We start from the raw sequence: 144,179 nt of genomic DNA, 5'->3' as shown, positions 1-144,179 counted from the left end.
TTTTCTCTTCCGCAAGGAAGGGAAGACGAGAAAATATTCGCGACGAAAACAGGTTTGGCGACCGTGATGGGACCTGTCCTTGTCTGATCAAAAGTGTGCTTGACTTAGTTCAATTATTGAAACTGTGTTCTCAAAATGTCAGCTCTTTACTTTCTAATATCATGTGAGCCTAGGAGCCTACATTCTGACCTAGCTGACATTGATTGCATATAGCTTAGGCATGCTTTGGTAGGACCAAATTGAGGAGATATTTTCATGCTCACATAGACTTAGGTCTAAATATAACTCTCCTCAATTTAGGATCTGAATGCAAACAATGTATGCTTCTTCAAAGTTTTCAAAAGCTATCTCTCTAGGGTTTAGAGCCCTCTATTTCTTGCATGTGATCATTTTTTCAAAACCCTCAATTACCTATCATTACCCGGTCTTCACGTTGCTGGGCTCTCTTCCAGAACCATAGTTCGGGACAGAGTCCCACAACTGGGCCAACTATTTGGGTTAACACCCCCCTACCACGTACCACGGGCCACAGTCCGAAGTATATCGGTAGGCGCTCAAGGATGTTGGAAAACCTTACCTTAGAACCGGAGTTGAAATTCTATGCCACGTACCTCGGATTTCGATTCGGGTATATCGGCGTAACTGGATTGGACAAAGATGATCTGAACCTAGAGTTAGGATTAAGGTCCTACAGCTGTTTTTAAAATGACGCATCTAGAGTCAGCCTTTTAGGGAATGCTGAATGTGCATAAATGTTTGTGCAGGATGTGATTGTATGTGTATGATTTCCTCAAATTTTTACATTTCCCAATATTTTTCAACTTATTAGGCCTTTTTCAAAACATCCTTATTTTCCACAAGATGTTTTTCTCAAACCCTGGATGATTTTCTCAAATACCCAATTTCTTCCAAAACTCCAGGCGATTTTACATTCTACCTTTCTACTGGATCTCGAATTTCCAGCTGCACTTTATCCTGCCTGCAAAATTTTTTCAAAAATTTCCCACATTTTCCTAACTCTCATTCTGAGTCTTTTTCTGTTTTCAGTTCGATGGCATCCAGTCAATTCGATCCTATCTTTCCTGAAGGTCACATCTCCTTCGAGGTGCGACAAGGTCGTCCTGAACATCGAGCCCTTAGCACCGGAACTTTCATTCCCCGGTGGTATTATTCCTGGCTAAAGAGCTTTTCCCGAATGTTCCCGGACCATTTGAGCGAGTGCGGATTAGAACTGGCGTCAGCTGTCGGAAAGCAGACCATCAATGGCAACCTGATCCATGCAATGGCGGAGCGATGGAATCCTCGGACGTGTACCTTCTGGTTCCCATGGGGAGAAATGACCGTTTTAATGGATGAATTTTCAGAAATCATGGGGTTGCCAGAACCAGCCGATCAACCAGGAGACCCATTAGAGCATCAATTCCTTATCAATGTCAAGGGTTTGGACCCCCGAGACTCCTTAGCTCGTATGACAGGCCGCCGATCTTGGCCCCTGATCCAGTTAGAAGGAGATGAGTATGTTGATCTACTTGAGTTGTACCGCCAGTACGGGACCTTCGTCGAAGTCAGCTCGCTTTCAAGAACAGCCAAAGAAAAGATTCAGAATGCAATGGTTCTATGCACTGTAGGACTGTCCCTCTTCCCAGATGGACAGAACTACATGGACATCAGAATAATCCAACTTATGAGAAGATGGGGAAGTCGGCCAACCAATCGTCTATCCATAGCCATGGCAGCGCTCGCCTTCTTATATCGAGGTCTGACTCGATTCTCACTCGGAGAATCCATTTTAGTTGAAGGATGCATCTACGCACTTCAGTCCTGGTTTTTCCAGCATGTTCCATCCCGAGCAAGCTCGTTCAGATACAATGGTCAAGAACTCCTTCCAGTGTCGCAGTACCGATCCATGATCAACAACATTCAAGAGGATGACGTTGTTTGGGACTATTTTGATCGGCAGCTGTCTCCTCCCAGATATACCTACGCTTATGGCAAGCGGTTCAAGTTGCTAGGACCATTCTTCTGCACTTATTACCAACTAGAGAGATGTGTTCGGCAGTTCTCTCAAAGGCAGCAGTACGTTGAAGCCCGACTGTTATCAGAAGCTATGGCAGAGTTCAATCTCACTTCCGCACAATGGTCCGGGGCATATCACTCTGCCCGCTACGGCTGAGATTCCTTTGTCTCTCTTAAAATCTTTCCAGGTCCTAGAGTGTCTGCTGACTATCGTGAATGGTGGCAAATTGTTTGTCCCCCACCTCTTTGTCAAGATCAATAAAATCTTATTCTTCTCATTTTAATAAAATTCTCTTTCCTTCCATTGTGGTTTGGCGACCTCGCCTAGGTAACAAGGCATATTTTCGTTGTTTATTTCTTTTGCAGATGAAATGGCAACACAATTGTCGTGATTCCCACGATGACTCAGTCCCTAGTAATGGGACATCTTTTCCAAATTGTCTACCATATTTTTAGCAAATATTTCTTCCAAAAGCTAATTCCTTCAAAATCTAATCAGGTCTTTGCCCTGCAGAGAGCATCCATACCATTTGATGGTTGAGACAAGATCAGGCAAAAGAACCACGGCATCCCAGTACTCGTCAGCCTCAGAAGAAGAGATGAGTTCCCCTCGATCTGAGAAGAGTCGAGAGCAGCAACAAGAAGACGATGGCATAGACCCTCAAATGTATGCCATGTTCAGAAAAATGATGAACAAAATGATGAATGAGCAGCCCGGGACCAGCTCAGAAAGAAATCCATTCAGAGAAAAGTTCCATGGTCGCAGGAGTAAGAAGGCTCCCAAGAAACAGATCCAACCAGAAGAGATTTCAGATGAATCAGATTCCACTGAAAACACAGATAAAGAATATGAGGTGCCTCTGACATTTCAGAAGCGTGGCCAAAGTAAAAGTCGCAGATCAAAGAGCAGAGATAAAAAAGAGCCTTTGCAAGCGCAATTTAAAGAAATGGCCCGAGTTGTCAAAGATCTGCAAGCCCGCGACAAGGGCAAGAAAGTCTTTACCAGTGAGGACTTCTATGACGGCTTAGAAGGGGATGATGATCTGGAGAATCTCCCTCGTAAATTCATCAAGTTCGATGGTTCTGGCGACCCAAAAGCACATCTCGCCACTTTCTTTGCTGAATGCTCTCGGTTTAAGAGGGATAACCGAGCATTGTTTCTATGCTTCCCCCGCAGCTTGGAAGGAGTTGCAGCCAAGTGCTATGCTGAGCATATCAACCCCATCGAGCTCAAGGAGTTCGACAAAGTTGTAAATCTCTTTATTGAACGCTTCTTGTTCAACACAGAAGCACTGCCTACACTGAGTCATCTCTGCAATTTAAGGCAGAACGAGAATAAAAAAGCACGGGACTTCATTCACAGATGGAGATCAGCCTGTAACAAGATGAGAGATCCTATCTCGGAAAGGCATGCATTGTCCCTGATCCTCAATAATTTTTCGCAGCCATTAAGAGGATTGATCTCCACAGCACCATCCAGGACCTTCATTGAGTTGACTGAACGAGCCGAATGGCTTGAGCTAAGTGTGGAAAATGGAGTCTATGAAGGCTTCACATTCTCCAAGAACAACTCCCATAGTGAGCAGAAAAAGAAAGCTCACTTCACTTATTCTGCCAGCAACAACAACAAAGGCCAAAATCGATACAAACGGCAGAAGAAAGATTACTGCTACGACACAGGCAGTTCGAACAACAAGGATCAGCAAGCAAAGACTGCTCCTCAGTACAGCAAGCCTCCACAGCAGGATCAAGGACCGAAGCTGCGCGAGAAAGCTAAACATGAAGGATGGAGCTACGACAGAAAGTTTACTCCCCTTGACCAATCACTCGAAGATGTGCTCGAGTACATGCTATCGAAAGAGATGGTCAAATTGCCCAGATTGGCCAATCCCCCTGTGCCCATGGGGACATGGAAAGATCAGTTCTGCAAGTTCCACAGGACAGTGGGACACAACACCGAGAACTGCTTTGTTCTCAAAAACATCGTGCAAGATCTCATTGAAAAGAATCTATTGGTAGAAGGAGAAGAAGAAGAGAAGATGGACATTCTCAACCACCCCTTCCCTTCACACACCACAGCAGTAGTGTCTGCACAACCCTTTCTACCGCATGAACATATCAAGCCATGTTCTGCGCAAGATCTCCAAGTTCAGCATCAGGTGACGGTGATACGACAAGCAGCTCCAGATTCTAAGAAGATGGACTTAATTTCAGCATTCGGTAAAATGAAAGTTGTGGAAGCACCTGTGAAGTCAGTTCCCAAATCAAAAAGAACTCCTGACTTCTTCAAGCAAATCGTTAGACCCAGGCTGGAGAATTCAAGTCAGAAGCCTCTGACCGCTTTATCCAATGTCTCCATCCTTGACTTGGCCAAGAATTCTAGCAAGCACCGACAAGTACTGGATGATTTACTCAGGAAAATCAAAGTTAAGCCCAGTACCACTCCAGAAGACATGGCACAGATTGTGAACTCTGCCATGACCAATGCACCAATCACTTTTTCGGATGAGGACCTTCCAAAGCCTCATTCCTTTCATAATAATGCTCTGTACATTGTCGTTCGAGTCAGAGGAATGACAGTTCCTCATGTGCTGGTCGATGGAGGCAATAGCCTCAACATATGTCCTGAAATGACCGCAAAGGCATTAGGGATCAAGGATGAAGAATATATTCCGGATCCCATCACTATCTATGGGTTTGACAATCATGGTCAAACGGCCAAGGGCAAGATATTCCTGGAGGTGTTTATCAACTATTCAGTGCATTCAGTGCTTTTTCATGTGGTTAATGTACCACCAACCTACAACTTGTTGCTCGGAAGGACGTGGATTCATAATGCTAATGCAGTGCCTTCCACCCTACATCAATGTGTGAAGTGGTCAAAAGGTGGAATGATAACCACAATACTGGGAGAAGACCCAGAAGAAAGGCTCCCGCAGCCCATGATTCCTCGGCCATCATTCAATGCGGATATTCCTAGCACCAGGGAAAGCGAAGAGATCAACCTCGGAGAAAATCGAGAAATACTTCAGGCACCATCAGAGCCATCTCTGCACACAGTAGCCACGACACGATGGAAAGGTCCTCAATTCTTCAAGGTTGGAGGTTGAATCGACTACAACACCATTAAGGATCATCCCTTGTTTCTTCAATTCATGAAGTCAAGAAAGGGATTTGAGTTACTCCTGAAGCATGGCTATCAACCCTTCAAGGGACTCGGCAAGAACGAAGATGGTCGCATCGAGCCTATGATCCAGAAACATCGTCCCCATAGAGCAGGACTAGGGTTCTCCGGAGGAAGCTAATCAAGGAATACTCTTTTTGTCAAATGAGCACAATGAAGACCATTTGTTATTTTCTTTCTATTCTTTTCCAAATAAATGTCTCATTTTACCAATGTCATTGATCAATTCAATCAATAAAATTCCAAGTTTCTTTATCTATCTGAATGCCATCTACTCCCTTTTTGTCTGTCTCATCATTTTATAAATTCAATGCCATTTTATGCATGGTTCTCTTCAAACGATTGCTTGTTTTACTATAGGCCAATTTGTCTGAACCAGATTTCTTCTCCAAAATTTCAGAATGACTTCTCGGACAATCAAGAAGCTCGTTCTCAATCCCAAGGCCTTTCAGAAGTCGACAGCAATTCACAGAATCAAAGCAAGCACCGGAAATGATAAGATTGCAAAGCAGTCAGATGATTGTGCTGAATACGACCAGTCCCTTCAGGAATTACCGCAGTTCACCGCAGTTCAGAAGCAGGACAAACCATCTCCTCTAGTATAAGATCCAACTGAAGGTGTCAATATCGGTTCAGAGGAAAATCCAAAAATTCTCCAGATCGGAACCAGTCTGAGTCCGGAAGAAAAGAAAAGGCTTACAGATTTTCTCAAACAGCATGAAGAAGTGTTCGCATGGACGTATGAAGACATGCCGGGCTTAGACCCCAAATTAGTCGAACACCGTCTTGTCTTAAAGCCGGATGCTAAGCCAGTCAAGCAGAAGCTGAGAAAAATGGATCCCAGAATAGAACAAAAAGTCAAAGAAGGACTTGAAGATCTGCTCAAAGCAGGATTTATTCGAGCTATTGACTACCCAGATTGGTTAGCCAATATCGTCGTCGTCGCAAAGAAAAGTGGCAAAGTAAGGATCTGCATAGACTTTAGAGACCTCAACAAGGCAACTCCGAAGGATGACTATCCACTTCCAAGCATCGATCTTCTAGTCGATAGCACGGCAGGACATGCCATGTTCTCTTTCATGGATGGATATTCCGGCTACAATCAGATTAAGTTGGCCGCCCGCGACCAATCAAAAACTTCCTTCACTACGCCTTGGGGCACTTTCTGCTATACAGTTATGCCTTTTGGGCTCAAGAATGCTGGAGCAACGTATCAACGGGCAATGGCTGTCATCTTTCACGATCAGATGCGCAAAATCATGGATGCATATGTTGATGATATCCCCGTGAAATCTAAGGAGGGAGAAGATCACCTCGAAACACTTGATCAAGTCTTTAAAAGACTTATTCTTTACAAGTTAAGGCTTAACCCGCAAAAGTGTGTCTTTGGAGTCGAATCAGGCAAACTGTTGGGTTTTCTGGTCAGCAAAAAGGGAATTGAAGTTGACCCGGCCAAAGCCAAGGCTATCATTGATATGCCACCCCCGAAGAATCTCAAAGAACTACGTAGCCTTCAAGGACGTATGCAGTCAATCCGGCGATTCATTTCCAATTTGGCGATGAGATGTGAGCCCTTCAACCACTTACTCAGAAAAGGAGTTAAGTTCGAATGGGGACCAGAATGTCAGCAATCGTTCGATCGAATCAAGAAGTATCTTCTCAATCCTCCTATCTTGAAGCCGCCAGAATTGGGAAAACCTCTTCTGTTATACATCTCAGTCAATCAAGTCGCATGCGGCGGATTCTTGGCGCAATACAAAGAAGGCAGCCTGATAGAACACGCCATTTATTACGTGAGTAAGACTTTCATAGATTATGAAAAGAGATACTCTCAAATAGAGAAGACCTGCCTAGCTCTGGTATGGATGTGTCAGAAGCTAAGACACTACCTGTTGACATCAGAGGTCAAAATCCTGTCTAAACTCAATCCTCTCAAGTATATCTTAGAGCAACCTTTTCTCAGCGGACGAGTCGCAAAATGGCAAGTCTTACTGATGCAGTATGACTTAGAATATGTCTCGCAGCAATCAATCAAAGGCCAAGCAATTGCAGATCAATTGGCGGATTTTCCTCTGGCCGAAGAAGTGAAAGCCGAAGATGACTTCCCTGATGAGCAAATTTGCAATGTCCAGCAATCTCCAGTCTGGAATTTATTTTTCGATGGTTCAAAGAATATGGCTGGAATAGGCATTGGAATTTTATTAATCACTCCAGAAAAGGAAATGATTCCATTTTCTCTCAAGCTAGACTTTCAATGCACTCACAATATGGCTGAATACGAAGCCCTGATTCAAGGTCTAAAGATTCTATTAGACTTCAATGTCAAGAGAGTACATGCCTACGGTGACTCATTACTTGTTGTCAATCAAGTTCGAGCCGAATGGCAAGTCAAAGATCAGAAGTTATTTCCCTATCAGAAAATTGTTTCAGCTCTCGTCAGCAAGTTCGAAGAATTTTAGTTATTCCACATCAAAAGAGATTTTAATCAAGTGGCCGATAGCCTAGCCAGTTTAGGCTCCATTATGGCATTCAAGAATGGAGAATCTTGTCGCTCTTTTGAAATTGGCAGACTTGACCAACCTGCTTTCATTCCAGCGGAATAAGTAAACCAGGCTGAGCAAGGGAAGAAGCCTTGGTATTACAACATCAAAACTTTCATAGAAACTGGTGAATTTCCTCCAAAACTCTCAAAGAAAGAGCAACGAGCAATCCAGCGTATGTCTACTCGATATTTCATTTTGGCCAATGTCCTCTATCATCGTGGATTCAGTTTAGAGTATTCCAGATGTTTAGACGAAGAAGAAGCCAAAGAAGTCGTGCGAGAAGCACACGAAGGCATCTGTGGTGGCCACGTCGGCTACCAAACCCTTGTCAAGCAAATCATAAGAGCAGGTTACTACTGGAAGACTATGCAATAAGACTGTTATCATTATGTGAAGAAGTGTGTACAATGTCAGATACACGCACCTTCCATCCATGCTCCAGCAACTTATTTACAGTCTGTTGTTTCTCCATGGCCGTTCTCCATGTGGGCCTTCGATGTCGTAGGTCCCATCACTCCCTCAGCTTCAAATGGCCATAAATACTTCCTTGCCGCAACAGAATATTTCACCAAGTGGGTAGAAGCTACCACTCTTCGCACAGTAGAAGGCCGACATGTGGTCTCTTTTATTCACAAGAACATCCTTTGCCGTTTCGGCATCCCACATGACATTGTGTCAGACAACGGCAGTCATTTCAAGAATGAAAAGATGAAGACATTCTGCTCAAAATTCAAGATCTATCACCATTTTTCCGCTCCATATTATCCTCAAGGGAATGGTCAGGCAGAGGCCACCAACAAGATTTTAATTCGTATTCTGGAGCGAACTGTGGAAACAGGCCGTGATTGGCATGAGAAGATCCACGATTCACTATGGGCCTACCAGACCACTATTCGAACTCCAACGAATGCTACCCCATCAGAGCTGGTCTATGGAACAGAAGTAGTATTACCGCTACATGTTCAGAAGCCCGCTTTGAAATTTGCTTCACTTCTGCAATTACCTCTTGATCAATACCAGCAGCAGCGACTAGTGCAGCTAGACTTACTCGACGAGAGAAGGCTAAAAGCAGCAGAGCATGCTCAATCCTATCGCCAGAGAGTAGCCAGGCAATATGCAAAGTCTATCATCGAAAGAAGATTCAAAGTCAATGATTTAGTACTTCGATCCACAGCTTATCTCAAGCATCGTCCCGGCGGCAAATGGTCGCCAAACTGGGAAGGTCCCTATGTTGTCAAAGAAGCATTACCCCGCAACTCATATCAGCTCATCAATGCCGATGGGGTAGAATTGCCAGATCCTATTAATGCTCGACACTTGAAAAAGTTTTATACTTGAAACATTTATTCTTCTCTTGTAATCTTTCCTGTTTCCTTCAGATAATGATCCAACTTTCTTTCCCAGTTACACTGGGGCATTTTAAAATTTTGTTCTATATGCAGGCAGGATAAACAAATTCCTCATTTCATGCACATGTGCATTCATATGCATCAATTCATGCTCATTGGCATTCAACTGCATTAACAACAATCTGGTCAGTATTAGGATTTCAACAAACCGTCCCATCACGATTCCTAAATAATTCAAAATCAGAAGGTCATCACCAATACTAAACCAAAACCCAGCGCTTGAACTGGTATTATTTCAAAATCCAGTACTCAAACTGGCACATTTTCAAAATTCCAATTTTTCAGAAAACCGAGTTCCGACTCAGGGTTTTTATTCAAATCATGTTCTTTTGTTGATTCGGGTTCCGACTCGTGATCTCATTACCTTACTCGAGCCCTGTCTCGAGCTCTTCATTTTTTTTTTTTGTTGATCCGGGTTCCGACTCGAGATCTCTTTACTTTGAGCTCAGATGCGAGCTCTCCATTGTCATTTGTTGATCCGGGTTCCGACTCGTGATCTCATTACTTTATTCGAGCTCTAACTCGAACTCTTCATTTTCCTTTGTTGATCCGGGTTCCGACTCGTGATCTCTCTACTTTATTCGAGCCTTGACTCGAACTCTTCATTTTCCTTTGTTGATCCGGGTTCCGACTCGTGATCTCTCTACTTTATTCGAGCCTTGACTCGAACTCTTCATTTTCCTTTGTTGATCCGGGTTCCGACTCGTGATCTCTCTACTTTATTCGAGCCTTGACTCGAACTCTTCATTTTCCTTTGTTGATCCAGGTTCCGACTCGTGATCTCTCTACCTTACTCGAGCCTTGACTCGAACGCTTCAATTTCCTTTGTTGATCCGGGTTCCGACTCGTGATCTCTCTAACTTACTCGAGCCTTGACTCGAGCGCTTCATTTTCTTCTGTTGATCCGGGTTTCGACTCGTGATCTCTATATTTTATTCGAGCTCTGACTCGAACTCATCATTCTCCTTTGATTGATCCAAGTCATTTCAATCATTAAAGTCTGTCAATTGCTCGAATTTGACATTTTGCTCTCCAAATTCCAATTTAAATCTTCAAATCAGGCAATTCTCCAATTTCGACCTTTGGGTCACCCAATTTTCAATTCTCAATTTCAATTACCAATCTCAATTTCGACCTTCGGGTCAATCAATTTCCAATTCTCAACCTTCGGGTCTAGCAATTTCCAATCCTCGACCTTCGGGTCAATCAATTTCCAAATTTCGACCTTCGGGTCAATCAATTTCCAATCTTTGACCTTCATTTCTCAATTTCGACCTTTAGGTCACTCAATTCTCAATTTCGACTTTCGACTCACACAATTTCGACCTTTTTGGTCAAATCAATTCTCAATTTCAACCTTTCGGTCAACCAAGTCTCAATTTCGACCTTTGTGGTCAAATCAATTCCCAATTTCGACCATCAGGTCATCCAATTTCGACCTTCGGGTCATTCAATTTCCAGCAACCAATTTTCCAATTTTCAATTTTGACCTTTGGGTCAATCAATCTCAATATCCAATTTCAATCATTTTCTCTTGCGAGAGACCCCTTTTTAGGGAGAGTTCGAGGGAGCTTGTTCTTTTCGCATGCTATCCAATTCGTTCACTTAGCCCTTTTTCAGGGAGAGTTTGAAGGGACTCGCGTCTTTGTGAACCGTTTGCAAAACAATTTCCAACTTCACACGAGGAACCCTTTTTAAGGGAGAGGCTCGACGGAGACTCGCTTTTCTTGTGACCCCCAATTTTATACTAGGCCATTTTCGTCATGAAAGACCCTCTTTGCAGAGAGAGTGTGATGGACTCGTTCCTTTCATGACCCAATTTTCAAACCTCACTATTATCGGCCCCCTTTCCATAAGAGAAGCCTAATATTAGGGAGCTTTGACGAAAGCTCAATTTCTCTTTGAAAGTTCGTTTTGCAAACACCTCTTCTTCAGGGAAGAGAGGAGTATTTCCCAATTTCCCATTCAGGTAAGGGCTAAGCCTGAGTCTCTCTTTTTGGGGAAAAAGAGAGGAGAATTTTCGTCACGGATGTATTGAGTCGGATTCCAAATACTCACTCTCACTAGGGATTTCAAGAAAATTTTGTCAAATTGTCAATCAAATTATTTGATTTCAGAATATTTAGTGCACAAATCTCTATCTCAGTTTACCTTCAGCATCACTTCCAAAAGAGTGAAGCTTTTGCGAAAAGAGATTCAAAACTCAAATTCTTCCTATTGGCCAACCAAAAGGATGAAGGATAAATCCTCAATATGGCCAGAAAAGAAGATTCAATGTTATCGAAAAGCCGTAGATGATCGATATTGATCGCAGTCAATGGCGCATCTTTAAAGGCTATTCTTGTAAGGACGAGGCAGTGGAAATATCCTGAGTGCTAGAAAAGAGAGAATTCACCCAAGCCCTGTCTCCTCAGAATCACCTAAGCTGCAATTGAGTATCCGCAAAAGGGATCTCTCACCTGTCGTCAAGATGAAGGCGAATTAGGCGAGTAGACTCCCGGGGCCAAAGAAGATTCGAAACATCTCCAAGATGACGGAGTTTGTGACGGATCCTTCCAGGGAAAGTCCAAAGCACTGTCGAGATGAAGGCAGATGCGATGAACCTCTCGACAATCCCTAAAAGATATTTAATTTCAGCTATCATCCAAAGCTTTCTAACCCATGAGCCAATATCATTAAAATAACCCATGAGCCAATATCGTCCAAGAAGGATCGAAACATCTCCAAGATGAAGGAGTTTGTGACGTACCCTTCTCCAAAAGAGAGCAAGAGAGAAAAAAGAAAGAGAGAAAAAGTCAGAACATCTCCAAAATAAAGGAGAATGTAGCAAAAACCCAGAGAGCCAAAAGAGTGCAGAAAGATTATCATGAGAGAAGCCCTCAGGATATCAAACTGCCAGATTTATCAAGAATCCTCTTTAAATTTGTGAAATTCTATTATCAATACTCTTTCATCAACTGCTTTCACAATATCAAATTCTCTTTCCTGCTCATATCAAGGAAATTGATAACTTCCTTGAAGAAGGTCAATCGCAAGCAATTTGGGTTTCCAATTTCGATTCTATAAAGTGAACCTCGTTTGGAGGTAATGCTTCAGGTAGAAAAGAAAGAACATCTTTGCAACAATATGCAACATTTTCAAAAATTTTGAATCAACAACAGAATTCTCAATATTTTGACAATATTTTCTAGTAATCCTGACGTGAAGTGAGAGCTTGATGTCCATTTTCGATGCATCCTGACACCAATTTTAAATCCCTCTTAAGGACTTGATTCCTTCCCTTCTTTGAGAGCATGAACTCTCAGATTTGCACACTTCCCTGTGTCCCCACTGTCCCACCATAGACAGTCCCATTTCGGTTCGAGGTCGAACCACCAATCATTTTCTCGCGAAAGGCAATTTCAAAAGCTAATTTTAGTCTCAGCAATGAGACGCCCAAAACCAATCCCTTTTCAAGCTTTAGGGACCCCATTTTCCTTCCTTTTGCAAAACCCCTGTCGGATTTACTGTGCAAAATCCGAAGGTTCCATCATGGTCTCTTCCTTCGAGGATTCCATTCATTTTCCGCCCGATCAGGATAAGGGTACAAACCTGAACCTCATTCAAAGAGGTATTTCATTTTCCGCCCGATCAGGATAAGGGTATAAACCTGAGCCTCAATCAAAGAGGTATTTCATTTTTCACCCGATCAGGTTAAGGGTATAAACCTGAGCCTCATTCAAAGAGGTATTTCATTTTTCCGCCCGATCAGGTTAAGGGTACAAACTTGAGTCTCATGTTATGAGATATTCCATCCCCAATCAGGTTAAGGGTCAAACCTGAACTTCGTTCCATACGGAGCATTTTCTGTCCCATCCAGGTTAAGGGCAAAAACCTGAACTTTGCTCTCTCAGAGCAAATCTATTTTCTCTTTATTCTCCACTTCATATCTACCATCTTCCTCGGGCTAATTTCTCCACACTCAGTCAGATCCTTCTAACTGGGCATTTTTTTTATATAGCCCAAATTTGGTGTGTTTTCTTTGCCACTAAGCTCGGCCATGAGCCGGCTTAGTAGCAAAGAGGGGCATCTGTAAACACCCCAAATTTTCACTCATCCCCCTGATATTTTCACCAAGCATCATCATTCAACCTCTGAGATCGCCAGTGGGCAAAATGGTCATTTTCTGAGCTCAGAACTTGCAAAAGTCCAAATTTCATCTGCAACTCTCAATTTTTCTCTATTTTTATCTCAGATGTTCAAAATTTTACTCCTGACAGGAGACAAACATCTCCAAAGTCTTGGTTCAAGATTCTATTACATAAGACATGACATTGCATATCATTGCATGAGCATTTCAAATCATTGCACTGCACAGCATGCCATTTCGAGGTCCAGAACTCCTGATTTCAAAACTTTCAATCCAGATTAGAATTTCAACTCTTTTCAAAATTGATTTCAAAACCCTGGATCTTCAAAATTATCAATTCTTCCCATTTTACCCCCAGGACTCTGAATTTCAAAACATTTTCTCAGGAAAACGATCTGGATAATTTTCAATATGGATTTCAGCCACTTCACCTCAGATTTTGCCCCTTTTGACAACTTCAAATATCTATCTTTTACAAAATCGCCCTACAAGGGCCAACTCTTTCCAAAATTCCTGTTTTGCCCATTAGTCCAGATTTTATGAAAATTCCAAAAAGAAGTTGTGGTTCTGTCCTTATTTCAATAAAGAAGCAATGTGGGACCCACACTGAGGTGGTGTCACACAAGCTTTTCTTTTGAAAATTTGAATTTCGAAAAACCCAAAAATATAGGAGCCTTGTCCTCTGGATTTGTGCCACTTGTCCTTTCTCTCTCCTCTCATCTACATGCCAAGTGTCAGTATGGGGCTACCTTAAGAAGCCGCCACATGTCATCCCATTTATCTGCCATGTGTCACCCTATCCATCCTGCGCCATGTGTCATTCCAAGATTACCAGGAGATGCCAAGTGTCATAGGTTGTCCTGTCTAGAAAAAGTGGAGCTTGTCTCCTCTGAGGTGGCGTCACTTAAAGTGTGTCTCCTGCAGAGGACACGTGTCAACCCCTCCCTCCTTCTAGAAAAGTAGCCTAACACATGTCTCTCCCTATTTTTCTCAGAAAAGTAGGAGACATGTGTCACTCCTAAACTCCTACAGAAAAGGTAGGCTTGTCTCCTCTGAGGTGGCGCCATCTGGAGTGTGTCCCCTGCAGAGGACACGTGGCAAGCTCTCATTTCCTCAGAAAAAGCAAGTGCCATGTGTCATTTCCTGTTTTCTTCAGAAAAACTAGAATTCAAAGTTTCAAATCTCCTCATAGGTGGCGCAGATCTTGAACTTCAAATTTTCCATGTTGTCTGAGATGGCGCCACATGGCTTGGCCCTCCTTCTCTCCCCTCTGCCACGTGTCATCTTCTGCTTCTTTCAGAAAAAGCAGGTGACACATGTCTCCTTCTCACTCCTTCAGAAAAAGTAGAGGACACATGTCTTCTCCCTACTCTCTTCAGAAAAGTAGGCGCCACATGTCACTCCTGGCTTTCTTCAGAAAAAGCAAACCATTCAAAATTCAAACAAAGCCTAGGTGGCTCAAATCCTGAGCTCTGATTTTTTTAGATGGCCTATGAGGGCGCCACATGTCCCTTCCCTCTTTTTCCTCCCTCTTGCCACATGGCATTGTAGGAGCCACCCTAAGGTGGCGCCACATGTCCATCCTCCATTCCTCCAGGGCCAACCTCCATTTGAAATTCGAATTCTCCTCTGAGGTGGCGCCATCTGAAGAACCTCTCCAGCAGGCTGACACTTGGAACCGTCCTGGACTGCCACATGTCCAGATCTCCTCTCACCAGAAAAAGCAAAATTCAAATTCCTCTGAGGTGGCGCCTTCTGAGCCCACTGCTCTGACCTTCTGACATGTGTCAAACACCTTTTGAGGTGGCACCATTCCAGGACTCCACTTGGCTCCATTTTTTTTTTTCTCATAAAGGTAGCCCACCATGAGGTGGCGCCACCTGAGGACTCCCTACAAAAGGTGAGTTTGAATTTCAAATTCCAAGAGAACACCCTCTGAGGTGGCGCCTTCTGGGAGTTCCCTGCAGAGAGAATCAAGCAAACTTTTGAAAAATTCCAAATTCCCCCTGCTGAGGTGTCTCACCCACAAAATTTCCATTTTTTTTATTTTTCTCAAATATCAAAATAGCACCATGAGGTGGCGCCACCTGAGGGCTCCCTGCAAAAGCCAAATTTGAATTTCAAACCCCCAGATGGCACCCCCTGAGATGGCGCCACATGGAGGGCTCAGATCGAACCTGTTTGAATTTCAAATTTCTTCAGAAAAATTATAAAAACAAGGCTCCACGCCCAAGAGAAGGATCTTTTTTTTGGAGACCATATTTTGTGAACTTGAAAATTCGACCTAGCCTTCCTAAAATCTGATTTTGAACTTTGGAAATCGCGCCCCCTTTGGCTCATTGGAGAAGGTGGTGCAAAGTTCGTGCAGTGGCCAATTCGATTCAAGCATAGGTCGATTTTGGTGAACCATCCGAAGCCCGGAGCGAAGGACGAAGGAAGCTCGTGATAGCCGCCCCTTTCAAGAGCTTCTACGCTGCGTAAAGAAGCAAGGTTCACTTATTTTCCCCTTGATTTGATGCCATAATTCGATTCGGGGGTCGTTTGAAGAAAGAGCTCATCCGAGAGATGGATTGAGCTATTCTCATAAAACGACATATATAAAAATGTTTAATTATGCTTCCTTGATGATTTTTAACATGCATGTAGTTAGCTAGGTTTAATTCGCATTTTATTTCATTCATTCAGTACATTTCATGAATTAATTAGGATTAATTTAGCATCCATTTCAATTTTGCTTATTTTCAGTAGGTCTCTGTTTTTGTCAGTCAGTCCACACGTCATTTTATGCATTTATTTTTTATTAAAAATCCCAAAAAAATCACGGAATGCGCTCTCAGGTGTCCCTAAAAGTGTGCCAAAAATGCGGAGGCATTTGAATTTTTTTACTGTGGTAAACATTCAAAATGGCAAGTCAGGTTTTGTTACCCGGGATGCATTTTGAAAATCATTTGCCGACTTGTAAAATCGAGATATCCTTCATGGGAGATCCGATTTTCGATCCAAAAACTGTTATGAACTCGGGAGAATGTATAGTTTGTAATATGATTTTCTCAGATTTTTATGATTTTTTTTATGTCTGAAAACAAAACCGAGAGTTCGGGACACGTGTTAGAGCTTTATTTGGGCCTCTGAGATCTTGGATCGACTTAGGGCTATGGTTTCTATTTGTGTGTTGCTCCAAATCCAAAACTGTAAAAAGTGAAAGTTATGTCCAAGGTGTACTCTATTTTCATCTGAAATCCTGTGATTTTTAGAACAGTGTTGATACCTTTTTCGAATTTTTCTTGTCAGTCTCCTGTTTGGTCACATTGGTCTTTTCTGTCAATTTAGGAACACAAAGTTATATTTTTATCCGTGTTTCTGTTGATCAAATGCCAAAGTAATGAACATGAAAGTTGTTCATGTGGGTGTCATGAATAGCTCTGATTAATTTTATAAATATCCATGGCTGTTTTCTATTTGTTTAGCATTTTACATCAGATTAGGGTGATTTTTACCCCTGTCAGAACTAAATCCCTGTTGCCGAACTCACCATGGCTCAAATCCCGAGGCTGTAAAAACCAAAAATGTTTCATTTCGGGTAATTTAGCAGTATGCAAAATATCAGAAGTTTTTAGGGTGTAAATCTTGCATTATCATGTTAAGCAGTGCATTTGGTTCAGATCCATAGGCAAAATCCACCATTTTAGGATTTTCTTTAAATTTTAGCATTTAAATCATATCATTTCGTAATTTTTAGCATTCTAGGCTGTTTATCAGAGTAAGTAGATGCTTCATACCGAATTTGGTGCAATTTGGAATCCATTTGAGGTTCGGATTAGTCATAATACCAAAATAGGGTCCCGTAGGACCCGGATCCAAGTGAAAAACAAGCGAAATTCGTTATTTTGGATAAATTGCAAAATGGCAAATTCTGATTTTACAGTCCTCATGTGTTTAGCAGCATGTCATCATGTCTCTTACTGCATTTCATCATCATTTGATTCAATTTGAATTTCGAAATCTCAATTTTACCAAGTTTTCCTTCAAAAAAACCCTGATTTTAAAGGTGTAACTTTAATTTTAGGGGTATTTTGGTCATTTTGACCCCAATTTCGAATTTCAAACTATTTTCTACTGAATTTCTTGCATTTTCATCATTTCAAATATCAAGGAAGCATGATCATAGGGTTTATATCCAATTAAATCCAATAATTTCATAATATTATTGGAAATCTTGGAAAAACCCACATATTTGAGCTAACCCTATTTCAAGTTTGGCAGGGACATTCCAAAGAAGGAGCTGAAGTCTGCAAATTTCTTTTATTTCATTTATTTAGTGATGTAATAATATATGTTTTGGAATAAGAGATTTAATTTCCTGCTTAGACTAGGATGCATATCACATAGTTTAAATTTATGCAATATCCTGCTTATATGCTTCATGCATTTTATTTCAAAAGCACTATGGATGTACACGAATGGCACGTGCACCAACTCTTAGGGAGTTGATGAACTCGGTGGAATCCATATTTATGGCCCTAGTCGGAATATGGACGAGACCCAGATCCATCATCTTTCTACTAGTCACACTGAGCCTACACTCTTAGGCTATCTTAAAATGCACATCATATTTCCAATGTTTTCAAAGCTTTGTGCATTAAATCAATTAAATTCTGAATATATTCATGGCCACAGTCAGAATATGTGAAGGATTTATTCTAACTTAATGCACATTTTTCCAACCAATTCCTCAGAAAATCTTTTCAAAGTGCATTCATTTACTCATGTCATTCGCATCATGAAATAATTGGTTTTCCCATGATTTTCTCAAGAAAGCTTCATTCTCAAGAAAGTTTCATTCTCAAGAAATCGATTTCTCAAGAAACTCTAAGGATTTGCCAAAATCGGTTTTCCCAAGTCAAGTTTTTCCACAGTTTTCCCTGGAAAATGTTACTTTCTTAAGACTTTCAAAAAAAAAGTTTTCCAATCTTTCTCCAAAATCCAAAATCGATTTCCAAGTATTTCAAGGTTAAGATTCTCAGGTTTTCAACCTCTCAAGTTTCAATTTCCCTTTTCCACAAGGGATTTCCAATGAATTTTCATCATTTTCCTAAGAAAACTCTCAAAGTCCAAGTTTTCCTAAGAAGTGTTTCCCTTTTCAAAGGTTCACCCTTTTCTCAAGAATCAATTCCATTTTCCCAGGATTTTCAACCATTCATGATTTTCCCACAACTTCATGAACTTTCCCGTGACTTCAAAAACCCTTTTTCACATGAGTTTTCCTGAGAAATTGACTTTCATCTTTTTCCTGAGAGAATCTTTTCAACTCCAAATATTTTCCAAGCATACATCATGTTTTCTCAAGCTGCATTTTCCCAAAACCTCATAGCACATGCCTGAATTCTCTGTGCATTTAGGATAGAACATAACTTCGATGATTTAACTAAGTCAAGCATAGTTTTGGTCCTTGGTTCGATTACCCCTGTTAAAGGCGGCAGGAACGGTCGAACCTCGTACCGACAGGTCGAGCCCCATCCCATGGATTTTCCCGCAATTTTCAAAACGGAGGCGAGTATTTCAAAACAATTTCCAAAATCCGGTCAAGTTTGAATCGCGAAAGCATTTTCCTTTTTCTCTTCCGCAAGGAAGGGAAGACGAGGAAAAATTTCGCGACGATAACAACGTTGCTCCCTTTTTGGCATTTCTGGTGGAAATTCACCAGTCTCAATGAAATCTTTGATGCTTTGATACCAAGGCTTCTCCTTCTGATTGACCTGGTTTACTTGCATAGTTGAAGTGAAAGCAGGTTGCTCAAGTCTGCCAATTTCAAAAGAACGACATGACTCACTGCCCTTGAAGGATAAAATGGAGCCTAAGCTGGCTAAGCCATCAGCTATCTGATTGTGTTCTCTTCTTATGTGATTGAGCTGGAATTCTTCGAAGCCATCTACAAGAGCTAAGACGATCTTCTGATACGAAATCAGTTTGGAATCTTTCACTTGCCATTCAGTGTTAACTTGACTGACAACAAGTAGTGAATCGCCAAAGGCATGCACTCTCTTGACATTGAAATTTTGCAGAATTTTGAGGCCTTGGATTAAAGCTTCATACTCGGCCATGTTATTGAGTGCATTGAAAACCAAGCTTGAGGAAATAAAGGATCATCTCTTTTTCCCTAGTGATTAACAATACTCCAATCCCTATGCCAGACATGTTTTTAGAGCCATCGAAGAACAAGTTCCAAACTGGGGGCTGTTGGACATTGCAGATGTGATCATCAGGAAAATCATCTTCTGCTTTAATCTCTTCTGTCAAAGGAAAATCCGCCAACTGATCTGCGATCGCTTGGCCTTTAATCGACTTTTGAGAGACATACTCTAAGTCATATTGCATCAGAAGGACTTGCCACTTCGCAATCCTTCCAGTGAGAAATGGTTGTTCCAAGATTATCTGAGAGGATTAAGCTTTGATAGGAATTTGATTTCAGAAGCCAATAAGTAATGTCTTAATTTCTGGCACATCCAAACCAGAGCTAGACAAGTTTTCTCCATTTGAGAATACTTTTTTTCATAATCAATGAAGGTTTTGCTCACATAGTAAATGGCATGCTCTATCAAACTGCCTTCTTCATACTGTACGAGGAATCCACCACAGGCATTCTGATTGACTGAAATATATAGTAAGAGAGGCTTTCTCAGCTTTGGCGGCTTCAAAACTGGTGGATTAAGGAGATACTGCTTGATGCGCTCAAATGAGAGTTGACATTCTGATCCCCATTCAAATTTAACTCCTTTTCTAAGCAAATGATTGAAGGGTTTACATCTCATAGCCAAATTGGAGATGAACATGAGAATAGACTGAATACACCCCAAATTTTTCAAAGATTTTCAAAATGACTCTTTTTTCCACTGGCCCTCATTCTCTGAGAAGATAAAAGCAATTTCAAAGCCAAAATTCGGTTATTCTTCAGATTTTCTGAAATAAATTCCATATTAATGTATCCAACTTGATTCTGGATCTGAATCCAGTGTTTTAAATCCATATTTCCTCAAAATCCGGATCCAAACCGATTTCTGAAGAAATTTTCTCAAAATAGCTTTTAAATTCTTAGAAAAACTCCCTTTTTGTAAATATTTTACAAAAACACAAAAAATTAGTTTTGACCTTTGGTTTCTCGTAGAACTCTAGGATTTTTATTCTAAAAATACAAAAAAATGGAAAAAGTGACATTAAAAAAAAAAAATTGGGAAAAACTACAAGGAAAATGAAAAAATTTTAAGCTTTTTGAAGCCATTTTGCCGAAAACCTCATTTTAAACCATTTTTTTTTCAAAAATTTCCTAAAAAGGGGACCTCCTTTATGAAAAAATGAAAAATTCCAATGACCCCTTCCCGCGCATTCCCTCTTCTCCTCTCTCCATCGTCCGATCTGCAACGACATACCTCTTCTCTCATCCACCACCCATCCGCAACAAAACCTGCTCTCGAACCCTCTACATCCCCTTTAAGAAGAGGTCTCCGGTTTTTTGAAGAGGATCGACGATCACGCACCCATCGCTTCAGATCGATCATCGTTAAGCACCCGACCTCTTCTACCAATTCCTTCTTCCCTGGTTTTTCATCAATTTGTTGAAAGGGATCGATCAACACCATCGCCATTAGCATCTGTGGCATTTATAATCATCCTCTGCGATTCATCTCTTATAATCGAGCTCTCCTTGTGTCCAGAATCCTTGCAAAACAAAGAAAATCAGACACCCTGAAGCTGCGGCTACAGGTAAACAATTGTCCCTTCCTCTCTACTTCTCTGATTTACTTTTCCTTTTGGGTCTTCGGTTCTGGGCTTCCATTAGAACACTTCGGGTGGTGTTGAGTTGCCTTTGCAACATCAACCCATCCATGTGCAACAGCAACGGAGCAATCACGCTCCAACATTTTTTTTATTGTTGTTTCTGTTCCACTCATGCGCCGATTTTTGGACTCAGGCTGTCGAATTTAATAATCCGACAGGATTCATCCGAATCCCAGTCCAAATTTCCTGCTGAATTTTGCCTTTGTTTTGATCTTCTTCCGAATTTCTAATTTCCAGTATGATCCCCCGTTTTAGTGTATTGATTCAATTTCCTTTTAGCATCTTTGATTAAATTTTTTGTTATATGGCGTGAATACCTTTTGGTCATTATGCTTCCCTGCATCTCCTGTTAATGCCATTCGATTTAGCTCTATGTCGTTCGTTTTCTACTATGGTATCTTTCATCCCCTTCTTTCACTCTAGTTGTCTGGAGGGATGACAATCCACATCTTCTTTGATCCATTATGAATAAAGCGATATTCATCTTTTCTTGGATATTTGCTAACTTTCCTTTTAACTTATGCTTCAATGTGTTAATTCCTATGCTTTAAATCTGGATAAGTAACTCGGTTGGTTGGCAAATTTTTGGTCTCAACAAAACTGCCTATGGGACTATGTTGGAATTACTGATTCCCCTGTTGCCGAGATCAATCGACCCTTGTTGATAGAACCTGAAAGAATATGGTGGCAATATCAGGGCAGACATGACATCAGCTCAAAATTTCAGATGACCATGGCCATTCAAATATTGTTTGCCATCCAAAGCAGAAATCTGTGGCCTATTTCATTGTTCTAATCTCATTTCTGATAATTACTGTGTGAACTCCAATTTAATGGCATTTACTTGAATTGTTTGTTGTTGCTTTTGGGAAATACTGTTAGTCGGTTCACAACATTATGATGTTAATGGAGTCGGCTATCTGTTCCAGAATTACCCTTTGTTAGTGCTTGGGTAGCCCATCCATGACGTTATTGTTTAGTTGCTCTAATCGTTGGGAGGTGTTTCTTTGTGGAATGTCTGGGCATTACAAATGATCATCATATAACGGCAGTTTTTCAGCTACCCTATATGTTACGAATAGGACATGCAACATCATGTCTGTGGTCTGGAAGGTGTTATTTGTAGGTTGGAAGGATCGACATATCAAGTATTTTATGTTTTCTGGATATAGCCTCTCCTGCGTTTTCATATAACGCACCTTGCAGTATTTCTCTGATCTTGTTTATCTATGTCATAATAACCAATTGGCTGATCCTCCGGTGACAGAGCTCAGCTTTTGTTTATGGTCTGTGATTATCCAGGGATTTTAAAGTTCCAGAAAAGGGAATGAGATGGACTTTTTTTTTTGTGATTATGGAGTGTAATGATTTATTCTCCCATAGTGCAGGACAAATCTTAGACATTTTTGGATCATGAACCAGTTTGAGTTTAGTATATTCTGGGTGAGATTCAGTGTGACTCGCTAAGAGTATTTGGATCTATATGTGCATACTTTTGCACATGTGTGTCTTGTGGTGTGTGTGTGTTGAAGACAGGAAAGACTTGGAATTGTCTTTGTTTGAACTAATCAAGATTCTGACAAGTTTGGTCAAGGTGTGGGCTCCGTGATTTCCTGGTGTTTTGCAAGTTGATTTCTGGGTTGCACACAAGGGCTATGCACACCTGACAAGGTGGGTTAACTTAAGGCATTCAAGTTGAAAAACCTCAAGAGTTTGATATGTGAAGTGTGTGTTCCCTGGCTTAAGGCTGAAGCAGCAAGATCGCGGTTAAGCAAGTTGAACGCTATCAGACCATGGGCATCCCATCAACCCTCCACTAGAAAGTATAGGTCCAGACAGATCCCTGTTCAGTACAGATTCAAATGGTTCTGGTTTTGGCTCGGGATGTGGGTATTGCAGAGTGCTATGTAACTGGATATTGGGATACAGACTGACCATCTTGGAAGGGCCCATCTAGACTTACGATCTGGTGAGTATTTAGCTTATCCTATTCTGATTTTGCACAACCAGAATTAGATCTTATCAGAATTGCCTCTTTTTTTTAGTTTTCCCCAGATTGATTTAAGAAAACCCATACAAGATCCAACATTCTATTAATGAAACGTGTAATGTAGTCCCTTGGTGGATCTGTGATCCTAATCTGGTCCATCTGCATTGGCAATGATCGGGTCTGAGTCCATGTCATAAACAACTTAGCCTCCCATCTCTGTCATGTGCTTTCATTTAGCTACACAGTAGCATATTGGTGTCTTCGCCTCAGACTGTCAAAATTGCTCCAGCTTCACCATATAGGTTCGGTCCATCTCAGAGTGGCATTCCCTCACTGCACATTTTGTCAGATCAAATATTGGTATGTTAGAATAGAGTAAAAATCTGAATATTCTGCAAAAGGCACTATGCAGTTCCAGTCCTGCCACCAGCCATACACTATTCCTCCTCCCACGGTGGCTATGTTCAACTGTCTCACTGGCTGTAATTCATGGCCATCTCCACAAACACCTAAGGCTCCTTTCACTACTACAATAACACATCATGTAGGCACACTCATGTAGTATACAACATGCCTCCATTTCATCATTACTAGATGCTTTGCTGTAGCTTTATCCATTTTATAAACTTAAGCAGTCATCATACTCATTTTTTTATATATCTCCATCTTGTATGTATGTTCTTCTTCCAAAAAGGCATTTCATATATCATCTGTGTATAATCAGATGCCTTTTTTAATACAGAACCTTTAGCATACCTACTGTAGCATCCCATATTTGCGCTACACCTGTTGTAGTAACCCACAGTGCACCATTTGCTGCTTCACCTGTTAAAACCCGACACTAGCCTCTCACATCCACATGTCAACCTGCAGGCTCACCTCCTTCCATTGTTACACTATCTTATATAACAGCTGTGCTGATGAATACCCTGCATACCTTCCATCCACGACAGCACAAAACCCATTCTCGATATACTCTGTGTTGTCACCTTTGGTCATCCTGTTTCTACACTTTCACCATAACCAATAGGTGATCACAGTCACTCACTCAACATTCATCTCCAGCTGCCATAGCACTGTGCATTCCTCATTGTCATTGTCTCTCATCTACCACAATCTGAATTTATCACCTCACAATCTCACCTATGACCATGATAGTTATACAATAGTTCACAGAAACTGTTGTAAACTTTCTTCTACAGATAACTCAACGAGTTGCCCGGATCCCTTCATTTGCATAAAAATCCTTTCATTAGCTTTCATTCTCATCTATCTACACTAAGTGCATGTTATATATGTATACATATATATACATATATATATATACATATATATGTATACATATATACTCATATATATGTACGTACATGTATAAAGCTCCCATGTATATATATATGTATATAAGTATATATGTCATTCTCCATATATATATCTTGGCATATGAGCCTTTTCACTATTGATTTCCATATGATATGTGTGCTTTTTCTTTTCTTTTCATACTAACCCGGTTGTTTTCCAGGGAATATGTGGAGAATATCATTACTTAGGGATTGTAAATTCAATTTTTGTAATAAATTAGATCTTAAATGAGAATTTACATTTCCTGTTTTAGATAGAATGTATGAGCATTGTAAATGTCATAAATGGCTCATTTTCATGCTTTTTGCCTTTATTTCTCAAATTCTCACAATGGTAAAACACGAATGACACGTGCACCATTTCGTAATAGGTAAATTAATCATAAGTTGATGATTTACATCAACGGCCATAGTCAGGATGTAAACAAAACTTAGTATTTTTATGTTTTATGAAATAACACTGGATCCACACTGGATCCTTTTTCAAAATCATCATATTTTCTTTAAATATTTTTCTCTTTTACCAGAATTTAATCTAAAATTAACTCAATATATATACCAATGGCCATAGTCAGGGTATATTCAGAGTTAATTTCATTTTAAATTCTATAAAAGCACAAAAAATATATTTTATTCTTCACTTGAATTTAAATGTGATTATTATATAATATATCCAATGACCATAGTCAGGGATATATTATATCTTCAATCTCATTCTTAATTCATTTAAAGAATGAAATAGCTTTTCAAATTCCAAATTCAAATTCTTTAAATTCATTTCATCATTTAGGATAGAATTGCATCATACTTTTCAAAAATTCCTTTTAAAAATCCAAGTGGTTGTGAATATCTCTTCTTCAAATTTCTATTTCAATTCTATCTCATTTCCAAACTTTGAAATCAAATTCAAAGTTTAAAATTCAACTTGATTCATTTTATAAAAATTCCAAGTTCAAAGTCCAATTTGACTTTGAAAATCATTCTCAAAATCAATTTTGAAATTTCCAAAAATCCAAAGTTAGATCCTAATCTCAAATCAGATCTAGATTTCCAAGTATCAAACTTCACTTTTGAATCTCAGATTTCAGATCCAAAATCCATTTTAGGATCCAGAACCCGATTCTACATTGGATCTCAGATTACAGATCCAAAATCCATTCTAGGATTGAGATTCCAATTCTACTTTGGATCTCAGATTTCAGATCCAAATTCCATTTAGGATCCAGATTCTAATTCTACTTTGGATCTCAAAATTTCAAGATCCAAAATCCATTTTAGGATCCAGAACCCAATTCTACTTTGGATCTCAGACTTCAAATCCAATTCCATTCTAGGATCCAGAACCCAATTCCCCTTCGGATCTCAGATCTTAGAACCAATTCCATTTAAAAATCAGAATCCAATTTCATCTTGGATCCCAGAGTTCAGATCCAATTCCCACTTCGGATTCTAATTCGATTTTAAAACTCAACTCTATTTAGAATACAAACTTTGGATTCAAATTCCATCTTGAATTCCAGATTTCAAATCAACTCCTATTCCCAATTCCAATTCTTAAAACCAATTTCATTTCATCCCAAAATTCAAATCCAATTCCCATTTAGGATTCTAAATCCAGAATTCAATCTCTCCTGAATTTCAACTCTATTTACAATCCAGGCTTTGGATTTAGATTCCATCTTTGAATTCCAAACTTTCAAATCAATTCTATTCTATTTCCCACATTTTATTCTGATTCCAAACTTCAAAAGTTAGAATTCAATTCCATTTTCATCTCTATTCTGATTCAAAGTCCATTTATGACTTTGAAGTTTCCTTTCTCCTCCTTATCTCAATTTCAAGATCCTTCCTTTCAAAGTCAAGATTTGTTCTCAAACTCTGATTATTCTAAAAACTTAGAACTTTAAATCTTAAGTTCTAAAGTTAAAAATCATTTTCTTCACTCTATCATCAGATTCATCTCAGAAACACTTGGAATATTTCAAAACATTTCCAAAAAGTGCATACATTCTTGCATTGCACAAGCATGATTCTTTGTGCATTTAGACTTAGAATAGATTCTTAGATAATTTCTTTATAAAGTAAAAGGCATAGAATTCGACCCTTGGTTCAATTACCCCTGGTAAAGGCGCCAGGAACGGTCGAACCTCGTACCGACGAGCGGATCCCGTGTCCCAGTTTTCCCACAAATATTTCAAAAACAGAGGCGAGTTATTTTCTTTTCAAAATTAAGGTCAAGTCAGACCCCGCAAAAGAGTTCCTCTCTCTCTTCTTTTCTCTTCTCTCTTTCTTTTTGTCTTTTATTCTTCTCCCTTCAAAAAGGAGGAAATAGAGGTTGGAAAGGAAAATAGAAAGAAGAGAGAGAATATTACGAGAGGAAAAATTTTGCGATGATCACACGGGTGATTCAGACTAAGATCAAAGACCGCACCAATTAGAAGCAAGAATTGAGAAATGGACTCTCAGAGGTTTGCGTGAGAAGGAGTTCAGGACAACCAGAATGAGATTGATCCTGCTATATATCGGTTGTTCAAAAAGATGATGGTTGAGATATTATCCGAGCAGGCTGAAGCCAGTTTCGGAAAAGCTCCCACCGCTGAAAAAGCACCTGTCACTTTCCTAGTGAGCAAACAAAGTGATAGCAGCACAGGAAGTTCTAAGGCCAGCAGGGGCAACAACGAAGACACCCAGGGCAATCAAAGCAGCAATTCAGAGGAATCTGCAGATCAAAAGGGAAAGTTCGGCATGACCCAGGACAAACCGCTTCCATCTGCTCTACACAAGGGCAAGGGCAAGGGCAAGGAAAAGCCAAAGCGTAAAGATTGGAGCAGGGATCGAGACTTCACTCCTTTAGATGAGCCACTCGACAAAGTTCTTGAATATATGCTGACCAAGGGATTAGTCAGGCTCCCAAAAGTCGTAAGCCCTCCCACAATCATGGGAAGATTCAAGGACCAGTTCTGCAAGTTCCATCGGGCGGTGGGGCATGACACTGATCATTGTTTCGTCCTCAAAAATATTGTTCAAGATTGCGTCGACAAAAATCTCTTGGCCAAAAACAGAAAAGAAGAGCATCCGGCGGTCTCAGCTGAGCAGGGTCAGTCCAGCTCCGAGAAAGGGGTCAACACCCAACAGAAGCCAAGCAAGCCAAAGAAAATAAAGCATGATGGTTGGGGTTATGACCGCAAGTTCACCCCTCTGGTCAGCCAATTGAGGAAGTTCTCGGATATCTGCTTGCAAAAAATATTATCGAACTACCAAGAATCGTTGACTCTTTTGTCACCATGGGTAAATGGAAAGGGTGTTTTTGCAAATTCCATCGAGCAAGAGGACATGAGACAGAGCGCTGCTTCGTCCTCAAAAACATAATACAGGATTACATCGACAAAGAAATTTTGGTACCAGAAGAAGGAGAGGAGCAACCTGCGGCTCTGACCAAAACTCTCCCGGATCACTCAAAGAATTGAGGATGCCCAAGTTTTTCTGCACCGTCATTTTCCTTTTGTTAGTCATCTTGTAGGGGCAAGTCAGCTCAGCCTTCTATGGATCTTTTTCCTTTTAAAGTTCTTGTAAATATTCAGTATTTGTCATCAAACCTTTGTTTATCAATGAAATGTCAAGTTTTCTTTATATCTTTGATATTCGAATAATTCCTTCTTTTGCCATACTAGGGCATTTAAATTTCTGTTCTTTTCAAAATACGGGACAATCCTAACATCATTCATGAGAGAAATGATATTACCTATGAGGGTTTCTCGAAAAACATGAAATTTTGAAAGTCTTCATAGCCAAAGAGTTCAGATATTCTTTGGTCCAACCTTCTTCAAAAATCAACTCTTGTGTTGATTAAATTTTCCAAAAATGGGTTTTAAACCAAAATCAACCCTTGTGTTGATTAAATTTTCCAAAAAATAGGTTTTAAACCATTATCAACCCTCGTGTTGGTCTTATTTTCCAAAGATTGGTTTTTAAACATTAAACATTATATTCAAAGATCAAACCTTGTGTTGGTCCTATCTTCTAAAAATTGATTTCAAAACATTATATTTAAAGATCGACCGTTATGTTGGTCTTACCTTCCAAAAATTGGTCTTCAAATCATTATATTCAAAGATCAAACCTTGTGTTGGTCTTATCTTCCAAGATTGGTTTTTAAACATTATATTCAAAGATCAACCCTCGTGTTGGTCTTATCTTCCAAAAATTAGTCATCAAAATCATTATATTCAAAGATCAAACCTTGTGTTGGTCTTATCTTCCAGGATTGGTTTTTAAACATTATATTCAAAAATCAACCCTTGTGTTAATCTTATTATCAGTTTTAAACTGTCATTTTTTTAGAAATCAGATCTATTGTTGATCTTCTTCTTCAAAAATAGGTTTTTAAAATATTGCCTTCAAAAAGTCGACCCTCATGATGATCTCTCATGTTTGATTTGAAGGATCAGTCCCCGCGCTGATCATTCTTCTTGTAGCGGATTTTCTTCCCAAAAATGATTTCTCACCTATATTTTAAATAAACACTTTTCCTTTCAAGATCCCATATGCAGGCAGGATCAGAAAAAACTTCTTTTTCTCTTAAATCTTATAAATTTTCAGTTAATTTGAATATCTTTATCAGTTTCATATTTTTATCAAATTTACATCAATTTTATCAAGTTTTATCGAGTTTTTTTCTTAATTTTATTAAAATTTTATCAAAATTTTTACCCTTTCAGGTTAAGGGAAAAACCTGACCCTCGTTGTCTGAGGTATTCCCATTCAGGATAAGGGACAATCCTGAAACCCCTCGTAGGAGCAATAATGCTACCTACGAGGATTCTTTTTCAAATTTTCTCGATTTTATAAATGTCTATTAATTTCTCTTTATTTTCTCCCAAAATTCTATTCTTTCACATAACCCTTTCAGGTTAAGGGATAAACCTGATGCCTCTTTTCAATGAGGTATTCTTTTATTTTGTTTTTTCCCCTCAGGTTAAGGGATAAACCTGACCCTCGTTGTCCGAGGTGTTCCCGTTCAGGACAAGGGACAATCCTGAAACCCCACGAAGGAGCAATAACGCTGCCTATGAGGATTCTTTTGTAAAATACAAGTTTTATCAATCTTTATTGATTCTTTTTAAATTTATATCAATTTCTCTTCATTAATTTCCTTAAGTTCTATTCTGTTCCCATTCAGGATAAGGGATAATCATGAAACCCCTCATAGGAGCAACAAGGCTACCTGTGAGAATTCTTTTCAAAAAACAAAGTTTTCATAAATTTATTCTATTTTTTCTTCACTTTTATAAATTTTCCTTTTCCCCTTTCAGGATAAGGGATAATCCTGATACCCCTCATAGGAGCACCGATGCTACTCGTGAGAATTCTTTTTCAAAATAAATTTCCAATAAATTTCCTTTAAATTCTTCTCCATTTTTATAAATTTTATTATTTTTTTCCTTTCAGGTTAAGGGATAAACCGGAATTATTTTCCATAAATTCTTCAATTCATATCAAATTTTATTCTATACTCCTTCAGAATAATTGAAAATCCTAAAGCTGTCATAAATAGATTCAAATCTTAGGCCACCTTGGGTCAAGGATCTCGAATGAATCTCCCATCTTCATCATCATCAACATCTATTCATGCGTTTTGTCTAAAAAGCCGACCTTTGGATAAGAGTTATTTCCTTCCCATTTGAGTTCCGACTCAGGCTTTTTTGCTTTCTTTTTATTTTTCTTTTAAAAAAAAGATCCAGGTTCCGACTCAGGTCTCATATATATTCATATTTCTGGAGTCACGAGTTCCGATTCGGACTTCCTTTTGGTCCCAATGTTCACATTGGACCAATTGTTATGTCGAGAATTCGAGTTCTTAAAAACTCAATTCTCATTCGTTCTTTTATTTCGAAAAACCGGGTTCCGACTCACGTTTTCTCCTTTCATATATATATTCATATTTCCGGAGTGATGAGTTCCGATTTGGACTTCCTTTTGGTCCCGATGTTCGCATTGGACCAATTGTTACGTCGAGAATTCAAGTTCTCAAAAACTCTATTCTCATTCATTCTTTTATTTCGAAAAATCGGGTTTTGACTCGCGTTTTCTCCTTTCATATATATATTCATATTTCCGGAGTCACGAGTTCCGATTCAGACTTCCTTTTGGTCCCGATGTTCGCATTGGACCAATTGTTACGTCGAGAATTCGAGTTCTCAAAAACTCGATTCTCATTCGTTCTTTTATTTCAAAAACCCAGGTTCCGACTCGCGTTTTCTTCTTTTATATATATATTCATATTTCCGGAGTCACGAGTTCCGATTCAGACTTCCTTTTGGTCCCGATGTTCGCATTGGACAAATTGTTACATCGAGAATTCGAGTTCTCAAAAACTTAATTCTCATTCGTTCTTTTATTTTGAAAAACCGGGTTCCGACTCGCGTTTTCTCCTTTCATATATATATTCATATTTTCGGAGTCACGAGTTCCGATTCGGACTTCCTTTTGGTCCCGATGTTCGCATTGGACCAATTGTTATGTCGAGAATTCAAGTTCTCAAAAACTCGATTCTCATTTGTTATTTTATTTTGAAAAACCGGGTTCCGACTCGCGTTTTCTCCTTTCATATATATATTCATATTTTCGGAGTCACGAGTTCCGATTCAGACTTCCTTTTGGTCCCGATGTTCGCATTGGACCAATTGTTACGTCGAGAATTCGAGTTTTCAAAAACTCGATTCTCATTCGTTCTTTTATTTTGAAAAACCGGGTTCCGACTCGCGTTTTCTCCTTATATATATATATATATATATTTCATATTTCTGGAGTCACGAGTTCTGATTCGGACTTGTTTTTAGTTCCGATGTTCGCATTGAACCAATTGTTACGTCAAGAATTCGAGTTCTCAAAAACTCGATTCTCATTCGTTGTTTTACTTTTTTGAAAAACCGGGTTCCGACTCGCGTTTTCTCCTTTCATATATATATTCATATTTCTGGAGTCACGAGTTCCGATTCGGACTTCCTCTTGGTCCCGATGTTTGCATTGGACCAATTGTTACGTCGAGAATTCGAGTTCTCAAAAACTCGATTCTCATTCGTTCTTTTATTTTGAAAAACCGAGTTCCGACTCGGATTTCCCCTTTTTGTATATTCATTTTTTCTCGAATTTCGACTAAAATTTCTCTGTTGATCCCATGTTCGTATTGAATCAAAATTCTCATTGTTCCCTTTCAAGTTAAGGGACAAACCTGAACTTCCCCTTCAGGATAAGGGATTATCCTGAAACACCGACAATCATTTTCACTTAAATTCTCAAGTATCTTCGAATGTCGGTCTCGTTTTCAACTCTCCGTTCGAAAACCAATGCTTGTACTGGTATGCATTTTCGAAAACCAGTGCTCGTACTAGTATGCACCTTCGAAAACCTAGCGCTCGTGTTGGTGTGCATTTCGAAAACCCAACGCTCGTACTGGGGCATTTTTTTTTCGAAATCCAGTTTTTCGTACTGGTTTATTTTTCCCAGCGCTCATGCTAGTACATCTTCAAATCCAGTGCTCGTGCTGGTACATCTAGCGCTCGTGCTAGTGTTTGGCTAACTAATCAGTTAGCCCTCCAGGTTCAGTCTCTGTACTAACCAATCACCATCAACTCAAATTCTAAATTCTCAATTTCGACCTTCGGGTCATCATTTTATAAAAAAAATCAATCATTTTTCTTTTGCGAAGGACCCTCTTTAGGGAGAGTTCGAGGGAGCTCGTTCCCTTCGCATGCAACCATCTTTCGTTCGCAAGAACCCTTTTCCGGGGAGAGTTTGAAGGGACTCATTTTCTTCGCGAACAGTTTGCAAAACAACAACCAACTTTACACAAAAGAACCCTTTTTCTAGGGAGAGCTTCGACGGAAGCTCGTTTCTTTTTGTGGCCCCCATTTTTCTCATCTTTGGCCAACCCCTTCATAGAGGACCCTCTTCTAAGGAGAGTGTGATGGACTCGTTCCCTCTGTGATACTTTCTCAACTTTGTTTTTCGGCCGCCTTTCCATAAGAAAAGCCTAGAGATAGGGAGTTTTGACGAAAACTTAATTTCTCTTCGAAAGTTCTGTTTTGCAAACACCTCCTTTTTGGGGAAGAGAGGAGTATTTCCAACTTCCCATTCAGGTAAGGGCTTAAGCCTAAGTCTCTCTTTTTGGGAAAAAAGAGAGGAGAATTTTGTCATAGACATGTCGATTCGATATCAAGCGATTTCTTTTATCAAGGATTTCTAGAATATTTTGCCAATTTGCTATCAAAAGTCATTGTTGATCTTAAAAGTTTTCATCATATAAAGAATACCTCAAACTACCTTTAGTATTATTTCCAAAAGAGCAAGACTTTTGCGAAATAAGAACTGAATTCAAGCCTTTCTGTTGGTCAACCAAGAGGATGAAGAAAAATCTTCAATATGACCGGCAAAGGAAAAATTCAATGATGTTGAAAAGCCATAAGTGAATTGATATTGATCATAACTATGGCACATTCTTAAAGATCGTTCTTTTGGCAGTAAGACAGTGGAAATATCCTGGGCAGTAAAAAGGACCTACCCAATCCATATATCCTCAGTCCTTCCAAGCTGCAATCAAATATCCGCAAAAGGGATCTCTCAATTGTCGTCAAGATGAAGACGAATTATGCGAGCTAGATCTTCGGGGCCAAAGAAGATTTGGATCATCTCTGAGATGAAGTAGTTTGTGAAGGATCCTTCCAGGGAAAGTTCAGATCACCGTCGAGATGAAGGCGAGTGTGATGGACCTACCGACAAACCCTAAAAGATATTTGATTTCTGCTATCATCTAGAGAATTTTACCCAATGAACCTATATCATCAAACCTAATTCTTGAGAAAAAAGAAGAAGGATCAGAACATCTCCAAGATGAAGGAGTTTGTGACATACCCTTCCCTAAAAAAGAGAGAAAAAGTCAAGACATCTCCAAAATGAAGAATGATGTAAAAAGCCCAATAAAGCTCCATGATTCAAAAGAGTGCAAAAAGATCATCATGGAAAATGCCCATGAAATCAAACTGCCCAAAAATGTTAGGAATCACCTTTATCTATGTGAAATTCTTTTATCAATATCTTTTCACTTAATTACTTTTATGAAGCTAAGAATATTTCCTTTCTTTTCATATCAGGGAAATTGATATCTTCCTTAAAGAAACTCAACAGCAAAAAATTTGAATTTGACTCTTGATTCTACAGAGTTAGCCCAATTGAAGCTAATACTCTAGGTAGAAAGAGGTGATATTTTCTTGCACAATTTAATCATTTTGGATCAACTATAATTTTTGGCATCTTATTGGCAATATTTTCTCACTATCCCAAAATGAAGTGTGAACTTGATGTTCGTTTTGACGTATCCTGACGTCATCCCTCCTTAGGACTGAAAAGTCCTTTCCTTCCGTCTGGTCTGAGCGCTCTCAGATTTGCACACTTCCCTGTGTTCCCCACTATCCCGCCATAGACAGTTCCCGCTCAGGATAAGGGTTAAACCTGAACTTTTTGCAAAAAGGTCTGTTATTGTCAAAAGCTATTTTCAGTCTCAGCAATGAGGCGCCCAAGAACAACCCCTTTTCAAGCTTTAGGGACCCCATTTTCATCCTTTTGCAAAACCCCTCTTGGACTTGTTGTGTCAAGTCTAGAGGTCCCATCACAGTTTTCCTCGCTCCTCGAGGATTCTGTATCCATTCAGGCTAAGGATTAAACCTGTTACCTCGCTCCTCGAGGTATAACCCAAAACCTTTTGCGAGAGGTCGTCTGTTTTTAGAAAGCTGATTTAGTCTCAGCAATGAGACGCCCCAGATCATCCCCTTTCGAAAGCTTTAGGGAATCTCTTATTTTTCTCTTCTCGCAAACCCTTTTCGAATTTGTTCGTCCAAATTTTGAAGGTCCCATCATGGTTTCTTCATTCAAAGATTCCGTACGGTCGTCCCTTTCAGGTTAAGGGATAAGCCTGAGCCTCGCTCTGCGAGGTACCTTCCATTCAGGTTACGGTTAAACCTGAGTCTCATTTCGACTACATATCCTTTCTAGTCCCACCACGGTTTCTTCATTTGAGGACTTCGTGCGATTCCCCCCACTCAGGTCAAGGATTAAACCTGAATCTCGCTTTGGCGATGCATTCGTTATCCCATCACAAGTTTCCCCGCTCTTCGAGGATTCTGTATCCATTCAGGCTAAGGATTAAACTTGTTACCTCGCTCCTCGAGGTATAACCCAAAACCTTCTGCGAGAGGTCGTCTGTTTTTTAGAAAGCTGTTTTAGTCTCAGCAATGAGATGCCCCATATCATCCCTTTTTCAAGCTTTAGGGAATCCCTTATTTTTCTCTTCTCGCAAACCCCATTCAGATTTGTTCATCCAAATTCTGAAGGTCCCATTATGGTTTCTTCATCCGAGGATTCTGTATGGTCGTCCATTTTAGGATAAGGGTTAAGTCTGAACCTCGTTCCACAAGGAACCTTCCACTCAGGTTTGGGTTAAACCTGAACCTCGTTTCGACGAGGTAATTCTCCCATCCCATCTTGGTTTTTCCCCACAAGGAATCCATGCTCTATACATCCATCCAGGAAAGGACCAATGCTTGAAATTTCATCTCACGAGGCATTTCTCTTAAAATGTCCCATCGAGGTCCACTTATATTCCTTTTCCCATCTTAAATTATCTCGATATATCTTCGTCCCATCCAGGTTAAGGGCTAAACCTGACTCATTCCAAAAGATTGATCTCGCCTCGCTCATGTGACTTGATCAAAATCCTTCACCATTTTCGGGACCTTCACTCAAAGTCCCATCACGATTTCCTCATTTCTATCTATTCAGTCATATCATTTTCGAGGATTTCGTCCCCCAGAGCCATTTAGGACGAGGCTTTAAGCCTGAAAAGCCATAATTCTTCCTCACCCAGTTCAGATATGCTGACTGGAGCATTTTCAAAATTTGGAGTGTTATCTTTGCCACTAAGCTCGGTTTCTTACCGGCTTAGTAGCAAAGAGGGGCATCTGTAAACACCCCAAATTTTTCAAAAGTTTGTAAATATCCTCCTTTTGCCCTTTATCTTCATCTTCTGGGTAATTGAGTCAGTTTTTAAATCTAAATTCCATTTTATTTCTCAAGATTTACTGAAATTAAATTCATTTCATAGATCTGACTCAATTTCGGATCCGGATCCAGATAAAAGATCCAAATCTGAGCTTCGTTGTCCAATGCTTAAAATCAAATTTTCTAAAATAACTTTTTGAAAAGCTCAGACACTTCGTCCGGTGTCCGTTTGGATCCATCATATTGTATTTCTCGATTCGAGTGTCAAAACTCAAACATTTTCTCAAAAACCTGGGTCCAAACCCATTCTTCTGAAGAAATTTTCTCAAAATAGCTTATTTCCTCAGAAAAATTCCCTTCTGTAAATATTTTTGAAAAAAAACACAAAAAAAAATAGTTTTAATCTTTGTTTTCTCACAAACTTTAGGATTTTATTCTAAAAATACAAAAAATTTGAAAAAATAACACAAAAATAACCTTTTGAAAACACCTTTTGAAAATAAAGTTTGTGAAAACACCTTTTTAGCAAAAATGTATTAAAAATCCCCTCTTTGTAAAATTTTGAAATAAACGGGCCCCCTTTTCAAAAAAATGTTTCTAGGGTTTCTTTTAAAGACCCTTTTCGTAAAGAACTCCAAAAGAAGGGCGCCTTCTCCCTCTCTCACACCAACCATCGCACGCCCTCTCTCTGTTCTCAGCCTCCATTAACCACCCGATCGCCCTCCATCGCACACCCTACATCCATCGTTGATGCCTAACAACCTCCCCTTCTGGAGACTTCTCATTTTCTCTTTAAAAAGAGCACGCAGAGCTCCCAATCTTCATTCGTTTTCACCCTACCACTGCATCCTCCTTCCTCTTTCACAAGACTGCGTTTCACCCCCGCACCCCTCATCTCCCTCTGATGTTTCCCCTGGAAGCTATTGAAGATCGATCTCCTCCTTCTAGATTCCTGCAGCTCTTCGGTAAGTACCCCTTTCCTTCCTCATTTTCCTTTAAGTCTCCTGTCAATGTCTTTTTCCTTCTTCTGTTTTAATTCCTATTTATGCACCATGGATGAGGCTTGAAGCGCTCGTAGCTACCTCAACCCATCCCTGTGCAAGAGCAATCAGAATGTTTCATTCCAACATATTTTCTTCATCTTCCCCATATTTTATCTTTCTTCGTTTTATTTTTATTCCTTATTTTTATTTTTTGTTGTTGTTGTTTTGATTTTTCCAGATTTGCAGGTCGATTTGTTCCTAATTTTTTTTCGTCTATTGCTTCTTTACATCAAGATCTTCTCAATTAGCTATGCACATTTGGATTCTTATGCTGATAATATTGAATCCGTTACCCTAACTTCTGCTGCATTGTGGCTCAAAGTGCCATTGCTACTGCAACTCCCGCATCCTGTTGATGCTTTCAGTTTTTTCTTTTTTCTTTTTTTTCTTCTTTTCTTCTTCTCTCTTTAGCATGTTTAAATTCTAGTTGCTACCACATTTTTTTTTTCGTTTTTGCTCATCACTTAATATGTCACTGGCGTTTGAGTCAAAACCCAAACATCGACACTTCACAGACCTCAGCGTCTGCTGGGAAGTGCCCTGATCGGTTGAGCAAGATTTGGGTTCGTAGCTGTTTTATCGTGAAGATGGGTTTTCATGTTGGCTTAATTTTCTTTCCGAATCATGATCAACATCATTTTTTTTGTCTCATTTCACTTGTGAATTCCCTATTTTATATCGTTACATTCCCTGCGTTTGATTTAATGCCCCTTTATCATTTATAACTGCAAACAAGGCCACATTTGTTATCAATCTATGTAATAATACCTGTAAAAGTTAGATTACCCAAGCAATGATCTTCTGCGAGATTTATGGAATCTACCGAGGAGTTTAGACTTCAATTTCATTGAGAAGTAGTATATGAATTGCTAGTTTGGTTATGAAGTAATGCCGAAGTGGTGAAGATGGGCTCAGGTTTGAAGGCATCTGTTGATAATCCTCTGTTAAAGACCAATATGCCGAGTGATGATGTTCTCACATGTTAATTATGTTTGCTGATTCATTATTCTGAATGTTGATATCCGGTCCATGCTTATTACAAGATATACATTCTCTATGTCCCTTTCATCACATTAGTCAGTAGGTTTCCTATTTATCATAGAAGATCCACATCCAAATTTTCTTTTTTATTTATTTATTTTATTTTGTTTTAGATATTTCTGCTCATTGTTTTCTGATTGATTGGTGTTTTTCATATAGTGTTCTATGATGAGTTTGCCTTGATATGCACAGTTGCTGTGTTGAAAGAGTTTTGGCATTCTTTTCTGTATATCTCAGTGTCACACACGATCTCTTTGTCCTTAATCCACCTTCAATACACCACAACACCACCCTATTTTCCCAGCCTACGCTACAATCATCATCTCCAACATCCAGTTATACCTGGCCATGTTACAAATATTATGCTACAATCCATCACACTACCACTTCACAATATTTTGTTATATCTGTCATTTACAGGTTTTGGTAAATTGGTTACGTAAGCACTAATTCAAATGACCGAATCACCAAATGCTAACCATTCTGTACCAAACAAGTGGAGTATGGCCATGACATCACATACTGACCGTGTTGAATTGTTTTAGACTTGGAATAGCACGGTGATTTGGTGTTCACAGGGCAAAAGCAGCATTGACAGATTATAATGAAAACAGACGTGTATGCTGCTAATCAGAAGCAAGACATTGATGATGGTGCGGTCGATGCTGATTATGGTGGTTTTGAAGATTGATTCCTTGATCTTTGGAAATACACTGTGAGATCATCCGAAGGACCCAAAGGTTGGTGAGAAAGGGTGTACATTTTTCCTGTAACAAAATTAACATCTGTATGCTTCTTCACAGTTTTCATTATAGATGAGTGTAATAAGATGCTTGTATTGTAGTACTTTACTGTCTCTAGTTGTGCGGATAATCAAAGTAAGCTACTGATGTGGCTTTCAAAGCCCAGCTAGGAGTTGCAAACTTGCAAAAGGAAATGAAGAGCTGTTGTTCCCGGGGTTCCTGTCAATGGGCTCAAATCCAATATATTTTTTTCAGGAGTACTCCCCAAAGTCGATCCAGACCAGTGTGCCATGAAACTTGTGAAAGTCATTGCTGTCAGGACTCAAGACCAACGATGACAATAAGCACCTAGTGCATGAAACAGAGCTATCCCCTGCATGAAATAAAACTGAACTAGCTTTTTCCATGTATGGCAAACTTGTTTGGGTTTCTTTCCATGAATTATACTTTCAAGTCATTCTCAGAAGTGATTAATAAGATTCCAATGCCTATTCCAGCCATATTTTTGGAACCGTCGAAAAACAAATTCCAGATTGGATATTGCTGGATATTGCATATTTGCTCATCAGAGAAATCATCTTCGGCTTTCACTTCTTCTGTTAAGAGAAAGTCAGCCAAATGATATGCTATTGTTTGTCCTTTGATTGATTGCTGTAAGACATATTCTAAGTCATACTGCATCAGTAAGACTTGCCATTTGGCGACTCATCCACTCAGAAAAGGTTGCTCTAGGATGTACTTGAGAGGATTGAGTTTAGACAAAATTTTGACTTCAGATGCCAGCAGGTAGTGTCTTAGCTTCTGACACATCCACACCAGAGCTAGGCAGGTCTTCTCTATTTGAGAGTATTTCTTCTCATAGTCTATGAAAGTCTTACTCACATAATAAATGGCGTGCTCTATCAAGCTGCCTTCTTTATACTGTGCCAAGAATCTGCCGCATTCGACTTGATTGACTGAGATGTATAGCAGAAGGGGTTTTCCCAATTCTGGCGGCTTCAGAATGGGAGGATTGAGGAGATATTTCTTCATACGATCGAATGATTGCTGACATTTTGGTCTCCATTAAAACTTCACTCCTTTTCTGAATAAGTGATTGAAACGTTCGCATCTCATTGCCAAGTTGGAAATAAATCGCCGAATTGATTGCATGCGTCCCTGAAGGCTACGCAATTATTTGAGATTCGTTGGGGGTGGCATATCAATGATAGCCTTTGCATTGGCTGGGTCAACTTCAATTCCCTTTTTGCTGACCAGAAAACCCAACAGTTTGCCTAATTCGACTCCAAATACACACTTTTGGGGGTTAAGTCTTAACTTATAAAGAATGAGCCGTTTAAACACTTGATCAAGGGCTTGGAGGTGATCTTATTCCTCTTTGGATTTTACGAGGATATCATCAACATATGCATCCATGATTTTGCGTATTTGATCGTGAAAGATGACGGTCATCGCACGTTGATATGTTGCTCCAGCATTCTTGAGTCCAAATGGCATGACTGTATAACAAAAGGTGCCCCAAGGCGTAGTGAAGGAAGTTTTTGATTGGTCGCGGGCAGCCAACTTAATCTGATTATAGCCGAAATATTCATCCATAAAAAAGAACATGGCATGTCTTATCGTGCTGTCGATTAGGAGATCAATGCTTAGAAGTGGATAATCATCTTTTGGAGTCGCTTTATTGAGGTCTCTGAAGTCTATGCAAATCCTCACTTTGCCATTTTTCTTTGGAACAACGACAATATTGGCTAACCAATCTGGGTAGTCAATAGTTCGAATGAATCCTGCTTTGAGAAAATTCTCAAGTCCTTCTTTGACTTGTTGTTCTATTCTGGGATCCATTTTCCTCAACTTCTGCTTGACTGGCTTAGCATCTGGCTTCAAAACGAGGCGGTGATCGACTAATTTGAGGTCTAAGCCTGGCATATCTTCATATGTCCATGCAAACACTTCTTCATGTTGCTTGAGAAAATTAGTGAGCCTTTCCTTCTCTTCAGGGCTCAAACTGGTTCCGATCTTGAGAATTTTGGGATTATCCTCTGAACCTATATTGACCTCTTCAATCAGATCTTGTACTAGAGTAGATGGTTCATCTTGCTTCTGATCTGAGGTGAACTCTGGTAATTCCTGAAAAGACTGATCAAATTCTGCATAATCATCTGACTGCTTTGCAACCTTGCCATCTTCTGTGCTTGCTTTGACTCGGTGAATTGCTGTCGACTTCTGGAAAGCCTTTGGATTGAGAACGAGCTTCTTGATTGCTCGAGAATGCATTCTGAAATTTTGGAGGAAAAATTTGATTCAGGTAAAATCGCCCATCATAAGACAAACAATCATTTGAAGAGGATCATGCATAAAATGACATTAGAATTTATAAAATGAGGAGATAGAGAAGAGAAATAGATGGCATTCAGATAGACAAAGAAACTTGGAATTTTATTGATTTTGAATTAATCAAAGACATTAATAGAATGAGACATTTATTTGGGAAAGAATAGAAAGGAAATAACAAATGGTTATAGAAACTGGAATTGAAAATCTCGACCAGTTATAAAACTAGATTTGAAAATCCCGACCAGTTATAGAAACTGGATTTGAAAATCCCGACTAGTTATAAAAACTGGATTTGAAAATCCTGACTAGTTATAAAAACTGGATTTGAAAATCCCGACCAGTTATAAAAACTGCAGTTGAAAATCCCGACCAGTTATAAAAACTGGATTTGAAAATCCTGACCAGTTATAGAAACTGGATTTGAAAATCTCAACCAGTTATAAAACTGGATTTGAAAATCCCAACCAGTTATACAAACTAGATTTGAAAATCCCGACCAGTTATAAAAACTGAATTTGAAAATCTTGAACAGTTATAAAAACTCGATTTGAAAATTCTGACCAGTTATAAAAACTGGATTTGAAAATCCCGACCTGTTATAAAAACTGGATTTGAAAATCCTGACCAGTTATAGAAACTGGATTTGAAAATCCCGACCAGTTATAAAAACTGGATTTGAAAATCCCGACCAGTTATAGAAACTGGATTTGAAAATCCCGACCAGTTATAAAAACTGGATTTTGAAAATCCCGACAAGTTATAAAAACTAGATTTGAAAATCCCGACCAGTTATAAAAACTGGATTTGAAAATCCCCACCAGTTATAGAAACTTGATTTGAAAATCCCGACCAATTATAAAAACTGGATTTGAAAATCCTGACCACTTATAGAAACTGGATTTGAAAATCCAGACCAGTTATAAAAACTAGATTTGAAAATCTCAACCAGTTATAGAAACTGGATTTAAAAATCCTCACCAGTTATAAAAACTGGATTTGAAAATCCCGACCAGTTATAGAAATTGGATTTAAAAATCCCGACCAGTTATAAAAACTGGATTTGAAAATCTCGACCAGTTATAAAAACTGGATTTGAAAATCCCGACCAGTTATAAAAACCGGATTTGAAAATCCCGACCAGTTATAGAAACTATATTTGAAAATCCCGACCAGTTATAAAAACTGGATTTGAAAATCCCGACCAGTTATAGAAACTGGATTTGATAATCCCGACCAGTTATAAAAACTAGATTTGAAAATCTCGACCAGTTATAGAAACTTGATTTGAAAATCCCGACCAGTTATAAAAACTGGATTTTGAAAATCCCGACTAGTTATAAAAACTGTTTTTGAAAATCCAGACCAGTTATAAAAACTGGATTGGAAAATCCCGACCAGTTATAGAAACTGGATTTGAAAATCCCGACCAGTTATAAAAACTGGATTTGAAAATCCCGACCAGTTATAGAAACTGGATTTGAAAATCTCGACCAGTTATAAAACTAGATTTGAAAATCCCGACTAGTTATAGAAACTGGATTTGAAAATCCCGACTAGTTATAAAAACTGGATTTGAAAATCCCGACCAGTTATAAAAATTGGATTTGAAAATCCCGACCAGTTATAAAAACTGCATTTGAAAATCCCGACCAGTGATAAAAATTGGATTTGAAAATCCCGACCAGTTATAGAAACTGGATTTGAAAATCCTAACCAGTTATAAAAACTGGATTTGAAAATCCCAACGAGTTATACAAACTAGATTTGAAAATCCCGACCAGTTATAAAAACTGGATTTGAAAATCCCGACCAGTTATAAAAACTCGATTTGAAAATTTTGACCAGTTATAAAAACTGGATTTGAAAATCCTGACCAGTTATAAAAACTGGATTTGAAAATCCTGACCAGTTATAGAAACTGGATTTGAAAATCCCGACCAGTTATAAAAACTGGATTTGAAAATCCCGACCAGTTATAGAAACTGGATTTGAAAATCCCGACCAGTTATAAAAACTGGATTTTGAAAATCCCGACCAGTTATAAAAACTAGATTTGAAAATCCCGACCAGTTATAAAAACTGGATTTGAAAATCCCCACCAGTTATAGAAACTTGATTTGAAATCCCGACCAGTTATAAAAACTAGGGGCACGATTCTAGCTCAACTCCCCTTCCACCCAGCCGCCCCTCTCATCCACCTTCTTCCTCATCCATGGTTGGCTATGGAAGCCATGCCGAATCAATGGAGATGCCATCTTCTTCTCCCTTTCTTCTCTTTTCAGATCTTGTCTTGCTTATCACCCTGCTGAAACTAACTTTTGTTTTGTTTATTTGCAGTTGCAGCTGGAGTGTATCCATTATGGTGGAGGTCCCACTCCTCCATCGTCGGCCGACCCTGAACCCCGGAGCATTGCCACTTGCGAATCCCTGCAAAGAAGACAACAAAAGGATTAGACAGCATCACCGAGGTTCCTCGTGGCATGGAGTCAAGCAAAGTCCGCTCTTTTCTTCTTCCCCTCAGTCTTCGGATCGCTCGAGAGGTAGGTCTTCGTCTCCCTTCTCTTCTAGCTAAAACCTATCATGTGCGTGTGTAATGTGTTGGGTGTTTTTTTGTATTTTTGTCAGCCCTAGTATAGCTTTTGTTTGTGCAAAGGCCAGCACGTAGGATGTTTAGGTGTTTGAGTCATTTACTTGTATGTTTTTCAATCCAACGTTGGGAGTTTTTAGGCATGTTTTGGGTGTGTGCGTGTGTTTGAAATGAGATTTCTATATGTCTGCATTTTTTCAGTTGTTCTAAGTCTAATGGATGTTGTTTTAATTGAGTTTAGTACATTAGGAAAAGTGTCTATGAGATTTCATGTTTTAGGCGTTTTTAGATTTTGATAAAAGTTAAGTAGCGATTGTTGTTTTTCTGATTTTTAGGTAGAACGTCCAGCAGTCTGTAGCATTTTTTGTAGTTCTTTTCTTTGCTATGTTCATGTCAATTTGTTAATTATTGTTTAGTTTTTTTATAGATTTTAAATTGTGTATTGTGTTTAGTATGAATTTCTGTTTTGTGTTTTGGTGCTAGTCGATTTGTAGGGTTGTGTAGAATTCGTTTTTCTGTTTTTATTTCATGTCCATCATAGTAGTTTGTTCATTCCTTCATGTTTTTAGTTTTAATAGTCTAGCTGTATTATGTGTAAGATAGCATAGTTAGGTTTTGCTTAGAATCCTTAGTTTGTAGTTTTTATGTTGCTAACTTAATGTAGACTGCATATTAGGTTTGTTCAATTCGTGTGTTGCTTAAAATTTCTATAGATAGTAGCTTATAGATGATTGTTATTGTGTTTGATAATTAGTTTAGGTATGTGTTCTTTAGAATAATTATAATTTTTAATTTTCGTTTTAGCTAAATTAGCATTAATATAGAATTTCGTTTTTCTTGGTGTAGTGTTAATTCAATAGAGCTTTCCAATTCGTTAATTCTCATTCATACCCTTAGACTAATTTATATAGATAGTAAGTTAGTTAGATTAATTTTATTCTAGCATAGGTATTTAATTAGGATAGTCTTTAGATGAAGGGGCATTGAGGTCTTTGTAGTGAGAAGACGATTTTGGTATGAATACACCTCCTCCCAATTCGTGAATTGCTTTTAATAAAATACCTATTTCCCAACTAAGTCATAAATGACTTCTCATTTTCAAAGTTGGAAACCCTTTGGAATTCCAAAGGGCCTTTTAAAGAGGGTTACACGATTTTATGGAAACCCTTTGGAATTCCAAAGGTCCTTCCAAAAGCATTTACACGAGTTTTGGGAAGTTTTAAACTTATAAATGCTCATTTAAAGCCAACCCCAAAAATCGTGTGGGATGCTTTGGGAAAGATTTTCAAAAAGAGGATTTAATGCTTGGATTTTCAAAAGAGTTCCAAAATGGTTGACTCGATTTTGGCAAGAAGTTAAATGATAGCTCTTCTTTTAAGACAAGTCAAAATTGTGTAGTGTGCTTTGTGAAAGATTTTCAAAAAAAGAGAAGTTAATGTTTTTAATGCAAAGAAGGAAAAACGGCTGGATGGTTTTAGAAAATAAGAGTTTTTCAAATGAGTAATGAAGGCAAGAATTTAATGTTATAGCCTCTTTTACATCAAGCCAAATTCGTGGAATGTGATTTTGGAAAGGTTTCAAAAAGAGTTAGTGCTTTTAATGCCTATTTGGAAAAAAAGTGTGGGTCTTAAATGGCTGGACGGTTTTTGAAATCAAAACTTTCCCAATGTGCAATTAAGGCTAGAAGATGAGGAGTTGGATCCTATCAAAATTCGTGTTTCTCCTATTTGTTGCTCTCTTGACTACTTGCCTAAGTTGATTTAGTATTAATTAGATATGGGTTAACTTAGTAAGTTTGAAATAAATTAGCTTTTCTAAAATCGTGTAGTCTAGGTTAATTAACTATATTACATTGTCTTAATTTTAGTCTAGATAGTATTTAGTAGTTTTCATTAACAAGGATAAATTAGAGTAATTGGTATTTATCATTATTAGCTTTAGTTTTAGAGGTCATGTAGGTCTAGTTAGGTAACTAGCTAACTTTAGTTAGAAACTAACCTAGTCAACTAACCTAGATAGTCAATTAATTCCTAACCTTAGGTAGTCAATCATAGTTAGTTAATTAACCCAACCGACCTTAGTTAATTAGCATCTAGCCCTAGTTATTCTATTTAACCTTAGTTAATAGTAGTTAATTCTAATGAATTCTACCCGTAGTTAATCTAACCCTAGGTAGTTTATTTATTAACTTGCCTTAGTTAACCCCCTATTTAACCCTAGTCGACCCCTACTAACCATAGCTAAACCCTAGTCAACCCTATGTAGTTAATCTATTTAGATAACCTAGGTGGTGTGAACCTAAGTTAATGCCATATCATAAAACCGCCACCTAGCTCCTCCCTTAACTCTAGTTAATTAGCCTAACCCTATGTAGCTAACTATAGTTAGTCACTAACATAGATAGATAGTAAAACTAACCTAGATATTTAATTAGTTCCTAAATCTAGATATTTAGATAACCCTAGTTAGTTTGACTAACCTTAAGTAGCCGACCATAGTTAGTCGACCTTAACCTTAGTTAGGATACTAACCACAACCGACCCTTAGTTAAATCCTACTAACCCTAATCAACCGTTGTAAACCCTAGTCAACCTTAGTTATCCTAGTCGACCCTATCTAACTCTAGTTAGGTTTAACCTTAGTTAGTAGTGCTAGTTAGCCTAACCGTAGGTTAGTAGTTGTTTTAGTAGGTTAGAATTAATATTAGAATAGATAGTTAATCTAGTTAGTGATATTAGACATTATACATTATGTTTAATTAGAGTGTATATTCATTTAGATATCTTATTTAGGGTATTAGTGAGTTTAGGTTAGGTTATCTCTTAGATTTTATAATATAGTTTAATTGTTATCATTTTCTGTAGTTTAGCAGTAGTTTAGGTGTAATTTAGGACTGTTAGTTCATGTGATTTAATGTGTAAATGCATTAGTGGATTCAAAGGGATGAATAGTGCACTGAACCAAAACCCTAATTTTTACCCGATCGTGCACTCATCATCGCATGTAGATTTTTTGTGATTTTTCGAAAAATTATTGTTCTATTCTCCACTTTGGCATGTTAACTGTCTGCAAACCAAATTTCAGATCTATCCGAGTTGATTTGGTCTGGTTTTTAAGCGTATTATTAAAACAGCTTTTTCGGATTTTGAAATTTCGGGTCCTGCGATTTCCCAAATTATCCTGATTTTGAAACGCTTCGTTCTGGAGATTCATAACGTAATTTTCATATCTGTAAAATGTGTCAGTTTCTTGAATCTGTCTTTTACAGAATATAAGTTATTTGACGAATTTTGAAATTCGTTTGACCCCTCAAACATTCGTTTTGCGAAAAGCTGTCAGAATCCATTTTTGCCTTCTTTAGGGACAAAACAGTCTTTTACTCATTTGTCTGATTTCGTGTAGTTTTACTGTTTTCTAACATTGTAGTTAGTATATTAACAGTATTTAGAGTAATTAGAGTTGCTTAGCTTAGTTAGTTCACTTAGATAGTATAATTTTAGTTTTATATATTTAAATTATCTATAGTTTAATGTAGAAATAGTTTAGAATTAGTCATAGATGTAATTTAGATGAATTCTTGATTTAGTTACTGACTTTTTGTTTTTATTATGCAGGTTGTTAATTTAGAACAGGTTAACAGATGCAATTCAATTGTGATGTGCGACTGCACTTGATGTGAAAAGACAAAAATGCCCCTGGAGACCTGCTGAAGACTTAGCCGCCCATTGTAGTTTATTTTCATAGTTAGAATGTTATTTAATGTAACTTGTAAACATTGACATAGATTGTAAACTTTTTATGTTAAAAAAGTGTTATTTTAGAATTAATTCAGAAATATCCCGTTCCTTGTGGATTCGACCCGTACTCGCCACTTCGGTGGAAAGTCGGTTTTTATATCTTTGGTTGACGATTTTCCCATGTTTTTATTGAAAAATATTGTTTAAAAATATCACATCCAAAAGTGCAACCAGAAACTGGATTTGAAAATCCCAACCTGTTATAAAAACTAGATTTGAAAATCCCGACCAGTTATAGAAACTGGATTTCAAAATCCCGACCAGTTATAAAAAATGGATTTGAAAATCCCGACCAGTTATAGAAACTGGATTTGAAAATCCCAACCAGTTATAAAAACTGGATTTGAAAATCCCAACCAGTTATAGAAACTGAATTTGAAAATCCCGACCAGTTATAAAAACTGGATTTCAAAATCCCGACCAGTTATAGAAACTAGATCTGAAAATCCCGACCAGTTATAAAAACTAGATTTGAAAATCCCGACCAGTTATAGAAACTGGATTTGAAAATCCCGACCAGTTATAAAAACTGGATTTTGAAAATCCCTACTAGTTATAAAAACTGGATTTGAAAATCCAGACCAGTTATAAAAACTGGATTTGAAAATCCCGACCAGTTATGAAAACTGGATTTGAAAATCCCAACCAGTTATAAAAACTGGATTTGAAAATCCCGACCAGTTATAGAAACTGGATTTGAAAATCTCGACCAGTTATAAAACTAGATTTGAAAATCCCGACCAGTTATAGAAACTGGATTTGAAAATCCCGACTAGTTATAAAAACACGATTTGAAAATCCCGACCAGTTATAAAAACTGGATTTGAAAATCCCGACCAGTTATAAAAACTGCATTTGAAAATCCCGACCAGTTATAAAAACTGGATTTGAAAATCCCGACCAGTTATAGAAACTGGATTTGAAAATCTCAACCAGTTATAAAACTGGATTTGAAAATCCCAACCAGTTATACAAACTAGATTTGAAAATCCCGACCAGTTATAAAAACTGGATTTGAAAATCCTGACAGTTAAAAAAACTCGATTTAAAAATTCTGACCAGTTATAAAAACTGGATTTGAAAATCCCGACCTGTTATAAAAACTGGATTTGAAAATCCTGACCAGTTATAGAAACTGGATTTGAAAATCCCGACCAGTTATAAAAACTGGATTTGAAAATCCCGACCAGTTATAGAAACTGGATTTGAAAATCCCGACCAGTTATAAAAACTGGATTTTGAAAATCCCGACAAGTTATAAAAACTAGATTTGAAAATCCCGACCAGTTATAAAAACTGGATTTGAAAATCCCCACCAGTTATAGAAACTTGATTTGAAAATCCCGACCAATTATAAAAACTGGATTTGAAAATCCTGACCACTTATAGAAACTGGATTTGAAAATCCCGACCAGTTATAAAAACTAGATTTGAAAATCTCAACCAGTTATAGAAACTGGATTTAAAAATCCTGACCAGTTATAAAAACTGGATTTGAAAATCCCGACCAGTTATAGAAACTGGATTTAAAAATCCCGACCAGTTATAAAAACTGGATTTTGAAAATCCCGACCAGTTATAAAAACTGGATTTGAAAATCTCGACCAGTTATAAAAACTGGATTTGAAAATCCCGACCAGTTATAAAAACCGGATTTGAAAATCCTGACCAGTTATAGAAACTAGATTTGAAAATCTCGACCAGTTATAAAAACTGGATTTGAAAATCCCGACCAGTTATAGAAACTGGATTTGATAATCCCGACTAGTTATAAAAACTGATATGAAAATCCCGACCAGTTATAGAAACTGGATTTGAAAATCCCGACCAGTTATAAAAACTGGATTTTGAAAATTCCGACTAGTTATAAAAACTATTTTTGAAAATTCAGACCAGTTATAAAAAACGGATTTGAAAATACCGACCAGTTATAGAAACTGGATTTGAAAATCCCGACCAGTTATAAAAACTGGATTTGAAAATCCCGACCAGTTATAGAAACTGGATTTGAAAATCTCGACCAGTTATAAAACTAGATTTGAAAATCCCGACCAGTTATAGAAACTGGATTTGAAAATCCCGACTAGTTATAAAAACTGGATTTGAAAATCCCGACCAGTTATAAAAATTGGATTTGAAAATCCCGACCAGTTATAAAAACTGCATTTGAAAATCCCGACCAGTGATAAAAACTGGATTTGAAAATCCCGACCAGTTATAGAAACTGGATTTGAAAATCCCAACCAGTTATAAAAACTGGATTTGAAAATCCCAACCAGTTATACAAACTAGATTTGAAAATCCCGACCAGTTATAAAAACTGGATTTGAAAATCCCGACCAGTTATAAAAACTCGATTTGAAAATTTTGACCAGTTATAAAAACTGGATTTGAAAATCCCGACCAGTTATAAAAACTGGATTTGAAAATATTGACCAGTTATAGAAACTGGATTTGAAAATCCCGACCAGTTATAAAAACTGGATTTGAAAATCCCGACCAGTTATAGAAACTGGATTTGAAAATCCCGACCAGTTATAAAAACTGGATTTTGAAAATCCCGACCAGTTATAAAAACTAGATTTGAAAATTCTGACCAGTTATAAAAACTGGATTTGAAATTGCCCACCAGTTATAGAAACTTGATTTGAAATCCCGAACAATTATAAAAACTGGATTTGAAAATCCTGACCAGGTATAGAAACTGGATTTGAAAATCTCGACCAGTTATAAAAACTAGATTTGAAAATCTCAACCAGTTATAGAAACTGGATTTAAAAATCCTGACCAGTTATAAAAACTGGATTTGAAAATCCCGACCAGTTATAGAAACTGGATTTAAAAATCCCGACCAGTTATAAAAACTGGATTTTGAAAATCCCGACCAGTTATAAAAACTGGATTTGAAAATCTCTACCAGTTATACAAACTGGATTTGAAAATCCCGACCAGTTATAAAACCGAATTTGAAAATCCCGACCAGTTATAGAAACTATATTTGAAAATCCCGACCAGTTATAAAAACTGGATTTGAAAATCCTGACCAGTTATAGAAACTGGATTTGATAATCCCGACCAGTTATAAAAACTGAATTTGAAAATCCCGACCAGTTATAGAAACTGGATTTGAAAATCCCGACCAGTTATAAAAACTGGATTTGAAAATCCCGACCAGTTATAAAAACTGGATTTGAAAATCCTGGCCAGTTATAAAAACTGGATTTGAAAATCCCGACCAATTATAAAAACTGGATTTGAAAATCCCGACCAGTTATAGAAACTGGATTTGAAAATCCCAACCAATTATAAAAACTGGATTTGAAAATCCAGACCATTTATAAAAAACTGGATTTGAAAATCCCGACCAGTTATAAAAACTGGATTTTGAAAATCTCGACCAGTTATAAAACTGGATTTGAGAATCTCGACCAGTTATAAAACTGGATTTGAAAATCCCAACCAGTTATAGAAACTGGATTTGAAAATGAAGGATTTAATCTGATGTTTTGAAAGTGATTGAATTTGGGAGGTTATAACCCGAGGGTTGAGAAAATTATAAGATTTTGAAGATATTACAACCAGAGGTTGGGAAACTGTTAGAATTTGTGAGATTGAAGAACTTGAAGGTTTGGGGAATGATAAAATTGAGGAGTCGCACCCTAAGGGTTTGATCTTTTGGAATATACGACCAGCGGGAGCTGAATCTTTTGGAAATACATGAGCAACGAGTGTTGGATCTTTTTGGAAATACATGACCAGCGAGATGCTGGATCCTTTGGAGATACATGACCAACGAGATGTTGGATCCTTTGGAAATACATGACCAACTGGTGTTGGATCTTTTGGAAATACATGACCAGCGAGATGCTGGATCCTTTGGAAATACATGACCAACTGGATACTGGATCCTTTGGAAATACTTGACCAACTGGTGTTGAATCTTTTGGAAATATATGACCAGCGAGATGCTAGATTCTTTGGAAATACATGACCAACGGGATGCTGGATCCTTTGGAAATACATGACCAACTGGTGTTGGATCTTTTGGAAATACATGACCAGCGAGATGCTGGATCCTTTGGAAATACATGACCAACGGGATGCTGGATCTTTTGGAAATACATGACCAACTGGTGTTGGATCTTTTGGAAATATCAAATCCTGGGAAGTTCAAGTCAGAACTTGAATTTTGCAAAAGGGAGGTATTTGATCAGAAGACTGATGTTAGAATTTTACCGGTGTGTGAACCGGGTTTTCCAAATGAGCCTGATATATGATTGAAAAAGTTTAAGAAATAAGTAGTGCGAGAACTAGGTTTTGAAGATGAGCTAGATTTTCAAAATGAGTTTTAGGAGATAATTCAGGATTTATCCCCTTATCTGAATGGGGAAAATGGCAAAAAGAATACCTCATTGAAAGGAGGCATCAGGTTTATCCCTTAACCTGAAAGGGTATTTTTAAAGATAAAGGTAGATGGAATTTTAATAAGATTGACGAAAATTTGTTTAAAACTTGACATAAATGAGCAATAGCTTGATAAAAATTTAATCAAAACCAAAAAGTGAATCAAATGAAATGAAAATAAAGATCACAAGATCAATTGAGATAAAATTTGAGGAAAAGAGCTTTTGTCTAATTCTGCTTGCATATGATGAAAGAAGGCGATTATAGATCAAAATAAAATGCCCCAGTATCATGGAGAATAATGTAAGAATTGATAGAAGATCATTGTTTTATTGAAATGACTCTTTGAAGAGTACAAAAGGCTTTATAATGAACATTCTAAGTATAAAATTTCTTCAGATGTAGAGCGTTGATAGGGTCTGGCATTTCCACCCCATCTGCATTGATCAGACGATACAAATTGCGAGGCAATGCTTCCTTAACCACATAAGTGCCTTCCCAATTGGGTGACCACTTGCCGCGTGGTCGATGCTTGAGATGGGCTGTTGATCTGAGCACCAAATCGTTGACCCGAAATTTTCTCTCAATGACGGACTTGGCATAGTGTCGAGCTATCCTCTGTCAATAAGCTTGAGCATGCTCTGCTGCCTTGAGCCTTTTCTCATCCAATAAATCTAGCTGCACTAATCTCTGCTGCTGATACTGATCAAGTGGCAATTCTATAAGGGAAGCAAATTTGAGAGCGGACTTCTGGACATGGAGAGGTAACACTACTTCAGTTCCGTAAACAAGTTCTGAAGGAGTGACATTAGTTGGAGTCCGAATGGTGGTTCGGTACGCCCAAAGCGCGTCATGAATCTTCTCATGCCAGTCTCGACCTGTTTTCACAGTCCTTTCCAGAATACGAATCAAAATTTTATTGGTGGCTTCTGCTTGGCCATTCCCTTGAGGATAATAGGGAGCTGAGAAATGATGAGAAATTTTGAATTTAGAATAGAAGGTTTTCATCCTGTCATTTTTAAAATGGGTTCCATTGTCTGAAACAATGTCATGTGGTATGCCAAAGCGGCAAAGAATGTTCTTGTGAATGAAAGAAACCACATGGCGGCCTTCTACTGTGCGTAGAGTAGCAGTTTCAACCCATTTTGTGAAATACTCTGTCGCAGCCAGAAAGTATTTGTGGCCGTTGGAAGCAGGAGTAATCGGGCCTACGACATCGAATGCCCACATAGAAAATAACCAAGGAGAAACAACTGATTGTAGATATGTGGCCGGAGCATGAATGTAAGGCGCGTGCATTTGGCACTTGACGCACTTCTTCACAAATCTATGACAGTCCTGCTGCATGGTATTTCAATAGTACCCTGCTCGAACGATCTGCTTGACGAGAGTCTGATAGCCAACATGGCCACCACAAATCCCTTCATGTGCCTCTTGGATAACTTCCATAGCTTCTTCTTTGTCTAAGCATCTTGAATACTCAGAACTGAACCCACGACGGTAGAGGACATTGGCAAGAATGAAATATCAGGTAGACATACGTTGAATCGCACGTTTGTAAACACCCCAAATTTTCACTCATCCCCCTGATATTTTCACCAAGCATCATCATTCAACCTCTGAGATCGCCAGAGGGCAAAGTGGTCATTTTCTGAGCTCAGAACTTGCAAAAGTCCAAATTTCATTTGCAACTCTCAATTTTTCTCTATTTTTATCTCAGATGTTCAAAATTTTACTCCTGACAGGAGACAGACATCTCCAAAGTCTTGGTTCAAGATTCTATTACATAAGACATGACATTGCATATCATTGCATGAGCATTTCAAATCATTGCACTGCACAGCATGCCATTTCGAGGTCCAGAACTCCTGATTTCAAAACTTTCAATCCAGATTAGAATTTCAACTCTTTTCAAAATTGATTTCAAAACCCTGGGTCTTCAAAATTATCAATTCTTCCCATTTTACCCCCAGGACTCTGAATTTCAAAACATTTTCTCAGGAAAACGATCTGGATAGTTTTCAATATGGATTTCAGTCACTTCACCTCAGATTTTGCCCCTTTTGACAACTTCAAATATCTTTCTTTTACAAAATCGCCCTACAAGGGCCAACTCTTTCCAAAATTCCTGTTTTGCCCATTAGTCCAGATTTTATGAAAATTCCAAAAAGAAGTTGTGGTTCTGTCCTTATTTCAATAAAGAAGCAATGTGGGACCCACACTGAGGTGGTGTCACACAAGCTTTTCTTTTGAAAATTTGAATTTTGAAAAACCCAAAAATATAGGAGCCTTGTCCCCTGGATTGGTGCCGCTTGTCCTTTCTCTCTCCTCTCATCTACATGCCAAGTGTCAGTATGGGGCTACCTTAAGAAGCCGCCACATGTCATCCCATTTATCTGCCATGTGTCACCCTATCCATCCTGCGCCATGTGTCATTCCAAGATTACCAGGAGATGCCAAGTGTCATAGGTTGTCCTGTCTAGAAAAAGTGGAGCTTGTCTCCTCTGAGGTGGCGCCACTTAAAGTGTGTCTCCTGCAGAGGACACATGTCAACCCCTCCCTCCTTCTAGAAAAGTAGCTTAACACATGTCTCTCCCTATTTTTCTCAGAAAAGTAGGAGACATGTGTCACTCCTAAACTCCTACAGAAAAGGTAGGCTTGTCTCCTCTGAGGTGGCGCCATCTGGAGTGTGTTTCCTGCAGAGGACACGTGGCAAGCTCTCATTTCCTCAGAAAAAGCAAGTGCCATGTGTCATTTCCTGCTTTCTTCAGAAAAACTAGAATTCAAAGTTTCAAATCTCCTCATAGGTGGCGCAGATCTTGAACTTCAACTTTTCCATGTTGTCTAAGATGGCGCCACATGGCTTGGCCCTCCTTCTCTCCCCTCTGCCACGTGTCATCTTCTGCTTCTTTCAGAAAAAGCAGGTGACACATGTCTCCTTCTCACTCCTTTAGAAAAAGTAGAGGACACATGTCTTTTCCCTACTCTCTTCAGAAAAGTAGGCGCCACATGTCACTCCTGGCTTTCTTCAGAAAAAGCAAACCATTCAAAATTCAAACAAAGCCTAGGTGGTGCAAATCTTGAGCTCTGATTTTTTTAGATGGCCTATGAGGGCGCCACATATCCCTTCCCTCTTTTTCCTCCCTCTTGCCACATGGCATTGTAGGAGCCACCCTGAGGTGGCGCCACATGTCCATCCTCCATTCCTCCAGGGCCAACCTCCATTTGAAATTTGAATTCTCCTCTGAGGTGGCGCCATCTGAAGAACCTCTCCAGCAGGCTGACACTTGGAACCGTCTTGGACTGCCACATGTCCAGATCTCCTCTCACCAGAAAAAGCAAAATTCAAATTCCTCTGAGGTGGCGCCTTCTGAGCCCACTGCTCTGACCTTCTGACATGTGTCAAACACCTTTTGAGGTGGCACCATTCCAGGACTCCACTTGGCTCCATTTTTTTATTTTTTTTTTCTCATAAAGGTAGCCCACCATGAGGTGGTGCCACCTGAGGACTCCCTACAAAAGGTGAGTTTGAATTTCAAATTCCAAGAGAACACCCTCTGAGGTGGCGCCTTCTGGGAGTTCCATGCAGAGAGAATCAAGCAAACTTTTGAAAAATTCCAAATTCCCCCTGCTGAGGTGTCTCACCCACAAAATTTCCATTTTTTTTATTTTTCTCAAAAATCAAAATAGCACCATGAGGTGGCGCCACCGGAGGGCTCCCTGCAAAAGCCAAATTCGAATTTCAAACCCCCAGATGGCACCCCCTGAGATGGCGCCACATGGAGGGCTCAGATCGAACCTGTTTGAATTTCAAATTTCTTCAGAAAATTTATAAAAACAAGGCTCCACGCCCAAGAGAAGGATCTTTTTTTTGGAGACCATATTTTGTGAACTTGAAAATTCAACCTAGCCTTCCTAAAATCTGATTTTGAACTTTGGAAATCGCGCCCCCTTTGGCTCATTGGAGAAGGTGGAGCAAAGTTCGTGCAGTGGCCAATTCGATTCAAGCATAGGTCGATTTTGGTGAACCATCCGAAGCCCGGAGCGAAGGACGAAGGAAGCTCGTGATAGCCGCCCCTTTCAAGAGCTTCTACACTACGTAAAGAAGCAAGGTTCACTTCTTTTCCCCTTGATTTGATGCCATAATTCGATTCGGGGGTCGTTTGAAGAAAGAGCTCATCCGAGAGATGGATTGAGCTATTCTCATAAAACGACATATATAAAAATGTTTAATTATGCTTCCTTGATGATTTTTAACATGCATGTAGTTAGCTAGGTTTAATTCGCATTTTATTTCATTCATTTAGTACATTTCATGAATTAATTAGGATTAATTTAGCATCCATTTCAATTCTGCTTATTTTCAGTAGGTCTTTGTTTTTGTCAGTCAGTCCACACATCATTTTATGCATTTATTTTTTATTAAAAATCCCCAAAAAATCACGGAATGCGCTCTTAGGTGTCCCTAAAATTGTGCCAAAAATGCGGAGGCATTTGAATTTGTTTACTGCGATAAACATTCAAAATGGCAAGTCGGGTTTTGTTACCCGGGATACGTTTTGAAAATCATTTGCCGACTTGTAAAATCGAGATATCCTTCATGGGAGATCCGATTTTCGATCCGAAAACTGTTCTGAACTCTGGAGAACGTCTAGATTTTAATATGATTTTCTCAGATTTTTCTGATTTTTTTTTATGTCTGAAACAAAACCGAGAGTTCGGGACACGTGTCAGAGCCTTATTTGGGCCTCTGAGATCTTGGATCGACTTAGGGCTATGGTTTATCTTTGTGTGTTGCTCCAAATCCAAAACTGTAAAAAGTGAAAGTTATGTCCAAGGTGTACTCTATTTTCATCTGAAAGCCTGTGATTTTTAGAACAGTGTTGATACCTTCTTCGAATTTTTATTGTCAGTCCCCGGTTTGGTCACATTGGTCTGTTCTGTCAATTTAGGAACACAAAGTTATATTTTTATCCGTGTTTCTGTTGATCAAATGCCAAAGTAGTGAATCAGAAGTTTTTATGGTGTAAATCTTGCATTATCATGTTAAGCAGTGCATTTGGTTCGGATCCATAGGCAAAATCCACCATTTTAGGACTTTATTTAAATTTTAGTATTTAAATCATATCATTTCGTAATTTTTAGCATTCTAGGCTGTTTATCAGAGTAAGTAGATGCTTCATACCGAATTTGGTGCAATTTGGAATCCATTTGAGGTTCGGATTAGTCATAATACTAAAATAGGGTCCCGCAGGACCCGGATCCAAGTGAAAAACAAGCGAAATTCGTTATTTTGGATAAATTGCAAAATGGCAAATTCTGATTTTACAGTCCTCATGTGTTTAGCAGCATGTCATCATGTCTCTTACTGCATTTCATCATCATTTGATTCAATTTGAATTTCGAAATCTCAATTTTACCAAGTTTTCCTTCAAAAAAACCCTGATTTTAAAGGTGTAACTTTAATTTTAGGGGTATTTTGGTCATTTTGACCCCAATTTCGAATTTCAAACTATTTTCTACTGAATTTCTTGCATTTTCATCATTTCAAATATCAAAGAAGCATGATCATAGGGTTTATATCCAATTAAATCCAATAATTTCATAATATTATTGGAAATCTTGGAAAAACCCACATATTTGAGCTAACCCTATTTCAAGTTTGGCAGGGACATTCCAAAGAAGGAGCTGAAGTCTGCAAATTTCTTTTATTTCATTTATTTAGTGATGTAATAATATATGTTTTGGAATAAGAGATTTAATTTCCTGCTTAGACTAGGATGCATATCACATAGTTTAAATTTATGCAATATCCTGCTTATATGCTTCATGCAATTTATTTCAAAAGCACTATGGATGTACACGAATGACACGTGCACCAACTCTTAGGGAGTTGATGAACTCGGTGGAATCCATATTTACAGCCCTAGTCGGAATATGGACGAGACCCAGATCCATCATCTTTCTACTAGTCACACTGAGCCTACACTCTTAGGCTATCTTAAAATGCACATCATATTTCCAATGTTTTCAAAGCTTTGTGCATTAAATCAATTAAATTCTGAATATATTCATGGCCACAGTCAGAATATGTGAAGGATTTATTCTAACTTAATGCACATTTTTCCAACCAATTCCTCAGAAAATCTTTTCAAAGTGCATTCATTTACTCATGTCATTCGCATCATGAAATAATTGGTTTTCCCATGATTTTCTCAAGAAAGCTTCATTCTCAAGAAAGTTTCATTCTCAAGAAATCGATTTCTCAAGAAACTCTAAGGATTTGCCAAAATCGGTTTTCCCAAGTCAAGTTTTTCCACAGTTTTCCCTGGAAAATGTTACTTTCTTAAGACTTTCAAAAAAAAAGTTTTCCAATCTTTCTCCAAAATCCAAAATCGATTTCCAAGTATTTCAAGGTTAAGATTCTCAGGTTTTCAACCTCTCAAGTTTCAATTTCCCTTTTCCACAAGGGATTTCCAATGAATTTCCATCATTTTCCTAAGAAAACTCTCAAAGTCCAAGTTTTCCTAAGAAGTGTTTCCCTTTTCAAAGGTTCACCCTTTTCTCAAGAATCAATTCCATTTTCCCAGGATTTTCAACCATTCATGATTTTCCCACAACTTCATGAACTTTCCTGTGACTTCAAAAACCCTTTTTCACATGAGTTTTCCTGAGAAATTGACTTTCATCTTTTTCCTGAGAGAATCTTTTCAACTCCAAATATTTTCCAAGCATACATCATGTTTTCTCAAGCTGCATTTTCCCAAAACCTCATAGCACATGCCTGAATTCTCTGTGCATTTAGGATAGAACATAACTTCGATGATTTAACTAAGTCAAGCATAGTTTTGGTCCTTGGTTCGATTACCCCTGTTAAAGGCAGCAGGAACGGTCGAACCTCGTACCGACAGGTCGAGCCCCATCCCATGGATTTTCCCGCAATTTTCAAAACGGAGGCGAGTATTTCAAAACAATTTCCAAAATCCGGTCAAGTTTGAATCGCGAAAGCATTTTCCTTTTTCTCTTCCGCAAGGAAGGGAAGACGGGAAAAATTTCGCGACGAAAACAGGTTTGGCGACCGTGATGGGACCTGTCCTTGTCTGATCAAAAGTGTGCTTGACTTAGTTCAATTATTGAAACTGTGTTCTCAAAATGTCAGCTCTTTACTTTCTAATATCATGTGAGCCTAGGAGCCTACATTCTGACCTAGCTGACATTGATTGCATATAGCTTAGGCATGGTTTGGTAGGACCAGATTGAGGAGATATTTTCATGCTCATATAGACTTAGGTCTAAATATAACTCTCCTCAATTTAGGATCTGAATGCAAACAATGTATGCTTCTTCAAAGTTTTCAAAAGCTATCTCTCTAGGGTTTAGAGCCCTCTATTTCTTGCATGTGATCATTTTTTCAAAACCCTTAATTACCTATCATTACCCGGTCTTCACGTTGCTGGGCTCTCTTCCAGAACCATAGTTCGGGACAGAGTCCCACAACTGGGCCAACTATTTGGGTTAACACCCCCCTACCACGTACCGCGGGCCACAGTCCGAAGTATATCGGTAGGCGCTCAAGGATGTTGGAAAACCTTACCTTAGAACCGGAGTTGAAATTCTATGCCACGTACCTCGGATTTCGATTCGGGTATATCGGCGTAACTGGATTGGACAAAGATGATCTGAACCTAGAGTTAGGATTAAGGTCCTACAGCTGTTTTCAAAATGATGCATCTAGAGTCAGCCTTTTAGGGAATGCTAAATGTGCATAAATGTTTGTGCAGGATGTGATTGTATGTGTATGATTTCCTCAAATTTTTACATTTCCCAATATTTTCCAACTTATTAGGCATTTTTCAAAACATCCTTATTTTCCACAAGATGTTTTTCTCAAACCCTAGATGATTTTCTCAAATACCCAATTTCTTCCAAAACTCCAGGCGATTTTACATTCTACCTTTCTACTGGATCTCGAATTTCCAGCTGCACTTTATCCTGCCTGCAAAATTTTTTCAAAAATTTTCCACATTTTCCTAAGTCTCATTCTGAGTCTTTTTCTGTTTTCAGTTCGATGGCATCCAGTCAAGTCGATCATATCTTTCCTGAAGGTCACATCTCCTTCGAGGTGCGACAAGGTCGTCCTGAACATCGAGCCCTTAGCACCGGAACTTTCATTCCCCGGTGGTATTATTCCTGGCTAAAGAGCTTTTCCCGAATGTTCCCGGACCATTTGAGCGAGTGCGGATTAGAACTGGCGTCAGCTGTCGGAAAGCAGACCATCAATGGCAACCTGATCCATGCAATGGCGGAGCGATGGAATCCTCGGACGTGTACCTTCTGGTTCCCATGGGGAGAAATGACCGTTTTAATGGATGAATTTTCAGAAATCATGGGGTTGCCAGAACCAGCCGGTAAACCAGGAGACCCATTAGAGCATCAATTCCTTATCAATGTCAAGGGTTTGGACCCCCGAGACTCCTTAGCTCGTATGACAGGCCGCCGATCTTGGCCCCTGATCCAGTTAGAAGGAGATGAGTATGTTGACCTACTTGAGTTGTACCGCCAGTACGGGACCTTCGTCGAAGTCAGCTCGCTTTCAAGAACAGCCAAAGAAAAGATTCAGAATGCAATGGTTCTATGCACTGTAGGACTGTCCCTCTTCCCAGATAGACAGAACTACATGGACATCAGAATAATCCAACTTATGAGAAGATGGGGAAGTCGGCCAACCAATCGTCTCTCCATAGCCATGGCAGCGCTCGCCTTCTTATATCGAGGTCTGACTCGATTCTCACTCGGAGAATCCATTTTAGTTGAAGGATGCATCTACGCACTTCAGTCCTGGTTTTTCCAGCATGTTTCATCCCGAGCAAGCTCTTTCAGATACAATGGTCAAGAACTCCTTCCAGTGTCGCAGTACCGATCCATGATCAACAACATTCAAGAGGATGACGTTGTTTGGGACTATTTTGATCGGCAGCTGTCTCCTCCCAGATATACCTACGCTTATGGCAAGCGGTTCAAGTTGCTAGGACCATTCTTCTGCACTTATTACCAACCAGAGAGATGTGTTCGGCAGTTCTCTCAAAGGCAGCAGTACGTTGAAGCCCGACTGTTATCAGGAGCTATGGCAGAGTTCGATCTCACCTCCGCACAATGGTCCGGGGCATATCACTCTGCCCGCTACGGCTGGGATTCCTGTCTCTCTTAAAATCTTTCCAGGTCCTAGAGTGTCTGCTGACTATCGTGAATGGTGGCAAATTGTTTGTCCCCCACCTCTTTGTCAAGATCAATAAAATCTTATTCTTCTCATTTTAATAAAATTCTCTTTTCTTCCATTGTGGTTTGGCGACCTCGCCTAGGTAACAAGGCATATTTTCGTTGTTTATTTCTTTTGCAGAAGGAATGGCAACACAATTGTTGTGATTCCCACGACGACTCAGTCCATAGTAATGGGACATCTTTTCCAAATTGTCTACCATATTTTCAGCAAATATTTCTTCCAAAAGCTAATTCCTTCAAAATCTAATCAGGTCTTTGCCCTGCAGAGAGCATTCATACCATTTGATGGTTGAGACAAGATCAGGCAAAAGAACCACGGCATCCCAGTACTCGTCAGCCTCGGAAGAAGAGATGAGTTCCCCTCGATCTGAGAAGAGTCGAGAGCAGCAACAAGAAGACGATGGCATAGACCCTCAAATGTATGCCATGTTCAGAAAAATGATGAACAAAATGATGAATGAGCAGCCCGGGACTAGCTCAAAAAGAAATCCATTCAGAGAAAAGTTCCATGGTCGCAGGAGTAAGAAGGCTCCCAAGAAACAGATCCAACCAGAAGAGATTTCAGATGAATCAGATTCCACTGAAAACACAGATGAAGAATATGAGGTGCCTCCGGCATTTCAGAAGTGTGGCCAAAGTAAAAGCCGCAGATCAAAGAGCAGAGATAAAAAAGAGCCTTTGCAAGCGCAATTTAAAGAAATGGCCCGAGTTGTCAAAGATCTGCAAGCCCGCGACAAGGGCAAGAAAGTCTTCACCAGTGAGGACTTCTATGACGGCTTAGAAGGGGATGATGATCTGGAGAATCTCTCTCGTAAATTCATCAAGTTTGATGGTTCTGGCAACCCAAAAGCACATCTCGCCACTTTCTTTGCTGAATGCTCTCGGTTTAAGAGGGATAACCGAGCATTGTTTCTATGCTTCCCCCGCAGCTTGGAAGGAGTTGCAGCCAAGTGGTATGCTGAGCATATCAACCCCATCGAGCTCAAGGAGTTCGACAAAGTTGTAAATCTCTTTATTGAACGCTTCTTGTTCAACACAGAAGCGCTGCCTACACTGAGTCATCTCTGCAATTTAAGGCAGAACGAGAAAAAAAAGCACGGGACTTCATTCACAGATGGAGATCAGCCTGTAACAAGATGAGAGATCCTATCTCAGAAAGGCATGCATTGTCCTTGATCCTCAACAATTTTTCGCAGCCATTAAGAGGATTGATCTCCACAGCACCATCCAGGACCTTCATTGAGTTGACTGAACGAGCCGAATGGCTCGAGCTAAGTGTGGAAAATGGAGTCTATGAAGGCTTCACATTCTCCAAGAACAACTCCCATGGTGAGCAGAAAAAGAAAGCACACTTCACTTATTCTGCCAGCAACAACAACAAAGGCCAAAATCGATACAAAGGGCAGAAGAAAGATTACTGCTACGGCACAGGCAGTTCGAACAACAAGGATCAGAAAGCAAAGACTGCTCCTCAATACAGCAAGCCTCCGCAGCAGGATCAAGGACCGAAACTGCGCGAGAAAGCTAAACATGAAGGATGGAGCTACGATAGAAAGTTTACTCCCCTTGACCAATCACTCGAAGATGTGCTCGAGTACATGCTATCGAAAGAGATGGTCAAATTGCCCAGATTGGCCGATCCCCCTGTGCCCATGGGGACATGGAAAGATCAGTTCTGCAAGTTCCACAGGACAGTGGGACACAACACCGAGAACTGCTTTGTTCTAAAAAACATCGTGCAAGATCTCATTGAAAAGAATCTATTGGTAGAAGGAGAAGAAGAAGAGAAGATGGACATTCTCAACCACCCCTTCCCTTCACACACCACAGCAGTAGTGTCTGCACAACCCTTTCTACCGCATGAATATATCAAGCCATGTTCTGCGCAAGATCTCCAAGTTCAGCATCAGGTGACCGTGCTACGACAAGCAGCTCCAGATTCTAAGAAGATGGACTTAATTTCAGCATTCGGTAAAATGAAAGTTGTGGAAGCACCTGTGAAGTCAGTTCCCAAATCAAAAAGAACTCCTGACTTCTTCAAGCAAATCATTAGACCCAGACTGGAGAATTCAAGTCAGAAGCCTCTGACCGCTTTATCCAATGTCTCCATCCTTGACTTGGCCAAGAATTTTAGCAAGCACAGACAAGTACTGGATGATTTACTCAGGAAAATCAAAGTTAAGCCCAGTACCACTCCAGAAGACATGGCACAGATTGTGAACTCTGCCATGACCAATGCACCAATCACTTTTTCGGATGAGGACCTTCCAAAGCCTCATTCCTTTCATAATAATGCTCTGTACATTGTCGTTCGAGTCAGAGGAATGACAGTTCCCCATGTGCTGGTCGATGGAGGCAATAGCCTCAACATATGTCCTGAAATGACCGCAAAGGCATTAGGGATCAAGGATGAAGAATATATTCCGGATCCCATCACTATCTATGGGTTTGACAATCATGGTCAAACGGCCAAGGGCAAGATATTCCTGGAGGTGTTTATCAACTATTCAGTGCATTCAGTGCTTTTTCATGTGGTTAATGTACCACCAACCTACAACTTGTTGCTCGGAAGGACGTGGATTCATAATGCTAATGCAGTGCCTTCCACCCTACATCAATGTGTGAAGTGGTCAAAAGGTGGAATGATAACCACAATACTGGGAGAAGACCCAGAAGAAAGGCTCCCGCAGCCCATGATTCCTCGGCCATCATTCAATGCGGATATTCCCAGCATCAGGGAAAGCGAAGAGATCAACCTCGGAGAAAATCGAGAAATACTTCAGGCACCATCAGAGCCATCTCTGCACACAGTAGCCACGACACGATGGAAAGGTCCTCAATTCTTCAAAGTTGGAGGTCGAATCGACTACAGCACCATTAAGGATCATCCCTTGTTTCCTCAATTCATGAAGTCAAGAAAGGGATTTGAGTTACTCCTGAAGCATGGTTATCAACCCTTCAAGGGACTCGGCAAGAACAAAGATGGCCGCATCGAGCCTATGATCCAAAAACATCGTCCCCATAGAGCAGAACTAGGGTTCTCCGGAGGAAGCTCATCAAGGAAGACTGTTTTTGTCAAAGGAGCACAATGAAGACCATTTGTTATTTTCTTTCTATTCTTTTCCAAATAAATGTCTCATTTTACCAATGTCATTGATCAATTCAATTAATAAAATTCCAAGTTTCTTTGTCTATCTGAATGCCATCTACTCCCTTTTTGTCTGTCTCATCATTTTATAAATTCAATGCCATTTTATGCATGGTTCTCTTCAAACGATTGCTTGTTTTACTATAGGCCAATTTGTCTGAACCAGATTTCTTCTCCAAAATTTCAGAATGACTTCTCGGACAATCAAGAAGCTCGTTCTCAATCCCAAGGCCTTTCAGAAGTCGACAGCAATTCACAGAATCAAAGCAAGCACCGGAAATGATAAGATTGCAAAGCAGTCAGATGATTGTGCTGAATACGACCAGTCCTTTCAGGAATTACCGGAGTTCGCCGCAGTTCAGAAGCAGGACGAACCATCTCCTCTAGTACAAGATCCAACTGAAGGTGTCAATATCGGTTCAGAGGAAAATCCAAAAATTCTCCAGATCGGAACCAGTCTGAGTCCGGAAGAAAAGAAAAGGCTTACAGATTTTCTCAAACAGCATGAAGAAGTGTTCGCATGGACGTATGAAGACATGCCGGGCTTAGACCCCAAATTAGTCGAACACCGTCTTGTCTTAAAGCCGGATGCTAAGCCAGTCAAGCAGAAGCTGAGAAAAATGGATCCCAGAATAGAACAACAAGTCAAAGAAGGACTTGAAGATCTGCTCAAAGCAGGATTTATTCGAGCTATTGACTACCCAGATTGGTTAGCCAATATCGTCGTCATCCCAAAGAAAAGTGGCAAAGTAAGGATCTGCATAGACTTTAGAGACCTCAACAAGGCAACTCCGAAGGATGACTATCCACTTCCAAGCATCGATCTTCTAGTCGATAGCACGGCAGGACATGCCATGTTCTCTTTCATGGATGGGATATTCCGGCTACAATCAGATTAAGTTGGCCGCCCGCAACCAATCAAAAACTTCCTTCACTACGCCTTGGGGCACTTTCTGCTATACAGTTATGCCTTTTGGGCTCAAGAATGCTGGAGCAACGTATCAACGGGCAATGGCTGTCATCTTTCACGATCAGATGCGCAAAATCATGGATGCATATGTTGATGATATCCTCGTGAAATCTAAGGAGGGAGAAGATCACCTCGAAGCACTTGATCAAGTCTTTAAAAGACTTATTCTTTACAAGTTAAGGCTTAACCCGCAAAAGTGTGTCTTTGGAGTCGAATTAGGCAAACTGTTGGGTTTTCTGGTCAGCAAAAAGGGAATTGAAGTTGACTCGGCCAAAGCCAAGGCTATCATTGATATGCCACCCCCGAAGAATCTCAAAGAACTACGTAGCCTTCAAGGACGTATGCAGTCAATCCGGCGATTCATTTCCAATTTGGCGATGAGATGTGAGCCCTTCAACCACTTACTTAGAAAAGGAGTTAAGTTCGAATGGAGACCAGAATTTCAGCAATCGTTCGATCGAATCAAGAAGTATCTTCTCAATCCTCCTATCTTGAAGCCGCCAGAATTGGGAAAACCTCTTCTGTTATACATCTCAGTCAATCAAGTCGCATGCGGCGGATTCTTGGCGCAATACAAAGAAGGCAGCCTGATAGAACACGCCATTTATTACGTGAGTAAGACTTTCATAGATTATGAAAAGAGATACTCTCAAATAGAGAAGACCTGACTAGCTCTGGTATGGATGTGTCAGAAGCTAAGACACTACCTGTTGGCATCAGAGGTCAAAATCCTGTCTAAACTCAATCCTCTCAAGTATATCTTAGAGCAACCTTTTCTCAGCGGACGAGTCGCAAAATGACAAGTCTTACTGATGCAGTATGACTTAGAATATGTCTCGCAGCAATCAATCAAAGGCAAAGCAATTGCAGATCAATTGGCGGATTTTCCTCTGGCCGAAGAAGTGAAAGCCGAAGATGACTTCCCTGATGAGCAAATTTGCAATGTCCAGCAATCTCCAGTCTGGAATTTATTTTTCGATGGTTCAAAGAATATGGCTGGAATAGGCATTGGAATTTTATTAATCACTCCAGAAAAGGAAATGATTCCATTTTCTCTCAAGCTAGACTTTCAATGCACTCACAATATGGCTGAATACGAAGCCCTGATTCAAGGTCTAAAGATTCTATTAGACTTTAATGTCAAGAGAGTACATGCCTACGGTGACTCATTACTTGTTGTCAATCAAGTTCGAGCCGAATGGCAAGTCAAAGATCAGAAGTTATTTCCCTATCAGAAAATTGTTTCAGCTCTCGTCAGCAAGTTCGAAGAATTTCAGTTATTCCACATTAAAAGAGATTTTAATCAAGTGGCCGATAGCCTAGCCAGTTTAAGCTCCATTATGGCATTCAGGAATGGAGAATCTTGTCGCTCTTTTGAAATTGGCAGACTTGACCAACCTGCTTTCATTCCAGCGGAACAAGTAAACCAGGCTGAGCAAGGGAAGAAGCCTTGGTATTACAACATCAAAACTTTCATAGAAACTGGTGAATTTCCTCCAGAACTCTCAAAGAAAGAGCAACGAGCAATCCAGCGTATGTCTACTCGATATTTCATTTTGGCCAATGTCCTCTATCGTCGTGGATTCAGTTTAGAGTATTCCAGATGTTTAGACGAAGAAGAAGCCAAAGAAGTCATGCGAGAAGCACACGAAGGCATCTGTGGTGGCCACGTCGGCTACCAAACCCTTGTCAAGCAAATCATAAGAGCAGGTTACTACTGGAAGACTATGCAACAAGACTGTTATCATTATGTGAAGAAGTGTGTACAATGTCAGATACATGCACCTTCCATCCATGCTCCAGCAACTTATTTACAGTCTGTTGTTTCTCCATGGCCGTTCTCCATGTGGGCCTTCGATGTCGTAGGTCCCATCACTCCCTCAGCTTCAAATGGCCATAAATACTTCCTTGCCGCAACAGAATATTTCACCAAGTGGGTAGAAGCTACCACTCTTCGCACAGTAGAAGGCCGACATGTGGTCTCTTTTATTCACAAGAACATCCTTTGCCATTTCGGCATCCCACATGACATTGTGTCAGACAACGGCAGTCATTTCAAGAATAAAAAGATGAAGACATTCTGCTCAAAATTCAAGATCTATCACCATTTTTCCGCTCCATATTATCCTCAAGGGAATGGTCAGGCAGAGGCCACCAACAAGATTTTAATTCGTATCCTGGAGCGAACTGTGGAAACAGGCCGTGACTGGCATGAGAAGATCCACAATGCACTATGGGCCTACCAGACTACTATTCGAACTCCAACGAATGCTACCCCATCAGAGCTGGTCTATGGAACAGAAGTAGTATTACCGCTACATGTTCAGAAGCCCGCTTTGAAATTTGCTTCACTTCTGCAATTACCTCTTGATCAATACCAGCAGCAGCGACTAGTGCAGCTAGACTTACTCGACGAGAGAAGGCTAAAAGCAGCAGAGCATGCTCAATCCTATCGCCAGAGAGTAGCCAGGCAATATGCGAAGTCTATCATCGAAAGAAGATTCAAAGTCAATGATTTAGTACTTCGATCCACAACTTATCTCAAGCATCGTCCCGGCGGCAAATGGTCGCCAAACTGGGAAGGTCCATATGTTGTCAAAGAAGCATTACCCCGCAACTCATATCGGCTCATCAATACCGATGGGGTAGAATTGCCAGATCCTATTAATGCTCGACACTTGAAAAAGTTTTATACTTGAAACATTTATTCTTCTCTTGTAATCCTTCCTGTTTCCTTCAGATAATGATCCAACTTTCTTTCCCAGTTACACTGGGGCATTTTAAAATTTTGTTCTATATGCAAGCAGGATAAACAAATTCCTCATTTCATGCACATGTGCATTCATATGCATCAATTCATGCTTATTAGCATTCAACTGCATTAACAACAATCTGGTCAGTATTAGGATTTCAACAAACCGTCCCATCACGATTCCTAAATAATTCAAAATCAGAAGGTCATCACCAATACTGAACCAAAACCCAGCGCTCGAATTGGTATTATTTCAAAATCCAGTACTCAAACTGGCACATTTTCAAAATTCCAATTTTTCAGAAAACCGAGTTCCGACTCGGGGTTTTTATTCAAATCATGTTCTTTTGTTGATCCGGGTTCCGACTCGTGATCTCATTACCTTACTCGAGCCCTGTCTCGAGCTCTTCATTTTTTTTGTTGATCCGGGTTCCGACTCGAGATCTCTTTACTTTGAGCTCAGATGCGAGCTCTCCATTGTCATTTGTTGATCCGGGTTCCGACTCGTGATCTCATTACTTTATTCGAGCTCTAACTCGAACTCTTCATTTTCCTTTGTTGATCCGGGTTCCGACTCGTGATCTCTCTACTTTATTCGAGCCTTAACTCGAACTCTTCATTTTCCTTTGTTGATCCGGGTTCCGACTCGTGATCTCTCTACTTTATTCGAGCCTTGACTCGAACTCTTCATTTTTCTTTGTTGATCCGGGTTCCGACTCGTGATCTCTCTACTTTATTCGAGCCTTGACTCGAACTCTTCATTTTCCTTTGTTGATCCGGGTTCCGACTCGTGATCTCTCTACCTTACTCGAGCCTTGACTCGAACTCTTCATTTTCCTTTGTTGATCCGGGTTCCGACTCGTGATCTCTCTAACTTACTCGAGCCTTGACTCGAGCGCTTCATTTTCTTCTGTTGATCCGGGTTCCGACTCGTGATCTCTATATTTTATTCGAGCTCTGACTCGAACTCATCATTCTCCTTTGATTGATCCAAGTCATTTCAATCATTAAAGTCTGTCAATTGCTCGAATTTGACATTTTGCTCTCCAAATTCCAATTTAAATCTTCAAATCAGGCAATTCTCCAATTTCGACCTCTGGGTCACCCAATTTTCAATTCTCAATTTCAATTACCAATCTCAATTTCGACCTTCGGGTCAATCAATTTCCAATTCTCAACCTTCGGGTCTATCAATTTCCAATCCTCGACCTTCGGGTCAATCAATTTCCAAATTTCGACCTTCGGGTCAATCAATTTCCAATCTTTGACCTTCATTTCTCAATTTCGACCTTTAGGTCACTCAATTCTCAATTTCGACTTTCGAGTCACACAATTTCGACCTTTTTGGTCAAATCAATTCTCAATTTCGACCTTTCGGTCAACCAAGTCTCAATTTCGACCTTTGTGGTCAAATCAATTCCCAATTTCGACCATCAGGTCATCCAATTTCGACCTTCGGGTCATTCAATTTCCAGCAACCAATTTTCCAATTTTCAATTTTGACCTTTGGGTCAATCAATCTCAATATCCAATTTCAATCATTTTCTCTTGCGAGAGACCCCTTTTTAGGGAGAGTTCGAGGGAGCTCGTTCTTTTCGCATGCTATCCAATTCGTTCACTTAGCCCTTTTTCAGGGAGAGTTTGAAGGGACTCGCGTCTTTGTGAACCGTTTGCAAAACAATTTCCAACTTCACACGAGGAACCCTTTTTAAGGGAGAGGCTCGACGGAGACTCGCTTTTCTTGTGACCCCCAATTTTATACTAGGCCATTTTCGTCATGAAAGACCCTCTTTGCAGAGAGAGTGTGATGGACTCGTTCCTTTCATGACCCAATTTTCAGACCTCACTATTATCGGCCCCCTTTCCATAAGAGAAGCCTAATATTAGGGAGCTTTGACGAAAGCTCAATTTCTCTTTGAAAGTTCGTTTTGCAAACACCTCCTCTTCAGGGAAGAGAGGAGTATTTCCCAATTTCCCATTCAGGTAAGGGCTAAGCCTGAGTCTCTCTTTTTGGGGAAAAAGAGAGGAGAATTTTCGTCACGGATGTATTGAGTCGGATTCCAAATACTCACTCTCACTAGGGATTTCAAGAAAATTTTGTCAAATTGTCAATCAAATTATTTGATTTCAGAATATTTATTGCACAAATCTCTATCTCAGTTTACCTTCAGCATCACTTCCAAAAGAGTGAAGCTTTTGCGAAAAGAGATTCAAAACTCAAATTCTTCCTATTGGCCAACCAAAAGGATGAAGGATAAATCCTCAATATGGCCAGAAAAGAAGATTCAATTTTATCGAAAAGCCGTAGATGATCGATATTGATCGCAGTCAATGGCACATCTTTAAAGGCTATTCTTGTAAGGACGAGGCAGTGGAAATATCCTGAGTGCTAGAAAAGAGAGAATTCACCCAAGCCCTGTCTCCTCAGAATCACCTAAGCTATAATTGAGTATCCGCAAAAGGGATCTCTCACCTGTCGTCAAGATGAAGGCGAATTAAGCGAGTAGACTCCCGGGGCCAAAGAAGATTCGAAACATCTCCAAGATGACGGAGTTTGTGACGGATCCTTCCAGGGAAAGTCCAAAGCACTGTCGAGATGAAGGCAGATGCGATGAACCTCTCGACAATCCCTAAAAGATATTTAATTTCAGCTATCATCCAAAGCTTTCTAACCCATGAGCCAATATCATTAAAATAACCCATGAGCCAATATCATCCAAGAAGGATCGAAACATCTCCAAGATGAAGGAGTTTGTGACGTACCCTTCTCCAAAAGAGAGCAAGAGAGGAAAAAGAAAGAGAGAAAAAGTCAGAACATCTCCAAAATAAAGGAGAATGTAGCAAAAACCCAGAGAGCCAAAAGAGTGCAGAAAGATTATCATGAGAGAAGCCCTCAGGATATCAAACTGCCAGATTTATCAAGAATCCTCTTTAAATTTGTGAAATTCTATTATCAATACTCTTTCATCAACTGCTTTCACAATATCAAATTCTCTTTCATGCTCATATCAAGGAAATTGATAACTTCCTTGAAGAAGGTCAATCGCAAGCAATTTGGGTTTCCAATTTCGATTCTACAAAGTGAACCTCGTTTGGAGGTAATGCTTCAGGTAGAAAAGAAAGAACATCTTTGCAACAATATGCAACATTTTCAAAAATTTTGAATCAACAGCAGAATTCTCAATATTTTGACAATATTTTCTAGTCATCCTGACGTGAAGTGAGAGCTTGATGTCCGTTTTCGATGCATCCTGACACCAATTTTAAATCCCTCTTAAGGACTTGATTCCTTCCCTTCTTTGAGAGCATGAACTCTCAGATTTGCACACTTCCCTGTGTCCCCACTGTCCCACCATAGACAGTCCCATTTCGGTTCGAGGTCGAACCACCAATCATTTTCTCGCGAAAGGCAATTTCAAAAGCTGATTTTAGTCTCAGCAATGAGACGCCCAAAACCAATCCCTTTTCAAGCTTTAGGGACCCCATTTTCCTTCCTTTTGCAAAACCCCTGTCGGATTTACTGTGCAAAATCCGAAGGTTCCATCATGGTCTCTTCCTTCGAGGATTCCATTCATTTTCTGCCCGATCAGGATAAGGGTACAAACCTGAACCTCATTCAAAGAGGTATTTCATTTTCCGCCCGATCAGAATAAGGGTATAAACCTGAGCCTCAATCAAAGAGGTATTTCATTTTTCACCCGATCAGGTTAAGGGTATAAACCTGAGCCTCATTCAAAGAGGTATTTCATTTTTCCTCCCGATCAGGTTAAGGGTACAAACCTGAGTCTCATGTTATGAGATATTCCATCCCCAATCAGGTTAAGGGTCAAACCTGAACTTCGTTCCATACGGAGCATTTTCTGTCCCATCCAGGTTAAGGGCAAAAACCTGAACTTTGCTCTCTCAGAGCAAATCTATTTTCTCTTTATTCTCCACTTCATATCTACCATCTTCCTCGGGCTAATTTCTTCACACTCAGTCAGATCCTTCTAACTGGGGCATTTTTTTTATATAGCCCAAATTTGGTGTGTTTTCTTTGCCACTAAGCTCGGCCATGAGCCGGCTTAGTAGCAAAGAGGGGCATCTGTAAACACCCCAAATTTTCACTCATCCCCCTGATATTTTCACCAAGCATCATCATTCAATCTCTGAGATCGCCAGAGGGAAAAATGGTCATTTTCTGAGCTCAGAACTTGCAAAAGTCCAAATTTCATTTGCAACTCTCAATTTTTCTCTATTTTTATCTCAGATGTTCAAAATTTTACTCCTGACAGGAGACAGACATCTCCAAAGTCTTGGTTCAAGATTCTATTACATAAGACATGACATTGCATATCATTGCATGAGCATTTCAAATCATTGCACTGCACAGCATGCCATTTCGAGGTCCAGAACTCCTGATTTCAAAACTTTCAATCCAGATTAGAATTTCAACTCTTTTCAAAATTGATTTCAAAACCCTGGGTCTTCAAAATTATCAATTCTTCCCATTTTACCCCCAGGACTCTGAATTTCAAAACATTTTCTCAGGAAAACGATCTGGATAGTTTTCAATATGGATTTCAGCCACTTCACCTCAGATTTTGCCCCTTTTGACAACTTCAAATATCTATCTTTTACAAAATCGCCCTACAAGGGCCAACTCTTTCCAAAATTCCTGTTTTGCCCATTAGTCCAGATTTTATGAAAATTCCAAAAAGAAGTTGTGGTTCTATCCTTATTTCAATAAAGAAGCAATGTGGGACCCACACTGAGGTGGTGTCACACAAGCTTTTCTTTTGAAAATTTGAATTTTGAAAAACCCAAAAATATAGGAGCCTTGTCCCCTGGATTGGTGCCACTTGTCCTTTCTCTCTCCTCTCATCTACATGCCAAGTGTCAGTATGGGGCTACCTTAAGAAGCCGCCACATGTCATCCCATTTATCTGCCATGTGTCACCCTATCCATCATGTGCCATGTGTCATTCCAAGATTACCAGGAGATGCCAAGTGTCATAGGTTGTCCTGTCTAGAAAAAGTGGAGCTTGTCTCCTCTGAGGTGGCGCCACTTAAAGTGTGTCTCCTGCAGAGGACACGTGTCAACCCCTCCCTCCTTCTAGAAAAGTAGCCTAACACATGTCTCTCCCTATTTTTCTCAGAAAAGTAGGAGACATGTGTCACTCCTAAACTCCTATAGAAAAGGTAGGCTTGTCTCCTCTGAGGTGGCGCCATCTGGAGTGTGTCTCCTGCAGAGGACACGTGGCAAGCTCTCATTTTCTCAGAAAAAGCAAGTGCCATGTGTCATTTCCTGCTTTCTTCAGAAAAACTAGAATTCAAAGTTTCAAATCTCCTCATAGGTGGCGCAGATCTTGAACTTCAAATTTTCCATGTTGTCTGAGATGGCGCCACATGGCTTGGCCCTCCTTCTCTCCCCTCTGCCACGTGTCATCTTCTGCTTCTTTCAGAAAAAGCAGGTGACACATGTCTCCTTCTCACTCCTTCAGAAAAAGTAGAGGACACATGTCGTCTCCCTACTCTCTTCAGAAAAGTAGGCGCCATATGTCACTCCTGGCTTTCTTCAGAAAAAGCAAACCATTCAAAATTCAAACAAAGCCTAGGTGGCGCAAATCCTGAGCTCTGATTTTTTTAGATGGCCTATGAGGGCGCCACATGTCCCTTCCCTCTTTTTCCTCCCTCTTGCCACATGGCATTGTAGGAGCCACCCTGAGGTGGCGCCACATGTCCATCCTCCATTCCTCCAGGGCCAACCTCTATTTGAAATTCGAATTCTCCTCTGAGGTGGCGCCATCTGAAGAACCTCTCCAGCAGGCTGACACTTGGAACCGTCCTGGACTGCCACATGTCCAGATCTCCTCTCACCAGAAAAAGCAAAATTCAAATTCCTCTGAGGTGGCGCCTTCTGAGCCCACTGCTCTGACCTTCTGACATGTGTCAAACACCTTTTGAGGTGGCACCATTCCAGGACTCCACTTGGCTCCATTTTTTTATTTTTTTTTCTCATAAAGGTAGCCCACCATGAGGTGGCGCCACCTGAGGACTCCCTACAAAAGGTGAGTTTGAATTTCAAATTCCAAGAGAACACCCTCTGAGGTGGCGCCTTCTGGGAGTTCCCTGCAGAGAGAATCAAGCAAACTTTTGAAAAATTCCAAATTCCCCCTGCTGAGGTGTCTCACCCACAAAATTTCCATTTTTTTTATTTTTCTCAAAAATCAAAATAGCACCATAAGGTGGCGCCACCTGAGGGCTCCCTGCAAAAGCCAAATTCGAATTTCAAACCCCCAGATGGCACCCCCTGAGATGGCGCCACATGGAAGGCTCAGATCGAACCTGTTTGAATTTCAAATTTCTTCAGAAAATTTATAAAAACAAGGCTCCATGCCCAAGAGAAGGATCTTTTTTTTGGAGACCATATTTTGTGAACTTGAAAATTCGACCTAGCCTTCCTAAAATCTGATTTTGAACTTTGGAAATCGCGCCCCATTTGTCTCATTGGAGAAGGTGGAGCAAAGTTCGTGCAGTGGCCAATTCGATTCAAGCATAGGTCGATTTTGGTGAACCATCCGAAGCCCGGAGCGAAGGACGAAGGAAGCTCGTGATAGCCGCCCCTTTCAAGAGCTTCTACGCTGCGTAAAGAAGCAAGGTTCACTTCTTTTCCCCTTGATTTGATGCCATAATTCGATTTGGGGGTCGTTTGAAGAAAGAGCTCATCCGAGAGATGGATTGAGCTATTCTCATAAAACGACATATATAAAAATGTTTAATTATGCTTCCTTGATGATTTTTAACATGCATGTAGTTAGCTAGGTTTAATTCGCATTTTATTTCATTCATTTAGTACATTTCATGAATTAATTAGGATTAATTTAGCATCCATTTCAATTCTGCTTATTTCCAGTAGGTCTCTATTTTTGTCAGTCAGTCCACACATCATTTTATGCATTTATTTTTTATTAAAAATCCCAAAAAATTTAAGGAATGCGCTCTTAGATTTCCCTAAAATTGTGCCAAAAATGCGAAGGCATTTGATATTGTTTACTGCGGTAAACGTTCAAAATGGCAAGTCGGGTTTTATTACCCAGGATGCATTTTGAAAATCATTTGCCGACTTGTAAAATCGAGATATCCTTCATGGGAGATTCGATGTTCGATCCGAAAACTTTTCTAAACTCGGGAGAACGTCTAGTTTTTAATATGATTTTCTCAGATTTTTCTGATTTTTGTTTATGTCTGACAAAAAACCGAGAGTTCGGGACACGTGTCAGAGCCTTATTTGGGCCTCTGAGATCTTGGATAGACTTAGGGCTATGGTTTCTCTTTGTGTGTTGCTCCAAATCCAAAACTGTAAAAAGTGAAAGTTATGTCCAAGGTGTACTCTATTTTTATCTGAAAGCCTGTGATTTTTAAAACAGTGTTGATACCTTCTTTGAATTTTTCTTCTCAGTCCCCTGTTTGGTCACATTGGTCTGTTCTGTCAATTTAGGAACACAAAGTTATATTTTTATCCGTGTTTCCGTTGATCAAATGCCGAAGTAGTGAACATGAAAGTTGTTCATGTGGGTGTCGTGAATAGCTCTGATTAATTTCATAAATTGCCATAGCTGTTTTCTATTTTTTTAGCATTTTACATCAGATTAGGGTGATTTTTACCTCTGTCAGAACTAAATCCCTGTTGCCGAACTCACCATGGCTCAAATCCCGAGGCTGTAAAAACCCAAAATGTTCCATTTCAGGTACTTTAGCAGTCTGCAAAATATCAGAAGTTTTTATGGTGTAAATCTTGCATTATCATGTTAAGCAGTGCATTTGGTTCGGATCCATAGGCAAAATCCACTATTTTAGGACTTTCTTTAAATTTTAGCATTTAAATCATATCATTTCGTAATTTTTAGCATTCTAGGCTGTTTATCAGAGTAAGTAGATGCTTCATACCGAATTTGGTGCAATTTGGAATCCATTTGAGGTTCGGATTAGTCATAATACCAAAATAGGGTCCCGCAGGACCCGGATCCAAGTGAAAAACAAGCGAAATTCGTTATTTTGGATAAATTGCAAAATGGAAAATTATGATTTTACAGTCCTCATGTGTTTAGCAGCATGTCATCATGTCTCTTACAGCATTTCATCATCATTTGATTCAATTTGAATTTCGAAATCTCAATTTTACCAAGTTTTCCTTCAAAAAAACCCTGATTTTAAAGGTGTAACTTTAATTTTAGGGGTATTTTGGTCATTTTGACCCCAATTTCGAATTTCAAACTATTTTCTACTGAATTTTTTGTATTTTCATCATTTCAAATATCAAGGAAGCATGATCATAGGGTTTATATCCAATTAAATCTAATAATTTCATAATATTATTGGAAATCTTGGAAAAACCCACATATTTGAGCTAACCCTATTTCAAGTTTGGCAGGGACATTCCAAAGAAGGAGCTGAAGTCTGCAAATTTCTTTTATTTCATTTATTTAGTGATGTAATAATATATGTTTTGGAATAAGAGATTTAATTTTCTGCTTAGACTAGGATGCATATCACATAGTTTAAATTTATGCAATATCCTGCTTATATGCTTCATGCATTTTATTTCAAAAGCACTATGGATGTACACGAATGGCACGTGCACCAACTCTTACGGAGTTGATGAACTCGGTGGAATCCATATTTACGGCCCTAGTCGGAATATGGACGAGACCCAGATCCATCATCTTTCTACTAGTCACACTGAGCCTACACTCTTAAGCTATCTTAAAATGCACATCATATTTCCAATGTTTTCAAAGCTTTGTGCATTAAATCAATTAAATTCTGAATATATTCATGGCCACAGTCAGAATATGTGAAGGATTTATTCTAACTTAATGCACATTTTTCCAACCAATTCCTCAGAAAATCTTTTCAAAGTGCATTCATTTACTCATATCATTCGCATCATGAAATAATTGGTTTTCCCATGATTTTCTCAAGAAAGCTTCATTCTCAAGAAAGTTTCATTCTCAAGAAATCGATTTCTCAAGAAACTCTAAGGATTTGCCAAAATCGGTTTTCCCAAGTCAAGTTTTTCCACAGTTTTCCCTGGAAAATGTTACTTTCTTAAGACTTTCAAAAAAAAAGTTTTCCAATCTTTCTCCAAAATCCAAAATCGATTTCCAAGTATTTCAAGGTTAAGATTCTCAGGTTTTCAACCTCTCAAGTTTCAATTTTCCTTTTCCACAAGGGATTTCCAATGAATTTCCATCATTTTCCTAAGAAAACTCTCAAAGTCCAAGTTTTCCTAAGAAGTGTTTCCCTTTTCAAAGGTTCACCCTTTTCTCAAGAATCAATTCCATTTTCCCAGGATTTTCAACCATTCATGATTTTCCCACAACTTCATGAACTTTCCCGTGACTTCAAAAACCCTTTTTCACATGAGTTTTCTTGAGAAATTGACTTTCATCTTTTTCCTGAGAGAATCTTTTCAACTCCAAATATTTTCCAAGCATACATCATGTTTTCTCAAGCTGCATTTTCCCAAAACCTCATAGCACATGCCTGAATTCTCTGTGCATTTAGGATAGAACATAACTTCGATGATTTAACTAAGTCAAGCATAGTTTTGGTCCTTGGTTCGATTACCCCTGTTAAAGGCGGCAGGAACGGTCGAACCTCGTACCGACAGGTCGAGCCCCATCCCATGGATTTTCCCGCAATTTTCAAAACGGAGGCGAGTATTTCAAAACAATTTCCAAAATCCGGTCAAGTTTGAATCGCGAAAGCATTTTCCTTTTTCTCTTCCGCAAGGAAGGGAAGCCGGGGAAAAATTTCGCGACGATAACAATGTTGCTCCCTTTTTGGCATTTCTGGTGGAAATTCACCTGTCTCAATGAAATCTTTGATGCTTTGATACCAAGGCTTCTCCTTCTGATTGACCTGGTTTACTTGCATAGTTGAAGTGAAAGCAGGTTGCTCAAGTCTGCCAATTTCAAAAGAACGACATGACTCACTGCCCTTGAAGGATAAAATGGAGCCTAAGCTGGCTAAGCCATCAGCTATCTGATTGTGTTCTCTTCTTATGTGATTGAGATGGAATTCTTCGAAGCCATCTACAAGAGCTAAGACGATCTTCTGATACGGAATCAGTTTGGAATCTTTCACTTGCCATTCAGTGTTAACTTGACTGACAACAAGTAGTGAATCGCCAAAGGCATGCACTCTCTTGACATTGAAATTTTGCAGAATTTTGAGGCCTTGGATTAAAGCTTCATACTCGGCCATGTTATGAGTGCATTGAAAACCAAGCTTGAGGAAATAAAGGATCATCTCTTTTTCCCTAGTGATTAACAAGACTCCAATCCCTATGCCAGACATGTTTTTAGAGCCATCGAAGAACAAGTTCCAAACTGGGGGCTGTTGGACATTGCAGATGTGATCATCAGGAAAATCATCTTCTGCTTTAATCTCTTCTGTCAAAGGAAAATCCGCCAACTGATCTGCGATCGCTTGGCCTTTAATCGACTTTTGAGAGACATACTCTAAGTCATATTGCATCAGAAGGACTTGCCACTTCGCAATCCGTCCAGTGAGAAATGGTTGTTCCAAGATGTATCTGAGAGGATTAAGCTTTGATAGGAATTTGATTTCAGAAGCCAATAAGTAATGTCTTAATTTCTGGCACATCCAAACCAGAGCTAGACAAGTTTTCTCCATTTGAGAATACTTTTTTTCATAATCAATGAAGGTTTTGCTCACATAGTAAATGGCATGCTCTATCAAACTGCCTTCTTCATACTGTACGAGGAATCCACCACAGGCATTCTGATTGACTGAAATATATAGTAAGAGAGGCTTTCTCAGCTTTGGCGGCTTCAAAACTGGTGGATTAAGGAGATACTGCTTGATGCGCTCAAACGAAAGCTGACATTCTGATCCCCATTCAAATTTAACTCTTTTTCTAAGCAAATGATTGAAGGGTTTACATCTCATAGCCAAATTGGAGATGAACATGCGAATAGACTGAATACACCCCAAATTTTTCAAAGATTTTCAAAATGACTCTTTTTGCCCCTGGCCCTCATTCTCTGAGAAGATAAAAGCAATTTCAAAGCCAAAATTCGGTTATTCTTCAGATTTTCTGAAATAAATTCCATATTAATGTTTTAAATCCATATTTCCTCAAAATCCGGATCCAAACCGATTTCTGAAGAAATTTTCTCAAAATAGCTTTTAAATTCTTAGAAAAACTCCCTTTTTGTAAATATTTTACAAAAACACAAAAAATTAGTTTTGACCTTTGGTTTCTCGTAGAACTCTAGGATTTTTATTCTAAAAATACAAAAAAATGGAAAAAGTGACATTAAAAAAAAAACAAAAAAAAAAATGGGAAAAACTACAAGGAAAATGAAAAAATTTTAAGCTTTTTGAAGCCATTTTGCCGAAAACCTCATTTTAAACCATTTTTTTTCAAAAATTTCCTAAAAAGGGGACCTCCTTTATGAAAAAATGAAAAATTCCAATGACCCCTTCCCGCGCATTCCCTCTTCTCCTCTCTCCATCGTCTGATCTGCAACGGCATACCTCTTCTCTCGTCCACCACCCATCCGCAACAAAACCTGCTCTCGAACCCTCTACATCCCCTTTAAGAAGAGGTCTCCGGTTTTTTGAAGAGGATCGACGTTCACGCACCCATCGCTTCAGATCGATCATCGTTAAGCACCCGACCTCTTCTACCAATTCCTTCTTCCCTGGTTTTTCATCAATTTGTTGAAAGGGATCGATCAACACCATCGCCATTAGCATCTGTGGCATTTATAATCATCCTCTGCGATTCATCTCTTATAATCGAGCTCTTCTTGTGTCCAGAATCCTTGCAAAACAAAGGAAATCAGACACCCTGAAGCTGCGGCTACAGGTAAACAATTGTCCCTTCCTCTCTACTTCTCTGATTTACTTTTCCTTTTGGGTCTTCGGTTCTGGGCTTCCATTAGAACACTTCGGGTGGTGTTGAGTTGCCTTTGCAACATCAACCCATCCATGTGCAACAGCAACGGAGCAATCACGCTCCAACATTTTTTTTATTGTTGTTTCTGTTCCACTCATGCGCCGATTTTTGGACTCAGGCTGTCGAATTTAATAATCCGACAGGATTCATCCGAATCCCAGTCCAAATTTCCTGCTAAATTTTGCCTTTGTTTTGATCTTCTTCCGAATTTCTAATTTCCAGTATGATCCCCCGTTTTAGTGTATTGATTCAATTTCCTTTTAGCATCTTTGATTAAATTTTTTGTTATATGGCGTGAATACCTTTTGGTCATTATGCTTCCCTGCATCTCCTGTTAATGCCATTCGATTTAGCTCTATGTCGTTCGTTTTCTACTATGGTATCTTTCATCCCCTTCTTTCACTCCAGTTGTCTGGAGGGATGACGATCCACATCTTCTTTGATCCATTATGAATAAAGCGATATTCATCTTTTCTTGGATATTTGCTAATTTTCCTTTTAACTTATGCTTCAATGTGTTAATTCCTATGCTTTAAATCTGGATAAGTAACTGGGTTGGTTGGCAAATTTTTGGTCTCAACAAAACTGCCTATGGGACTATGTTGGAATTACTGATTCCCCTGTTGCCGAGATCAATCAACCCTTGTTGATAGAACCTGAAAGAATATGGTGGCAATATCAGGGCAGACATGACATCAGCTCAAAATTTCAGATGACCATGGCCATTCAAATATTGTTTGCCATCCAAAGCAGAAATCTGTGGCCTATTTCATTGTTCTAATCTCATTTCTGATAATTACTGTGTGAACTCCAATTTAATGGCATTTACTTGAATTGTTTGTTGTTGCTTTTGGGAAATACTGTTAGTCGGTTCACAACATTATGATGTTAATGGAGTCGGCTATCTGTTCCAGAATTACCCTTTGTTAGTGCTTGGGTAGCCCATCCATGACGTTATTGTTTAGTTGCTCTAATCGTTGGGAGGTGTTTCTTTGTGGAATGTCTGGGCATTACAAATGATCATCATATAACGGCAGTTTTTCAGCTACCCTATATGTTACGAATAGGACATGCAACATCATGTCTGTGGTCTGGAAGGTGTTATTTGTAGGTTGGAAGGATCGACATATCAAGTATTTTATGTTTTCTGGATATAGCCTCTTCTGCATTTTCATATCACGCACCTTGCAGTATTTCTCTGATCTTGTTTATCTATGTCATAATAACCAATTGGCTGATCCTCCGGTGACAGAGCTCAACTTTTGTTTATGGTCTGTGATTATCCAGGGATTTTAAAGTTCCAGAAAAGGGAATGAGATGGACTTTTTTTTTTTTGTGATTATGGAGTGTAATGATTTATTCTCCCATAGTGCAGGACAAATCTTAGACATTTTTGGATCATGAACCAGTTTGAGTTTAGTATATTCTGGGTGAGAATAAGTGTGACTCGCTAAGAGTATTTGGATCTATATGTGCATACTTTTGCACATGTGTGTCTTGTGGTGTGTGTGTGTTGAAGACAGGAAAGACTTGGAGTTGTCTTTGTTTGAACTAATCAAGATTCTGACAAGTTTGGTCAAGGTGTGGGCTCCGTGATTTCCTGGTGTTTTGCAAGTTGATTTCTGGGTTGCACACAAGGGCTATGCACACCTGACAAGGTGGGTTAACTTAAGGCATTCAAGTTGAAAAACCTCAAGAGTTTGATATGTGAAGTGTGTGTTCCCTGGCTTAAGGCTGAAGCAGCAAGATCGCGGTTAAGCAAGTTGAACGCTATCAGACCATGGGCATCCCATCAACCCTCCACTAGAAAGTATAGGTCCAGACAGATCCCTGTTCAGTACAGATTCAAATGGTTCTGGTTTTGGCTGGGGATGTGGGTATTGCAGAGTGCTATGTAATTGGATATTGGGATACAGACTGACCATCTTGGAAGGGCCCATCTAGACTTACGATCTGGTGAGTATTTAGCTTATCCTATTCTGATTTTGCACAACCAGAATTAGATCTTATCAGAATTGCCTCTTTTTTTTAGTTTTCCCCAGATTGATTTAAGAAAACCCATACAAGATCCAACATTCTATTAATGAAACGTGTAATGTAGTCCCTTGGTGGATCTGTGATCCTAATCTGGTCCATCTGCATTGGCAATGATCGGGTCTGAGTCCATGTCATAAACAACTTAGCCTCCCATCTCTGTCATGTGCTTTCATTTAGCTACACAGTAGCATATTGGTGTCTTCGCCTCAGACTGTCAAAATTGCTCCAGCTTCACCATATAGGTTCGGTCCATCTCAGAGTAGCATTCCCTCACTACACATTTTGTCAGATCAAATATTGGTATGTTAGGATAGAGTAAAAATCTGAATATTCTGCAAAAGGCACTATGCAGTTCCAGTCCTGCCACCAGCCATACACTATTCCTCCTCCCACGGTGGCTATGTTCAACTGTCTCACTGGCTGTAATTCATGGCCATCTCCACAAACACCTAAGGCTCCTTTCACTACTACAATAACACATCATGTAGGCACACTCATGTAGTATACAACATGCCTCCATTTCATCATTACTAGATGCTTTGCTGTAGCTTTATCCATTTTATAAACTTAAGCAGTCATCATACTCATTTTTTTATATATCTCCATCTTGTATGTATGTTCTTCTTCCAAAAAGGCATTTCATATATCATCTGTGTATAATCAGATGCCTTTTTTAATACAGAACCTTTAGCATACCTACTGTAGCATCCCATATTTGCGCTACACCTGTTGTAGTAACCCACAGTGCACCATTTGCTGCTTCACCTGTTAAAACCCGACACTAGCCTCTCACATCCACATGTCAACCTGCAGGCTCACCTCCTTCCATTGTTACACTATCTTATATAACAGCTGTGCTGATGAATACCCTGCATACCTTCCATCCATGACAGCACAGAACCCATTCTCGATATACTCTGTGTTGTCACCTTTGGTCATCCTGTTTCTACACTTTCACCATAACCAATAGGTGATCACAGGCACTCACTCAACATTCATCTCCAGCTGCCATAGCACTGTGCATTCCTCATTGTCATTGTCTCTCATCTACCACAATCTGAATTTATCACCTCACAATCTCACCTATGACCATGATAGTTATACAATAGTTCACAGAAACTGTTGTAAACTTTCTTCTACAGATAACTCAACGAGTTGCCCGGATCCCTTCATTTGCATAAAAATCCTTTCATTAGCTTTCATTTTCATCTATCTACACTAAGTGCATGTTATATATGTATACATATATATACATATATATGTATACATATATACTCATATATATGTACGTACATGTATAAAGCTCCCATGTATATATATATGTATATAAGTATATATGTCATTCTCCATATATATATCTTGGCATATGAGCCTTTTCACTATTGATTTCCATATGATATGTGTGTTTTTTCTTTTCTTTTCATACTAACCCGGTTGTTTTCCAGGGAATATGTGGAGAATATCATTACTTAGGGATTGTAAATTCAATTTTTGTAATAAATTAGATCTTAAATGAGAATTTACATTTCCTGTTTTAGATAGAATGTATGAGCATTGTAAATGTCATAAATGGCTCATTTTCATGCTTTTTGCCTTTATTTCTCAAATTCTCACAATGGTGAAACACGAATGACACGTGCACCATTTCGTAATAGGTAAATTAATCCTAAGTTGATGATTTACATCAACGGCCATAGTCAGGATGTAAACAAAACTTAGTATTTTTATGTTTTATGAAATAACACTGGATCCACACTGGATCCTTTTTCAAAATCATCATATTTTCTTTAAATATTTTTCTCTTTTACCAGAATTTAATCTAAAATTAACTCAATATATATACCAATGGCCATAGTCAGGGTATATTCAGAGTTAATTTCATTTTAAATTCTATAAAAGCACAAAAAATGTATTTTATTCTTCACTTGAATTTAAATGTGATTATTATATAATATATCCAATGACCATAGTCAGGGATATATTATATCTTCAATCTCATTCTTAATTCATTTAAAGAATGAAATAGCTTTTCAAATTCCAAATTCAAATTCTTTAAATTCATTTCATCATTTAGGATAGAATTGCATCATACTTTTCAAAAATTCCTTTTAAAAATCCAAGTGGTTGTGAATATCTCTTCTTCAAATTTCTATTTCAATTCTATCTCATTTCCAAAGTTTAAAATTCAACTTGATTCATTTTATAAAAATTCCAAGTTCAAAGTCCAATTTGACTTTGAAAATCATTCTCAAAATCAATTTTGAAATTTCCAAAAATCCAAAGTTAGATCCTAATCTCAAATCAGATCCAGATTTCCAAGTATCAATCTTCACTTTTGAATCTCAGATTTCAGATCCAAAATCCATTTTAGGATCCAGAACCCGATTCTACATTGGATCTCAGATTACAGATCCAAAATCCATTCTAGGATTGAGATTCCAATTCTACTTTGGATCTCAGATTTCAGATCCAAATTCCATTTAGGATCCAGATTCTAATTCTACTTTGGATCTCAAAATTTCAAGATCCAAAATCCATTTTAGGATCCAGAACCCAATTCTACTTTGGATCTCAGACTTCAAATCCAATTCCATTCTAGGATCCAGAACCCAATTCCCCTTCGGATCTCAGATCTTAGAACCAATTCCATTTAAAAATCAGAATCCAATTTCATCTTGGATCCTAGAGTTCAGATCCAATTCCCACTTCGGATTCTAATTCGATTTTAAAACTCAACTCTATTTAGAATACAAACTTTGGATTCAAATTCCATCTTGAATTCCAGATTTCAAATCAACTCCTATTCCCAATTCCAATTCTTAAAACCAATTTCATTTCATCCCAAAATTCAAATCCAATTCCCATTTAGGATTCTAAATCCAGAATTCAATCTCTCCTGAATTTCAACTCTATTTACAATCCAGACTTTGGATTCAGATTCCATCTTTGAATTCCAAACTTTCAAATCAATTCTATTCTATTTCCCACATTTTATTCTGATTCCAAACTTCAAAAGTTAGAATTCAATTCCATTTTCATCTCTATTCTGATTCAAAGTCCATTTATGACTTTGAAGTTTCCTTTCTCCTCCTTATCTCAATTTCAAGATCCTTCCTTTCAAAGTCAAGATTTGTTCTCAAACTCTGATTATTCTAAAAACTTAGAACTTTAAATCTTAAGTTCTAAAGTTAAAAATCATTTTCTTCACTTTATCATCAGATTCATCTCAGAAACACTTAGAATATTTCAAAACATTTCCAAAAAGTGCATACATTCTTGCATTGCACAAGCATGATTCTTTGTGCATTTAGACTTAGAATAGATTCTTAGATAATTTCTTTATAAAGTAAAAGGCATAGAATTCGACCCTTGGTTCAATTACCCCTGGTAAAGGCGCCAGGAACGGTCGAACCTCGTACCGACGAGCGGATCTCGTCTCCCAGTTTTCCCACAAATATTTCAAAAACAGAGGCGAGTTATTTTCTTTTCAAAATTAAGGTCAAGTCAGACCCCACAAAAGAGTTCCTCTCTCTCTTCTTTTCTCTTCTCTCTTTCTTTTTGTCTTTTATTCTTCTCCCTTCAAAAAGGAGGAAATAGAGGTTGGAAAGGAAAATAGAAAGAAGAGAGAGAATATTACGAGAGGAAAAATTTTGCGATGAACACACGGGTGATTCAGACTAAGATCAAAGACCGCACCAATTAGAAGCAAGAATTGAGAAATGGACTCTCAGAGGTTTGCGTGAGAAGGAGTTCCGGACAACCAGAATGAGATTGATCCTGCTATATATCGGTTGTTCAAAAAGATGATGGTTGAGATATTATCCGAGCAGGCTGAAGCCAGTTTCGGAAAAGCTCCCACCGCTGAAAAAGCACCTGTCACTTTCCTAGTGAGCAAACAAAGTGATAGCAGCGCAGGAAGTTCTAAGGCCAGCACGGGCAACAACGAAGACACCCAGGGCAATCAAAGCAGCAATTGAGAGGAATCTGCAGATCAAAAGGGAAAGTTGGGCATGACCCAGGACAAACCGCTTCCATCTGCTCTACACAAGGGCAAGGGCAAGGAAAAGCCAAAGCGTAAAGATTGGAGCAGGGATCGAGACTTCACTCCTTTAGATGAGCCACTCGACAAAGTTCTTGAATATATGCTGACCAAGGGATTAGTCAGGCTCCCAAAAGTCGTAAGCCCTCCCACAATCATGGGAAGATTCAAGGACCAGTTCTGCAAGTTCCATCGGGCGGTGGGGCATGACACTGATCATTGTTTCGTCCTCAAAAATATTGTTCAAGATTGCGTCGACAAAAATCTCTTGGCCAAAAACAGAAAAGAAGAGCATCCGGCGGTCTCAGCTGAGCAGGGTCAGTCCAGCTCCGAGAAAGGGGTCAACACCCAACAGAAGCCAAGCAAGCCAAAGAAAATAAAGCATGATGGTTGGGGTTATGACCGCAAGTTCACCCCTCTGGGTCAGCCAATTGAGGAAGTTCTCGGATATCTGCTTGCAAAAAATATTATCGAACTACCAAGAATCGTCGACTCTTTTGTCACCATGGGTAAATGGAAAGGGTGTTTTTGCAAATTCCATCGAGCAAGAGGACATGAGACAGAGCGCTGCTTCGTCCTCAAAAACATAATACAGGATTACATCGACAAAGAAATTTTGGTACCAGAAGAAGGAGAGGAGCAACCTGCGGCTCTGACCAAAACTCTCCCGGATCACTCAAAGAATTGAGGATGCCCAAGTTTTTCTGCACCGTCATTTTCCTTTTGTTAGTCATCTTGTAGGGGCAAGTCAGCTCAGCCTTCTATGGATCTTTTTCCTTTTAAAGTTCTTGTAAATATTCAGTATTTGTCATCAAACCTTTGTTTATCAATGAAATGTCAAGTTTTCTTTATATCTTTGATATTCGAATAATTCCTTCTTTTGCCATACTAGGGCATTTAAATTTCTGTTCTTTTCAAAATACGGGACAATCCTGACATCATTCATGAGAGAAATGATATTACCTATGAGGGTTTCTCGAAAAACATGAAATTTTGAAAGTCTTCATAGCCAAAGAGTTCAGATATTCTTTGGTCCAACCTTCTTCTAAAATCAACCCTTGTGTTGATTAAATTTTTCAAAAATAGGTTTTAAACCAAAATCAACCCTTGTGTTGATTAAATTTTCCAAAAAATAGGTTTTAAACCATTATCAACCCTCGTGTTGGTCTTATTTTCCAAAGATTGGTTTTTAAACATTATATTCAAAGATCAAACCTTGTGTTGGTCCTATCTTCTAAAAATTGATTTCAAAACATTATATTTAAAGATCGACCGTTATGTTGGTCTTACCTTCCAAAAATTGGTCTTCAAATCATTATATTCAAAGATCAAACCTTGTGTTGGTCTTATCTTCCAAGATTGGTTTTTAAACATTATATTCAAAGATCAACCCTCGTGTTGGTCTTATCTTCCAAAAATTAGTCATCAAAATCATTATATTCAAAGATCAAACCTTGTGTTGGTCTTATCTTCCAGGATTGGTTTTTAAACATTATATTCAAAAATCAACCCTTGTGTTAATCTTATTATCAGTTTTGAACTGTCATTTTTTTAGAAATCAGATCTATTGTTGATCTTCTTCTTCAAAAATAGGTTTTTAAAATATTGCCTTCAAAAAGTCGACCCTCATGATGATCTCTCATGTTTGATTTGAAGGATCAGTCCCCGCGCTGATCATTCTTCTTGTAGCGGATTTTCTTCCCAAAAATGATTTCTCACCTATATTTTAAATAAACACTTTTCCTTTCAAGATCCCATATGCAGGCAGGATCAGAAAAAACTTCTTTTTCTCTTAAATCTTATAAATTCTCAGTTAATTTAAATATCTTTATCAGTTTCATATTTTTATCAAATTTACATCAATTTTATCAAGTTTTATCGAGTTTTTTTCTCAATTTTATTAAAATTTTATCAAAATTTTTACCCTTTCAGGTTAAGGGAAAAACCTGACCCTCGTTGTCCGAGGTGTTCCCATTCAGGATAAGGGACAATCCTGAAACCCCTCGTAGGAGCAATAATGCTACCTACGAGGATTCTTTTTCAAATTTTCTCGATTTTATAAATGTCTATTAATTTCTCTTTATTTTCTCCCAAAATTCTATTCTTTCACATAACCCTTTCAGGTTAAGGGATAAACCTGATGCCTCTTTTCAATGAGGTATTCTTTTATTTTGTTTTTTCCCCTCAGGTTAAGGGATAAACCTGACCCTCGTTGTCCGAGGTGTTCCCGTTCAGGACAAGGGACAATCCTGAAACCCCACGAAGGAGCAATAACGCTGCCTATGAGGATTCTTTTGTAAAATACAAGTTTTATCAATCTTTATTGATTCTTTTTAAATTTATATCAATTTCTCTTCATTAATTTCTTTAAGTTCTATTCTGTTCCCATTCAGGATAAGGGATAATCATGAAACCCCTCATAGGAGCAACAAGGCTACCTGTGAGAATTCTTTTCAAAAAACAAAGTTTTCATAAATTTATTCCATTTTTTCTTCACTTTTATAAATTTTCCTTTTCCCCTTTCAGGATAAGGGATAATCCTGATACCCCTCATAGGAGCACCGATGCTACCCGTGAGAATTCTTTTTCAAAATAAATTTCCAATAAATTTCCTTTAAATTCTTCTCCATTTTTATAAATTTGATTATTTTTTTCCTTTCAGGTTAAGGGATAAACCTGAATTATTTTCCATAAATTCTTCAATTCATATCAAATTTTATTCTATACTCCTTCAGAATAATTGAAAACCCTAAAGCTGTCATAAATAGATTCAAATCTTAGGCCACCTTGGGTCAAGGATCTTGAATGAATCTCCCATCTTCATCATCATCGACATCTATTCATGCGTTTTGTCTAAAAAGCCGACCTTTGGATAAGAGTTATTTCCTTCCCATTTGAGTTCTGACTCAGGCTTTTTTGCTTTCTTTTTATTTTTCTTTTAAAAAAAAGATCCAGGTTCCGACTCAGGTCTCATATATATTCATATTTCTGGAGTCACGAGTTCCGATTCGGACTTCCTTTTGGTCCCAATGTTCACATTGGACCAATTGTTATGTCGAGAATTCGAGTTCTCAAAAACTCGATTCTCATTTGTTCTTTTATTTTGAAAAACCGGGTTCCGTCTCGCGTTTTCTCCTTTTATATATATATTCATATTTCTGGAGTCACGAGTTCCGATTCGGACTTCCTTTTGGTCCCGATGTTCGCATTGGACCAATTGTTACGTCGAGAATTCGAGTTCTCAAAAACTCGATTCTGATTCATTCTTTTATTTCAAAAAACTGGGTTTCGACTCACGTTTTCTCCATTTATATATATATATATATATATATATATATATATATATATATATATATATATATATATATATATATATATTCATATTTCCGGAGTTACGAATTCCGATTCGAACTTCCTTTTGGTTCCGATGTTCGCATTGGACCAATTGTTACGTCGAGAATTCGAGTTCTTAAAAACTCAATTCTCATTCGTTCTTTTATTTCGAAAAACCGGGTTCCGACTCACGTTTTCTCCTTTCATATATATATTCATATTTCCGGAGTGATGAGTTCCGATTTGGACTTCCTTTTGGTCCCGATGTTCGCATTGGACCAATTGTTACGTCGAGAATTCAAGTTCTCAAAAACTCTATTCTCATTCGCTCTTTTATTTCGAAAAACCGGGTTCCGACTCGCGTTTTCTCCTTTCATATATATATTCATATTTCCGGAGTCACGAGTTCCGATTCGGACTTCCTTTTGGTCCCGATGTTCGCATTGGACCAATTGTTACGTCGAGAATTCGAGTTCTCAAAAACTCGATTCTCATTCGTTCTTTTATTTCGAAAACCCGGGTTCCGTCTCGCGTTTTCTTCTTTTATATATATATTCATATTTTTGGAGTCACGAGTTCCGATTCAGACTTCCTTTTGGTCCCGATGTTCGCATTGGACAAATTGTTACATCGAGAATTCGAGTTCTCAAAAACTTAATTCTCATTCGTTCTTTTATTTTGAAAAACCGGGTTCCGACTCGCGTTTTCTCCTTTCATATATATATTCATATTTTCGGAGTCACGAGTTCCGATTCGGACTTCCTTTTGGTCCCGATGTTCGCATTGGACCAATTGTTATGTCGAGAATTCAAGTTCTCAAAAACTCGATTCTCATTTGTTCTTTTATTTTGAAAAACCGGGTTCCGACTCGCGTTTTCTCCTTTCATATATATATTCATATTTTCGGAGTCACGAGTTCCGATTCAGACTTCCTTTTGGTCCCGATGTTCGCATTGGACCAATTGTTACGTCGAGAATTTGAGTTCTCAAAAACTTGATTCTGATTCATTCTTTTATTTCAAAAAACTGGGTTCCGACTCACGTTTTCTCCTTATATATATATATATATATATATATATATATATATATATATATATATATTCATATTTCCGGAGTTACGAATTCCGATTCGGACTTCCTTTTGGTTCCGATGTTCGCATTGGACCAATTGTTACGTCGAGAATTCCAGTTCTTAAAAACTCAATTCTCATTCGTTCTTTTATTTCGAAAAACCGGGTTCTGACTCACGTTTTCTCCTTTCATATATATATTCATATTTCCGGAGTGATGAGTTCCGATTTGGACTTCCTTTTGGTCCCGATGTTCGCATTGGACCAATTGTTACGTCGAGAATTCAAGTTCTCAAAAACTCTATTCTCATTCGCTCTTTTATTTCGAAAAACCGGGTTCCGACTCGCGTTTTCTCCTTTCATATATATATTCATATTTCCGGAGTCACGAGTTCCGATTCGGACTTCCTTTTGGTCCCGATGTTCGCATTGGACCAATTGTTACGTCGAGAATTCGAGTTCTCAAAAACTAGATTCTCATTCGTTCTTTTATTTCGAAAACCCGGGTTCCGTCTCGCGTTTTCTTCTTTTATATATATATTCATATTTCTGGAGTCACGAGTTCCGATTCAGACTTCCTTTTGGTCCCGATGTTCGCATTGGACAAATTGTTACATCGAGAATTCGAGTTCTCAAAAACTTAATTCTCATTCGTTCTTTTATTTTGAAAAAACGGGTTCCGACTCGCGTTTTCTCCTTTCATATATATATTCATATTTTCGGAGTCACGAGTTCCGATTCGGACTTCCTTTTGGTCCCGATGTTCGCATTGGACCAATTGTTATGTCGAGAATTCAAGTTCTCAAAAACTCGATTCTCATTTGTTCTTTATTTTGAAAAACCGGGTTCCGACTCGCGTTTTCTCCTTTCATATATATATTCATATTTTCGGAGTCACGAGTTCCGATTCAGACTTCCTTTTGGTCCCGATGTTCGCATTGGACCAATTGTTACGTCGAGAATTCGAGTTCTCAAAAACTCGATTCTCATTCGTTCTTTTATTTTGAAAAACCGGGTTCCGACTCGCGTTTTCTCCTTATATATATATATATATATATATATATATATATATATATATATATATATATATATATTTCATATTTCTGGAGTCACGAGTTCTGATTCGGACTTGTTTTTAGTTCCGATGTTCGCATTGAACCAATTGTTACGTCAAGAATTCGAGTTCTCAAAAACTCGATTCTCATTCGTTGTTTTACTTTTTTGAAAAATCGGGTTCCGACTCGCGTTTTCTCCTTTCATATATATATTCATATTTCTGGAGTCACGAGTTCCGATTCGGACTTCCTCTTGGTCCCGATGTTCGCATTGGACCAATTGTTACGTCGAGAATTCGAGTTCTCAAAAACTCGATTCTCATTCGTTCTTTTATTTTGAAAAACCGAGTTCCGACTCGGATTTCCCCTTTTTGTATATTCTTATTTTCTCGAATTTCGACTAAAATTTCTCTGTTGATCCCATGTTCGTATTGAATCAAAATTCTCATTGTTCCCTTTCAGGTTAAGGGACAAACCTGAACTTCCCCTTCAGGATAAGGGATTATCCTGAAACACCGACAATCATTTTCACTTAAATTCTCAAGTATCTTCGAATGTCGGTCTCGTTTTCAACTCTCCGTTCGAAAACCAATGCTCGTACTGGTATGCATTTTCGAAAACCAGTGCTCGTACTGGTATGCACCTTCGAAAACCTAGCGCTCGTGTTGGTGTGCATTTCGAAAACCCAACGCTCGTACTGGGGCATTTTTTTTTCGAAATCCAGTTTTTCGTACTGGTTTATTTTTCCCAGCGCTCATGCTAGTACATCTTCAAATCCAGTGCTCGTGCTGGTACATCTAGCGCTTGTGCTAGTGTTTGGCTAACTAATCAGTTAGCCCTCCAGGTTCAGTCTCTGTACTAACCAATCATCATCAACTCAAATTCTAAATTCTCAATTTCAACCTTCGGGTCATCATTTTATAAAAAAAATCAATCATTTTTCTTTTGCGAAGGACCCTCTTTAGGGAGAGTTCGAGGGAGCTCGTTCCCTTCGCATGCAACCATCTTTCGTTCGCAAGAACCCTTTTCCAGGGAGAGTTTGAAGGGACTCATTTTCTTCGCGAACAGTTTGCAAAACAACAACCAACTTTACACAAAAGAACCCTTTTTCTAGGGAGAGCTTCGACGGAAGCTCGTTTCTTTTTGTGGCCCCCATTTTTCTCATCTTTGGCCAACCCCTTCATAGAGGACCCTCTTCTAAGGAGAGTGTGATGGACTCGTTCCCTCTGTGATACTTTCTCAACTTTGTTTTTCGGCCGCCTTTCCATAAGAAAAGCCTAGAGATAGGGAGTTTTGACGAAAACTTAATTTCTCTTCGAAAGTTCTGTTTTGCAAACACCTCCTTTTTGGGGAAGAGAGGAGTATTTCCAACTTCCCATTCAGGTAAGGGCTTAAGCCTAAGTCTCTCTTTTTTGGGGAAAAAGAGAGGAGAATTTTGTCATAGACATGTCAATTCGATATCAAGCGATTTCTTTCATCAAGGATTTCTAGAATATTTTGCCAATTTGCTATCAAAAGTCATTGTTGATCTTAAAAGTTTTCATCATATAAAGAATACCTCAAACTACCTTTAGTATTATTTCCAAAAGAGCAAGACTTTTGCGAAATAAGAACTGAATTCAAGCCTTTCTGTTGGTCAACCAAGAGGATGAAGAAAAATCTTCAATATGACCAGCAAAGGAAAAATTCAATGATGTTGAAAAGCCATAAGTGAATTGATATTGATCATAACTATGGCACATTCTTAAAGATCGTTCTTTTGGCAGTAAGACAGTGGAAATATCCTGGGCAGTAAAAAGGACCTACCCAATCCATATATCCTCAGTCCTTCCAAGCTGCAATCAAATATCCGCAAAAGGGATCTCTCAATTGTCGTCAAGATGAAAACGAATTATGCGAGCTAGATCTTCGAAGCCAAAGAAGATTTGGATCATCTCCGAGATGAAGGAGTTTGTGAAGGATCCTTCCAGGGAAAGTTCAGATCACCGTCGAGATGAAGGCGAGTGTGATGGACCTACCGACAAACCCTAAAAGATATTTGATTTCTGCTATCATCTAGAGAATTTTACCCAATGAACCTATATCATCAAACCTAATTCCTGAGAAAAAAAAAGAAGGATCGGAACATCTCCAAGATGAAGGAGTTTGTGACATACCCTTCCCTAAAAAAGAGAGAAAAAGTCAAGACATCTCCAAAATGAAGAATGATGTAAAAAGCCCAAGAAAGCTCCATGATTCAAAAGAGTGCAAAAAGATCATCATGGAAAATGCCCAGGAAATCAAACTGCCCAAAAATGTTAGGAATCACCTTTATCTATGTGAAATTACTTTTATGAAGCTAAGAATATTTCCTTTCTTTTCATATCAGGGAGATTGATATCTTCCTTAAAGAAACTCAACAGCAAAAAATTTGAATTTGACTCTTGATTCTACAGAGTTAGCCCAATTGAAGCTAATACTCTAGGTAGAAAGAGGTGATATTTTCTTGCACAATTCAATCATTTTGGATCAACTACAATTTTTGGCATCTTATTGGCAATATTTTCTCATTATCCCAAAATGAAGTGTGAACTTGATGTTCGTTTTGACGTATCCTGACGTCATCTCTCCTTAGGACTGAAAAGTCCTTTCCTTCCGTCTGGTCTGAGCGCTCTCAGATTTGCACACTTCCCTGTGTTCCCCACTATCCCGCCATAGACAGTTCCCGCTCAGGATAAGGGTTAAACCTGAACTTTTTGCAAAAAGGTCTGTTATTGTCAAAAGCTATTTTCAGTCTCAGCAATGAGGCACCCAAGAACAACCCCTTTTCAAGCTTTAGGGACCCCATTTTCATCCTTTTGCAAAACCCCTCTTGGACTTGTTGTGTCAAGTCTAGAGGTCCCATCACAGTTTTCCTCGCTCCTCGAGGATTCTGTATCCATTCAGGCTAAGGATTAAACCTGTTACCTCGCTCCTCGAGGTATAACCCAAAACCTTTTGCGAGAGGTCGTCTGTTTTTAGAAAGCTGATTTAGTCTCAGCAATGAGACGCCCCAGATCATCCCCTTTCCAAAGCTTTAGGGAATCTCTTATTTTTCTCTTCTCGCAAACCCTTTTCGAATTTGTTCGTCCAAATTTTGAAGGTCCCATCATGGTTTCTTCATTCAAAGATTCTGTACGGTCGTCCCTTTCAGGTTAAGGGATAAGCCTGAGCCTCGCTCTGCGAGGTACCTTCCATTCAGGTTACGGTTAAACCTGAGTCTCATTTCGACTACATATCCTTTCTAGTCCCACCACGGTTTCTTCATTTGATGACTTCGTGCGATTCCCCCCACTCAGGTCAAGGATTAAACCTGAATCTCGCTTTGGTGATGCATTCGTTATCCCATCACAAGTTTCCCCGCTCTTCGAGGATTCTGTATCCATTCAGGCTAAGGATTAAACTTGTTACCTCACTCCTCGAGGTATAACTCAAAACCTTCTGCGAGAGGTCGTCTGTTTTTTAGAAAGCTGTTTTAGTCTCAGCAATGAGATGCCCCATATCATCCCTTTTTCAAGCTTTAGGGAATCCCTTATTTTTCTCTTCTCGCAAACCCCATTCAGATTTGTTCGTCCAAATTTTGAAGGTCCCATTATGGTTTCTTCATCCGAGGATTCTGTATGGTCGTCCATTTCAGGATAAGGGTTAAGCCTGAACCTCGTTCCGCAAGGAACCTTCCACTCAGGTTTGGGTTAAACCTGAACCTCGTTTCGACGAGGTAATTCTCCCATCCCATCTTGGTTTTTCCCCACAAGGAATCCATGCTCTATACATCCATCCAGGAAAGGACCAATGCTTGAAATTTTATCTCACGAGGCATTTCACTTAAAATGTCCCATCGAGGTCCACTTATATTCCTTTTCCCATCCCAAATTATCTCGATATATCTTCGTCCCATCCAGGTTAAGGGCTAAACCTGACTCATTCCAAAAGATTGATCTCGCCTCGCTCATGTGACTTGATCAAAATCCTTCACCATTTTCGGGACCTTCACTCAAAGTCCCATCACGATTTCCTCATTTCTATCTATTTAGTCATATTATTTTCGAGGATTTCGTCCCCCAGAGCCATTTAGGACGAGGCTTTAAGCCTGAAAAGCCATAATTCTTCCTCACCCAGTTCAGATCTGCTGACTGGAGCATTTTCAAAATTTGGAGTGTTATCTTTGCCACTAAGCTCGGTTTCTTACCGGCTTAGTAGCAAAGAGGGGCATCTGTAAACACCCCAAATTTTTCAAAAGTTTGTAAATATCCCCCTTTTGCCCTTTATCTTCATCTTCTGGGTAATTGAGTCAGTTTTTAAATCTAAATTCCATTTTATTTCTCAAGATTTACTGAAATTAAATTCATTTCATAGATCTGACTCAATTTCGGATCCGGATCCAGATAAAAGATCCAAATCTGAGCTTCGTTGTCCAATGCTTAAAATCAAATTTTCTAAAATAACTTTTTGAAAAGCTCAGACATTTCGTCCGGTGTCTGTTTGGATTCATCATATTGTATTTCTCGATTCGAGTGTCAAAACTCAAACATTTTCTCAAAAACCTGGGTCCAAACCCATTCTTCTGAAGAAATTTTCTCAAAATAGCTTATTTCCTCAGAAAAATTCCCTTCTGTAAATATTTTTGCAAAAACACAAAAAAAAATAGTTTTAATCTTTGTTTTCTCACAAACTTTAGGATTTTATTCTAAAAATACAAAAAAATTAAAAAAATAACACAAAAATAACCTTTTGAAAACACCTTTTGAAAATAAAGTTTGTGAAAACACCTTTTTAGCAAAAATGTATTAAAAACCCCCTCTTTGTAAAATTTTGAAATAAACGGGCCCCCTTTTCAAAAAAAATGTTTCTAGGGTTTCTTTTGAAGACCCTTTTCGTAAAGAACTCCAAAAGAAGGGCGCCTTCTTGTAATCATCGCAAAAATTTTCCCCTCCCTTGCGAGAGAGAAACGAATTTCGCGAGTCAAACTCGACCAAAGTTTTGAAAATAGTTTTGAAAATTACTCGCCTCCGTTTTGAAAATTTGCGGGAAAATTCCGTGGAATGGGATCCGCCTGTCGATACGAGGTTCAACCGTTCCTGGCACCTTTACCAGGGGTAATTGAACCAAGGACCAATTATGTGCTTTAACTTGACTCAAACATCTAAATTATGCTCTATTTTTCCTAGAATGCACAAAGAATTAGGCTTGTGCTATGGAATTTTGAAAAATGCAAGTTTGAGAAATTATGATGTTTGCTTTAGAAAATTGAAATGCATTTAGAAAAGGACTGGAAAATGCTTGAAAATGGAATTTCTAGGAAAATCATTGAATTTTATTGAAAATCAGAAATTTGCATTGGAAAGTGATTTCTCAGGAAAATTTGAACTTTAGAAAAACGATTTTGAAATTTGGAATTGCTTTACTGAGAAAATGGATTTGAGAATTCTGAGAAAATCTAAGAAATTCATTGGAAAATGACTTTTGAAATGGAAAATGAATTCTCAAGAAAACTGGAAAATCTGAGAAAATCGATTTCTGAAAACTTGGGATTTTGAAATTTGAGAATTTGAAAACATAGGAAAATCTTGATTTGAACTTGGGAAATGCTTTGAAATGTCATTTGAAAACTTAGGATTTTGAGAAAATCAGATCCTGAGAAAGACTTGGAAATTCTTGAGAAAACTGATTTTTTTTTTAATTGAAATTGAAAAATGAATTTGAAAACAATGCAATTTGAATAATATGAGTGAATGAATATGAATTTGAAAAGGGAATTTCATTGAGGAATTGGGAAATCCTTTTAAAACTTTAAAAAATGCAGTGCATTTTGAAGTTAGCCTAAGTGTGTAGGCTGAATGTGGCTAATACGAAGATCATAAATCTTGGTTTTCTTCGTATTCTGACTATGGCCATAAATACGAATCCCACCGAGTTTATAAACTCCATAAAATCTTGTGCACGTGCCATTCGTGTAAACCATAGTGAATTTGAAATAATGTGCATGAATCTTACATCACATATTAAAATTTGCATAAATTAAACTATATGCAATGCAGCCCTATTCTAAGCAGAAATGTAACTCTTATTCCAAATATTACATTGATTTTTACATTGAATTGAATAAAATAAATAAATAAAATGGCTAAGTCTTCTTCTTGAATATTCCTGCAAAACTGAAAAACAAGGTTAGCACAAAAATGTAGGTTTTTCTGAATTTATCCGAAAATATGGGAAATTATCGGATATTATTCAGATATAAACCCCAAATCATACCCCCTTTGATATAAACATGATAAATAATGAATAAATTTCGAAAATAAACTTGAAAATTCGAAATTAGGGTCAAAATGACCAAAATACCCCTGATGACCTTGAAATCAGGGTTTTCTGAAAGAATTTTTATAAATTTTGGAATTTCGAAAATCAAATGAAATAAATAAAACATAATATGATAAGATATGATGATATGCATGAAATTTTGGAGAATTAGAAATTGAAATTTCGAAATTTAGGTCAAAATGACCAAAATACCCCCAATAACAAGACTATGGCCTTGAAACCAGGGTTTTCTGAAATAAATTTTGTAAAATTAAAAAAATATGAAATGAAAATGACATTGAAATTAACCCTAATATGATTCTACATGCTTATGTACATGATAAAAACCCTAAAATGGCGAAAATATCATAAAACATCGAATTTAACCTGATTTTTGCTTCTAAATTTAAATATAAACTAACACATGGAGAAAATAAACTTGGAATTAAACCAAATTTGGCATGGACACCTAAAATAACCCTAGAAACATAATAGATCTCGAAAATCTATTTTTTTTGTATTTTTAAATATGGAAATTCAAATAAAAACCCTAAATTTTGTGATTTTTGCCTAAAATGTTGATTCTAAAGGAGATTTAGGATATCAAATTTCCATAAAAATTTCCCAAATTTTATGGGGTGATAGAGGACAGTATGGAAAGGATTTTTTACTTTTACACTTTCTGGTTTTGACCTATGGTCGGAGCTGTACCACTCCGGCAAGTCGGATCGGAATCCGGCGACTCTAGTAAATGAAGGAAACAGAAAGGTTTCGGTAGAAAATGTGGGAAAAATGGAAGACAGATGGGAAAATGGCTGAGATTGTGGGAAAATGTTCCTGACAAATAGAGGAAGATTGGGATTCAGGTTATGGTTTGGAAAAGGTAATGCTGTTATCAGAGACCTAAATCTCTGAGATTTCTGGATATTGGAATCTGTTAGACAGAAAGGGAAAATCCGGGAAAAATAATGAAACAGATCCAAAAATTCCCAAATTTTTGGGAATGACAGGAAATTATGTTAGGAACAACTTTCATGTTTAAAGTTTTTGCAGACAGGTTACAGATTGGATGGACTCAGTGCATTAGGGTCTGTCTATACCCTGACGAAAGAAAATCGATATTTTCCCAGGGGTCTGAGAAATCCGATTTTTTTCAAATGTCAAAACTACTTGGAAAAACCTAAATTTTTTTCGATCACTAGTAGATTCCATGATGAATACACTGTGATTTTTTTAAGGACGATTTGAATCTCCCACAGGGGTGATTCTAAAGATTTTTGTCTGCTAAAGCATAAATTGGAAATTCAGAGAGACAGAAAACCCGATGTAGGGTTTGATTTTCTAAATGGAGTTACAAAACCAGATTAGACTTGGGTTTTTTTCAGAAGATCAAAGACACATAGATCTAATAGCCATACAATTTACAAAATTTATTGATGAATAAATGCACGTGAAATAGTGCATGGATTTCATACCAAAATGACAATTTAAACATTCTAAGTTAAGTAGTAATGAAATCTATATGGCATGAATGAAAAGGCTAATAAACTGAAAAATTTCATAAAATATAAGACTAAACGAAATTCAATGGGGGACATGATTCATTTTCTTGATGTTGGCTTATGAAACAAAAGATTCAATCTATCAATTAGATGAATCTTTCTTTATCTTAGCCCATATACATGTAGTATGTATTTTTCTTACTTCCTAACACTTATAATCATGAAAGAAGCTCCCACATCATTATAGACTCATTTTCTTTTCTTTTTTGAACTAACTGCCCAGCATTCACATGAACATAGCCTTTTAACATTCTCTTTCAATCACCCGATATTAGCAAAATTTGATGAAAGCTTTAATAACACAAGAATGGATCTTACCTTGGTACCTTGGTGAAATGAGTAGTGGCTGTGGTGATGATGGAAGGAAGGTTGTAGATCTGCTACACTTGTTTGAGGGAAGTTGAAGGTAAAGGAGCTGCAATGGTGTGGCGTAGGAGGAGGCTCGGCTGGAGCTTCACTAAGGCTTCAATTAGCGATGAAGGTTGGAGCAAGTAGGGAAGCAGTTGGGCATCCCTTGGAAGAGGTGGCTGCAGTGTTGAAGTGGCTGGCTGCTTTGGAAGAGGTGGCTGCAGTGTTGAAGTGGCTGGCTGCTTTGGATGCAAGAAGGCCTGCAGGTGGCTGGAATAGCTGCACAAGCTGGATCAATGGTGGTGGTTGGAGGAAAAGCTGTTGTGGTGTGGCTGGAGCAGCACCTGTAGTGGTGATGGCTGGAGCAACAAGACTTGAAGGAGAGAGGTGTGAGAGTGATGGCTGTAAGGGAAAAGAAAGAGTTGCAGCAAGGAGGGGAAGAGAAAGGGAGAGAGAGAGAGAGAGAGAGAGAAACGTGAGTTAAGGGGAAAAGATGAGCCGTGAATGAGAGATAGCCTGGACTTGAATTCCCTTTTTTGTTTTTAGTTGGTAACTTAGGAAAGATGTTCTCTTTCCCTAAGTTACCATTAATTAATAAAGGAATGCTGTGTAATATTCAAGGCTACAGCCGTATGGCTTTGGAGGAAAAGGGGAGTAAGGAAGAAAGGGGAAAGAAGGAAGGGAAGGAAAAGGAAAGAAGGGGGGAAGAAGGAAAAGGGAAGAAAAGGGAAGGAAAGAGGGAAGAAAGAAGAGGGAAAGGAAGAAAAGGAGTTTACGTGAGTGTGAGTGTGCTGGAGAGGAAAAAAAAAAAAGAGGAAGAAAGAAAGAAAGAAAAAGGAAGAAAAAAGAAAGAAAAGAAATAAAGAAGAAAAGAAAAGAAAATAAAAATAAAAAAATATATATATAAAAAAAAAAAGAAAATAGAGGAAGAAAGAAAGGAAATGGGAGAAATAGAGGGGCTGGATGTTTGGGCGACCACCTTGTGGGTCCCACCTCTCTAAAAAAAATAAAAATAAAAAATAAATAAAAATCAATAAAAACAAAAAATAAACAAATAAAAAAGAAGCATCTTTTTTTTTTTAATAAAATAGAAATGCAAATGAATGGGCCATCTCAGAGCGGGTCCAAATTTCAATTTTGAAATTCATTTTGAAGACTAGAGGGGTAAAATACTCTTTTCAGAAAGTTTCTAGACGAAACGAGCTATTTTTGGCAGTTTTTAAACGAGCTCGGATTTTGAAGTTCAATACCCCGTTGCGAAGCAAATCCAGTGTAGAATTTGAAAATGTAATTTTGAAAGAAATCCAGATTGTTTTTCTCGAGAAAATGCTTTCAACAAAATGAGCTATTTTTGGCAGTTTTTGAAATGAGCTTGAATTTTGAAGTTTAATAGCTCGTTGCAAAGAAAATCCAATGTAGAATTTGAAAATTTAACTTTGAAAGAAATCCATATTGTTTTTCTCGAGAAAATATTTCCAAATTTAGAATCTTGGGGGTAAAAATATCAATTTTGAAAACCCAGGGTTTGAAATTGATTTCTGAAAACTTTTAAAACTCAATCTGGATTGAAATTTATAAAACTGGAGTTCTGGACTTCGAAAATGGAATGAAATGTGATGAAATGTTATGAAATGCTGAGAAATGATATGAAATGATGAGAAATGACATGAAATGCTATGCAAAATGCTAACCCTGAATGAAGAATTTTGGATATTAGACCCCGATTGACACTTGTATCAGTTCAAAAAGTGTTAAAATTGACAAAATTTGCAAAAAATGGTTGAAGAAATGATTTTCGAGCTCTGCCAAGCTAGAGTAACACTGAAAATTAAAGTTTGAGCTGGATTCAACTGAAATGAACTGAATTGAGCTGGGTTTTAGAGTTTCAGAACTCAAATGAACTCACCGAACACTGACTCAAATGACCTTTCCAACTGAATTTTCAAGAAAAGCTGCCATTTTTAGAGAAATGGTATGGAATGGTCATTGGAATAAAGTGAATTACGAACCTGAACTGGGTTTGAGCTGAAACAAAGGTCAGTAATACTGAGATGAACTAAAATCGAGGCTCAAATACTGGCTCAACTGACTAAACTCGGCTCAGTTTCAGCTGAAAGAGCTGAAACAGACTAAAATGGGCTCCTGGACACTTGGAAATGGTTTTGAACTGAAACTGGAGCGCTTGAACTCCTGGTGAGCTCAAGTTAGACTCTGGGGAACATGACTGACTGTAAATGACTGGCTTGGAGACAATTGGCTTGGATTTGAGTGAGAAATGAGCTCATTTCTGAAGAAATGATCCCATTTTGGCAGGAATGGTCAGAAATGAAAATGGTTTATTCATTATGAGCTCAGATGTGCTTGAGATGACTGATATTCTAACTGTCTTGAACTGACCAATGAGCTTGGTTGACTCCGACTGACTGGGGTCCGGGATGACCTAGGGGTAAAATGGTAATTTTCCTAATGAAAATGGGTAAAATGCTGATTTTCTGAAACTGACTCGGGGTTTGACTCCTACACTGACCTAACAGGGTTGGCACTACACGAGGAGGGTTGTTTGAGAATGGATGAGAAAAAATTGGGGTGTTTACACTTCTCCCTCTCTCACACCAACCATCGCACGCCCTCTCTCTGTTCTCAGCCTCCATTAACCACCCGTTCGCCCTCCATCGCGCACCCTACATCCATCGTTGATGCCTAACAACCTCCCCTTCTGGAGACTTCTCATTTTCTCTTTAAAAAGAGCATGCAGAGCTCCCAATCTTCATTCGTTTTCACCCTACCACTGCATCCTCCTTCCTCTTTCACAAGACTGCGTTTCACCCCCGCACCCCTCATCTCCCTCTGATGTTTCCCCTGGAAGCTATTGAAGATCGATCTCCTCCTTCTAGATTCCTGCAGCTCTTCGGTAAGTACCCCTTTCCTTCCTTATTTTCCTTTAAGTCTCCTGTCAATGTCTCTTTCCTTCTTCTGTTTTAATTCCTATTTATGCACCATGGATGAGGCTTGAAGCGCTCGTAGCTACCTCAACCCATCCATGTGCAAGAGCAATCAGAATGTTTCATTCCAACATATTTTCTTCATCTTCCCCATATTTTATCTTTCTTCGTTTTATTTTTATTCCTTATTTTTATTTTTTGCTGTTGTTGTTTTGATTTTTCCTGATTTGCAGGTCGATTTGTTCCTAATTTTTTTTCGTCTATTGCTTCTTTACATCAAGATCTTCTCAATTAGCTATGCACATTTGGATTCTTATGCTGATAATATTGAATCCGTTACCCTAACTTCTGCTGCATTGTGGCTCAAAGTGCCATTGCTACTGCAACTCCCGCATCCTGTTGATGCTTTCAGTTTTTTCTTTCTTTTTTTTTTTCTTCTTTTCTTCTTCTCTCTTTAGCATGTTTAAATTCTAGTTGCTACCACATTTTTTTTTTCGTTTTTGCTCATCACTTAATATGTCACTGGCGTTTGAGTCAAAACCCAAACATCGACACTTCACAAACCTCAGCGTCTGCTAGGAAGTGCCCTGATCGGTTGAGCAAGATTTGGGTTCGTAGCTGTTTTATCGTGAAGATGGGTTTTCATGTTGGCTTAATTTTCTTTCCGAATCATGATCAACATCATTTTTTTTGTCTCATTTCACTTGTGAATTCCCTATTTTATATCGTTACATTCCCTGTGTTTGATTAAATGCCCCTTTATCATTTATAACTGCAAACAAGGCCACATTTGTTATCAATCTATGTAATAATACCTGTAAAAGTTAGATTACCCAAGCAATGATCTTCTGCGAGATTGATGGAATCTACCGAGGAGTTTAGACTTCAATTTCATTGAGAAGTAGTATATGAATTGCTAGTTTGGTTATGAAGTAATGCCGAAGTGGTGAAGATGGGCTCAGGTTTTAAGGCATCTGTTGATAATCCTCTGTTAAAGACCAATATGCCGAGTGATGATGTTCTCACATGTTAATTCTGTTTGCCGATTCATTATTCTGAATGTTGATATCCGGTCCATGCTTATTACAAGATATACATTCTCTATGTCCCTTTCATCACATTAGTCGGTAGGTTTCCTATTTATCATAGAAGATCCACATCCAAGTGCATTTCTGTATAACATTTCACTCGGCTATTGTGAGAATAGGAGAAGTCTCCAAGTGAAGAAAGTGGTCCATCAAGTGCCCATTGATCTGAAGGTCATTGCGATCGATTCTCCAGCAAATCATTCTAAGAGGGACCAAGTGATATTAAAGATCTCTGGGTCAGGTTTTTATCTATGCACTAACACCACCAAGATATGTTCCTATTGCTACCATTGTTCTCAGAAGCTGTCGCTTTGTACATCAATGCTCTGCCTATAGCGAAGGGCGGATTCACTTTTCTGGCAATGATGTCTTCAAGCATATACTTCAGTCTAAACCGGCCTCAATCAGTTCATGGTTAAGGATATTCCAGAATGCTCGTGATTGGTGTTCCTGAAGAGGTAATGTATATGATAAAATTTTGCAGAACAGAGTAGTGTTGCTGAGTATTTCCATAAATTTAGAGGTTTTAGAGCTTTCTGGACAAAAGAAAGCTTTTTTTTCTTCTTTTTTTTGTTACAAGCAGGTAAGTCTGATGTTAGCTACTGCGGATATTTGTTCTCACTTTTGGATTCTAAAATTTTCTTTTTTATTTATTTATTTTATTTTGTTTTAGATATTTCTGCTCATTGTTTTCTGATTGATTGGTGTTTTTCGTATAGTGTTCTATGATGAGTTTGCCTTGATATGCACAGTTGCTGTGTTGAAAGAGTTTTGGCATTCTTTTCTGTATATCTCAGTGTCACACACGATCTCTTTGTCCTTAATCCACCTTCAATACACCACAACACCACCCTATTTTCCCAGCCTACGCTACAATCATCATCTCCAACATCCAGTTATACCTGGCCATGTTACAAATATTATGCTACAATCCATCACACTACCACTTCACAATATTTTGTTATATCTGTCATTTACAGGTTTTGGTAAATTGGATACGTAAGCACTAATTCAAATGACCGAATCACCAAATGCTAACCATTCTGTACCAAACAAGTGGAGTATGGCCATGACATCACATACTGACCGTGTTGAATTGTTTTAGACTTGGAATAGCACGGTGATTTGGTGTTCACAGGGCAAAAGCAGCATTGACAGATTATAATGAAAACAGACGTGTATGCTGCTGATCAGAAGCAAGACATTGATGATGGTGCGGTCGATGCTGATTATGGTGGTTTTGAAGATTGATTCCTTGATCTTTGGAAATACACTGTGAGATCATCCGAAGGACCCAAAGGTTGGTGAGAAAGGGTGTACATTTTTCCTGTAACAAAGTTAACATCTGTATGCTTCTTCACAGTTTTCATTATAGATGAGTGTAATAAGATGCTTGTATTGTAGTACTTTACTGTCTCTAGTTGTGCGGATAATCAAAGTAAGCTACTGATGTGGCTTTCAAAGCCCAGCTAGGAGTTGCAAACTTGCAAAAGGAAATGAAGAGCTGTTGTTCCCGGGGTTCCTGTCAATGGGCTCAAATCCAATATATTTTTTTCAGGAGTACTCCCCAAAGTCGATCCAGACCAGTGTGCCATGAAACTTGTGAAAGTCATTGCTGTCAGGACTCAAGACCAACGATGACAATAAGCACCTAGTGCATGAAACAGAGCTATCCCCTGCATGAAATAAAACTGAACTAGCTTTTTCCATGTATGGCAAACTTGTTTGGGTTTCTTTCCATGAATTATACTTTCAAGTCATTCTCAGAAGTGATTAATAAGATTCCAATGCCTATTCCAGCCATATTTTTGGAACCGTCGAAAAACAAATTCCAGATTGGATATTGCTGGATATTGCATATTTGCTCATCAGAGAAATCATCTTCGGCTTTCACTTCTTCTGTTAAGAGAAAGTCAGCCAAATGATATGCTATTGTTTGTCCTTTGATTGATTGCTGTAAGACATATTCTAAGTCATACTGCATCAGTAAGACTTGCCATTTGGCGACTCATCCACTCAGAAAAGGTTGCTCTAGGATGTACTTGAGAGGATTGAGTTTAGACAAAATTTTGACTTCAGATGCCAGCAGGTAGTGTCTTAGCTTCTGACACATCCACACCAGAGCTAGGCAGGTCTTCTCTATTTGAGAGTATTTCTTCTCATAGTCTATGAAAGTCTTACTCACATAATAAATGGCGTGCTCTATCAAGCTGCCTTCTTTATACTGTGCCAAGAATCTGCCGCATTCGACTTGATTGACTGAGATGTATAGCAGAAGGGGTTTTCCCAATTCTGGCGGCTTCAGAATGGGAGGATTGAGGAGATATTTCTTCATACGATCGAATGATTGCTGACATTTTGGTCTCCATTAAAACTTCACTCCTTTTCTGAATAAGTGATTGAAAGGTTCGCATCTCATTGCCAAGTTGGAAATAAATCGCCGAATTGATTGCATGCGTCCCTGAAGGCTACGCAATTATTTGAGATTCGTTGGGGGTGGCATATCAATGATAGCCTTTGCATTGGCTGGGTCAACTTCAATTCCCTTTTTGCGGACCAGAAAACCCAACAGTTTGCCTAATTCGACTCCAAATACACACTTTTGGGGGTTAAGTCTTAACTTATAAAGAATGAGCCGTTTAAACACTTGATCAAGGGCTTGGAGGTGATCTTATTCCTCTTTGGATTTTACGAGGATATCATCAACATATGCATCCATAATTTTGCGTATTTGATCATGAAAGATGACGGTCATCGCACGTTGATATGTTGCTCCAGCATTCTTGAGTCCAAATGGCATGACTGTATAACAAAAGGTGCCCCAAGGCGTAGTGAAGGAAGTTTTTGATTGGTCCCGGGCAGCCAACTTAATCTGATTATAGCCGAAATATTCATCCATAAAAAAGAACATGGCATGTCTTATCGTGCTGTCGATTAGGAGATCAATGCTTAGAAGTGGATAATCATCTTTTGGAGTCGCTTTATTGAGGTCTCTGAAGTCTATGCAAATCCTCACTTTGCCATTTTTCTTTGGAACAACGACAATATTGGCTAACCAATCTGGGTAGTCAATAGTTCGAATGAATCCTGCTTTGAGAAAATTCTCAAGTCCTTCTTTGACTTGTTGTTCTATTCTGGGATCCATTTTCCTCAACTTCTGCTTGACTGGCTTAGCATCTGGCTTCAAAACGAGGCGGTGATCGACTAATTTGAGGTCTAAGCCTGGCATATCTTCATATGTCCATGCAAACACTTCTTCATGTTGCTTGAGAAAATTAGTGAGCCTTTCCTTCTCTTCAGGGCTCAAACTGGTTCCGATCTTGAGAATTTTGGGATTATCATCTGAACCTATATTGACCTCTTCAATCAGATCTTGTACTAGAGTAGATGGTTCATCTTGCTTCTGATCTGAGGTGAACTCTGGTAATTCCTGAAAAGACTGATCAAATTCTGCATAATCATCTGACTGCTTTGCAACCTTGCCATCTTCTGTGCTTGCTTTGACTCGGTGAATTGCTGTCGACTTCTGGAAAGCCTTTGGATTGAGAACGAGCTTCTTGATTGCTCGAGAATGCATTCTGAAATTTTGGAGGAAAAATTTGATTCAGGTAAAATCGCCCATCATAAGACAAACAATCATTTGAAGAGGATCATGCATAAAATGACATTAGAATTTATAAAATGAGGAGATAGAGAAGAGAAATAGATGGCATTCAGATAGACAAAGAAACTTGGAATTTTATTGATTTTGAATTGATCAAAGACATTAATAGAATGAGACATTTATTTGGGAAAGAATAGAAAGGAAATAACAAATGGTTCTCAATGTGCCCCTTTGACAAAAACAGTCTTCTTTGGTGAGCTTCCGCCGGAAAACCCTAGTCCTGCTCTGTGGGGACGATGCTTTTGAATCATTGGCTCGAAGCAGCCATCTTCATTTTTACCCAATCCTTTGAAGGGTTGATAACCATGCTTCAGAAGTAAATCAAATCCCTTTCTTGCTTTCATGAATTGTGGAAACAATGGATGATCTTTGATAGAGATGTAGTTGATCCGTCTTCCAATCTTAAAGAATTTAGGACCTCTCCATCGGGTCATGGCTACAGTGTGCAGGGATAATTCTGATGTTGTCTGGAGTATTTCCCAACTTTCTCTGAGACTGATTTCTTCACTTTCTCTGATGCTGGGGATATTTGCTGTGAATGACGGTCGAGGGATCATGGGCTGCGGGAGCCTTTCTTCTGGGTCCTCTCCCAATACTGTTGTAATCATTTCACCTTTAGACCATTTTACACATTGATGAAGGGTGGAAGGTACCGCATTTGCATTGTGAATCCACATCCTTCCAAGCAGCAGATTGTAGGTGGGTGGCACATTGACCACATGGAAAAGCACTGAATGTACTAAATAATTGATGAACACTTCTAGAAATATCTTGCCTTTGGCTGCTTGACCATGATTCTCAAATCCGTAGATGGTGATAGGATCTGAAATGTACTCTTCTTCCTTGATCCCTAGTGCCTTTGCTGTCATTTCAGGACATATGTTGAGGTTGCTGCCTCCATCAACCAACACATGGGGTACTGTTATTCCTCTTACTCGAACAACAATGTACAAGGCATTGTTATGAAAGGAATGAGGCTTTGGAAGGTCCTCATCCGAGAAGGTGATTGGCGCATTTGTCATAGCTGAATTCACAATTTGTGCCATGTCTTCAGGCATGGTACTAGGTTTGACTTTAATTTTTCTGAGCAAATCGTTCAGTACTTATTGGTGCTTGCAGGAACTCTTGGCTAAGTCCAAAATTGAAACGTTGGACAAAGCAGTCAGAGGCGTTTAAGTTGCCACTTCTCCCTTTTCTGGACAGGATAAACTGTTTTGGGAGCCCCAGAATTCGACTGGCTGCTGTAGGAAATATTTTGACTGGCTCTGCTGACACCTTCAGCTTAACAAAAGTTGAAATTATGTTCATTTTCTTAGAAGTTAGAGTTGCTTGTCGTAGCACTGACACCTGATGCTGAACTTGGAGATCTTAAAAAGAACATGGCTTGATGTGTTCATGAGGTAGGAAGGGTTGTTTAGATATCACTGCCGTGGTGTGCGGAGGAAATGGCTGATTGAGAATGTATATTTTTTCTTCTTCATCTCCCTCCACCAAAAGATTCTTGTCAATAAGATCCTGCACAATGTTTTTGAGAACGAAACAGTTCTTAGTGTTATGTCCCACTGTCCTGTTGTAAACACCCCAAATTTTCACCCTCATCCAGTGTTTGTCCATTTCATATGTAATTGCATATCACTGCATACATTTTTGCATATCATTTCATCGCATTGCATAGCATTGCATGTCATTACATGACATTGCATCTCATTCTTGAGATCCAGCACTCCAGTTTTCAAAACATTCAATCCAGATTTGAATTTTAAAGCTTTTATTTCAAAATCAATTTCAAAACCTGGGTTTTTATTCAACACTCTGTCATTTTCCAACCCCAGGACTTTATATTTCGAAATATTTTCTCAAGGAAACAATATGGATTCATTTCAAATTCAAATTTTAATCAATTTCAATTCACAGATGAGACCCATTGAGGTGGTGTCGCTTTTGAATTCCTTTAGTCATCAAATTTCTCAAATTTTTGAAAGTTTCAGTCCGATCAGGACTCTGTCTCAGAGTCCTAATCCGGTCAGGAGTCTGCTTTGAAGTCTGTTTTACTTCCATTTTCAATCTTTTCTGTTTGTTTTCGAAATTTAGGTCATTTTACAGAGTCCAGTTAGTTTAGGACTCTATTTTAGAGTTCGGTCGAGTTAGGAGTCTAACCCTGACTGTGTTTTCTGACTTATTTCATCATTTCTTGATAAAATCTTTCAAAAAATTTTATATTTTGAATTCTAAAATCTAAGATCTTAGAGTCCTAAGAGTTCAGTACTCTAACTCGGAGTTCCAGTTCGCTTGAGACCCTATTTTTAGAAATCCTGAAGTTCAAATATCGATTTTAACCCCTTTTCAAAGCCATTTTCAGTGTTTTTTTCAAAATTATTCAAAATTCGATGTGGGCCCAGTCAGTTGGCACCATATCCAGAGGAATTCTAACTCAGTTAGAACCTTATGCCATTTCAAAAATTTTAATTTTAAGATTTCTTTTGAAAATCCTTTTGAAAACTCCTTCAATTTCAAGTTTTAAAATCGTTTTTTTTGAAAAACTCAAGTAGGGCCCACTCGGGGTGGTGCCATATTCGAGTCAGTCAGGGCTAGACTAGGGTTAGTTGATGTTTTGGTTAGTGTTAGAGGTTTAGAAGAGTCAAAACCATTTTGAAAAACTCATTTTTTGAAAGTTAGTTTTTAAAACTAGTGTTTTTAAAGGTTTTTAAAGGTGTTTTAAAAAGCCAAATATAGAAAATGCCAAGTGGCATTACATTTGTGGATTTTTTAGGTGAGTCTAGGGGTTAATTAGGTATTAAATAGGATAATTTAGGCTAAGGGTAGGATAGTAACTACACCCCAAAATCGCCCCCCCTTTAGAGTCCAAAATTTCCAAAATTTTTATTTTTTTAAAAAAAACTAAAAATTTTCTATAAAAAGGGGCTATAGGGGGGACAAATTTCCCAGCCACCTCCTATTGGATTCTTGGAGCTTCTCTCTCCTCTCCAGCCTTCCTCCATTGCTGCAACTCCAAGGTAAATAATTTCTTCAATTTTTAATATTTTATTTAGTGTTTTTAATGATTTAAACCTAGATCTAGGCTTGGACACCCCTCCTTGTGAAGATCCAACCATGGTTTAACCTCAAGAACCATCAAGAATCAGCAAGAATGATCCAAGAAGGTGATCTAACCCTGTTTTGGATGATTTACAGGGATTTTAATCCATTAGAATTGATTTTAATATGATTCTTTACATTATTAACCAATAAAATATATGATTTACTCTTTTAATGGGTTAAATCTATGTTTTAAAGGTGATATTAAATTCCAGCCATTGATTCCCTATTTTTATTTTATTTTCATGGTTTATTCATGTTTGTTTTACGTTCTATATCATAGAAATAATTTTTATTTACTGTTTTATGGTTTATTTTATAGATTTACATTAGTTAATGCATGGTTTTTCAAGTTTCTTAAATTTCTGTGTGTTTTAGGTTTAGAACAATAAAGATAATGTTATTTTGGATTGAAGTACTCATTATTTATTTCTGATTTTTTTATATGTGATGCATGCATGAGTTATTGAGTTACTGTAGAAAAATCAGAGGTTTTGGATCTCGGGAACTATGTCAAAAAAATCAGACATCAAATCGATTTTTTAAAGCTTTAAAATCATGGTTAAAATCAAGAAGGTAACTTGCTGTGATGATATTTTTATCATCTTATATTCGATTTTAGATCTGTAAAATGCTATGGATTCACATTTAGTAGATCTGTCTGATGTGAAATTTTTGGATTTTTTGATCACTGTTTAGTAATTTTCCCCTTTCAGAGAATCTGTTTTTAAATTTAAAACTCGTTAGGGTTTACCAAAACCCTAATCAGACTTGTGTTAGTCATAAATCCCAAACCACAGATCCGATTCATGATCTGTAAAAAGTGAGTATTGTTATTTTTCTGTCTGATGTTCACCAATAAAATTTCAGAGATTTTTGTTTAGGATTGCTATTTATGTTTGTATTTTCAATCTGAAGTAGCCGTTTTAATCCCTGTTAAAAGTGATATATTTTAGCTCAGATTGTCGGAAGGGTTTCTCCCTAACCGAAGATGCTTTTTCCGATCTGTAAATTGGAAAATCTCTGTTTTTCTTCTTAGTTAGTCTCTGTAAAATTTCACGGATTTTCATGGAGATTTGACTCCTGGTTCAGGTCTTGGACTGAGACTGTTTGGTGAATTAGGTAAAAAATAGCATATTTTTAGGGTTTAATGCAATTTTCGGATTAATTCAATGTCAAAAAATTATTTTTATAATTCCAATTCAACACTAGGGTTATAACAAGTACAGGTACCGATTTTGAGGATTTTTGGAATCTGATTGATGGCTGAATTAAGCAAATTGCAGAACCGGGTTCCTGAAAGATCCAAAAACACTGCTAAAATCACAGTTTTTGTGATATTATTGGATTTTCGTGCATAAGCATATAGTTTTAGGGTTTTATTATGTTCATAAGCATCTTAGGATACTTTAGGTTTAATTTTGTAGTTATTTGATTTCATTTAGGTCATAACACCCAAATTTTTACCAAAACCTATTTCAGAAAACCCTGATTTCAAGGCCATAGTCTTGCTATCGGGGGCAATTTGGTCATTTGACCTAAATTTCGAAATCCCTAACCCTAATTTTCATATTTTTAATCATGTCACATCATATTTAGCTTAGTTTATTCCATTCAAATTTCAAAACTTGCATTTTATCAAAATATCTTTCTAAAAACCCTAATTTCAAGGCCATAGTCTTGTTATTAGGGGTATTTTGGTCCTTTTGACCCCAATTTCGAAATTTCATATCTTCTCTTCCTTATTTATTCAATTTTATTTCATATTTTATCATTTTTATTTAAGGGAATCAAGGAAAAGGCTTATATCTAGCAAAATCCAGTAATTTCTAGATATTACTGGATAAACCTAGAAAAGCCAACATATTTTCATTAACCAAGTTTTCTAGTTTTGCAGGTACATTGAAGACTTTATTTTTCATGTATTTAAATTTCAATAGTGATGTAATTTGTAATTAAACTTTGGAATAAGAATTTACATTTCCTGCTTAGCTTAGGTTGCATTGCATATAGTTTATTTTTATAATTTTAATGTGTGATGGATGATGATTCATGCATATTTTTACAAATTCACCATGGTCTACACGAATGGCACATACACTAGCTTCTATGAAGTTTTTAAACTTGGTGGAATTTGTATTTATGGCCATAGTCAGAATACGAATGATACTCAGATTTATAATCTTCACATTAGCCACATTCAGCCTACACTCTTAGGCTAACTTCAAAAATGCACTGCATTTCTCAAAAATACAAAAAGTATTTCTCAATTCCTCAAATCCATATTCATTCATTTCATGCATTTTCCAATTCCAATCTCAATTCAAAGAAGTTCATTTTCTCAAAATCTCCCAAGTCTTATAGCAAAATCGATTTTCCCAAAAGCATTGAATTTCAAAGAATATTTCAAGTGTTTCTCAAGTTCATAAACTCAATTTTCCAAAGTTATGCAGTCAATTTCAAAGTTTGAAGTTAGAATTTTTCTAAGTCTTATTCAAAAGAATATGGATTTGCCAATGATATTTCAAGTATTTCCCAAGTCCCAAATTCAAATTTTCTAAGTTAGAATTTCAATTTCCAAGTTTGGAATTCAGAGAAACCAAGTCTCTTAGAATCGATTTTCACCAAATGTCAAGGATTCCTCAAAATCGATTTTATTTCTCTCAGGAGTATATTTCAAATCCCAATTCACGATTTTCCAAGATTTACATTTTCTAAATATTTCAATCATTCAAAGCAAACATCATGTTTTCAAAATGTGCATTTCCTGAAAATTCATAGCACATGCCTGATTCTATGTGCATTTAGAAATTAGAATATGATTTAGACAAGTTGAATAGAGTAGAGCATAAGATTGATCCTTGGTTCAATTACCCCTGTTAAAGGTGGCAGGAACGGTTGAACCTCGTACCGACAGGCGAGCCCCATTCTACGGAATTTTTCCGCATTTTTAAAACGGAGGCGAGTTATTTTCAAAATCTTTTTCAAAGGTCAGTTTGATTTGCAAAAGGTTAAAAATTTTGCAATGATAACAGGTTTGGCGACCGTGTTGGGACCTGTCTTTGCCTGATCAATCTAATGCTCTACTTAGTTCAAATTGTCAAAATCGATTTCCATGGAGTGTCAGCTTTGCTTTATGATATCATGTGAACCTAGGAGCCTAGACTTGAACCCAGCTGACATGGAATGCATATAGACTAGGTATGGTTTGGTAGGACCATATTGAGAAGAATTATTCATGCTCACATAGACTTAGGTCTAATACAATACTCCTCAATTTAGGAATTGTATGAAAATAATGCTTGCTTCTTCAAATATTTCAAAAATCTATCTCTTTAGGACTTAGAGCCTTCTATTTGCTTGCATGTGCTCATGTTTTCAAAAAACCACCCCCACCTATATTGTCCCGGTCTTCACGTTGCTGGGCTCTCTTCCAGAACCATAGTTCGGGACAGAGCCTCACAACTGGGCCACTTATTTGGGTGAAAACCCCCCTGCCACGTACCAAGGGCCATAGTCCAACGTATATCGGCGGGTGCTCAAGGATGTTGGAAAACTTGAACCTAGAACCAGAGAAATTGATTTTATGTCACGTACATCGAGCCTTGGCTTGAGTATATAGGCATAACTGGATTGGATACAGATGATCTGAGCCTTAGAGTTAGGATTAAGGTCCCACAGCCATTTCAAAATTTGTGCATCTTGAGTCAGCTTTTAGGGAATGCTGTTTGTGCATACTTGTTTATGCAGAATTTGATTGAATGTGTTATTTCCTTTTTATTTTCCATATTTTCCCCAATTTTCCAAAATACTGGATGATTTTCTCAAAATTCCTCAATCTATGTCCATGTACTGTCCATGTTTTAAACCTTGAATGATTTTCCAAATACTTCATTTTCCATTTATTTCTTCATATTTCATCAAACCCTGGATGATTTTTTAAATTTCCCTTAATTTCCTTCAAAACTCCAGGTGATTTCTCATCTTTCCTGTCTTCTGGATCTCGAATTTCCTGCTTTATTTTTATCCTGCCTGCATTTTCCTCAAAATTCCTGTATTTTCCAAGTCTTATTCCAATTTCCATGTCTTCCAGTCCAATGGCATCCAGTCAGCTTGATTCAGTCTTCCCTGAGGGTCACATCTCCTACGAGGTGCGACAAAGTCTTCCCGAACATCGAGTCCTCAGCACCGGATCCTTCTTTCCCCGGTGGTACTATTCATGGTTCAAGAACTTCTCTCGTATGTTTCCGGACCATCTGGACGAGTGTGGATTGGAACTGGCGTCCGCAGTGGGAAAGCAGACAGTCAACGGCAACTTGATCCATGCACTAGCAGAGCGGTGGAATCCGAGCACTTCTACCTTCTGGTTTCCGTGGGGCGAGATGACAATACTGATGGATGAATTTTCAGAGATTATGGGATTGCCCGAGCCAGCCGGTCAGCCTGGAGATCCATTGGAGAAACAATTTCTGATTAATGTTAAGGGTCTGGACCCAAAAGATGCCTTAGCTCGCATGACGGGACGCAAGTCTTGGCCTTTGATTGAAGAAGATGGAAATGAATATGTGGACCTGCTCGAAATCTACAGACAGCATGGGATATTTGTGGAAGTCAGCTCGTTGTCCAGGACAGCTCGAGAGAGAATTCAGCACGCGATGGTTCTGTGCACGGTGGGATTAGCTTTCTTTCCCGATGGACGGAATTACATGAATATCAGAATAGTTCAGCTTCTAAGGAGATGGGGAAGTCGACAGACCAGCCGCCTCTCTATAGCCATGGCCGCACTCGCCTTTCTATACCGAGGGTTGACTCGTTTCGCACTCGGAGAGTCAATCCTAGTCGAAGGGTGCATCTACGCCTTGCAGTCTTGGTTCCTCCGACATGTGCCCGCCCGAGCCAGTTCATTCAGATACAACGGAGAGAAGCTTCTTCCAGTTGCGCGATACCGGTTCCTGATCGACAACCTTCAAGAGGAAGAAGTCGTATGGGATTACTTTGATCATCAGGAATCACCTCCCAGATATACTTATGCATATGGCAAGCGATTCAGGCTACTTGGTCCCTTTTTCTGCGCATACTATCATCCAGAGCGGTGCGTCAGGCAGTTCTCTCAGAGGCAGAAGCGCGTAGAGATTCATCCACTATCAGGGGTTCTGCCAGAATTCGATCTCACATCAGATCAGTGGTCCGGAGCATACCATTCTGCCAGGCATGGCTGGGATTCCTTTGTCAGTCTTACTATTTTTCCTGGTCCTCGTGTATCTTTTGATTATCCGGAGAGGTTGAAAATTGTCTGTCCCCCTCCCCTCTGTCAAGTGTATTATTGATAAAATCATGTTTTTCCCCTCAATAAAATTCCTTTATTTTACATTTCACTTTGGTTTGACGACCTCACCTAGGTAACAAGGCATATTTCCAGTTGTTTATTTTGTAAAGAATAGCAGCGCAATTGTCGTAACTCCAGCGACGACTCAATCTCTAGTGACGGGATATTATTTCAATTGTCTACCAAAATTCTCAATAAATATTTTCCTCCAACCAAATTTCCTTCAGAAGCCTAACCATCAGTTCTACCTTGCAGAGAGCATCAGCAATATCCAAGAGAACATTTGTGATACCCGATGGTTCATACAAGATCTAGAAAGAAAACTACATCAGTTGAAGGTGTCGCGTACTTAGTAGCTTCAGAAGAAGAGATGGACTCACCTCGATCAATCCAGAGTCAGGGTCAGCAGGCGGATGATGGCATCGATCCCCAAATGTACGTCATGTTCAAAAAAATGATGACCAAGATGCTGGCAGAGCAAGCCGAGGCCAGTACTGAGCAAATTCAGACCAAACAAAAAGATAAGGGTCATACCGTCAAGAATGTGAAGATCAACAAAAAGCAGAGTCATCACGAGGAAATATCTGATGAGTCAGAATCAGCTGACGATGCTGACAAGGAATGTGAAAATAAATATGAATTCAAAAGGTCGACTCAGGGTCAAGGGTCGGCTTACAAATCCAAAAATCAGTCTGTTGACGACCCTACCCAGTCACAATTAAAAGATATGATGAGAATGGTCAAAGATCTGCAGGCCCGCGACAAGGGCAAGAAAGTCTTCACCAGCGAAGACTTCTATGATGGTTTAGATGGGGACGACAATCTAGATAATCTCCCCAGAAAATTTATCAAGTTTGATGGTTCTGGCGACCCTAAGGCTCATCTCGCCATGTTTTTCGCTGAATGTTCACGATTTAAGCGTGACAACCGGGCACTCTTCCTTTGCTTCCCTCGCAGTCTGGAGGGAACGACAGCTAAATGGTACTCGGAGCACATCAACCCCATAGAGCTGAAAGAATTTGATAAGGTGGTGAATATGTTCATCGAGCGATTCCTCTTTAATGCCGAGGCGCTCCCGACCCTCAATCATCTCTGTGGCCTGAAACAGAGAGAAAATGAAAAGGCCCGAGATTTTATCCACCGCTGGAGGTCAGCTTCCAACAAGATGAGAGACCCCATATCAGAAGGGCATGCTTTGTCCTTGATTCTAAGCAATTTCTCGCAGCCTCTAAAAGGCCTCATCTCCACCGCACCATCCAGAACCTTTATAGAGTTAACAGAGCGAGCCGAATGACTCGAATTGAGTATAGAGAATGGTTTCTACGAAGGTTTCACTTTCACCAAGAACAACGGCCAAAATGAGTCAAAGAAGAAGACTCACTTCACTAATTCTGTCAGTAATAATAAATGGAATCAGCGCAAGGGACAGAATAGAGACTTCTGTTATGGGGCAGGAGGTTCAAACAAGAATGACCAGAAAGGAAAGTCGATCCCGCAATTCAACAAGCCGCTTCAGTTGGAGCAGGGACCAAAACCCCGAGAGAAAGTGAAGCACGAAGGATGGAGCTATGAGAGAAAGTTCACTCCATTAGATCAATCACTCGAGACTGTACTCGAGTACCTGTTGACCAAGGAGATGGTCAAATTGCCCAGGCTGGTCGATCCTTCCGCTCCTATGGGAAAATTCAAAGACCAATTCTGCAAATTTCATCGAACAGTGGGGCACAATACTGAGAATTGCTTCATTCTGAAGAATATTGTTCAGGACCTTATTGATAAAAATCTTCTGGTAGAAGGTGCGGAAGATGAAAATATAGATATTCTAAAAGAGCCATTTCCTCGTCATTCTACAGTAGTCATCACCGAACAGTCATTTCAACCACAGGAGCATATCAGGCCGTGCTCTGAAAATGATATACAAGCTCAGCATCAAGTCCTGGTATTGCAACAGGCTCGGTCCAAGGCCCAGAAGATGGACCTTATTTCAGCTTTCGGCAAATTGAAAGTATCTGACAAGCCCGCCGGGGTATCTCCCGAGGTAGCCAGAAGTATGCCATGGCTCCCTAAGCATCTCATTAAGTCCACCCCAAAGAAAAGCGGGACATCCACTCTAAAGCCTATTACAGCATTATCCAATGTCTCAATCTTGGACTTAACCCAAGCTTCCGCTAAACATCAGCAAGTATTAAATAATCTGTTGCAGAAAATCAAGGTGAAACCAAGCATAACTCCGGAAGACATGGCCCACATAGTCAATCAGGCTATGACTAATGCTCCAGTTACATTCTCCGATGAGGATCTCCCTAAACCTCATGTATTTCACAACAATGCCTTGTATGTTGTGGTTCGAACCAGAGGGATGACAGTTCCTCATGTGTTGATCGATGGAGGCAGCAACCTCAATATATGTCCGGAAATGACCGCCAAAGCTTTGGGCATAAAAGAAGAAGAATACATCCCGGATCCGATCACCATTTATGGGTTCGACAATCATGGCCAAACAGCAAAAGGAAAAATATTCCTGGAAATCTTTATTGACTACTCGGTCAATTCAATTCTCTTTCACGTGGTCAATGTGCCGCCTACTTATAATCTACTTCTCGGGAGACCATGGATCCACAACACAAACGCAGTACCATCTACTCTGCATCAAGTGGTCAAAAGGTGGTATGATCACGACAGTCTTAGGCGAAGATCCGGAGCAGAGGCTAGCACAGCCCATGGTTCCCAGGCCCTCTTTCACTACTGATATCCCTAGCATTAGGGGTATTGAAGAGGTCAGCTTCGAAGAGGATTCAGGAATAATACAGATGACAGAGCAACACGAGCATACAGTGGCTGCGACCTGATGGAGAGGTCCACAGTTCATCAAGATTGGGGGACGAATTGATTACAGCACACTTAAGGATCATCCTCTATTCTCCCAATTTATGAAAGCTAAGAAGGGATTTGATTTACTAGTGAAGCACGGCTACCAGCCTTTTCAAGGCCTAGGCAAAAATGAAGATGGTCGTCTTGAACCAGTGATTCCTCAGCACTGCCCTAAAAGGGCCGGATTGGGCTTTAATGGCCGAAGATCTCAGAAAGGGACTATTTTCATTAAGGGAGCGCATTAGAAGAATTCCTTTGTCTTTCCTTTTCTATTCTTTTGTCGGGATGATATCCCATTTCATTTTCATCATTGTCATTTTGATTAATTCTATCTTTCAATAAAGTTGCCAGTTTCCTTTGTCTATCTTGGTGCCATTTGTCTCTTTACTCCTCAATATTAAATCTTCACAAAATTGAAATCATTTTTCTCTTTTATCTTTCCAATTATTTTCAATAAAAGCAATTTATTTCATGATAAGCAATTTCCCTAAATCAATTTATCCTCCAATTTTCAGAATGTTTTCCCGATCAATCAAGAAGCTCGTCTTTAATCCAAAAGCTTGTTCGAAATCAGCAATAATTCATCAGGTCAGAATAAGAACAGAATGTAGTCAGACTGCAAAGCAGTCAGAAGAATCCGCAGAGTTCGATTCAGCTCTTCAAGAATTGCCAGAATTTGCATCGGTTCAGAAGCAAGATGAGCCATCATCCTTAGTTCAAGATCCGACTGAGGATATCAATATCGGATCAAAAGACGATCCTAGAATCCTCAAGATCGACAGTGGTTTGAATCCAGGAGAGAAAGAAAGGCTCACTAATTTCCTCAAGCAGCATGAAGAAGTATTCGCATGAACTTATGAGGATATGCCAGGTTTAGATCCGAAATTGGTGGAACATCGCCTCGTTTTGAAGCCTGAGGCGAAACCAGTCAAGCAGAAGTTGAGAAAAATGGATCCTCGAATCGAGCAACAGGTCAAGGAAGGACTTGAGGATCTGCTTAAAGCAGGATTCATTCGAGCAATTGATTACCCAGATTGGTTGGCGAATATCGTAGCAGTTCCTAAGAAGAATGGGAAAGTGCGAATCTGTATCGACTTCCGTGATCTCAATAAAGCCACTCCAAAGGATGACTATCCTCTCCCAAACATTGATCTCCTAGTCGATAGCACAGTTGGTCATGCTATGTTCTCCTTTATGGACGGATACTCCGGATATAATCAAATCAAGTTGGCCGCTCGTGACCAATCCAAAACATCCTTTACCATGCCATGGGGCACTTTCTGTTACACGGTTATGCCTTTTGGGCTTAAGAATGCTGGAGCCACTTATCAGCGCGCTATGGCCATTATTTTCCATGATCAGATGCATAAGACTATGGATGCATATGTCGATGATATTCTGGTGAAATCCAAAGAAGAGGAAGATCACATCGAAGCTCTCAATCGAGTCTTCAAGCGACTCATTCTTTACAAGCTAAGACTCAATCCACAAAAATGTGTCTTTGGAGTCGAATCAGGCAAGTTGCTAGGCTTCTTGGTCAGCAAGAAGGGGATAGAAATGGATCCCGCTAAGGCCAAAGCTATCATTGGCATGCCGCCCCCGACTAATCTCAAAGAATTGCGTAGCCTTCAAGGACGCATGCAATCAATTAGGCGATTCATTTCTAATTTGGCCATGAGATGTTAGCCTTTCAATCATCTACTCAGAAAAGGAGTGAGGTTCGAATGGGGACCAGAGTGTCAGCAGTCATTCGAACGCATCAAGAAATATCTTCTCAATCCTCCTGTTTTAAAGCCGCCAGAATTAGGGAAACCCCTATTGCTATACATTTCAGTTAATCAAGTTGCTTGCGGCGGATTCTTGGCGCAATACGAAGAAGACAGCTTGATAGAACATGCCATTTACTATGTAAGCAAGACCTTTATTGATTACGAGAAGAAATACTCTCAGATAGAGAAGACATGTTTAGCTCTGGTATGGATGTGTCAGAAATTGAGACATTATCTATTGGCGTCTGAAGTCAAGATTCTATCTAAATTAAATCCTCTCAAGTACGTTCTTGAACAACCATTTCTCAGCGGACGAATCGCCAAATGGCAAGTCCTATTAATGCAATACGACTTGGAATATGTCTCTCAGCAATCTATCAAAGGCCAAGCAATTGCATACCAATTAGCAGATTTTCCTCTAGCAGAGGATGTTAAAGCTGAGGATGATTTCCCCGATGAGCGGATCTGCAATATTCAACAATCCCCAATTTGGAATTTATTCTTCGACGGTTCCAAGAATATGGCAGGCATAGGAATTGGAATTCTGCTAATTACACCAGAGAAATAGATGATTCCCTTTTCTCTCAAACTGGATTTTCAGTGCACTCAAAATATGGCAGAGTATGAAGCTTTGATACAAGGTCTGAAAATTCTACAGGACTTCAATGTCAAAAGAGTGCATGCTTATGGCGATTCTTTGTTAATCGTCAATCAAGTTCTGGCCAAATGGCAAGTGAAAGATCAGAAATTACTTCCTTACCAGAAGATTGTCTCAGCTCTTGCCAACAAATTTGAAAAATTCCAACTTTTCCATATCAAGAGAGATTTCAATCAAGTTGCAGACAGCTTAGCCAATCTGGGATCCATCATGTCTTTCAAGGGTGGAGAACCTTGTCGCTTATTTGAAATTGGCAGACTCGATCAACCTGCTTTCGTCCCAGTAGAGCAGATAAACCAGGCTAAGCAAAATAAGAAGCCCTGGTATCATGATATCAAGAATTTCATTAAAACTGGCGAATTTCCCCCAGAATTATCAAAGAGAGAGCAGCCAGCAATTCAACGCATGTCTGCTCGATATTTTATTCTTGCCGACGTCCTTTATCGTCGTGGATTCAGTTCTGAGTATTCCAGATGTTTGGACGAAGAAGAAGCCAAAGAAGTTGTGCAAGAAGCACATGAAGGCATTTACGGTGGTCATGTTGGCTATCAGACTCTCGTCAAACAAATCATCCGAGCAGGATATTATTGGAGAACTATGCAACAAGATTGCTATCATTTTGTGAAGAAGTGCGTTCAATGTCAGATGCATGCGCCTTCCATTCATGCGCCAGCGACATACTTGCAATCTGTCGTCTCGCCATGGCCATTTTCCATGTGGGCTTTCGATGTTGTAGGCCCCATCACTCCTTCAGCCTCCAATGGTCATAAATATTTTCTTGCCGCAACGGAATATTTTACTAAATGGGTAGAAGCAGTCACTCTACGCACAGTAGAAGGTCGACACGTGGTTTCTTTCATCCATAAGAATATCCTTTGCCGTTTCGGTATACCGCATGATATTGTGTCGGATAATGGCAGTCATTTCAAGAATGAGAGAATGAGGACATTCTGCTCAAAGTTCAAAATTCATCATCATTTTTCCACTCCTTATTATCCTCAAGGGAATGGTCAGGCAGAGGCCACCAACAAGATTCTGATTCGAATCCTGGAGCGAACTTTAGAAACGGGCCGTGACTGGCATGAAAAGATTCATGATGCATTATGGGCATACAGAACCACCATTCGAACTCCAACGAATGCTACTCCGTCAGAACTTGTCTACGGAACTGAAGTAGTACTGCCTCTACATGTTCAGAAACCTGCTCTGAAATTTGCATCACTTCTAGAATTACCTCTTGATCAGTATCAGCAACAGCGACTGGTACAGCTTGATTTGCTCGACGAAAGAAGGCTTAGAGCAGCAGAGCATGCTCAATCCTATCGCCAGAGGATAGCCCGACAATATGCGAAATCTGTCATTGAGAGAAAATTTCGGGTCAATGATCTAGTGCTCAGATCAACAGCTTATCTTAGGCACCGTCCGGGTGGCAAATGGTCGCCAAATTGGGAAGGTCCTTATGTTGTCAAAGAGGCACTACCTCGCAATTCATATCGGCTCATTAATGCTGATGGAATAGAATTACCAGATCCCATCAATGCTCGACATTTGAAAAAATTCTATACTTGAACAATTTCCTATTCTTTGTAATTCTTCCAAATTTTCTTCAATAATGATCAAAATTCTTTTTCCCAGTTGCACTGGGGCATTTTAAATTTTTGTTTTTATCTACAAATGTCCTGTATGCAGGCATGATAAACAAATCTCTCATTTCACGCACTTGTGCATTCATGTGCATCAATTTGCATTCATTTGCATTCAATCGCATTAATAACGATCTGGTCAGTATTGAGATTTCAACTATCAATCCCATCACAATTCCTAACGATTCAAGATTGAAAGACAATCACCAGAACTGAACCAAAATCCAGTATCCAAAGTGGTACATTTTTAAAACCGGTATGCATACCGGTATCCTTTCAAAATCAAGCACTCATGTTAGTGTTCCACTGAATGGTCATGTCAGTCGACCTCTTGAGTTCAGTCTTCGTGCTGATCACTCATCCAATTTCCAATTTCCAAATTCCAAAATTCCAAATTTCTAATTTCCAATTTCTAAATATCAATTTCCAAATTCCAAATTTCTAATTTCCAATTTTCAAATATCAATTTCCAAATTCCAAAATTCCAAATTTCTAATTTCCAATTTCTAAATATCAATTTCCAAATTCCAAAATTTCTAATTTCCAATTTCCAAATATCAATTTCCAAATTCCAAAATTCCCAATTTCTAATTTCCAATTTCCGAATATCAAATTCCAAACTTCCAATTTCTAATTTCAAATAGCAAAATTCCAATTTCAAAAATTCAAAATTCAAAATTCAAAATTCCAAATTTCGACCTTTTGGTCACCCAATACCCAATTCAAAAAAAAAATTTCTCTTGCGAGAGACCCTTTTTATAGGGAGAGTTCGAGGGAGCTCACTCTTTTCGCATGCTATCCAATTCATTCACTTTGCCCCTTTTCAAAGAGAGTTTAAAGGGACTCGTGTCTTTGTGAACCGTTTGCAAAACAAAATTCCAAATTTCACACAAGGAACCCTTTTTATAGGGAGAGACTCGACGGAGACTTGCTTTCCTTGTGGCCCCATAATTTCAGACTAGGCCATTTCATCATGAAGGACCCTCTTTTCAGGGAGAGTGTGATGAACTCGTTCCTTCATGACCAATTTACCAACCTCACCAATTCCGGCCCCCTTTCCATAAGAGAAGCCTAATGTTAGGAAGTTTTTACGAAAGCTTAATTTCTCTTCGAAAGTTCGTTTTGCAAACACCTCCTCTTTAGGGAAGAGATGAGTAATTCCCAATTCTAATTTTTGAATCTTCTCCTTTAGGGAAAGGAGAAGAGAATTTCTGTCATGGATGTGTTGCATTGTGCTTCAAATGCTCGCTTTCACAAAAGGATTTCAAGAAAGTTTTGCCAATTTGTCATTAAATATTTGTTGATTTCAAAAATCTTTATTGCACAAAATTCTTACCTCAGAATACCCTCAGTATTACTTCCGAAAGGACAAAGCTTTCGCGAAAAAGGATTCAAAGTTTAAAATCTTTCTATTGGCCAACCAAAAGGATGAAGAATAAATCCGCGATATGGCCAGTAAAGAAAACTCAATGATGTTGCAAAGCCATAAGTGATTGATATTGATCGCAGTCAATGGCACATTTTTAAAGACCTTTCTTGAAAAATAAAGCAGTCGAAATATCCTGGGTGATACAGAAAAATCCACTCAATTTTCATATCTCCTTAATCACCTAAACTGCAATTAAATATCTGCAAAAGGGATCTCTCAATTGTCGTCAAGATGAAGGCGAATTAAGCGAGTCGACCCCTGGGGCCAAAGAAGATTTGGATCATCTCCAAGATGACAGAGTTTGTGACGGATCCTTCCAGGGAAAGTTCAGATCACCGTCGAGATGAAGGCGAGTGTGATGAGCCTCCCGACAATCCCTAAAAGGTATTTAATTTCTGCTATCATCAAGAGATTCCTAACCAATGAGCCAATAACCGTCAATATAATCCCTGAGAGAAAAGAAGGATCGGAACATCTCTGAGATGAAGGAGTTTGTGACGTACCCTTCCAAAAAAAAAAGAGAGAGACAAGTCAGGACATCTCCAAAATGAAGGATGATGTAATTCCCGAAAAATCCAAGAGAGCTCCAATCTGCTAAAAATAGAGTGCAGAAAGATCATCATGAGAAAAGAATCCCAGGATATCAGACTGCCAAATCTATCAAGAATCTTCTTTAATTTTGTGAAATTCTTTTATCAATATTCTTTCACCAATAGCTCTCGCAATATCAAGAATACTTTCTTTTCCGTCCATATCAAGGAAATTGATAGCTTCCTTGAAAGAAAGTCAATCGCAAGCATATCGAATTCGAATCTTGATTCTACAGAGTTAAGCCCAGTTGGAGGTAATACTTCAGGTAGAAAAGAGGGAATACTTTCAAAACAATGTGCATCACTTTCAATTATTTTGAATCAACAATAATTTTCAACATTTTGACAATATTTTCTAGCTATCCTGGCGTGAGGCGAGAGCTTGAGGTTCATCTTTGGCGCATCCTGACATCAGTTGTTATCCCTTTTAGGACTTGATAACGGGAGTTTTCAAGATTCCTTCCCTTCTTTGGTATAATCTGAGCGCACGGGTTCTCAGATTCGCACACTTCCCTGTGTCCCCACTGTCCCACCATAGACAGTCCAATTTCGGCTTGAGGTTAAGTCACCAATTCCAGCAAAGGCAATTTCAAAAGTTAATTAGTCTCAGCAATGAGACGCCCAAAATCAAACCCTTTTTAAACTTTAGGGACCCCAATTTCCTTCCTTTTGCAAAACCCCTATCGGATTCATTGTGTGGAAATCCGAAGGTTACATCACGGTCTCTTTTTTTTGAAGGTTCCGTCCATTTTCTGCCCAATCAGGTTAAGGGTACAAACCTGAGCCTCACGTGATGAGGTATTCCATTTGCAACCCAATCAAGTTAAAGGTTAAGCCTGAGCTTTGTTCCACACGAGGTATTTCCCGTCCCATCCAGGTTAAGGGCAAAACCTGAATCTCACTTCTTTTTGAAATAAAATTTTCTCCTTATTCTCCATTTTATAACTATCATCATCATTTGAATTAATTCTTTCATACCCAGTCAAATTTATCTAACTGGGGCATTTTTATAATCCAAATTTGGTGTGTTTTCTTTACCACTAAGCTCGGCTTCTAACCGGCTTAGCAGCAAAGAGGGGCATCTGTAAACACCCCAAATTTTCACCCTCATCCAGTGTTTGTCCATTTCATATGTAATTGCATATCACTGCATACATTTTTGCATATCATTTCATCGCATTGCATAGCATTGCATATCATTACATGACATTGCATCTCATTCTTGAGATCCAGTGCTCCAGTTTTCAAAACATTCAATCCAGATTTGAATTTTAAAGCTTTTATTTCAAAATCAATTTCAAAACCTGGGTTTTTATTCAACACTCTGTCATTTTCCAACCCCAATACTTTATATTTCGAAATATTTTCTCAAGGAAACAATATGGATTCATTTCAAATTCAAATTTTAATCGATTTCAATTCACAGATGAGACCCATTGAGGTGGTGTCGCTTCTGAATTCCTTTAGTCATCAAATTTCTCAAATTTTTGAAAGTTTCAGTCCGATCAGGACTCTGTCTCAGAGTCCTAATCCGGTCAGGAGTTTGCTTTGAAGTCTGTTTTACTTCCATTTTCAATCTTTTCCGTTTGTTTTCGAAATTTAGGTCATTTTAAAGAGTCCAGTTAGTTCAGGACTCTATTTTAGAGTTCGGTCGAGTTAGGAGTCTAACCCTGAATGTGTTTTCTGACTTATTTCATCATTTCTTGATAAAATCTTTCAAAAAATTTTATATTTTGAATTCTAAAATCTAAGATCTCAGAGACCTAAGAGTTCAGGACTCTAACTCGGAGTTCCAGTTCGCTTGAGACCCTATTTTTAGAAATCCTGAAGTTCAAATATCGATTTTAACCCCTTTTCAAAGCCATTTTCAGTGTTTATTTCAAAATTCTTCAAAATTCGATGCGGGCCCAGTCAGTTGGCACCATATCTAGAGGAATTCTAACTCAGTTATAACCTTATGCCATTTCAAAAATTCTAATTTTAAGATTGCTTTTGAAAATCCTTTTGAAAACTCCTTCAATTTCAAGTTTTAAAATCATTTTTTTTGAAAAACTCAAGTAGGGCCCACTCGGGGTGGTGCCATATTCGAGTCAGTCAGGGCTAGACTAGGGTTAGTTGATGTTTTGGTTAGTGTTAGAGGTTTAGAAGAGTCAAAACCATTTTGAAAAACTCATTTTTTGAAAGTTAGTTTTTAAAACTAGTGTTTTTAAAGGTTTTTAAAGGTGTTTTAAAAAGCCAAATGTAGAAAATGCCAAGTGACATTACATTTGGGGATTTTTTAGGAGAGTCTAGGGGTTAATTAGGTATTAAATAGGATAATTTAGGCTAGGAGTAGGATAGTAACTACACCCCAAAATCGCCCCCCCTTTAGAGTCCAAAATTTCCAAAATTTCCATTTTTTTAAAAAAACCTAAAAATTTTCTATAAAAAGGGGCTATAGGGGGGACAAATTTCCCAGCCACCTCCTATTGGATTCTTGGATCTTCTCTCTCCTCTCCAGCCTTCCTCCATTTCTGCAACTCCAAGGTAAATAATTTCTTCAATTTTTAATATTTTATTTAGTGTTTTTAATGATTTAAACCTAGATCTAGGCTTGGACACCCCTCCTTATGAAGATCCAACCATGGTTTAACCTCAAGAACCATCAAGAATCAGAAAGAAGGATCCAAGAAGGTGATCTAACCCTGTTTTGGATGATTTACAGAGATTTTAATCCATTAGAATTGATTTTAATATGATTCTTTACATTATTAACCAATAAAATATATGATTTACTCTTTTAATGGGTTAAATCTATGTTTTAAAGGTGATATCAAATTCCAGCCATTGATTCCCTGTTTTTATTTTATTTTCATGGTTTATTCATGTTTGTTTTACGTTCTATAGCATAGAAATAATTTTTATTTACTGTTTTATGGTTTATTTTATAGATTTACATTAGTTAATGCATGGTTTTTCAAGTTTCTTAAATTTCTGTGTGTTTTAGGTTTAGAACAGTAAAGATAATGTTATTTCGGATTGAAGTACTCATTGTTTATTTCTTATTTTTTTATATGTGATGCATGCATGAGTTATTGAGTTACTGTAGAAAAATCAGAGGTTTTGGATCTCGGAAACCCTGTCAAAAAAATCAGACATCAAATCGGGTTTTTAAAGCTTTAAAATCGTGGTTAAAATCAAGAAGGTAACTTGCTGTGATGATATTTCTCTCATCTTATATCCGATTTTAGATCTGTAAAGTGCTATGGATTTACATTGAGTAGATCTGTTTGCTGTGAAATTTTCGGATTTTTTGATCACTGTTTAGTATTTGTTCCCTTTCAGAGAATCTGTTTTTAAATTTAAAACTCGTTAGGGTTTACAAAAACCCTAATCAGACTTGTGTTAGTCATAAATCCCAAACCACAGATCCGATTCATGATCTGTAAAAAGTGAGTATTATTATTTTTCTGTCTACTGTTCACCACTAAAATCTCAGAGATTTTTGTTTAGAATTGCTATTTATGTCTGTATTTTCAATCTGAAGTAGCCGTTTTAATCCCTGTTAAAAGTGATATATTTTAGCTCAGATTGCCGGAAGAGTTTCTCCCTAACCGGAGATGCTTTTTCCAATCTGTAAATTGGAAAATCTCTGTTTTTCTTCTTAGTTAGTCTCTGTAAAATTTCATGGATTTTCATGGAGATTTGACCCCTAGTTTAGGTCTTGGACTGAGACTGGTTGGTGAATTAGGTTAAAAATAGCATATTTTTAGGGTTTAATGCAATTTTAAGTTTAATTCAATGTCAAAAAATTATTTTTATAATTCCAATTCGACATTAGGGTTATAACAAGTGCAGTTACCGATTTTGAGGATTTTTGGAATCTTATTGATGGCTGAATTAAGCAAATTACAAAACCGGGTTCCTGAAAGATCCAAAAACACTGCTAAAATCATAGTTTTTGTGATATTATTGGATTTTCGTGCATAAGCATATAGTTTTAGGGTTTTATTATGTTCATAAGCATCTTAGGATACTTTAGGTTTAATTTTGTAGTTATTTGATTTCATTTAGGTCATAAAACCCAAATTTTTACCAAAACTTATTTCAGAAAACCCTGATTTCAAGGCCATAGTCTTGCTATCGGGGGCAATTTGGTCATTTGACCTAAATTTCGAAATCCCTAACCCTAATTTTCATATTTTTAATCATGTCACATCATATTTAGCTTAGTTTATTCCATTCAAGTTTCAAAACTTGCATTTTATCAAAATATCTTTCTAAAAACCCTAATTTCAAGGCCATAGTCTTGTTATTAGGGGTATTTTGGTCATTTTGACCCCAATTTCGAAATTTCATATCTTCTCTTCCTTTTTTATTCAATTTTATTTCATATTTTATCATTTTTATTTAAGGGAATCAAGGAAAAGGCTTATATCTAGCAAAATCCAGTAATTTCTAGATATTACTGGATAAACCTAGAAAAGCCAACATATTTTCATTAACCAAGTTTTCTAGTTTTGCAGGTACATTGAAGACTTTATTTTTCATGTATTTAAATTTCAATAGTGATGTAATTTGTAATTAAACTTTGGAATAAGAATTTACATTTCCTGCTTAGCTTAGGTTGCATTGCATATAGTTTATTTTTATAATTTTAATGTGTGATGGATGATGATTCATGCATATTTTTACAAATTCACCATGGTCTACACGAATGGCACATACACTAGCTTCTATGAAGGTTATAAACTTGGTGGAATTTGTATTTATGGCCATAGTCAGAATACGAATGATACTCAGATTTATAATCTTCACATTAGCCACATTCAGCCTACACTCTTAGGCTAACTTAAAAAATGCACTGCATTTCTCAAAAATACAAAAAGTATTTCTCAATTCCTCAAATCCATATTCATTCATTTCATGCATTTGCCAATTCCAATCTCAATTCAAAGAAGTTCATTTTCTCAAAATCTCCCAAGTCTTATAGCAAAATCGATTTTCCCAAAAGCATTGAATTTCAAAGAATATTTCAAGTGTTTCTCAAGTTCATAAACTCAATTTTCCAAAGTTATGTAGTCAATTTCAAAGTTTGAAGTTAGAATTTTTCTAAGTCTTATTCAAAAGAATATGGATTTGCCAATGATATTTCAAGTATTTCCCAAGTCCCAAATTCAAATTTTCTAAGTTAGAATTTCAATTTCCAAGTTTGGAATTCAGTGAAACCAAGTCTCTTAGAATCGATTTTCACCAAATGTCAAGGATTCCTCAAAATCGATTTTATTTCTCTCAGGAGTATATTTCAAATCCCAATTCACGATTTTCCAAGATTTACATTTTCTAAATATTTCAATCATTCAAAGCAAACATCATGTTTTCAAAATGTGCATTTTCTGAAAATTCATAGCACATGCCTGATTCTATGTGCATTTAGAAATTAGAATATGATTTAGACAAGTTGAATAGAGTAGAGCATAAGATTGATCCTTGGTTCAATTACCCTGTTAAAGGTGGCAGGAACGGTTGAACCTCGTACCGACAGACGAGCCCCATTCTACGGATTTTTTCCGCATTTTTAAAACGGAGGCGAGTTATTTTCAATTTTTTTTTCAAAGGTCAGTTTGATTTGCAAAACGTTAAAAATTTTGCAATGATAACACCTGTGGAACTTGCAAAATTGGTCTTTCCATTTTCCCATAGGCACAGGGGGATCGGCTAGTCTAGGCAACTTGATCATCTCCTTCGACAACATATACTCGAGCACATCTTCGAGTGATTAATCGAGAGGAGTGAATTTTCTGTCGTAGCTCCATCCTTCATGCTTGGTCTTCTCATGCAGCTTCGGCCCTTGATCTTGTTGAAGGAGCTTGTTATATTGAGGAGCAGGCTTCATTTTCTGATCTCCTTTGTTATTTGAACTTCCAGCGCCGTAACAATAATCTTTCTTCTGCCCTTTATGATGATTGTTGTTGCTTTTGTCGGCAGAATATGTGAAGTGAGTTCTCTTCTTCTGTTCACCTTGAGGGTTGTTTTTGGGAAATGTGAAGCCTTCATAGACTCCATTCTCCAGACTCAGCTCGAGCCACTCGGCTCATTCAGTCAACTCAATGAAAGTAGGATGGTGCGGTGGAGATCAATCCTCTCAACGGTTGTGAAAAATTGTTGAGGATCAGTGATAGAGCATGTCTTTCTGATATAGGATCCCTCATTTTGTTGCAGGTTGATCTCCATCTATGACTAAAGTCTCGTGCTTTCTCGTTTTCATTCTACCTTAGATTGCAGAGATGACTTAATGTTGGGAGTGCTTCCGTGTTGAACAAGAAGCGTTTGATAAACAAATTTACAACTTTATCGAACTCCTTGAGCTCGATTGGATTGATATGCTCTGCATACCATTTGGCTGCAACTCCTTCCAAGCTGCGGGGGAAACATAGAAATAGTGCTCTGTTATCTCTCTTGAATCTTGAGCACTCTGCGAAGAATGTAGCGAGATGAGCTTTTGGGTAGTCAAAACCATGGAACTTGATGAAATTTCGGGGTAGATTCTCTAGATCTTCGTCCCCTTCTAGGCCGTCATGGAAGTCCTCGCTAGTGAAGACTTTCTTGCCCTTCTCGCGGGCTTGCAGATCTTTAACAACTCTAGCCATTTCCCTGAATTGTGCTTGCAGGGGATCTTCTGCGACCTGGCTTTTTGGTTTGCGGCTCTTCCTTGGTTCCCGGTCATATTTCTGAAATGTCGGAGGCACCTCATTGTTATCATCGCAAAATTTTAACTTTTGCAAATCAAACTGACCTTTGAAAAAGTTTTTGAAAATAACTCGCCTCCGTTTTAAAATGCGGGAAAATTCCGTAGAATGGGACTCGCCTGTCGGTACGAGGTTCAACCGTTCCTGCCACCTTTAACAGGGGTAATTGAACCAAGGATCAATCTTATGCTCTACTCTATTCAACTTGTCTAAATCATATTCTAATTTCTAAATGCACAAAGAATCAGGCATGTGCTATGAATTTTCAGAAAATGCACATTTTGAAAACATGATGTTTTCTTTGAATGATTGAAATATTTAGAAAATGTAAATCTTGGAAAATCGTGAATTGGGATTTGAAATATACTTCTGAGAGAAATAAAAATCGATTTTGAGGAATACTTGACATTTGGTGAAAATCGATTCTGAGAGACTTGGTTTCTCTTAATTCAAACTTGGAAATTGAAATTCTAACTTAGAAAATTTGAATTTGGAACTTGGGAAATACTTGAAATATCCTTTGAAATTCAATATCTTTGGGAAAATCGATTTTGCTATAAGACTTAGGAGATTTTGAGAAAATGAACTTCTTTGAATTGAGATTGGAATTGGAATTGGCAAATGCATGAAATGAATGAATATGATTTTGAGGAATTGAGAAATACTTTTTGTATTTTTTTGAGAAATGCAGTGCATTTTTGAAGTTAGCCTAAGAGTGTAGGCTGAATGTGGCTAATGTGAAGATCATAAATCTGAGTATCATTCATATTCTGACTATGGCCATAAATACGAATTCTACCAAGTTTATAAACTTCATAGAAGCTAGTGCATGTGCCATTCGTGTAGACCATAGTGAGTTTGAATATGCATGAATCATCATCCAGCATACATTAACATTACAAAAGAAAATAAACTATATGCAATGCAACCTAAGCTAAACAGGAAATGTAAATTCTTATTCCAAAGTTTAATTACAAATTACATCACTATTGAAATTTAAATACATGAAAAATAAAGTCTTCAATGTACCTGCAAAACTAGAAAACTTGGTTAATGAATATATGTTGGCTTTTCTAGATTTATCCAACAATATCAGGAAATTGTTGGATTTTGCTAGATATAAGCCTCTTCCTTGATTCCCTTAAAAAAAATGATAAAGTATGAAATAAAATTGAATAAATATGAAAGAGAAGATATGAAATTTCGAAATTGGGGTCAAAATGACCAAAATACCCCTAATAACAAGACTATGGCCTTGAAATTAGGGTTTATAGAAAGATATTTTGATAAAATGCAAATTTTGAAATTTGAATGGAATAAACCCAAACCAAATATGCTATGACATGATTAAAAATATGAAATTAGGGTTAGGTATTTCGAAATTTAGGTCAAATGACCAAATTGCCCCCGATAGCAAGACTATGGCCTTGAAATCAGGGTTTTCTGAAATAGATTTTGGTAAAAACCTAGGTTTTATGCACTAAATGAAATCAAATGAGCATCAAATTAAACCTAAAGCATCCTAACATGATTATGAACATGATTAAACCCTAAAAATATATGCTTATGCACGAAAATCCAATAATATCACAAATTTTGTGATTTTTGCAGTGTTTTTGGATCTTTCAGGAACCCGGTTTTGCAATTTGCTTAATTCAGCCATCAAATGGATTCCAAAATCCATAAAAATTGGTACCTGTACTTGTTATAACCCTAATTTCGAATTGGAATTATAAAAATAATTTTTTGACATTAAATTAATCCGAAAATTACATTAAACCCTAAAAATATGCTATTTTTGACCTAATTCACCAACCAGTTTCAATCCAAGACCTGAATCAGGGGTCAAATCTCCATGTAAATTTATGAAATTTAACAGAAACTAACTAGGAAGAAAAACAGAGATTTCCCAATTTACAGATCAGAAAAATCATCTCCGGTTAGGGAGAAACCCTTCCGGCAATCTGAGCTAAAATATATCACTTTTAACAGGGATTAAAACAGCTATTACAGATTGAAAATACAGGAATAAATAGCAATTCTAAACAAACATTTCTGAAATTTTAGTGGTGAATAGTAGACATAAAAATAACAATACTCACTTTTTACAGATCTAAAATCGGATCTGTGGTTTGGGATTTATGACTAACACAAGTCTGATTAGGGTTTTGGTAAACCCTAACGAGCTTTAAATTTAAAAACAGATTCTCTAAAAGGGGAAAAATACTAAATAATGATCAAAAAATCCGAAAATTTTACAGAAGACAGATCTACACAATATAAATCCATAGCACTTTACAGATCTAAAATCGGATATAAGATGAGAGAAATATCATAATAGCAAGTTACCTTCTTGATTTTAACCACGATTTTAAAGCTTTAAAAACCCGATTTGATGTCTCATTTTTTTGACAGGGTTCCCGAGATCCAAAACCTCTGATTTTTCTACAGTAACTCAATAACTCATGCATGCATCACATATAAAAAAATCAGAAATAAAAAACAAGTTCTTCATTCCGAAATAACATCATCTTTACTGTTCTAAACCTAGAACACACAGAAATTTAAGAAACTTGAAAAACCATGCATTAACTAATGTAAATAAATAAAATAAACCATAAAACAGTAAATAAAACTTATTTCTATGCTATAGAACATAAAACAAACATGAATAAACCATGAAAATAAATTAAAAACAGGGAATCAATGGCTGGAATTTGATATCACCTTTAAAACATAGATTTAACCCATTAAAAAGGGTAAATCATATATTTTATTGGTTAATAATGCAAAGAATCATGTTAAAATCAATTCTAATGGATTAAAATCTCTGTAAATCATGCAAAACAGGGTTAGATCACCTTATTGGAGTGTTCTTGCTGATTCTTGATGGTTCTTGAGGTTGAATCCATGGTTTAATCCATGAAGGGGATGACACTAATGGCTAAAATTGATTTAAAACATGAAAAAGTATTAAATAAAACTAAAAAATATTAAAAATATTACCTTGGTGCTTGCAGCTGCAATGGAGTAAGGTGGAGGTGCTGGAGAGAAGAGAGAGGCCACGAAAATTTGAGAGAAAAGAGCTCTCCTTTTGGCCCCCCTTAGGTCCCTTTTTATAGTTTTTCAAAAAGTCACTTAATTAGGGTTAATTAAGAGGTTTTTTCATTTTTTTAGGACTCTTTCTAATAAATCCACTAAAGGCAACGATTTTTTGTGGTTTTCTAACCTAGGTGGGACTCTAATTAATCCCTAATTAGCCCCTAACTAAACCTAGAAAACCCCCAAATGTGATGCCACTTGGCATCTTTCACATTTGGGTTTTTAAAACACCTTTAAAAACATTTAAAAACACTAGTTTTAAAAACTAATTTTCAAAATGAGTTTTCAAAATGGTTTTGACTCTTCTAAACCTATAACACTAACCAAGACATCAACTAACCCTAGTCTAGCCCTGACTTACTCGAATATGGCGCCACCCCGAGTGGGCCCTACTTGAGTTTTTCAAAAAGAGATTTTAAAACTTGAAATTGAAGGAGTTTTCAAAAGATTTTCAAAAGTAAACTTAAAATTAGGATTTTTGAAATGGCATAAGGTCCTAACTGAGTTAGAATTCCTCTGGATATGGTGCCAACTGAGTGGGCCCACATCGAATTTTGAACATTTTTGAAATAAACACTGAAAATGGCTTTGAAAAGGGGTTAAAATTGACATTTGAAATTCAAGATCTTTGAAAATAGGGTCTCAAGCGAACTGGAACTCCGGGTTAGAGTCTTGAACCCTTAGGACTCTGAGATTTTAGATTTTAAAAGCCAAATGAAAGAATTTTCAAAAGATTTTATCAAGAAATGATGAAATAAGTTAGAAAACACAGTCAGGGTTAGACTCCTAACTCAACCGAACTCTAAAATAGAGTCCTGAACTAACTGGACTCTGTAAAATGACCTAAATTTCGAAAATAAATGAAAAAGATTAAAAATGGAAGTAAAACAGACTTCAAAACAGACTCCTGACCGGATCAGGTCTCTGAGACAGAGTCCTGATCGGACTGAAACTTTCAAAATTTTGAGAAATTTGATGAATAGAGGAATTCAAAAGCGACACCACCTCAATGGGTCTCATCTGTGAATTGAAATCGATTAAAATTTGAATTTGAAATGAATCCAGATTGTTTCCTTGAGAAAATATTTCGAAATATAAAGTCCTGGGGTTGGAAAATGACAGAGTATTGAATAAAAACCCAGGTTTGAAATTGATTTTGGAATAAAATCTTTAAAATTCAAATTTGGATTGAATGTTTTGAAATAGGAGTGCTGGATCTCGAAAATGAGATGCAATGTCATGCAATGACATGCAATGATATGCTGAATTCATGCAATGATAAGCAATGACACATGAAATCGATGAATACTGAATGAGGAAGAAAATTTGGGGTGATTACAGATGCCCCTCTTTGCTGCTAAGCCGGTTGAAAGCCGAGCTTAGTGGCAAAGAAAACACACCAAATTTGGATCATAAAAATGCCCCAGTTAGATGAATCTGACTGGGTATGAAAGAATTAGTTCAAGTGATGATGATAGATATGAAATGAAGAATAAGGAGAAAATTTTGCTTCGAAAAGAAGTGAGATTCAGGTTTTGCCCTTAACCTGTATGGGACAGAAAATACCTCGTGTAGAAACGAAGCTCAGGTTTGACCCTTAACCTGACCGGGAAATGAAAATGGAATACCTCATCAAAGGAGGCTCAGGTTTGTACCCTTATCCTGATTAGGTTGAAAATGAAATACCTCTTCAAAGGAGGCTCAGGTTTGTACCCTTAACCTGATCGGGTTAAAAAATGGAATACCTCATCAAAGGAGGCTCAGGTTTGTACCCTTATCCTGATTGGGCAGAAAATGGAATACCTCATCAAAGGAGGCTCAGGTTTGTACCCTTATCCTGATTGGGCAGAAAATGGAATACCTCATCAAAGGAGGCTCAGGTTTGTACCCTTAACCTGATTGGGCAGAAAATGGACGGAATCCTCGAAAGAAGAGACCGTGATGGAACCTTCGGATTTCCGCACAATGAATCCGATAGGGGTTTTGCAAAAGGAAGGAAATTGGGTTCCCTAAAGCTTGAAAAGGGATTGATCTTGGACGTCTCATTGCTAAGACTGAATGGCTTTTAGGACAGATGACCTTTTGCGGAAAATTCAGGTTTAACCCTTAACCTGAACGGGAACTGTCTATGGTGGGACAGTGGGGAGCACAGGGAAGTGTGCGAATCTAAGAGCCTAGGCACTCAGATCAAAACAAGAAGGGAAGGATCTTGGACAACTCCCATCATCCGATCCTAAAAGGGATAACAACAACGCCTGGATACATCAAAATAAACATCAAGTTCTCACTTCATGTCAGGATAACTTGAAAAGATTGCCAATAAGATAAAAATTGTAGTTAATTCAAGAATGATAAGCACATATATATATGAAAAATATTCCCTCTTTTCTACCTGAAGTATTACCTCCGACTGGGCTTAACTCCGTAGAATCAAGATTCGAATTCAAATTACTTGCAATTGACTTTCCCTCAAGGAGGCTATCAATTTCATTGATATGGACGGAAAAGAATGTATTCTTGATATTGCGAGAGCTATTAGCGAAAGGATATTGATAAAAGAATTTCACAAAATTAAAGAAGATTCTTGATAGATTCGGCAGTCTGATATCCTGGGATTCTTTTTTCATGATGATCTTTCTGCACTCTTTTTTGAAAGAATTGGAGCTCTCTTGGATTTTTCAGGAATTACATCATCCTTCATTTTGGAGATGTCCTAGCTTTTTCTCTCTTTATTTTTTTGGAAGGGTACGTCACAAACTCCTTCATCTCAGAGATGTTCCGATCCTTCTTTTCTCTCAGGGATTATATTGACGGTTATTAGCTCATTGGTTGGGAATCTCTTGATGATAGCAGAAATTAAATATCTTTTAGGGTTTGTTGGTAGGCTCATCACACTCGCCTTCATCTCGACGGTGATCTGAACTTTCCCTGGAAGGATCCGTCACAAACTCCGTCATCTTGGAGATGATCCAAATCTTCTTTAGCCCCGGGGGTCGACTCGTCTAATTCGCCTTCATCTTGACGACAGTTGAGAGATCCCTTTTGCAGATATTTAATTGCAGCTTAGGTGATGGAGGAGATGTAGAGATGGTATGGATTTTTCTGTATCACCCAGGATATTTCGACTGCTTTATTTTTCAAGAATGGTCTTTAAAAATATACCATTGACTGCGATCAATATCAATCACTTCTGGCTTTGCAATAACATTGAATTTTCTTTGCTGGCCATATCGCGGATTTATTCTTCATCCTTTTGGTTGGCCAATAGAAAAATTTTGAATTTTGAATCCTTTTTCACAAAAGCTTTGTCCTTTCGGAAGTAATACTAAAGGTATTCTGAGGTACAATTTTATGCAGTAAAGATTTTGAGATCAACAACTATTTTTCATGACAAATTGGCAAAATATTCCTAAAATCCTTGGTGAAAGAAATCACTTGAGATCTAAATGACACATCCGTGGCTAGATTCTTCTCTCCTTTCCCCAAAGGAGAGACTCAGAAATTGGAAATAGGATATTGGATGACCTGGAGATCAAAATTGTGATTTGGTCTACTGGAAGCGACATGGGTTCTGTAGGGATTCATCCTAAGAATGACATTGGTTCAATTGAGAATGACATTGGTTCACTGGGAACAACATGAGTTCGATAGGTATTCAGCCTAAGAACGACATTGGTTCAATTGAGAACGACATTGGTTCACTGGGAACGACATGGGTTCTGTAGGGATTCAGCCTAAGAACGACATTGGTTCAATTGAGAACGACATTGGTTCACTGGGAATGACATGGGTTCAATAGGGATTCAGCCTAAGAACGACATTGGTTCACTGGGAACGACATGGGTTCTGTAGGGATTCAGCCTAAGAACGACATTGGTTCAATTGAGAACGGCATTGGTTCACTAGGAATGACATGGGTTCGATAGGTATTCAGCCTACGAACGACATTGGTTCACTGGGAACAACATGGGTTATGTAGGAATTCAGCCTAAGAACGACATTGGTTCACTGGGAACGACATTGGTTCACTGGGAACAACATGGGTTCTGTAGGTATTCAGCCTACGAACGACATTGGTTCAATTTAGAATGGCATTGGTTCACTGGGAACGACATGGGTTCTGTAGGGATTCAGCCTAAGAACGACATTGGTTCAATTGAGAACGACATTGGTTCACTGGGAACAACATGGGTTCAATAGGGATTCAGCCTAAGAACGACATTGGTTCAATTGAGAACGGCATTGGTTCACTGGGAACGACATGGGTTCAATAGGGATTCAGCCTAAAAACGACATTTGTTCAATTGAGAACGGCATTGGTTCACTGGGAACGACATGGGTTCAATAGGGATTCAGCCTAAGAACGACATTGGTTCAATTAAGAACGACATTGGTTCACTGGGAACGACATGGGTTCAATAGGGATTCAGCCTAAGAACGACATTGGTTCAATTGAGAACGACATTGGTTCACTGGGAACAACATGGGTTCAATAGGGATTCAGCCTAAGAACGACATTGGTTCAATTAAGAGCGACATTGGTTCACTGGGAACGACATGGGTTCAATAGGGATTCAGCCTAAGAACGTGGATCAGGAGGACTTCAACCTACAAATCATATATCTAAAAAATACCAATCCAAAAGGAGTTCGACCTAAGGACTGTAAAGAATATTGGATCAGGAGGACTTCAACCTACAGATAGAAATTTTTGAGAACGAGATTGGTTCGAAAGGGGTTCAACCTATGAGCCGTATTGGTTTGACAGGCGTTCAACCTACAAATCACATTGACTCTGCAGGGGTTCGACCTACGAACTATCAATTCCATAGGGATTTAACCTAAGGATCACAATTTAAGAAGGAAGTGTTCAACTTATGGGTTTTGAATTTGGAAAATAAAAATTCTTGGTTCATGATTTGAATGGACCATCATAGTTAGCTTTTCAAAGCCTGTTTTCAGGATTAACCCCTTCTCCTGAGCGAGGAAGCTTGATGCAAATGCAGATGAATGCGAATGAATGCCTGCAAATGCAAATGAATGCAAATGTATGTAAAATGATATAAATGGGTGTACATGCGTGCAAAATGAGAGATTTGTTTGATCCTGCCTGCATACAGGATGTTTTGAAGACAATTTTCAAAATAATGCCCCAGTGTAATGGGGGAGTAAGATATTGGATGAAAGGATAAATAATTGATATTTGATGAGAATTCTTTGAGGATAACAAGGTAAAAACTGACAATGAGCTTCTTAGTTGATCAGAGAGGCACTTTGAAAAAGGTTACCCCTTATAAGAAGACATTTAAACATTTGCAAATGAGGAATATAAAAGATGACGCCAGGCCATAAGAAAGATTGACAAATTTATTAATGCATTGAAGAAGGAAATAACAAATTGATAGAAAAACTGGGACTATATTGTCCCTTCAAAATGACAAAATGATGAAAGTGACATAGTCTCGACATTGTCAATTTTTAGAAAACTTGCTCAGGATAGTCGACTGGTATCTTCCTCATCTTCAATAAGGATATTCTTGTCGATGCAATCTTGAATGATATTTTTCAGAACGAAACAATTCTCAGTGTCATGCCCTACTGCCCGATGAAATTTGCAAAATCTTTCTTTGAATCTACCCATGATTGTTGCGGGATCAGCTGCTTTAGGTAAACGGATCATATCTTTTGCAAGCATGTATTCCAGAACACTCTCTAGTGTTTGGTCCAGAGGGGTGAACTTTCGATCCGTACTCCAATCCTTGCGCTTTGGCTTTTCTTGATCTTTCTCTTTATGCTGAGGACTAGATTGAAGAGGCCTATCATTGTTGGAGAACTTTCCTTTTTGGCCCTTGGATCTCTCTGAATAGTGATCATGATTTTTCTTGTTGCTTTTGCTATCATTGGCAGAAAGAGTGAAGTGAGCCTTCTTCTTCTGCTCACTCTGATTGTTACCTTGTGTAAAGATGAAGCCTTCATAAACTCCATTTTCCATGCTTAGCTCGAGCCACTCGGCTCGTTCTGTCAGTTCGATGAAGGTTTTTGACGGTGCCGTGGAAATGAGACCTTTCAAGGGTTGTGAAAAATTATTCAAGATTAGTGACAATGCATGCCCTTCTGATATCGGGTCTCTCATCTTATTGCAAGTTGACCTCCATCGGTGGATAAAATCTCGGGCCTTCTCGTTTTCTTTCTGCTTGAGGCCGCAAAGATGACTGAGAGTCGGGAGTGCTTCAGCATTGAATAGAAAGCGCTCAATAAATAAATTGACCACTTTATCGAACTCTTTCAGCTCTATCGGGTTGATATGCTCTGAATACCACTTTGCCGCAATACCCTCCAAGCTGCGAGGGAAGCAGAGAAATAAGGCACGATTGTTCCTCTTGAACCTGGAACATTCTGCGAAGAATAGGGCGAGATGTGCTTTTGGGTCACCCGAACCATCAAACTTGATAAATTTCTTGGGGAGATTATCAAGATCATCATCCCCATCCAGTCCATCATAGAAGTCTTCACTTGTAAAGACTCTTTTGCCCTTGTCACGAGTTTGAAGATCCTTAACTATTTTCATCACATCTTTGAGTTGTGACTGCGTAGGGTCGTCAACAGACTGATTCTTGGATTTGTAGGCCGACCCCTGCCCCTGAGTCGACCTTTTGAATTCTTGCTTGTTTTCATACTCTTTGTCAGTATCATCTGCTGATTCTCACTCATCAGACATCTCCTCATGACGATTCTGCCTTTTACTGATCTTCACATTCTTGATGGCATGACCCTTATCTTTCTGTTTAGTTTGAATTTGCTCAGTACTGGCCTCAGCTTGCTCTACCAGCATCTTGGTCATCATCTTTTTGAACATGATATACATTTGGGGATCGATGCCATCATCCGCCTGCTGACCCTGACTCTGGATTGCTCGAGGTGAGTCCATCTCTTCTTCTGAAGCTACTGAATATGCGACGCCTTCAACTGATGCAGCTTTCTTTCTGGATCTTGTATTGACCATCGGGTATTGCAAATGTTCTCTTAGATGTTGTTGATGCTCTTTGCAGAGCAGAACTGATGGTTAGGCTTCTGAAGGAAATTTGGTTGAAGGAAAATATATGTTGAGAATTTTGGTAGACAATTGAAAGAGTATCCCATTACTAGGGATTGAGTCGTCGCTGGAATTACGACAATTGCGCTGCTATTCTTTGCAAAATAAACAACTGGAAATATGCCTTGTTACCTAGGCGAGGTCGTCAAACCAAGATGAGATGTAAAATAAAGGAATTTTATTGAGGGGAAAAACATGATTTTATCAATAATACTCTTGACAGAGGGGAGGGGGACAAACAATTTTCCACCACTCCGGATAATCAGAAGATACACGAGGACCAGGAAAAATAGTAAGATTGACAAAGGAATCCCAGCCATGTCTGGCAGAATGGTATGCTCTCTGCAGGGCTGAACTGATGGTTAGGCTTCTGAAGGAAATTTGGTTTGGAGGAAAATATTTGTTGAGAATTTTGGTAGACAATTGAAATAATATCCCATTACTAGGGATTGAGTCGTCGCTGAGATTACGACAATTGCGTTGCTATTCTTTGCAAGATAAACAACTGAAAATATGCCTTGTTACCTAGGTGAGGTCGTCAAACCAATGTAAAATAAAGGAATTTTTATAGAGAGGAAAAACATGATTTTATCAATAATACACTCGACAGAGGGGAGGGGGACAAACAATTTTCCACCACTCCAGATAATCAGAAGATACATGAGGACCAGGAAAAATAGTAAGACTGACAAAAGAATCCCAGCCATGTCTGGCAGAATGGTATGCTCCGGACCACTGATCTGATGCGAGGTCGAATTCTGGCAGAACCCCGACTAGTGGACGAATCTCTACGCGCTTCTGCTTCTGAGAGAACTGCCTGACACACCGCTCTAGATGATAATATGCGCAGAAAAATGGGCCAAGTAGCATGAATCGCTTGTCGTATGCATAAGTATATCTGGGAGGTGATTCTTGGCGATCAAAGTAGTCCCATACGACCTCTTCCTCCTGAAGGTTATCGATCAAGAACCGGTATCGCGCAACTGGAAGAAGCTTCTCTCCATTGTATCTGAATGAACTGGCTCGGACTGGCACATGCCGGAGGAACCAAGATTGCAAGGCATAGGTGCACCCTTCGACTAGAATCGATTATCCGAGTGCGAAACGAGTCAACCCTCGGTATAGAAAAGCGAGTGCGGCCATGGCTATCGAGAGGCGGCTGGTCTGTCGACTTCCCCATCTCCTCATAAGCTGAACTATTTTGATATCCATGTAATTCCGTCCATCGGGAAAGAAAGCTAATCCCACCGTGCACAGAACCATCGCGTGCTGAATTCTCTCTTGAGCTGTCCTAGACAACGAACTGACTTCCACAAATGCCCCATGCTGTCTGTAGATTTTGAGCAGATCCACATATTCATTTCCATCTTCTTCAATCAATGGCCAAGACTTGCGTCCTGTCATGCGAGCTAATGCATCCTTAGGGTCCAGACCCTTAACATTAATCAGGAACTGTTTCTCTAATGGATCTCCAGACTGACCGGCTGGCTCGGGCAATCCCATAATCTCTGAAAATTCATCCATCAGTACTGTCATCTCGCCCCACGGGAACCAGAAGGTAGAAGTGCTCGGATTCCACCGCTCTTCTAGTGCATGGATCAAGTTGTCGTTGACTGTCTGCTTTCCCACTGTGGATGCCAGTTCCAATCCACACTCGTCCAGATGGTCCTGAAACATACGAGAGAAGTTCTTGAACCATGAATAATACCACCGGGGAAAGAAAGATCCGGTGATGAGGACTCGATGTTCGGGAAGACTTTGTCGCACCTCGTAGGAGATGTGACCCTCAGGGAAGACTGAATCAAGCTGACTGGATGCCATCGGACTGGAAGACATGGAAATTGGAATAAGACTTGGAAAATACAGGAATTTTGAGGAAAATGCAGGCAGGATAAAAATAAAGCAGGAAATTCGAGATCCAGAAGACAGGAAAGATGGGAAATCACCTGGAGTTTTGAAGGAAATGGAGGAACTTTATGAAAATCGTCCAGGGTTTAATGAAATATAAGGAAGTACTTTATAAAATGAAGTATTTTGAAAATCGTTCAGGATTTAAAACATGGACAGTACATGGACATGGACTGGGGAATTTTGAAAAATCGTCCAGTATTTTTAGAAAATATGAAAAATAAAAAGGAAATAACATATTCAATCAAATTCTGCATAAACAAGTATGCACATACAGCATTCCCTAAAAGCTGACTCTAGATGCACAAATTTTGAAATGGCTGTAGGACCTTAATCCTAACTCTAAGGTTCAGATCAACTGTATTCAATCCAGTTATGCCTATATACTCAAGCCAAGGCTCGATGTACGTGGCATAAAATCAAATTCTCCGGTTCTAGGTTCAAGTTTTCCAACATCCTTGAGCACCTGCCGATATACGTTGGACTATGGCCCTTGGTACGTGGCAGGGGGGTTTTCACCCAAATAAGTGGCCCAGTTGTGAGGCTCTGTCCTGAACTATGGTTCTGGAAGAGAGCCCAGCAACGTGAAGACCGGGACAATATAGGTGGGGGTGGTTTTTGAAAACATGAGCACAAGCAAGAAAACAGAAGGCTCTAAGTCCTAAAGAGATAGAATTTTGAAATATTTGAAGAAGCAAACATTGTTTTCATACAATTCCTAAATTGAGGAGTGTTGTATTAGACCTAAGTCTATGTGAGCATGAATAATTCTCCTCAATATGGTCCTACCAAACCATACCTAGTCTATATGCATTCCATGTCAGCTGGGTTCAAGTCTAGGCTCCTAGGTTCACATGATATCATAAAGCAAAGCTGACATTCCATGGAAATCGATTTTGACAATTTGAACTAAGTAGAGCATTAG

This window comes from Nuphar pumila, chromosome 8, assembly GCF_984573655.1.
Source record: "Nuphar pumila chromosome 8, dmNupPumi1.hap1.1, whole genome shotgun sequence".
Taxonomy (NCBI): Eukaryota; Viridiplantae; Streptophyta; class Magnoliopsida; order Nymphaeales; family Nymphaeaceae; genus Nuphar; species Nuphar pumila.
This window is presented reverse-complemented; position numbering follows the sequence as displayed.